This window comes from Muscardinus avellanarius (genome assembly GCF_963383645.1).
Source record: "Muscardinus avellanarius genome assembly, chromosome: 7".
Lineage (NCBI taxonomy): Eukaryota > Metazoa > Chordata > Mammalia > Rodentia > Gliridae > Muscardinus > Muscardinus avellanarius.
Window position 1 is genome coordinate 31,257,939 of NC_137793.1, and position 144,179 is coordinate 31,402,117.

Sequence of the window (144,179 nt, forward strand, 5' to 3'; positions counted from 1 at the left end):
CTTTTGCTCCAGAATAATTGTAGTTGAACCTGTGTTGGGGAATTAGTTTACTGTTTCAGTTATCAAAGTGTTTGAAAAAGGCTTTTCCCTCTGCATCTATTTTAAATAGGTATCACTGGGTACTATGTGGTGATAAAAATTTCCTAATATTCCCCCAGATCAAGTGATTTCTAGGTTTTCTTAAGTCCCTCAAGACCCAAAAGGCCATGACCAATGCAGAAAGGGGGTGTTTGACAACCTAGTATACCATACAAATATTAATAATTTTTAAGAGGAGAGGATATTTCTGTTTTTCATAGCTGGATCTTTATTTTTAATTGACACATAATAAGCATACATATTCATGGTGTACAAATAATATTTTGACACATGTATACAATGTGCTCTGATAAAATAAGACTCATTAGCATATTAATCACCTCAAATTTTTAAAAAAGCTGATCTAAAAGAAGAAGCCTGTGGAATCATGGCTACCAGAGATTGGGGAGAGTAAGGGAGAGGGAGAGATAGAGAATGGGTGGTTGGTAGGTAAAAACATACGATTAAGTAGTGTTGCGTTCTAGTGTTCTGTAGCATAGTAGTTTTTATTGATTTAAGAATTATTACTTCAGTACTTTGGGAGGCTGAGACAGGAGGATTGCAGGTTCAAGCACAGCCTCAGCCATGTAGTGAGACCTTCAGCAAGGCCTTGTTTCTAAATTTCAAAGAAAATTAAAGGGCTGAGAGTGTAGCTCAGAGGTAGAATGCCCCTGGGTTCAATCCCCAGCACCACAAAACAAACAAAAGTATTATTTAAGTTGTCAAAAATGCTGTGTAATAGAAGTGGATGATTTCCTACTTCTTAGTCATTGTCCCCTTTTTCCTGAATAACACAAACCTAATTTTCGTGGGGGAATCAATGTGCACCAATGCAAAGCACCTTTTTCCAGACTCACTTTAAGATAGAAGGAGCCGGGTTTAGCTCTGAATGAGACTTTTAGGAAAGATGCTGACTCAGGAGTCTGTTTTTTTCTGTTTTCTTTTCTTCTTCCTTTCTTCCTGAAATACAGACTTGATATCTGAAGCTGAGGTAGCTATCTTACACCTTGAAGATAGAAGTCGCATATCAATGTCAACAAAACAAAAAAGTAGAAGTCCAGAATGCAAGTGGTTTCATAAAATCATTGTAACCACGGTAGGAGGTCAACCTCCAGACTGCATATATATGAGAGAAGTAAGTCTCCACTTTGTGAAGCATTGTTATTTGGGTTTTCTGTTATTACTCCCTAAGTGTAATTCCTAACTGATTTATCCTCTGTGGTAAAAGGAAAAAAGAGCAAGAGAAAACTGTATTCCATCAAAATATGGAATAAAGAATATAACGTGGCAGTTCAGTGATTGTCAGGGCAGGGTGCATTATTTGTGGATAATGCACCTCTAGGTAGAGAGCAAGGAGATGATGCTGCTCAGGCTGGTGAGGGGAAGGAGATTTCCTGTAAGAGAAATAAGAATGTAGCAGATTTCACCTGTGCTTCCAAACACTGACCTTTATGAGAATTATAAAAAGGCATTATTTATCAACATTGAATTTGTTTAGTGTGTAGGAGAAATGACTGATCCTTGGAGAGTATTTCTGGGTAGATTCTGAATCTATTTAATGAAAAATGAAAGGAGACAGGATAACAAGTTTAAGTTCATTCATGTCAACATCAATGCCAGTTTCTCCAGAAGCAGAAAGAGACCAGCAGAGAGAAAAGTAATAAAAAGCTTTCGGCTCTGCTTTCCTAATTACCCTTAATCCTCTAAAGAGCTGGAAACATCTTACAAATGCTAATTAATTAAGCACCCTACCAGTCAAATGATTAACCAGGAAAGAAGCCTCCTTGCTAAAAGCATGTACTCTGAGAGAACACAGCAGGCTGGGAACGCTCCTCTAGCTAAGTAGGTAGCAAAGTCCTGTAAGGTCAGCCAGGCAGTGACTAGCACTAACCAGAGCTGTAAGAACAAGGAGAGTACAGAGTGGAGAACTGTGAGAAGCCAGCTGATATGAAGCCAGCGGATATGAAGTCAGCAATGACATCTTCACTTGGTCCTCCATGCAGTTTTCACAGTGCAATAACCACCCTGCACTTTAATGTCAGAATCTTTAGGAACTCTTCCAAGTTAGACTTTTGTACATTTTTCATTACCTGTGAACATGTAGACTTGCCAGAAATCACCATGTCCTGTTTTTATGCTGCCCAAACTGTACAAGACATTTAAGCCATCACGCTTTTGGCTGAAAGTATAAGAAAGTTCAAATCAAAGCGGTTTAAACTATAAAGGGAATTTTTGTTTCTGATTCACTTAACTGAAGAGTTTAAAGGTAGATTATCTAAGCATTGATTTGAGATTAGGACACTGGCTCCACTGCTCTGCAGTACTCTTGGTGTGATTCTCATGTTTGTTCTTTCTTCTGATTTCTAACATAGAAACAAAATGCTGCTGCATTTGATGGAGTATCTGGTGACATTGCAATGCATCATCATCAAAGGAAAGAGAGGGCCTCTGCTCAGATGTCAAACAAATGCCTTGAACAGCATCACTAACTGAGACACTAGGTTACGCATTCATGCTTGAAAAATGTTTACTGTACTCAAGGAATGAGTATGAGGCAGTATGAGCTAAGCCCTGCTATGGTAACAAATGGTCCCAAACTCTCAGTGGCTTACACTGCAATGAAAATTTATTTCTTATTTGATTTGCATGATGGCAGTTGCAGATCAACCAAGACTTGGTCCATGTCCTCTGAATTTTAGGGCTTAAATTGAAGGAACAGTCACTTCCTAGGACAATAACTTTGTAGCTGTGGCAAAAGAGTGATGGTGGATGCACATGTTGATACTGAAAGCTTTCTTTTTAAAATTGCATATATAACTTTAACTCTTATTTTATGAGTTAATGACAGACAAAGTCATTTTTTAAGCTTGTCAATAGAATAGGAAGTAAAATCTTTCTGTAGGAAATTCCAAATGAAATGATTTTAAAATGTTTTGAACATAATACTATCCACTGCAGATGCTAACTATTGAAGGTAGGATTATACTTTTTGAATTATATCAGGGAAGGTGTACCCCCCTCTAGGTGAGAATGGGATCAATCAAGGCATGATTACATGCTCTAATTCACATACCTCTTGATAAAGAGGATCTTCAGAATTTCAGATTTCAGAAGGAAACTGAAATTTATTGTACCTGTTTAAAACTGCAGAGCCAAAACCCAAAATTACATCTTTTAAACTGATATTCAATCATTTTTATAAAGGCATAAAAATTGGTACTACTCTATGTAAAAAACAACCTTTTTACCTAACTCATTTGACCAACAAACTTCTCTAACCTGTATAGAAATCATGTTGGAAATTTACCACTCTTCTTAGACAGTTGTCATCAATAAAATAATTCAGTTTCAAGATTTGAAAAGCCACATCATTTAGAGACAAAATCAGAAAAGGTAGCATTTTATCATAAAAAAAGATCAGGTATCATTATATAATGCAGCCCAGAATACATATTGTACAGACTTCTAAAGATCACAAGCATCAAACAAAAGCCTTTAAATGTGTTCATAGTTTTATTCAGAAATTCCACATCTAGAAATTTATCTCATGAGAATAGCCACAGATGAGGGAAAATAAATAAATAAAATAATAAAAAATAAAAAAAATTAAAAAAAGATAAATGGATTATATTAAGATATATTCAATGGATCACTTTGCGGGGGACTGGGTTCACATACAAGGGCATTCTACTTCTGAGCTACACCTCCATCCCTTCCCATTTTTTGTTTTGAAACAGAGTCTCAGTAAGTTACTGAGGGCTTCATTAAGTTGCCGAGGTTGGCCTTGAACCTGAAATTCTCCTGCCTCAGCCTCTCAAGTACTGGAATTACAGGCATGCACCACCCAACCTAGATATTTAAAACTAAGGACTTTGTTAATGAAAATAATAAATATGCATTGTCATATCTCATGCCAGTATATTTAATTACTATTTTTTAAATTTCTAGTTTATTTTTGAATACGGAAAATTGAACCTTAGTACATTCTACCTCTGAGCTACAATCCTAACCCTATTTTATTTATTTTGAAACAGAATCTCACTAAGTTGCTAACAGTCCTATTAAATTTCTGAGGCTGATCTTGAACCTGCAATCCTCCTGTCTCAGCCTTCCAAGTACTGGGATTATAAAAGTATGGTATCATGCCTGGCTCATAATTATATATTTTTAAATATTGTTATGCACAAAGCAAATTATTAAATGCTATGTATGTAATATATTTTATTTTATATATATGGAATTAAGAAGATTTCACTTTTTTCTTTCTGTTTTTGTTTATATTCAAATCTTCTACATAAAATGTATATAATTTTACACTAAGAAAACAAACAATAAATTTTTCTTTTTAAATGATTCAACCTTCCAAATTAAAGCCAAGAGAAGAGCAGCAGATGAGATTACCATCTGCAGAAGTAATAAGCTCTAAGAATGTTTTTCTGATTAAACTAGGTTGTTTTTCATATATGACAGAGTAAATTAAAATATAACCCAAATAATATATAATATGTAGTCTTTAACAGTCAAGCAAAGTGGGTCTAGAAAAATGAGAAATTTTCATTAAGAATAATCAATGTGACTCTAGCATGCCATTTAGGAAGGGTTATAATTTTAGCTGACCTTGTCAGAGACTGAAGTAGAATTATGCTCAGGCAGAAGGTGGCCATTGATGCAAATGTGCCAGCTTGGTGCTTAAAAATACCAGATTCCTTTCATTTTCATCCTGCACTGACCCAGCTACCTTCTGTCTGCATTTTCTCTTTCATTAAAAAGCAATGCCCCATGTCAATGGCACATGTTATTCTCCTGAGTGGTAGAACTGCCACTACACATAACTCAACAAAACTTCTAGTTGTTAAGTCAGTTGTGGGGAAAATTAATCAGTGCCATTGTTTTACCAAATTCATTTCAACCATGGGTCAGTTAATCTAATTGTATGGAGGACAGCCAACTCGTTTCTTTCTCTTAATTAGCATTTCTATTTCCTTTTCTACCTGTGAATTTCCAGTACACATTACCAGATGTGTTGGCCAATGTTTCCAAAGTTTTATCCTTGAGTTCCTTAAAACTCACGTGTAGGTGTTGCCTATACTTAGCAATTTATTTAAAATATGTGATCTAAGAGTTGAGAAAGAAAAGATAGAAGTGTTTCCTTCTTAATTTGACCATACTTCTACCTACTGTTTTAATGATAAATCTCCTTTATTACAGGTGTGTTTCATGAGCATATGTTGCATAAATATAGTATTGAGCCTTTATTCAGACTAAAGCTTAAACCCTTCCCACACCATATATCAAAAAACCATCAACTCCAAGATGGAAAAAATGTTTTTTCTTTTTGTACTCTTTAATTCAAAAGTTCTGGATCATAATAAGTAAGAATATGAGCTCTATAAAGTGCATACTTTGTTCATTTCTGTATTTACATCACTCATAGAAGGCATTTTGTATTAGTAGATGCAATTTACAAACCTTAGTGCAATCATCTTATTTTTAACCCCTTTTCCCTCTACATTGACTACTCATTGACCACAGAATGCTGTGCATTTGAATCTCGGATATTATTACACAACATGTACATTTAACTTCTTATGCCGATAGTTTTCCAACATACACCTAAGTAAATATAATGACTTCCAGAGTAGCATAGCTGGATCATATTATGGATTTATTTCCAATTTTCTGAAGAATCTTTGAGCTACCTCCATAGCAGCTGCACTGATAACAGTGTATAAAAGTTCCTATTTCCTCACACCCTAGCCAGCATTTATTCTTGTTTGACTTCTTGATGGTCGCCATTTTAAATGTTGTTATAAGGAATCTCAGTGTAGTTTTTATTTGCACTTACTTTATTGCTAATGATGTTGAAATTTTTTTCATATATTTGTTTGCCATTTGTATTTCTTCTTCTGTAAAGTGTCTATGCAGTTCAATTACCCATTTCTTGATTGGATTATTTGGGTTTTAGTGTTAAGTGTTTTAAATATTGTGGATATTCTATATCTTAGTCCTCTATGAGAGGAGTAGCTGGCTGAAATTATAATATTATAGTAATATATTCATAGCCATGTTTATGGCAGTGCACTTCACAATAGCCAAATTACAAAACCAACCTAAGTGTCCATCAACAGATAAATTCATGGCAAAATTATGGGACATACACAGTGAAATTCTACTCAGCAATAAAGAACAAAATTATGTTATTTGCAGGAAAATGATGGGCCTGCCTGGAGAACATTATGTTAAGTGAGATTAGCCAGGCACAGAAAGTGCCTGGTTAATCTGATCATATGGTTTCTTTTATATGCAGAAGTTAGGGAATAATTGGGATATATGAGGGACTTCAGAAACCCCAGTGGAACCAGGGAGGTGGTCTAAGGGAGGGGAGAAGAGGAGAATTAAGAAAACACTTCTATGAGTGTTATGTACATATGTGAGAATACCAATGTCAATTTCAATACCATGTGTTGGGAAGTTGGGAGTGGGAAGGGAGCCAGGGGAAAGCTTACCAAATGCTGTGTGCAGGTATGTCACTACCACTATGAACACATTATATGAGACTCTAATGTACCAATAAATATATTTTAAAAAGAAAAAAGATAATAGCTTTAGCCAGATAACCAATTTTTATTTAAACTAGCTTTTTCATATCCAGAAATGAAAGTCTTGAGGGATTAAAAAACTCCATTCTTAAAGTGGTCTCAAATAAAATCAAGCTTGTATCCTAAGTGTTATATTTATCACTCAAAAGCCAAAACTTTCAATGGTTTCTGATCCAACTTCCAATTTAATGAATCAATCCAGTGAAACCTCTCAAAATGTTGATGGAAAGTGGAATTAGCAAATAACACTTCTTATTAAAACATAATACATCAGTATCAGAAATATGACATGGACTAGTTTTCAACATTTGTTTCATAAATTCCACACCCTAAGGCATTCCATTGTAATAGCTGAGAAGCTTGCCACCCTTTTTCCCAAGAAAAGAAAAAAAGACAGTATAAAATGATACTTATTCAAGAACAACTTTTTAAAGGACAGTGGAATAAATAAAAAAGTGAATCTGTGCCTACAGATACTTGTACATCATTGAGTCTCAAGGGAAATTCTGGCCCAAGACCGCTTCTGGTGTATCTTTGACATTGGATTCTTCTCTGCAACACAGAAAGTTTTTTTTGATATTGTGACACCCTTTCAGATTTTAACCAAAGAATAATAAAACTTCATAGTTAAAAAAACATCATGAGCAATTGACATGGGATTGAAAAGAAAGAAAATGCATGGCAAGAAGCTCAACAAAGAGGAGTAAAGCCAGGTGAGGAGTTGGTTCCCCAGAAATGGGTAGAAGGCTGGCAGCTAATTTGCTTAGGAAGGCTCAGATATCCATAGCAGCTGATCTGGGAATGGGATCTATAGTAGGAGTCTGTGCACAGGGACTGTTCCATGTCACAAGGTGCTAGGACCACAATCCCACATAGGACTATTAGGATGAAAGCAGGACTAACTGAACAAATACAGGATAAAAATGAAGCAAGTGCAGGAGGAATCCGGGTTAGATGAGAATTCACTGCCAGGATCTGGATCTGATAGGGACACAGTAATGAGCTTAGAAAATCAAGACACAAATATAGACCTGAAGACTTGGAAATCATGACCAATATGAACAAGATATTCCTAGTCACATCAGCCCTTTTCACACAAGGATGCCAAACTACTTTCACTGGAGTTAGAACTGGGGAAAGAGCTGGGGGCAGATACAGTTGGGAGCAGGTCCTACGATTAGAGAAAGCCATTGTGCCAGACCATGTGCCAGACTTCACACTGGATCTTTGTATACATTACTTTTCTTGCCAATATTACCACTATTTTCATGAAATTTTCACTGAGCACATACTATGTGCCACATGTATTTATTTTTTATACATTTTACATAGAATATCTTATTTATTCCTGATAACAACTATATGTGCTAATTACTTTATATCCCTATTATTAGAGTAAAATTTTGAGATAAATAACTAACTTGCCTCTGATTCATTGATTTGCCCCACATCAGAGAGATTGCAAGTAGCAGAGGTGGAATTTTCAGCCATGCATTCAGAGTCTGAAGTTTAAATCACTGCTTCATTATTTCATTTAACTCCTGAGAGGAGCTCTTGCTTTGAGCAATTCACAGCAGATAAAATAGACTCACTGAGACACCATGATGTTCCAAGGACATCCAGAACCTTCTGGTGTCTTTATTTTAAAGGCCCAGAAAGGGCTTCACCTTGGGAGGACTGTGAAGTAAATGGCAAGGGCGCATGCAGGTGCACATCTCCATCCTTTGCACCAGTTTCCTCATCTACCACCCATATTTCTCCATTATTTAAAAAATATACTTTTATTGGTGCATTGTAATTATAGTGAAGTTCAAGGTGGCCTGTCCATGCATGCATCATTCCGCTTCCCCTCTTCCCTCCCTGAACATGTTAGTAAGATTTGTATTTCCCAGCATTATTTGAACTGTTTACTTCCCCAATTCTCCTTTGTCCCCTCCCAACCTCCCTTTCCTCATCTCCTTCCACTAATCTACTGGTCTCTCTCTAGTTTATCTCAAGTCCCTTATGTTTCCTATTTTCTATCTAGCTTCTACATATAAAAGGAAACATACAACCCTTGATTTTCTGAGATTGACTGATCCCAGTACAATATTCTCTAGTTCTATCCATATTTTCTGCAAATAACAAAATTTTATTTTTTATGACTGAGTAAAATTCTATGGTGGATGTATACCACATTTCCTTTATCTATTCATTTCTTGACAAATGAATTATTTACACCAGAGTTTCCTTGTCTACTGCCTATGTTTCTCCATTTTTTAAATTTTTTCATTGATGCATTTTAGTCATACATCTTAATGGGATAAAAGTCTTGTGGAGACATACATGCACACATCACCCAATTAGCCCTTACCTAATCCCCACCCCATTCCCTCCCCCTCCCTCCTCCCTATGCTTGGCTTAGTGGTTGACTTTGATATGTTTGTTTAAGTACATCATGTGCTTTAGAGAGTTCCCCTCTTCCCCCTCCCACCCCTTCAGTTAGGTCACCTTATTTGCTCCTCTATAGGATCTTCTTCTTCATCTAGAGTTCCTCCTATTAGCCATTTCTCCCAAGCTTTCACATATTAGTGAAAACATCTGATTTCTTCTTTTTTGTGACTGACTAATCAATCTCACTTAGCCTAATGTCCTCCAGTTCCATCCATTTCCCTGTAAATGATGTAATTGTGTTTTTTATGGCTGAATAAAATCCCATTGTGTACATATCCCACAGTTTTGTAATCCATTCATCTGTTGATGGACATCTTGGCTGGTTCCATATTTTGGCAGTGGTGAACTGTGCAGCTATGAACATTGATATGCATGCATTAGTTTGTTCGTTTGGTTTTCTTTCTTTGGGGTAAATACCCAGAAGTGGTACTGCTGGATCAAATGGTAAATTAATTCCCATTATTCTGAGGATCCTTCGTACTGTTTTCCAAAGTGTTCCATTGTTTTTAATACACTTTTATCAGTGCATTGTAACTATGCATCTCAGTGAGGTTCATCTGCTCATCTATAGATGGACACCTAGGTTGGATTTGTAATTCAACTATCAAGATTTATGCTGCCTTAAACATGGGTATAATTCTCAATTGTTTTCTCTGGTGAGTGAGTTATCTTCTTCTTTTGCTGGTCAACCCTCATAAAATCTGGAGCACAGCTTTTTCCTAACATCCTTCTTTTCTTCTCTCTCTCCATTACTAGAAACTTAATCTCATCACAGATAAATATTGACCCAGAGAGATGCTTCCAGAATGAAGTCAGCCCAGGAGCTTTCTGGAAACTTGTAATGGCAAGTGGATCTCTAGGTTACTGGTATTAATCAACGTCTTCCTGCATCTCACTCCATGTCTTCCCCAGATAGACACCTTAGCTCAGAGCCAACTCCTTCCCTTAACACGGATTTGAAATCTGCTATTCTTAGAGTTGCTTTTGCAAAGCCAGGACAAGTGGCTGGCCTTCTGTACAAGAAGAGGTTGCATTTAACTAGTGAGAGGAGAAGGAGTGGGCAGTGTGAGTCAACCTAAATCATGAAGCCCAAATGAGATGTGATGTGGCTGTAAGAAGGCAGGCAGGAAAGAGTGCAGAAGGCAAAGGAAGTGGGAGGCACCAAAGGTTCAGTTTAACAAGTCAGATCAGCTCCCCTGAGGCTACAGTTGATGACTTGTGTCATTTCTCAGAGTATATACCTTCTGGTGCCTGACAATGAACCCGTCCTCTATGGGAGAGTCAAGGTGCTGCAGTGGAAATACTACCAGCACCATTTTATAAACACTCTAGTATACCCAGTACTACACAAGGACACATTTTATCCTCATAAGAACACTGCAAAAATGATTGCTGCAGAAAAATGGCACAAAAAAGCCATATATTGAGAAGTAACTCTCCTATTTTTCTATCTTTGTCCCTATCTAAACCTACACCCAACCTTATTGATTATAGGTAGCTACTTTGGTTTATCTCGTGTTATTTATTATTATCATTTTATTCAGTACTGGGGATTGAACCTATGGCCTTGTACATGCTAAGAAAGTACTCTACCACTGAGCTATATCTCCAGACCAATTTATCCCTTCTTTATTCTTTTGGTTCAGGTTTTTTTTTAAATATTTTACTTTATTTTTACAGATACAAACAAGTAGAATTATATATTCTTGTTTTCACCAAATGAAGGTAGTATTATCTACATTCTTTATACACACACACACACACACACACACACACACACACACACACCTCAGTTCAGAGAAATTGACTGATTATTCCTGTGGTCTGGTCTTTGGCTGATGAAGAACTTACCTACTTTCAAAGTCATTGTTAGCCACAGGATACACGCTGAAGGGCAATGGGGAAGGTATACAGCTGAGAGTCACTGTGAACTCTAACCTCAGGGTCCCTCTGAGTTAGAAGATTTGAAGTTTGGGGAAATGCCATGTCCTTGCTCTGTAGTCCTAAGAAAGCAAGCATCTAAGCCTGATGCCTGAAGCTGTAGACCATTCATTGGGTGTCTTTTTGCAGGTGTCTTGAAATAGAAAAGGCTGAGATATGTGTGCTTGGAATGAGATTGTCAGATATATAGGATGTCAAGTGTGGGTTTGACATCCCAGTTAAATGCAGGTTTAAGAAGAACTACCAAAATTTTATTAGTTTAGGTAGGTGTTGTATAATATTTAAATGGATATCCAATGTATTATACTATATTATAATTATTATTATATAAATCAGGAAGCCCTAGTATAAAGAGTTGTTGAACTTTGACCCTTAGTCCTATAAAGAACAATTAGCCTTAGGCCTAAAGGGCTGAGAGTTCTCTCCCAGAGTTGGGGATGAACTGGGACCTACCCTTCATATTAATAAATCTTATAAATAGAAACGTCTAGCCGGGCGTGGTGGCGCACGCTTGTAATCCCCGTGCTTGGGAGGCAGAGACAGGAGGATCACGCTGGTTCAAAGCCAGCCTTGCTAACTTAAGAGACCCTGTTTCCAAGTAAAATATAAAATAGGTCTGGGAGTGTAACCCAGAGATAGAAGGGTTTCCAGGAATCCCAGTACCACCGAAAAAAAAAAAAAAAGAAAAGAAAAAGAAAAAAGAAACGTCTAGTTCTAGGGTTAACAAATCTTAGGAATAGAGATGATCTCCTTGGTTATTTCTGGAAATCAGTTTTGTTTTGTTGTTGTCACTGGTGTTAGTGCTGGGGATTGAACCCAGGGGCATTCAACCTCTGAGCATCATCATCCCCAGCCCATTTTTTTTATTTTGAAACAAGGTCTCATCAAGTTGATGAGAGTCTTGCTGAGTTGCTGAGGCTGGCCTCCATCCTGCAATCCTCCTGTCTCAACATCTCAAGTACTGGAACTATAGGCATGTACCACCACACCCAACAACAAGAGATAGGGGTTTCAAAGAGTTTTTAAATTCCAATTAAATCACCACCAAAAGGATGTGAACATGTTAGCATAGCCTTGCCTCGCCAAGCAGCATGGCACCTCTCTTGGCTGGTATAAAAATGACACCTATATGTTCCTCTACCTTTCATTTTCTTGATCACAAGTTAACATTCTTTTATGTGGTTTCTTACTGTTTGTATTTTCCTTCAGGTAAAAAGACAAAAAAAATCATTTTAATCATTCAGATCAAAAATTGAAATGAAGTCATCACCAATTATAGATATTAGACTATTGTCATTATTTAAGAAAACATTTTCTGCCTTGACTCTTATCCTCTTACTATTATTATTATTATTATCACGTGGTGTGTGTGTGTGTTACTGCAGTTGAACCCAGGACCTCAAACATGCGAGGCAAGCTCTTTACTATGGAGCCACAACCCCAGGCCTTTTAAACTCACTAAATTGATAAGACTGGCCTTCAACTTCAATCCTCCTGCCTCAGCCTCCTAAGTAGTTGGGATTAAAGGCATGCACCAGACTGCCTGGCTTAAACTTAATTTTTAATTTACAAGTATTTTAATGTATATTCACATGATTTTACCGAAGATATTTTTGTAGTTTGCGTCTATTATTTCAAAGCAATAGAAAAAAAATCACTATCCCTCTATGGAGCTCATAAATGTTTTATTTTCTCCTTCTTCTTCTTTTGCTTCTGGTTCTGCTTCTTCTTAACTGGGGATTGAACCCAGGGCCCTTCTACTTCCAAGCTACATTCCTGGCCCTCTTTAACTCTTTAATCTAGTGGTTCTCAAAGAGTGGTTTGAAAATCTTCTGCACAAAATTGCCTGTTAATTTTCTTTTTAGAGCCCTTTCTTTTACATACCTTCACCATGACAGAACTAATTAACAAAAATTGCTCTCAAAGGGTCAGAGAAATATATATTTTTTACCATTCTATGTGATTCTTCTGCACCTGACACTTGAATTTTTTTTTTTTTTCGGGTCTGAGGATGGAACCCAGGCGCATTTGACCTCCGAGCTACATCCTCTGCCCTATTTTTTATTCTTTATTTTGAAACAGGATCTCACTGTGTTACGAAGGTCCTCATTAAGTAGCTGAGGCTGTCCACAAACCCCGATCCTCCAGTCTCAGCCTCCCGAATGCTGAGATTACAAGCATGCACCACCACGCCAGGCTTGAAATCATTTCTTGAAGCCATGTGTGAAAAGGTATATCTGCTTCCAGGCACTCGATGGACTTGGGCTAACTTAAGCAAAGAGAACATTCCTTGGAAAGACTGGGAAGAGTTTCTACAAGTAAAGTGAAACCTGATGAGCTTGACTTAGCGACAGGATGACCGGGCAGCTCTAGGATCTTGGTAGGAGAAATCACTCAACAGACGTAAAAAGAACAAAAGCAAAATGAAGGTGCACCAGAGCCACCCCAGAATGTGAGCTGCACAGAGCAGGACTTCTGCCTGGCGGGGAGTAGGTGCTCAGTGGATTTCCCTTCTTATTATTGCTCCATTTAGTCCCTTGAGGCAGACTCTGATTGTCCTCACTGGGTTACATCCATCCTTTGACCAGAACAGGGGAGGGAAACTTGTTCTCTTATCTTACCCAGCCAGCACACATAGGATAGATTATTCCCCTAAAGGAAGGCAAAATTGGTTACCATAAGCAGAGGGAATTGATTCTGCTAAGAACTATCACCTGCTGTGTCATGATATAAGCTAGGACTCAAAGGTAATTTTCCCTCCCAAATGCTGCTCTAATTATTCCCAAGATCATTGATTTCGTCACCATTTTCTCCTCGAGTGATTTAAGCATAGGGTATGTGCCACATGCAGCTGCATCCACATTGAGATTTTTATTTTAATCTCTATGTTTGGAACACTAAATTCACTCCATTTAAGATAGAAGAGTTTCCCATCATAGAAACCATAAAGATCTGTTTTGCGTGCTACCTGCCTGACTCCATTCTCTAAAAAATGTGCATCTGGTTTGAAGTGTAAACATCTTGCATTTTTCTCCAGGACTAAAAGTCTGTTTGCTTAGCAGCAGATCCTGCTCTGTTTTTCCTTTAGATATGGTCCAAGCAGGAATTAAGCATAAGATAAAATTAATTGTAAGATATTTTTGAACGTCACAATAAAAGTGATACCAACCTTATTCATTAAAACATATCATAAGAGATATAAGCCATGGGCAACCAACAACGAAAGCCCTAGAAAGCTCAATTTCTCAAGCTTCCTTAACATCCAATAGAAACCCTCTATTTAACAGCCAGTTTTGTCTGAGCTCCTATTTTATATTCTATCTATTCATTATACAGCATTCATATTTGTTGGGAGGCTCCTCTTTATTATTCTTGAGAATCCTCAGGGAATAGTTCTGTATTGTAACGGATCCACCTTATCACTGATCATCTTTTACTCTGGGCCATTGTTTCAGGTCCATCTGCTGATCACCTCTTACTATCTTACAACTGTTTCTCAGACTTCCGCTGAAAGATTTTCTATAAGAACTCAGCCCCAAGGATGTGGTTCCTTGTCTTAGCATAGCCTCCACCAGAAAAACATAGCCCCCATATTAATTCTCCATTACCCAGCACATGCTAAACTGAAACACCTTATAAAACACTACTCAAATCTTGAAAATAGTATGGACAAGAAAAAATTAAAGATGGATATTAGATAACACAACTCCTGGGATCCGTAAGTCTAGAAATACTTCCCTTCTGTCCTATACACAGCCATAGGTCAAGGCTAGCTCACCTCCCTCTTGAGAGCTTTGTTTATTTTTCTTTTTTGAACCTGGTGTCCAAGATCCTACTCCCTTCAGCCTAGAGAAATTAGCAAGAAAAACTTCCTCTGCACCTAAACTAAGATCTAATTCATCTCTTTAATAGTATGAGTTACAATAAGAATATACTCCCCTTGGACCAAGGAGTAGTGTAACAGGATGTGGAAGGCTGTAGGGTTGATCCCCAGTATCACAAAAGAACACACACACACACACACACACACACACACACACACACACACACACGGTACGTATGTATGCCTGTCCATACATACATACACATTATACACTCATCACCTTAGCCCAAAGGAAACCTGAGTCTGCCTGCTATTTATTGGGAGGAATCTGGTTTTGTGATAATCTAATAAGAATACTCCCCAAGAGGAAATAATGATTTTCTGGGATAGTCTAAACTAAATCTGTGTTGAAGAAGAAGAAGAAGAAGAAGAAGAAGAAGAAGAAGAAGAAGAAGAAGGAGGAGGAGGAGGAGGAGGAGGAGGAGGAGGAGGAGGAGGAGGAGGAGGAGGAGGAGGAGGAGGAGGAGGAGGAGGAGAAACTTTCTTCTCTATAAAGAGAAAGTCCTATTAAAGATATTCCAGATTTGCATTACTGATAGAGTACTTTTATGTGGTGCTCTGAAATCCTCAGAATGGTTTGGCTGACTCTGTGGGTTTAGAGTTTCTTTGTGCACATTAGTGAGCAACCATATGATTAAATGTCTCCCTAAAGAGCTGAGTCCAAGAATCCAGCCCAAGAGAGAAAGATGAGATTCAAGTTTGCTGGTGAGGCATGATGAGCATACTAAGGAGGAATTTGGCGCGCAACAGGCTGAAAGTGCATGCTGGCAAATGGCTCTTCCAGCAGTAAGACTCAGTGTGAGAGACAAATGGCCACACTGCTGCCAGCAAAGGCAGGTTTCCATGGTCATTGTTGCAAAAGGGCTCATCCCTGGGTCACAAAAGACTCTAGAGTAATGATTTAGAATACCAGAGTTGCTGAAGGGAGGACTTTGACTTATTTCTTGCCAGCATGGAGTCTCCAGTGGCATCAACCCTGGAGATGTAGTAGGAACAGCAGGAGCTTGCTGTCCTGAGAGGTCTGCAGAAGGCACAGGGGACCTCTGAGTTGTGCCTCCACTTGGGGGCCTCAGCAGGAGGGACCTGGGTGGCTGCAAATCTGGGCGAGTTTCTTCTTTCTGCACTGGAGCTGGAGAACAGCACAGTTGACTGAGGATTAGGGTGTGCTTCAATAGTTTTCAAGTACAGATGACTTGAGGAGTTGATAAAAGTGAGCTCCTAACAGGGAATCAATGGGTACAGGTGACAAGGAAAGAAATATGAGACCCTGGCACCCATGAGTAGCCCCCAGCTGCCAGGTAATCAGTTACCTACCTCCATTTCTCTTACACTTAAATGAAGTCCACTATAATTCATTGGACAATAGTTACTATTTACTTTAGCATGGGATTACTTCAAATTGTGGTCAACCTCTGCCCTCTAATGGTCTAAAAATTGCAAAGCCTCTGGCTTTTAAATTGTTTTGGAACTTTATGATAATCGTCAATGGTTGGGCGACCCCTGCTGTCCTATTAGCCATGTCTTAGAATGTCACACTACAAGGGACTTGAAAAGTCATCTAGCTTGTCTCTTTACACAAACTGATCTTTCCAAAAACATACCAAGATCCTGCATCAACATCCAACCTTCATGTAAAATGAGATCACAGAAACTTCTTCCCATACTTGATGGCATGGTTATTTTCTTAAAGCAAATAATTAATCAGCAGCAACCAGAAAGGAAAGGAGTTTTACTTGAACCATAATCTTTTAGGTCTAGTAGAGATTCTCCAAAGACCAGACCCATCTTGCAAAATCAGAATTAGTCAATAAAATACTGAAAGTAAAAAATTTTATATCTATTATATACATTATATAATATGGTTACATTATATATATAGTTGGGGGGGGTTGGAATTAAACCCAGGGATGTTCTAACTCTTAGCTATAACCCAAGCCCTATTTTACTTTCTTTTATTTTTTTTATTAGAAAGGCAGACTGACACATGCAGCGCCTCATTTGGATGCGTCTGGAGTCTTGGAAGCTCGACTTCCCTACGTTCTCCTACAAATGGACCTTGAGAGCTTGTTTGGAGGTTTTAGCAGGGGAGTGCAGCTACTTATAACCCTTGACCGAAGACCGGTCCTCCTCTATTCGGGGAAGGTCGTCCTCTTTGACCGAGCACGCAGCTTCAGGAGGGACGCACATGGAGTGGTGAGGGAGGAAGGGGACACCCGCCTAGCCAGCCAGATCAGCCAAATCAACCCTGGTGATCAATGGGGTGACAGATGTCGCAGCCAGATCGCCCTCACAGCCTTACTTTCTATTTTGAAACAAGGTCTCACTAAGTTACTGAGAGCTTTGCTAATTTGCAGAGGCTCACCTCAAACCTACAATCTATCTGTCTCAGCCTCCCAAATACTGGGATTATAGGCATGTGCCACCACACCCAAATACAAAATAATATTCTTTAATTGAAAGAAATAGAAAACTACACTCAGTTTTCAACACACTTTTGGGGGGGGCATTGTTGGGGACTGAACACAGGGAGTATTTTTGTTTGTTTGTATGTTTTTGAGACAGGGTCTCACTAAGTTGCTGAAAATCTTGGCAAGTTTCTGAGGCTGGCTTTGAACCTTCAGTTATTGGTCTCCTAAGGACTGGGATCATAGGTGTATACCACCATCCATCCAGCCTCAAACCAATATTTTGGTGTAGAAAAGACAAAATGGTTCCAGACTAAGTAGAAATGTTATAGAGTAGAACTCTTGATTTGCACCATTTTTGAAAAATTATAAACAAATCTGTTCCCTGTTAAACAAAGCAAAATAAAATAGTACAAGATTATGCAAATCTATTGCTACAATAATACGATAATATATTATGAATCAAGCCAGAAAGAAGCAAAAAAATAAAAAATCTGCAAAAAAGCTGGGCATGGTGGTGTACACTTGTAATCTCAGTACATGGGAGGCTGAGACAGGAGAATTGCAAGTTCAAAACCAGCCTCAGCAACTTAGCAAGACCCTGTTTTCAGATAAAAAATAAATATGGGTGTGTATCCTGGAGATAGAAGGCTCTGGGGTTCCATCCCCAGTACTACAAAAAATAAAATTAAAATTAAAATCTACAGAAAACAAATAAATCCCAAATGTGAAATGAAGTTTCCTTGTGGTTGCTTCATTAAAGAGAAGAATTCAGAATATGAATTAAATAACACAAAGGCCTCTAAATAAAATTGTAAGACAATTGGCTAAAGTGAAAGAGAGACTTTAGATCTAAGAAAACAAATTGAGAAAAACAAAGTTGTTACAAATATAATAACTTACAAATGGAAAGGAAGAGAAAAATTAAGCTGAAAATGGCATGGAGAGAGGGCTGAGAATAACCACAGAAAACGTAGAATGAAATACAAAGCAGATAAAAGATACAGAGAAAAATTCAACATGTGGACAATTGGCAACCTTAAAGTTCAAGAAAAAAAAAAAAACAAGGAAGAATTCAAATATATAACCTAAGAAAATGTCCTGAAAGGGAGAATAGTATTTACAGATTGCAGGGGTACACCTTACATTTAAAAAATGACACAAAATGGTCTCCATTGAAAATTTTCATAGTTAACCTATTCAATGTTAAGGATAAAGAAGAAACTTTAGACATTCACACAAAACAAAGTCAGCCACTAAAGGCAGCAAAGCCACCTACACACACACACACACACACACACACACACACACACACACACACACACACCACCCACCCCCAAAATATTAATGCCCAGAGTGAAACAACTGATGACCACAGACTTCTGTGGTGACCTGACACGAGGCTGATATAGGCAGGTTTGAGGCCAGCCTCAGTAAAATCCTCAGCAACTTAGTAAGACCCTGTTTTGAAATAAAAAAAATAAATAAATAAAACAGGGCCTCAAAGAATGCCTATGGGTTCAATCCCCAGGACCAAAATCAAAGCAAACAAACAAACAAACAGTCAAACATCAAACTAAGCCAGAAAAGATAAAAAAAAAAGGCTGATATTTCCTGACATAAAAAAGCTTGGAAAATCTAATCCTCATGAGCTCTTTTAAAAACCCAAATTAAACTGAACTATCTGACAAATAATCTGGGCTAAACAAGAGATGGAAAAAAAGAGAACTCATGAAGAAAAAAGCTGTGATAAAAAGTATGAGTGTAAAACTTTGTGCTTTTAATTTCACAGTGAAAGCTAATCCTGTGTGGACATGAAGGTAATATTAAGGAACATATCATAAGTGGAAGGTAGAAACGATAAAAGCAAGGCAGAAGGAAGGGTAAATGTAGCGACTCTCTTGTTTTGAGTAGCCTGGTCAGAGAACTACAGCCTGTCAGCCAAGTCTGGACCATCTCCTGTTTTTGTAAATAAACGCTTATTGGGACACAGCCACATTTACTAATTCACATATTGTCTCTGGCTGCTTTTGTGCCGTAATTGCAGAGCTAAATTGTCGTGACCGAGACATTTTGTCCCACAGAACCTGAAACATTTACTATCTGGCCCTTTATAGAAAATGTTTGCCCGGCCCTGTTTCATATTATGAGACAATCCATAATATCTAAAGTTGAAACATGTGGCTTAGAAGTGTATTTTAATTGCTTTCATAATTTTTAACGGTAGATGGATGTATATTGAAGATATTTTTATCCAAAATATGCGTATGTATACATGCAAAGAGACTTGCCTAAAATAATATTCATTTGATGCTAACATTTGTAACTTCTAAATAGTAATAACTGGAATAACCTGATTTTCTTTTTTGCTTGTGTATTGCCTGAATATTTTTATAATGAGCATAGCTTTTGGGTTGTTTGTTTGTTTGTTTGTTTTGAAAAAATAGTAATTACTCTTAAAAATAAAAGGATAATCTAATTCATCTCTAGCCCAGCTTGCCTGAGGACACGCATCCTACTGGTCGGGAGCTTCCTCGGGCCCCTTCTCTCAGTAAGGATGATGCTGGTATGTATTTGAAAATGTGTCTGGAAAGCTTCTGTACATCTACAGTCAAGAGCTGGGAAGGTTTCTTTCCTCTCTTCCTGTATCTGCCATTGATGAGAGTTAGGGAGCATTCGGCCAGCAGGGGGCACCCTCCTCCCTGATTATGAGAATATAAGGCAACGTCTGTGCCTACCCTCTCCTGCCACTTAGGAGAGTGAATGGCAGCCGGTCACAGAGCACTGGGGGACTCACTTTCATATCTCCCTTCCCTCTGCCAATCCATCCTCCGCATTGCATGGTACAGCATGCCACACTCTTGCCAGCAATCTGATTTCCTTCTGATTAAGGCTGAGCGGGCCATGCCTGCTCCTGCTCCTGCTCCTGCCCCTGCTCCTGCTCCTGCTCCTGCCTCTCATTCCACACACGCTGCATGCACTCCATACTCCAGCCTCCCTGGCCCTTAGTTGCTGCCCGCGGCCCACTGAGCTCCTCTCGCTTCTGGACCTTGGCACTGGCTGTTTCCTCTTCTGAGCCCTCTTCCTTCCATTGGTTTTTGCATTAGGGAATCCTACTCAGTCTTTAAACTGCCTTAACTGTCACCTCTTCAGAGAGACCCTCCTGATGATCCTATAAAAAAAAATGTAACCTCTTTAAGTCAGGCGTGGTGATGCATGCTTGTAATCCCAGCATTTGGGAGGATGAGACAGGAGGATTGTGGTTTGCAGACAGCCTCTGCTACCTAGTGAGGTCCTTTGCAACTCAGTGAGACCCTGTTTTAAAATAAATAATAGGGCTGGGGGTGTAGCTCACAGGTAGACTGGGTTTCATCCCCAGTACTAAAAAAAAAAATAGATTTTAAAATAAAATAAAATGAAAAATATCATATATACACATATATATTTGTTTATATATATTATATATAATATATATTATATATATATATATTATATATACATATTCTATTTAAAGCCAGGCATGGTGTCATAGGCCTGTAATCCCAGTACTTGGGAGACTGAGACAGAAAGATCATAGATTCAAAGCCAGCCTCAGCAACTTAATGAGCCCCTCAGCAACTTAAACTCCTGTTTCAAAATAAAAAATAAAATAGAAATAGGGATGTAGCTCAGAGGTAGAATGCCCATGAGTTCAATTCCCAATAAAACATACAAAACATGTGTGTGCATGTGCACACACACACACACACACACACACACACACATAGGACTGTGTGTTTCATCTTATTTGTACTTCTCAAAGTACGCAATTGTTTTATTTGTTTAATTGGTTTTTTTCTGTCATTCCCACTAGAATCTGTCTATATTCTTCATTGTTATATCGTTAAGATCTAGCCCAGTTACTGGCATTTAGTAAGTACCCAATAAATATTTGTTGAATTATTGAATGATTAGGTTTACAAAATATGAGTACTGGCTGCTCCCCAAGGCTATAAAAAGTGAAAGTGTGGAAGTCTGTTATGGACTAAACTGTGTCTATTTCCAAATTTATGTGTTGAAGCTTTAGCCTCCAATACCTTGGCATGTGACTTTGATAGGGCCTGTAAAAGTGTTAACGATTAAACGCGGTTATATTGGTAGGTGCTAATCCAATTTGACCAGATTAAAGGAAAAGAGGAAATCCAGGTACACGGGAGAGACACCAAGGAGCTTGCACATTGAGAAAAGACCGTGTAGGGCCACAGAGTGGAAGCAGCTGACTGCAAGCCAAGGGGGAGAACGCAGACCGTGTAGGGCCACAGCGTGGAAGCAGCTGACTGCAAGCCAAGGGGGAGAACGCAGACCGTGTAGGGCCACAGCGTGGAAGCAGCTGACTGCAAGCCAAGGGGGAGAACGCAGACCGTGTAGGGCCACAGCGTGGAAGCAGCTGACTGCAAGCCAAGGGGGAGAACCCAGAAGAAACCAGACCTGCCAACACCTAGACCTTGGACTCCAGCCTCCAAACCTGTGAGGAGACACATTTCTGATGTTCAAGCTACCCAAACCTTGGTATTTGTTATGACAGCCCGGGCAAACTAATGCATCCCTTCATAAATTAAACATTACTAAGTCCAAGTAGCAATTCAGTGTTTAAATGGAGATGATTTGACACTAATGATGGGCCAAATGGCAAGAAGGTTCAAACTATTCTACTAAAGCAGTGACATTGGAGAAATGCGATACTAAAGCCAGAAAACAAAAATGTCTATCTAATTCGTGGGTCTCCATGCAAAACCAAAATGGGGAATTCATTGTTCGAAGAGCTAGGTGGAAAGTGCCATTAAAGACACTAAAATATAGCCGGGCATGGTGGCACATGCTTGTCATCCCGGCGCTTGGGAGGTGGAGACAGGAGGATCACGCAGGTTCGAAGCCAGCTGTGCTAGCCTAAGAAACCCTGTTTCCAAATAAAAAAAAGAAGTATAAAATAGGTCTGGGAGTGTAGCCCGGAGTAGAAGGGCTTCCAGGAACCTCAGTACCACCAAGAGAGAGAGAGAGAGAGAGAGAGAGAGAGAGAGAGAGAGAGAGAGAGACTGACTAAAATATGACCAGGTGTGGTGGTGCAAGCTTATAATCCCAGCATGTGGGAGGCTGAGACAGGAGGATTGCAGTTCACAGACAGCCTTGGCTACTTAGTGAGGTCCTTTGCAACTCAGTGAGACCCTGTTTCAAAATAAAGAATAAAAAATAGGGCTGGGGTGTAGCTCAGAAGTATAATGCGATAGTGTCCTGGGCTCAGTTTCCAGTATTGCATCTCAGAAACAATCAAGGATGGTTTAACACTGGAAGTCTTAACAAAAGCAATTAGGCAAGAGAATCAAAGCAAAGCAAAACAAAACAAAAACATTTGGATTGAGAAAGAGAAAGTCAAGTTATCTATTTTTGCAGATAAAATAATTTTTATGAGGACTTCCGGGAAGATGGCGACCGAGAAAAGCAGGGCTTAAGAGCCCCGCTAACAACAAATCTCCATTACCACAAAATCAGCGCCTTTCATAGCCAGAAAACACCATCACCAGTGAAACAAAAAATCACCAGGCTCCAGAGAGAAAGCAGACTGAGAACAGAGCAACAGAGGAGATACACCGGCCTCGCGCCCGAGGACGCTGCAGACGCGGCAGCAGCGCCATACTGCCGGAGGCACCGGCGAATTCACGGGACGGCTACAGCAAGCCAAGGTGAGCCACTGTGGAACAGCTAGGCGGGATTTCTCCGCGCAGAGAGCATCTAAAGCTCCCAGTGGCTGAGCTCAGCACACGCTGCAGGGATTCAGAGTAGAAATCAAAATCAAGAAGAAAAACGCCAGCCCCATAGCCAAGGGCGTAGCAGCGGCGCCATATTGCCACCGGCGGCAGCAGCAGCGAATTCAGCGGGCCAGTACAGCTACATCTGCGTACTCAAGAACAGTGAGTCAAATTGCGGGCCACAGAGGAGAAATCCCAGTACTGTACTCCCTGGGACTTGACCCAGTGGGGGAGGGGCGGTGGCAGAGATATCACACCATAGGAGAACGTGCAACCTGGCACCCCCCACAGTCTAAAGCAGCCTCTATCGACTCTCTGGGTCGGAGACTCTGTGATAAAACCCAGTAAAGGAGTAGTGGGGTCCGAGATACTACTGACTCGAGATCCAGAACACCTTAAGTGAAGTCATAGTGACCCAAGGGAAGAACCCAGAGAAGGCACAAACATCCGAAATCATGGGAAAGAGGAATAATACTGGAGCAATAAATGCCCACAACCCCACAACATCAGAACCCGATAAAACAGAAAATCAGAGATTTCTAGAAGATCAAATCAGGAAAATAACTGTAGAAATAATAGCGGTGCTTCGAAAAGAACTCAGAGAGAGCCAAAAAGAGATAAAGGATGCAATTAATGAAGTAAAGGCCTCAATTCAAAGCACAAACAACCGATTAGAACACATGGAGAACAGAATCTCGCTCTTAGAAGATGAGCAATCCAAAAATGAACTCATAGTTTCTAATCTAGAAAAAAATATCCGACAGCAGGAATCTGATATTGAAGAAATATGGGCCCATTTTAAGAGAGCTAACCTAAGAATAATTGGAATAGAGGAGGGAAAAGAAAGTGAAACCAAAGGGATCAACAATCTCTTCAAAGAAGTAATAGCAGAAAATTTTCCAAACATAGAGCAAGAGGTTGATACAAAGGTCCAGGAAACTTATAGAACTCCCTTTAGACAGGATCGGAGAAGAGGATCCCCACGCCACATAATTGTCAAAATGACCAATGTGGAAGCCAAGCAGAGAATCTTAAAGGCAACAAAAGCAAAGGGCCAAGTGACATTCAGAGGCAAACCAATTAGAATCACTCCAGACTTCCCAAACCAAGTCATGAGAGCCAGAAGGGCTTGGAGTAACATATTCCCAATTCTGAAAGAAAACAACTTCCAGCCAAAAATTTCCTACCCAGCAAAACTTTCTATCAAATTAGATGGAGAAATAAGAAGCTTCCATGACAAACAGAAACTGAAGGAATTTATGTCTTCAAAACCAGCACTAGAGAAAATACTCAAAGAGATCAACTACAAAGAGGAAATAGGTAACACACTCCAGAACTAGAGAAACAAGATTTTCCATCCAACAAACAACTAAGATTGGTTATCTGTGGAGATTCATTATTTATGTTAGTCTTTTACCTATCTCTAATGGGTATTGTTTGCCTTTATTGTTGTTAATTTTTAGGATTTCTAGTTGGAATATTAATATACCTTCAGATATAGCAATTGGAAATATTTTATCCCATTCTATTAGTAACTATTAACTCTGTTTACATTGTTTTTGGATATACAATATTTTTTTTTTAGGGAGTCTGTATACTCCTCTGTTGCCTGTGCCATTGAAATCATAACCAAGAAATCACTGCCAATTTCAATGTTGTGAGGTTTAATGATCCAGATTTTCTCCTAAAAGTTTATAGTCTTAAAATTTATATTTAGGTCTATTATCTATTTTGAGTTAATATTTGTATATGGGATTAGGTAAGGGTCCAATTTTATTCTTTTCCATGTAATTATTATTTTTTAACAATATTTAGTTAAAAGATTATTATTTCCACCACCAAATGTTCATGGAAACCTTGTCAAAAATAACTTGACAATATAGGGAAGAATTTAGCTCTAGGCTTTTATTTAACTCCAATGGTTTATATATCTGCCTTTAGAATAGTACTACACTGTTTCAATTATTGTAGCTTTATATGGTTTGAAATCAGAAAATATATATCTTCTAGCTTTGTTCTTTTTCAAGATCGTTTTGGGTACCTAGAGTCCATATTCCATATTAGGATAGAGTTTTTTTCTGAAAAATAAATATATAAATATATGATAGTTTCACCTAAAAAATAGAAAAAAATATTCTCTGGTAAGAAAGAAAGCAAAAAGAAATATTGAAATGTTATCTTTAAGTCATCAAAGCTTGGTATCAGACAAATGAAACTGTTATGTGAGATTATCATTTTTAATTTTAGATAAATTGCCATAATACTAGATGTCAACTACTAAGCCAAGCATGGGAGGGAGGGATAGGGAGAGAATGGGGTGGGGATTGGGTGGGGGCTGACTGGGAAAAGTGTGCATGTATGTCTACAAAAGTATGTATCCCACTATGATGTATGAATACAGTGCACCAATAAAAAAAATAATTTTTATCCTTAGAAAAACCAAAAAAAAAAAAGAAGAAGTATAATGCCCCTGGGTTCTATCCTCAGTACTACACACAAAAAAAGCACTAAAACATAAAACTTGCTTTTCTTCTGTGGCCTCTCTCTTAATTCATTATGATGTTTTATAGCTGCAGTTTGTTGACCTAAGAAAAATTAAAATTATCACCCTGAATGTTGCTGTTAATCTTCATATTGTTCAGTTATTTTGAAGAGCAAAAAATATAAGAGCATTTAACATGACATGAGATCACCAAAATCACCAAAATTGCTTTTTATTTCAGCTCACAGAAGCATATGTGTTTCTGCCAAACCAGAACAACAGCAATGCTGCAAAAACAACTAACTCAACAATTTTAGTTTCACTGATTCATATGTACACGTTGGACCAACACTCCACCCTTGGCTTATGATGAAGAAGGTACTCAAAGTCAGGCTTGGTGGCGCACGCTTGTAATCCCAGCATTTGGGAGGCTGAGACAGGAGGATCGAGGTTCGAGACAGCCTCAGCTGCTTAGGGAGGTCCTTTGTAACACAGTGAGACCCTATTTCAAAATAAATAATAAAAAAAAAGTAGGCTGGGATGTCACTTGAAGGTAGAATGCCCCTCGGTTCCATCCCCAGTGCCGTAAAAAAAAAAAAAAAAAGAAAAAGAAACTATAGTTGTCCCAGACTTTCCATTTTCTTCTAATCTACATCATTATTTTCATCTTATATGGTTGACTATCCATAAAATAACATGAGATAGAAAAGATAGAATGGGGTCCTTGGTGACTTGTGCTTTTTCCCTCCTTGTTGTGTTCAAAGCACACTTTTGGTTGACAGAAAGAATTCCCACCATGAACTCAATGGTAGAGGTAACACACTCTATACTTGCAATAACGTTTATGTTATTTTTTTGTAGTACTGGGAATGTTACCCAGAGGTTTTCTACCTCCAGGCTACACTCCCAGCTATTTTATATATTTTATTTGGAAACAGGGTCTCACTAAGTTGCTGAGAGCCTCACTAAGTAGCTGAGGCTGGCTTCGAACCTGTGTGACCCTCCTTTCTCAGCCTCCCAAGTGCAAGGATTACAAGCGTGTGCTACCACACCCAGCATAACTTTTATTTTACTTTATTTCTTTTTATTTTATTTTTGCAGTGCTGGGGATGGAACTCAGGGACATTCTATCTCCATACAACACCCCCAGCCTTATATTTTTTATTCTTTATTTTGAAACAGGATCTAAGTTGCAAAGAGCCTCACTATGTAGTTGAGGCCGGATGATTGTGATGACTTTTGCAGTTCTCTCCACACGTGACAGTTGAATTCCATGCTCCTAGGGCTTTGTGTGAAAGGGGCTTCCAGGAATGACCTTGGACATGTGTATCACGAGCGCCCGTGTATCACGAGGGCCTCTACATGCTCCATGGTCCCATTGGACCTTATCTATTTGTGCTTAAAGATTCAAAGACAAAATCATTAAGAAATTCAAGACTGCCACAGCATTGCATTAAATCATCCTGGGGCCCCCTGAATGTGGGTCCATATGGACAGATAGCAATCCCTCAACTCCAGCCCCAAAGAAATCTAAAGCCATCAGTCAAAGAGCAAAGCAATCAGATCCTAGACTGACTGAAAACAAGTTTCCAAAGGAGAATCCTGCAGTGCTACCTAAAGTCTTCCTAAAAGGCTCCAAAGCAATGTTCAGGATCCAATCCTTAAGACTATACACAGAATTAGAGAGAAGCCAATACATATTTGAAGAAAAGCAGAATAAATAGAAAAGTGGAAGCTCATGTTTTTTGAGCCTCTGGATCAAACTACACCTGACGCCAAAAGTCACCCTTGAATTTGAGCCAGTGACTTTCTTTGTTTACTTAATTTTGTTTACTTAACTTTATTTAACTTAGTTTAAACTAGGCTTGTGGTCACTTGCAAGGATAATAATTTTAGCGACTCTAATTTGCCTCTCTGGTCCTCAATTTCCTCCACTGCAAAAATGGCAATGTTGTGGGTAATAATTAGCATGTGCCCACTTAACAGTATTATTTCTTTTGGAAGTGACCATAATTCCAGGGTGGTCCAGCAAAGATAGTTTTGAAAGTGTCAAGGACTGGTTTCTTAACTGTTTAAGCATCAGATTTAACGGCGTCTTGTGCATGACAGACTTTCATATATGTAATTATCACTGTTTCTGTGGAATAGAATTCTATGCTTCCAACTGGGGTTTCTCTTCTGTGACTCAGGTGCCGTGTGCAACTAATCTGAACATCTGCAGTCTGGATGAGTTGCAGTCTTCTCAATCTGGCAGGTCCCAAACTGAATTGGACCTCCAACCAACCCACTCCCTGCTCACCTTACCAAAGTAATGGCGTCATTCACCCTGTTCACCAGGCCGAAGCCTACACCCTTTCACGCGGCTCTGCTTTTTGTCATAATCCGTTCAGTCTGCAAGCCTAAGGGAGTTTGTCTTTGAATAGCTCTCCTCCATTCACCTTCTCTCTGACTCTCAGACATTTCTGCATCAGCCAACATCATCTCCTGCACGACACTGAGAATTACTTTAAAGCTCTGAAGATAACTGTCCTTCTCATTCTGAATGCACTTCACTCCCCTCGTCCCTTGGGGCCTCCAAGTGGTCACATTCCTCCCCCTGCATCCTTCATGGTTCCTCATTGTAAATAAGCCTTCCTTAAATTATTCTTAAGTTGAAGGTCCATCTATTTCTCATTGGGACCCTCAGTCCTGAACATCCTCTCGTGAACACTTCTCGTCACAGGCTGACTCCTATAATGAGTCCTCCTCTCTCTCCCCACCCAGATTTCTGATCAGATCTCCTGGAGTGGAGGAGGGGGAAGGAAGCTGAGAAGCTCATGAAAAAATCAGGCTTTTAGCAAGCATTGGGGAGAGAGTAGTAGTCTGGCCTCAAGTGTTTCTAGCTAATTTTAGAAGATAGGATGGGCCCCTCTTTGTCCATCATTTAAGGTCCTGCCTGTCAATGCTGGAACGATTAGGACCATCCTATTATGTATGTCTTTTGATGCAAGGCTTATTGAAACTTTTAAACACACAAAGGCTTTGTCACTGTAGATCTTTCCAAGGCTACTTGACAGTGTCTCTTGATTAAGTCTCTTACTGAAGCCTTGCTGTGAAGGCTTATGGGTGGGCAATATCCAGGTAGGCTGTTGCTCCTACCTGGAAGCCAGACAGATGAGAGAAGCAAAATAAACACGCTTAATCTGACCCAGATGGCAGTGAATTTTCTGCCCCTGAGAATGTCATATTTGTGTAGCATGTTACAGTTTAACAAGGGATTTCATACCCCCACCCACGGCAGATGGCCAAGTAATCAATAAACGTTTCGTAAACGATTGAAGGGGAGTCATTTTCTCCTTTTCAAAATACTCCTGTAAAGTAGGCAGAACAGGGTTATCATTCACAATGTATAGGAAAGGGAAACAGGCCTCAAAGAAGTGGGATATTTCCTGGGCCACTGAACCGGAGCCACCCAAAGCAGAACGCATGTGTGGGGGCACCTACACTGGCCCACCCTTGCCAGGACGGGAGGGGCTTTGGAGGGGAGGCGAGGGAAGGGGAGTTGGAGCCAGTGCTTCAGCATCTTCTCAGTCTTGGGTCTCTTTTCCTGGCCTCCCTCAACAGTCCCGGGCACAGTTAGGGGCTGCATGGGGAGGATGGGTAGGCAGAAGTTCAGGCGGCTCACCAGCTGGGAATTGAGCAAGGGGAACAAGAGAAAGACCTTCCGGTGCCAAGACTCCAGGGAAATGTTTGTTGACGTTTGTTTCACATTGACTACTTCCAACTAGGCTTTGAAGCTAACTTTTTGATAGAAAGGCTCCCTGGGGTGGGTGCAAGAGTTCACGACCTTGTTGCTGTAGTTCTCTAGGCAACAGCAAGCACCAGCAGCTCCAGGAAGATGTCTAAATTACACAGAAATCAGGGAGGAGATTACGGAGAAATCTCAGAAAACTAGGAGAATTGAAGAGACAAAACAAGAAAGGCCACAAGGACAGGGCAACAGCCGTCATAGTCGGGCCTCAAGAGCATCCAGAGTGCCACTCCTGGACTCCTTCACAACACATTTGGACTTAGAAAATCAAATTAGCAAGTGTCCAAAGAGGATGAGCACCCTTGCTCTCATTCAAGTCTCTTAAAATGAATTTCTTGATGGAGTAGTCTTTTCTGGGGGGAAAGGGGAGGTACTTGGGGGTTGAACCTAGGGACATTTTACCTCCAAGATGCACCTACCCCTTTATTTTTATTTATTTCTTTATTTATTTTATTTTGTTTATTTTATTTATTTTTTTGGTGGTACTGGGGTTCCTGGAAGCCCTTCTACCTCCGGGCTACACTCCCAGACCTATTTTATATTTTTTTATTTGGAAACAAGGTCTCTTAAGCCAGCAAGGCTGGCTCCAAACCAGCATGATCCTCCTGTCTCTGCCTCCCAAGCGCGGAGATTACAAGCATGCGCCACCACACCTGGCTGATTTATTTTATTTTGAAGCATGTTCTTGCTAAATTGCTTAGGATCTCATTAAATTGTTGAAGCTGGCCACTTACCTGCAATCCTCCTGTCTCAGTCTCCCAAGTACTGAGATAATAGGGTGCACCACCATGCCTAGGTTAGAATGGTCTTCTGACAGTGTGACGCAGAATATTCACTCCTTCACTCCTAAACTCGATGTGTTCTTCACTTCTTTCAGAATAAAGTCAGTGCTTCCCATCAGGGCTCACAAGCACTACTGAATGTCTTTCTCCACACCCAACTATTCTCTTAAGTCTGGTCTGGGCTTTCTTCAGGGTTCTCCCTCCTCAGCTAGTTGCCAGTTATCCTGAGAACTGAGTTCTAGTGTTACTTTATCCAGAGACACTTCTCTGGCCCTATATTTTTTCTAAATCCAGCGTTCCCTCTCTATATATGTTTCATGGAAAATGGCCTTTTTATAGTGGCCATCCCTCCAGCACCATGAGGATCACAGATGTAGCCTTTTTGGCTACATCCCCCATGTGAAACCAAGGTCCTAGATCTCAGGAAGTGTCAGTTGTATCTGTTGACCAAATAAGAGGGAATAACAGTCAATGTTTCTGAAAGAACCTTCTGTCTCACCAAGCCAAGGGGAAAATGAAAATAGTCACATTATGGGGATTTGAGCAAAGAGATTATTTTTTAAGAGAAGAGAATAGCTGAGAAAAACAAATGGCCTTTCATCTGAGGATTATTAAAAATTATTAAGGATATTTGGAGATGTCCTCCCTTTAAGAATAAACATGGAGAAACAAAGTCCACCAAATCTCTGGATAGCTCAGAAAACATCTGGAACTTAAATGAATGAGTACATAGGACAGACAATGGCATTTGGCAGAGTAGCTGGTCTCCAGGGGCAGTTGCCTCTCAACTCAATTACCTGTTGAATGCAGGATGCAGAGTTCAGGTCACTGTACTCAGGTCCTGTGTGTGTGTGTGTGTGTGTGTGTGTGTGTGTGTGTGTGTGTGTGATCTTTTGATTCTTAAATCTCCCTATCATTTGTATTTTTTGTAGACACCGATGAAGCCCAAAAGAATAACTTGTGTAAAACTCAGTGGTGCCAGTGTTTGAACTTTGTACTGAGAAACCTGACCTCCATGTCGACACCGGACTGTGAACACCAAAGCTCCCAGCAACGTGACTCGCCTACAGAAAGTGGCCAACACAAGAATGGCTAAATGAGGACCAGTGTTTCTCTGGGCCGGTTCTTGGCACTTAGTAGGTAGTGGGGGAAAGAAAGAGCAAATGAATAATGAATGTAATGAATGTTTTTCTGTAGTTCAAAGTTTCTACCACCAGATGGTGAGGTTTGTTTTATTCTGTGGATGAAAGCGTGGAGAAATAAAACCATTACTGAGTTTTATGGGTGCCTGGAGAAGCCACGAGCATGTGAGTTGGATTCCCCATAAACACTAATGTTGCAGCTGTTTTTATATTGTTTTTTGCTATTTCTTCTCACTACCCCTCCCCCCAGCCTGTTCTGGATACAACTAAAATAAATGGCCACTGAAGACACAGCTGTGAGCAGGACACGGGGATTCTGTCCTTAAGGAACTCACACCACAGTGGGAGAAACATAATAATCAAGAGAAGAAATATACTTTTATAAGTTATCATTGGTGGAAAGAATCAGAAAACAAAGAGGTAGGATGCTGTGATAGAATACAGGAGACAAGATTTCCAGTGTAGAGGGTGCCCCTGAGGAAGCAGCTTGTAGCTTCAGCAGGAGGATGAGAAGGGGACTTTCGTGCAAGCCAGATGAGGGAAGAAAGAGTTGAGGTGGCACTGGGAGCTGGCGATGCACCTAGCAGAGGGAATAACAATGCTCTTCAAGAAGAATACCTAGCATGTATTAAATTATTTGTGCAACCTCCCAGTATATTTGTGGAGCTGTATAAGTTCCTGTTCTGTTAGGATATACAGTGGAAAAGGAGAAGAGAAAATGGCAGGGCTGTGTAGATATCACTGTTGCCTATAGCTGCCTGTGGCTGGTCATAATCAACCCCACCACGTTCTTTGACATTATCATCAACAACAAGCCCTTGAACCATATCTCCCTTGAGCTGTTGCAGACAAAATTCCAAAGACAGAAGAAAGTTTTGTGCTTTGAGTACTAGAAAGAAAGGACTTGACTTTAAGATTTCCTGGTTTCACAAAATTATTCTAGGATATTCATGGCACTGGCAGCAAGTCCATTGATGAGGAGAGATTTGATGATGACAACCTCATCCTGAAATACACAGGTCCTGGTATCTTCTCCATGGCAAACATTGGACCAAACATAGATGGATCCCAGTGTTTCATCTGCACTATCAAAACTGAGTCGTTGGCTGGGATGGGGGCACGTGGACTTTGGTAAGACGAAAGGGAACATGAAAATTGTGTCAGTCACTTTTCCATTACTGTGACAAAATACCTTAGAGAAACAAAAGAAGGAAAGTTTTATTTTAGCTCACAGTTTCAGAGGTTTCAGTCCATGATCCCTTGGCTCCATTGTTTCCAGGCCTGTGATGAGACAGATCCTGACAAAGAACACACAGTAGAGCACAACTGTTTGCCTCATGGCAGCCAGAAGAGAGAGAGGAAGAGAGAAAGACAGACAGACAGACAGACAGACAGACATACAAAGGACAGAATATCTTCTTCAAGGGCATGCTTCTAGTGATCTATTTCCTTCAACCAGGCCCCACCTCCTAAAGTTTCTACTACCTCTCAATATCCTGTAAAATTATAAATCCATAAATAGGTTACTATAGTGATGAGGTCAGAGTCTCACGATCCAGTAACCTCAAAAGGATTCATCTCTGAACGTTGTTGTACTGGGGACTAAACATATCAGCTTTTGAGGGACATTTGACATTCAAATTATAGCAAACATCATGGAAACTATGAAGCATCCAGAGATGGCAAGATCAGCAAGATCTTCCTTAGGCCTGGCGTGGTGGCACACGCTTGTAATCCCAGCATTCGAGAGACAGAGACCAGAGGATCGCGCAACTCAGTGAGACCCTGTTTCAAAAATAAAGAATAAAAAACTAGGGCTGGGGTTGTTGCTCAGAGGTAGAATGTCTCTGGGTTCCATTCCCAGTACCACACACACACACACACACACACACACACACACACACACACACACACACAGCACACACACAGATCTTCCTTGTTGTCTGTAGACTGTTCTAACACATTTCATATAGGTTCATTTTAAACACCAGGTGCTTCTGTAGCTCAGGTGAACACCCTCTGTCCCATGCCTGCAATGTCTATAATCTCTGCTCTCCCAACAGTTCTTCAGTCATATATTTTCCTTATTCTCCTCCAAAACTAGTTGGATTATGAAGTGTATGATTATGAATAAAAACTAAAAAACGCAAAAAGAAAAATTTGTAGGAGCTGGGGCTAAATAGATACACAGTGTCCCATTAGGAGAGACCCTCAGATTTTATCTCAAGTTCAGTATTTTCCAAGCAAGTGTCACACCCACTGCAACCTTAGCATTTCTGCCCTATTATCAATCTGTCAGGACCATTATATCCTTCTTTTTCTTTTGGTATATTTTATTTCTTACTGAATATAATTTAGGAGAAACCATATTATCACCATACAGAAAAAGTAGCATTTGCCACTAAAAACAGGTAATCAGATAAAAATAAATACAAGATGAATGCAATTTTTAAGTATCTCACATGCCTCCTAAGATTCCCTTGAGTGACTCACATCTCACATTTGAGGGTGTAGAGATGGAGGGCGGTGAGGGACACTAATTATAGAGCAGAGATGAAGGTACATTTCAGAAGTCAGCGCTGAAAGCTCTATTCCATTTATATCTTATACCAAAAATGACCCACAAAAGGGTATTCCTGAACAAAAGCTTCTCACCCAAGGGGCTTTCCAGAGGACAGTTACAAGAAGCCAGCTTTGAAAGCCCTGGTAAGCAGCAGGCAACTGCACAAAGATTCGGAGAAACTGGTTAAGAACAACCTGCTCGCTGAAATTCCCAAGTTTAGTATCATTTCCTCCAGCCTAAGGTGGACTGCTTAGCTACTTGGCAGCTGATGAGTCAAGAGATTTAGATAAAGCTCCTAAAAATGAGGAACTAGCTCATAATTCTTGGCTGGGGAAACCCACAATACCAAGTATTATGAACTCGGATCTGGTGGCTTAGAGTAAGAAGCAACCTAAGCACCCAGCTCCTTGGAGGAGTGGCCTTTTATTTTGACATTTGGCTTTATTTATTTTTTTTGAAGCACCTATAAAAAAAAAAAGTCAGATACTATGTAGAAATCAGAAGTACTTAATGAGGTTACACATTTCAGAGCCTAAAAGGAGCCAAGATGGAAGGGCTAATGATGAAGAAGCCTAGTATAAGATGATAGAAAGTGGTAGAGACAGTAGTGAACTGAGCACACAGCCCCCATTTAAGAGGAGAAATTGCTGCCTGGCTCCACTCCACAGCAGCAGTGCAGGGATGTGGAGCCTGTGTTGACAGGTGTTCAGAGATTTCAACTGAGCTTTCATGGAACAGTGGTCATTATATTGGGGTGGGGGGTAGGAAGAGTACCTCCTGCTTTTAGAAAGCTGGAAAATAAAAATAAAACATTTTTCAGCACTCTGCTAGATAAATAAAATATATCTGTGCAGGTCAGATGCAATCCAAGAGCTACAGTAAATGATCTTTGGATGTGATAGTCTCAGCCTTTAAGGTTCTTATGTGTTGGGAATAAGACGTGTTCATAAATAACTACACAAACAGAATGTAGTTCTAAGAATTGCGTGAGCAAAGCAAATGCTAAAGAAATTGGAAGAGGGAAAGATGACTGAGTCTTAAGGAGAAGTGGGTGTATTTTCAAAAAGTTATTTCTAACCACACAGTGAGGAACCCCACGAACTCAATGAGGAAGGGAAGAAAAGGTGTCTGCAGAGGCCTGGACAGGGAAATAACAAGAAAGTCCGGACTGAGTACCGGCATATCCCAGGAGGATTTCCAAGTATCATCTGCTCGTGGCAAATCCTTACCCCAGACGTCCTCAATGGGAGGACCCACTGGATCAAGGACAATACAGCCAAACTTTAAAATGTCTCTTCAAAGCCAGGCACAGTGGTATACACCTGCAATCCCAGTACTTGGGATTGAAACAGGAGGATTGTAGGTTAGAGGCCAGTCTCAGCAACTTAGTGAAGTCCTCAGCAATTTAGAGAGACACTGTTTCAGAATAAAAAAATAAAATAGGGCTAGTAGTATAGCTCAGAGGTAGAATGCTTAGTACCAAATAAAAAAGTTTTAAAAGTCTCTTAGCTAATTTTCATTTAAGTTTTGCCTTAAAAAGAGTCTCTACTTTAAGCTTAAAAAAAATGACTAAAGTAACAATTACTGCTCTTTGCACTTCCTGCTTCCCTAAATTCAAACAAACTGGATTCCCAGGTTTTCCGGTATTCCCTGTGAAATTGATCACCTGAGTCCACACACAGGATCCCATCCCAGGCCTGCTATGAGCTTCGTAAAGCACTTTGTCATTCACACAAAGATGCACTATGCCAGAGAAGTCTGCAGATCACACAGGAATTGACACACATCTAGGTCAGCTTTCAAAATATCTAAAAGAAAAACAATAGCAACAAAAAATGCACAGCATAGTTCTACCAAAAAGTGTCATCAAAAGTAAATATTGAATGTTCTCAAAATAGAGGATGAGATTGAAATTCAACATATCTATAAAAATGCAGGAAGTTCATCACTACATTTTCTCAACCTACAACACAAAAGTCCTATCAGAGCCTCGCTGTGTTCCTTCATTTTCTGCTTCTTTTGGGATACCCGGCTCAGTTTTCACATCAAAGAAACACAGCAAGCAGCCCCTATTGTTTCACTATTATTGTTGCCACATGAGAGATTTTTCTGAGCTCCAAAGCTGCTGCTTCTCTTCCCAATGAACATCCCTCCTGACGCGTTGCTTATCTAAACACCAATCTACCCTAACAAGTCTTGCTTCAAACTGTGTACTGTCCCCAAAAAGATATGCAGAGAATGCAGTGTTCTTTGATTTTTTTTTTGATTCATATATGTTTCAAAATCAAGGAAGCCTTCCACATGTTGTTGACTTTCTTGGCCTCCTCCTTTTTTGAGTGATGGTCATTCTTTTCCATTCTATATCCCAGTATAAAAAAAAAAAAAAAAAAAAGGAATTCGTGCAGACCTTCTGAGCCTACGAAGCGAAAGAAGACTTTGGATGATGGCCTTCGTTATTGTTAAAAATTAATGACTCCATAAAGCTTCAGTAGTGGTCATTAATATGAGAAACATTTGTATTTGTGAACTACACATGCTGTCCAAGACCAAATATGGAAAATACCCTTGAGTCCTTCAAAAGGAACTGATTATGGGACACTTGAAGCTACATTCATTTGGGTGGAGACAGTCTATGCAACCTCATTAGGCTCTTATGTACTTGAGAAGTGGAAATAATGAACCCTTTAAACAGTAATTCTTCACTTTGTGGCACTTGGTAACTTGAGAAGTGGACAGAGAAGGACTATTATAGTCAATTTACAGACATCATGGTCTATAGGAAAGTGCAGTGACAAGTGAAACTTTTGCTGCTAAAGGTCATTTTACCCTTCTCCTAGTTCCCTCATTCTGAGTCCTTGTGCTTTTGGGAGACATGACAACACGATTCACTCTCAGAATGAAGCACATGAATCAGAGCATTAGACTCGACATCTCACAGATTTCATCAGGGCTGGCCTTGTTGGCTTGCTACTGAGATGCAAGACTACTGCTGGTTGTTGGAGAGATATGTCCACTTTCCTTACTACCTTCATGGGGTGTCTTGAAATGAAGCAGAGGACAACAGGACGTTGAGAAAGAGAAAGATATGGTATAGGTGAAAACACTGATTTTCTAAACTTGATTTGTGATTTGTTTTGTTTTACTTTGCTTTTTCTATTTTCTTTTTCCCCCCCAAACTAACTTGAGCTGGTTCCTTAGTACCTGCAACTAAAGAATGATTAAAAATGCATATGGGCCCCTTTATGTGTTCATAGCCCCAAAATTTTACTTCACGCATGGGAGGTGGCTTTCTGTCTCCTATTTGTTAGCACCTTTCTGTACTTGTATATGATCAGTTAGAAACTTCTCTCCATATTTCAGAGAGAGAAGTGAAAAGAGTGGAAATGTAGCCAGCTCCTCTTTTTGCATCTAAATATTTCTGGCCACTAACCAAACAGCAGATTGCTGGCTCAAGTGCACCCTCCCTTCCTGACCCAACCCACAGTGGCCAGAATGGGAGGCCACAGTGGTAGGAATGGGGAAAGTCCAATGGGTAATAAGGCACGGGATCTAGCCACTGAGCAGCAGAGGCTTAGTGAGGTCAGCTCCCTTAGAAACAGACTGTAAACATGGTAAACTTTTCTATAGCACCAGTGGTTCTCTGTGGGGTCTCAGACACCTACAGATTCTTGGACACCCTAAAAATAATATTATAACTTTGCATTTGAGTTTTATAATGGTTGAAACATTTAAAAAATATTTTATTGGTGCATTGCAGTTGTACATGATAGTGAGATTTAAGTGATACATTTATAAAGGCACAGAGCATCATTTGGTCTATTTCCTTTCCCATTTCTTATTTCCCCTATTCCTTCCCTCCTCCTTCTCCTGGCCCCCTTCCACTATGCTACTGGTCACTCTACTAATTGTCCTGAGGTCCCTTTTCTTTCCTTCTTCCTCTGTGGCTTCCACATAGGAGAAAATATGTCACCCTTGATTTTCTGAGCCTGGCTTGTTCACTTTAATGGCTGAGTAAAACTCCATTGTTGGCATATGCCACAGTTTGTGTATCCATTCATCTGTTGACAGATACCTTGGTTCCATAACTTGGCTATTGTGAATTATGTTGCTATAAATATGGGTATACATGGATTGCTGTTGTATTCTAAGTTTAATTCATCTGGAAAGATACCAAGAAGTTGTATAGCTGGGTCATGTGGTGGTTTCATTCCTAATGTTTAAATATTTTTATGACTTGTACCATTTACATAACTACCTTATATTTGTTGTTTTAAAAAGAAATTGGCACCAAATAATATCACTCGGTTATTGTGAGTTAATGAAAAATAAAGCCAGTCTTAATGAATAAGTGATGTGTTCTCATCAAATGAATGTCAGATGATCTCATGGAACTTTATGAAACAACATTTTGCAACAATGCAAACAGGAAAACTGAGGATCAAAGGAATATGTACAAGTCAAATTCCAATGGGCCCCAACAAAGTAGGTGTGAGAATTTCTTTCAGCTAAAAACAACTAGCAATTTTACTTAATTTTCCCATTTAGTTGTTTTGTGATTTTATTTATATTTAATTAATATATTTGTGCTGCTTGGATTGTATTCAACTCTAAGATAAGTAATTTGATCCTGCTTTGATTTGTGTGTGTACATAAATAACTTTATGATAATATAAACACTGGGGACTATTAGAAATATTATTTTCCTTTAAAGAAGCTGGTAGTGTCTCAAATTTGAAAACCACAATGGTATGTCTTTCCAGGACTATCTGCTCATTCCTGGCTGCCTTCTTGTGGATTTAGGAGAGCTTCTACTCTCCTCCTTTAATGTATACAATTCAATGAGTTTGAAGACAACTGTACACCTGAGAAACCATCACCACTATCTATGCCGTCAACTTATCTATCATCTGGCAAAACCTGCCTCCCTCTTATATGCCGTGTGTGTGTGTGTGTGTGTGTGTGTGTGTGTGTGTGTGTGTTAGAAGCACACTTTATATATGTTCTAACCTCTCAGAAGATTTTAAGTATGCAAAACAATATTGTTAATTATAGGCACTATGCTGTACAGTAGATCTTTAGGGCATATTCTTTACAGCCAAAACTCTGCAAATCTCCCTCTCCTCAGCTTCTGCAACCGCCATTCACTCTCTGCTTCTATGAGCTTGACTATTTTAGATTTATAATGCAAGATGTACTGTGTTGTATTTACCTTTCCGTGTTTGATTTATTTCACTTAATATAATATCGTCCAGATCCATCTATATTGACATACCAGGTGTCCTCCAGTCACTCGGTTCTCCAGGTGTACCTCCGGTGTCCTGGAGAACACTGGGACTCCAGGCATTTGGAGTCTCAAATCAGACCCTGTACCTTTGTACTTTTCCAATTTGCCAATGTTCCTTACACCCTGCCTCTTAGTTGTAATTTTTATATTTAAATTATTCCCAAAGACGTCAAGTCCTATTTTTATTGCCAAATTCTTAGAGAAACCTAACCAACCCAGCCCATAGACATCTCTATTCCATCCCTCTACCTGTCACACTTATTTGGAGTTCTCCATGTTTCTACATTTGATGGTCTTGAAATTGCATGCTGTCTGTTAATATTATGTACTATTTCAACCACACGCACTCTTCTAAAATATCTCAGGATTTCCTCCTGTCTGTTTTACCTATGAGTAAGGTAGTCAGTGATGTGCTCCCTTCGGCTTCATTGTCCAAACAAAGCGAGTTCCTGAAGGAACAAGTAATGGAGAATGATGTGCCATGTTTTTATAAAATGGGTACATGCATGTATATATCAAAATGTCATCATGATTAAAATGGCATAATATTAATAAAGAAAATGTTTAATAAAATAAAAACCTGTGGCACATTTTATTTCTCACTGATTTTTTATTATTAAGTTTACTTACACATATAATTTATAAAAGAACTTAGACAATTAACATAAAGATGTAATATAATAAAGTAAGTATTATTTAAAAGTGATAAAAGTAAATTAATAATATATACTTTGAAAACAAACATAATACTTTTTTTCTTATTTTTGGAAAGTATGCTGTAATATCTTCCCTTTTTTGTAGGGGTACTGGGGATTGATCTTCATATCCTCACTTCCAGCCCTTCTTTTTTTTTTTTTTTGAAACAATGTCGCACTGAGCTGTTGAGGCTGGTCCTGAATCTGTGAGCCTCCTGTTTCAGCCTCCCCAGTACTGGAATTACAAGCGTGTGCCACCATGCCCAGCTCTATTTGTCTCTGCTCTTAATTGTCATCAGTCTCCTCTGAAAGAAACAAAAACAAAAAAAATATTTTATTTCTATATTTTTGTGGTTTGATAAGACTATCACTAAATCTCCATCTTAAGATCAAAAGCTTTTCCCTTGAATATATTCATACCTGTTACATTAAGAATGTAACCCAACATATTGCTTGTCTGTCTGCCTGCCCTTTCTCCCTCCCTCCCTTCTTCTCTTCCTTCCTTTCTTCCTTCCTCCCTTCCTTTCTCCCTTCCTCCCTCCCTCCCTCCCTTCCTTCCTTTCTTCCTTCCCTCCTCTCCCAACAAATTTTGCATAAGCAACTGCTACACTCTAGGGTATGTGTTAGCTGCTGTTATTCAACAGCAAGTCTGCCAGACAGGATCCGGTACTGGTGAACTCAGAGTCAAACACGCTTGTTGAAAACTCCACCTATTTGCCTTTGACCAGTCAAATCCCCAGGGTTGTTTTTTTTTTCAGCTAATATAAGAAACTGTTAAGAAAAACAAAAATATAGTGTCTTCTGTTTCTTTACTCACAGCAATTTCTCCTTCTTTAAAATGAGGACATGCCAATAGAATAGTGGGAGGGGTTGTGGGGAGGGAGGAAGGGAGAGGGAAAAAGAGACTCGAGGGACAAACAGACCAAAGAATGTGTTCATACACAAAAGTATTAGTACAGACCTCACTAGCACATCTGGGGAGGGAGGAGATGGGTAGCTGGATGGGGTGGCCACGGAAACATGCCAAGTGACCTTACGTACATATATGAATGTATCACGTTGAGTCTCATCAGTAACAGTCTACGAAAGCAAAATGTAATAGATTACTCTTGAAATTCTTGCCATCAAGAAAAGAAAGAACTGTGGATCACCACTGATGGTGCAACAACAAGAAACGGGCAGTTCCCTGATGACAGTGTTGAAAAAAACTGTGCAGTGATTGCCTCTTGAATAGAAGGAACCACTGCAAAAACTCCTCCCAACTCCCTCAGTTCCAGCAGGGAGGTCAGAGCAGGTAACCCAGGCCTACACAGTGTGTTTTCTTCTCTCTTGCCACCATGCCCAGCTATAGTGTCCTAGCTCTTGAGCATGGTGATTATTATTTTACAAGAGTGCCTGCAACCTCTGCTGGGCCAGTCACAGCTCTTTCCTGGAATTTTCTGCTTTGGAGACGAGAGTTCACTTTATCCTCTAGGTTAAAGGAAAGGAAAAAATGCCGACCTAAATTTATGCTTTTTGAACTAATTCCTATTCCTGAACTCTCCTAAGTTTAAAAATTGAACATGTCATCCAAGTTTTTCAACTAATAAATTATTATTTTTGCCTCACAACAAAAGCCTAAATAAACCACCAAATCCTGGGAGACTGCCTTTTTGCAGTATTAGGTTTTGCCCAGGTTGCATGGAGAAAAACAGAACTCATTTTCTGACAAGGGTATTTGTGCAATTTTAACATAAAGAATTATCCAACTCAACTTTTAGCCAATGCCTTTCCATATATTTCAAAAACATTCAAAAAATAAAAACTCAGAATGTTTAAAATAAATAAATATTTCTAACAAGTAAAGCAATAAATATAAAGCAGTACTATTTACCGCTGGAAGTCATCAAGAAGACCCATCCTCAGGACCTAGAGGAGCCATTGTGCAAAAACAGCATGCATTTATGAACACACTCAGGCTTTCAGGTAACAAAAATGAACAAATATGAATACAGTCTCTCTACATGTGGAGCCATTCTGATGGAAATTTTGGCCTATTATTTTACAATTTATTTTCTATTTTTCCTTTAGTTTTTTTTTCTTCCATTTTTCCTTTTCTGCTTTCTTTTGGGTTAACATTTTTTGAGGTCCATTTTAATTTACCTCTTGGCTTCTTAGCTATACCTCTTTGTACTGTTACTATTGTCATTGTAATTCCAGTGGTAGCTCTAGGGAATTGCAATACACCTTTTTAAACATTTTGGTCTCCTCAGAGATAGTGTTGGCCACTTGATAAAAAAACTTGCAATCCCTTAAGTACATTTACCACTTAACATCAGCATTTATGCTGTGCTTGCCATGTTTTTTACATATAGCAGTATTATAAACTCTATATTTCAATGTTATATTTACTTTAGTCATAAGTATTTTAAGGAAATTAAGAGGAAAAAAGTTAAAAATATTTACCTACCTGATTACCATGTTTCAATATGATATGATTCTTTTCAGCCAAAGAACTTTCTGGAATTTTTTAGTGTTGTTAAAGACTTGTGTTTCCTTTTATTTGAGAATATTCTTATTTCACCTTAATTCTTCACTGGCCTCGATCCTCCTGTCTCAGCCTCCCAAGCGCTAGGATTACAGGCGTGCACCACCTTGCCAAGCCTCACCTTAATTCTTTAAAGATGAATTCATTATATAGAGAGTTCCAAACTGACAAGTTTAATTATCTCTCCCTCCCTCCTTTCCTTCCTTCCTTCCTTCCTCTCTCCATTTTCTCTCTTTTCTTCCTTTCTCCTCTTTTATTCTTTCTTCCTTTCTCTCTTCCTTCCTTCCTTCCTTCCTTCCTTCCTTCCTCCCTTTCTTTCCATCTCTTTCCCTTCCTCTCTCCCCTTCCTTTTTTCTCTTTCTCTCACCCCCTCTTCCTCCCTCCCTTCCTCTCTTCTGGCATTTGTTTTTTCTAATGAAAGGCCAAAGACAATTCATTGTGTTTGGAATGTGCCATTTTTCTCAGGCTAACTTCAACATTTTTTCTGTTGGCTTTCAGCAGTGACTATTTTGTGCCTAGATGACTTTTTATTTACATTTGTTCAACTTGGGATTCGTTGTTTCTCTCGTCTATAAACTTATCAACAAACTCACTTCTTCACAGCTTATCCTTCCTGTTCTAGTCATTCATTCCTTTCTTTCTGGGATTCCCATCATACTTTTTTTGTTCATCTTTTCTGTTCATCTTTTTTTACATCATCTCACTGATCACAAAAGACTTATTCAATTATTTTGGTTTTTCTTCAGATGGTATTTTTTTGTTTTTCCATCTTCAAAATCACCAGCTATTCCTTCTGTCATCTCCCACTTACTATTAACATTGTCCAATAATTTCTAAATTTAAAATGTTGCATTTTCTGTTCTAGAATGTTTCATAATTTGTTTTTCTCTTGTAATATTATTTTATTTATTTATCATATTAATTATTTCATTTTACATTCTTGAAATGATTATAATGTTGCCTTTAAAACTTTTATCCACTAATTCCAATATTTTTATTCATCCCAGAGGCAGTCTTTTTTGGCTGTTTCTTCTTGCAAGTATGGGTTACAGCTTCCTGCTTCTTTGTATGTCTAGTAATTTTTATTGGACATAAAAATTGTGAATGGTACATTATAGTGAGGCTGGGTTTTGTTATAAGCCTCAACTAAATATTGATTTTAAATTTCATAGACAATAAACTTATATCCTCTGACAGGCTAAATACGGCTAAGTGAGATTTGGTCTATGTTTGCATAGTTCAGGCCCAGCCACAAATGAGGACAATGGTTTTATGGAAAACTTAGGAAACAAAATTTCCTCTCTTGCTTCTCACCTTGTCCTCACTCCAATCTCTGTCTTCACCTTCTCAAGCCATCAAGACTGTGGGAGGTTTTCGTTTAGTCTTGTTTTCATTTTAGCCATCCACTTTCCACACATTTGAGCCTGTCCTCAGGAGAAGCCCTGTAGAAGTGGGCAGCTTGTCCAGTGCCATCTCTCTATTTAGGTGTAGAATCCTATCCAGTTTCCATTTGCTCTGGTTCACTCTCCGGTGCTTTCAGCTACGGGCTTTGCATATGTTGTCCAGAGTTTGGAAATACTCTTTTTAGCACCTAACAGGAATTACATCTCTATTGTCCTAAGTCGTTAACGCTTCACTCTAGTGGGGAAGACAAGAGTGCACCAATATTTATTCAGATAAAAATAAAATTCTAATATGATAAAGTGCTAAGAAAGAAATTGATATTGATAAGAGTTTATGTTTGAGGTTATTGAGACAGTCGATTTTTCACTGAATTGCTTAAATGATAAAATGGATAAATATAGGTGTAACTCTTAAAAACACGCCAAGACATGTTAGCTATATCATTATTGTTACTGTTTTTGTACTCAGGATTGAACTCAGGAAGATTCTATCTCTAAGCTATCCCTCCGGCCCTTTTGATGTTTTGAGACAGAGTCTCACTAATTTGTTGAAGCTGGCCTCAAACCTGCAATCTTTCTGTCTCAACCTCCCATGTACCAGAATTATAGACACACACCACCTTGCCCAGCCATTTTTGTTGTTTATAGAAATATCAAGGAAGGCCTTTCTGGAGAAGGGGTGCCTAGACATAGGTCTGAAGAGGTGTAGGAGTTAAGATGGTGAAAGGAGAAGGGAAGAGTTGTCCAGGCATAGAGAAAAGACCACACAAAGTCCTAGAACAGAATGTGAGTGGGAGTGGGGGCTGCAGGCCAATATGGGGGCATGGGGGAGGTAGAGGCCTCACCTTTTGGGGGTTATAGGTAGTGTTTAAAAATGTAATCTCCATTTGAACAATAATGTGAAGTTGCCAGCACAGTAGTGTATGCCCATAATCTCAGTACTTAGGAGGTAGAGACAGGAGGATCATAGGTTGGAACCAGCTTCAGCAACTTAGGACGATCCTGTTTCAGCCATAAAAAAAAAAATAAAACACAATTGCAGCATTTACAGGGAAATGGATGGAACTGGAGGACATTATGCTAAGCGAGATTAGTCTGTCACAAAAAGTAAGAAATCAGATGCTTTCCCTAATATGTGAAAGCTAAGGTGAAATGGGTCATATGAGGAACTCCAGGTAAAAAAGGAGATCCTATAGAGGAGCAACTAAGGCAACCTAACTGTGGGGATGGGAGGGGGGAAGAAGGAAACTCTCTAAAGCACACAATGTACTTATTCATATCGAAGTCAACCACTAAGCCAAGCATGGGAGGGATGGATGGGGAGGCAGTGGGGTGGGGACTTGGTGGGGGCTGGCTGGGTAATGTGTGCATTTATGTCTACACAAGGATTTTACTCCATTATGATGCATAAATACAATGCACCAATGAATTTTTTTTTTAATTAAAAGAGCTATGGATGTAGATCAGAGGTAGAATGCCCCTGCTTCCAATCCCCAATACCAACAAAACAACAAAAACCAGGAAAGCCATTGAAGGACTTGAAGGGGAGAAGCAAAATAGCAAAATGACAGCCCCTGCCTAGAGAACAAGGAGGACATGGGTGAGCATTCAAGAAGCTGCTGTGGGAGTCCAAGCACCAAGCAGTGTCAACACTCACTGATGGGCATCAGTGCAAAGGTAGACTTACATAGAACGGTTGGAATGAAAGAACTGGAAAGGGTTTAGATACGGTCATGCATCACCTAATGACAGGGATATGTTCTGAGAGATCTCGTCACTGTGAGCATCATGGAGATAGTAGGTGCATGCTCTGAGGCTGCAAACCTGTTTGGCTAGTTACTATAGGCAGCTGTAACACGACATATCTGTCTGCAGTCTAAACATATGGAAATATAGAAAAGGCATAGTAAAAGTTTTGTATAAAAGATTTTAAAACTGGTGCACCTGTGTAGAGCACTTACTTTGAATGCGGCTTACAGGACTGGGGGTTGCTCGGGGTGAGTCTGTGGGTAAGTGTGATATGAAGGCCTGAGACATCATTAGACGCTTCTGCAGACTTTATACACCTGACATTTATAGAACACATTAAATTCACATGAAATTTTCTTTTTCAATAATAAATTAATCTTAGTTTTTATAACTTTTTTACTTAGATGTTTTAAAAAATTAACCCTTTGAGTCTTTTGTAATGACACATAAGACACAAGCCTTATGCAGCTCTACAAAAATATTTTTTCTTTATATCCTTATTATATAAGCCTTTTTCTATTTTAAATTAATATTTTAGTTTATTCAATTTTGCTTAAAATGAAGACACAAACACACAGACACAGTAACCTAGGTCTACCCAGGGTCAGGATCATCAGTATACTGTCTCCACTCCCACTTCTAAGACTCAAGAGTGTCTTAAGTACATGCATGTAGCTGACACCTCCTTTGAGAATAGTACTTTCTTCTTGAATCTCTCCTGAGGGCCTGCCTGAGGCTGTTTCACAGTTAACATTTTTTATATAAGTGGAAGTAGTACACTCTAAAACAACAATAAAATGTATAGAATAGTAAATATATAAGCCAGTAATATAATCGTTAATCACCATTATTAAGTATTATGGGCTTTGCATAACTGTGTGCTGTGCTTATATGTGGCTGGCAGCACAGCAGATTTGTTTACACCGGCATCAGGACAAACATAAGAGTGATGTGTTGTACTATGACATTATGATGACTCCATTATAATGCTGTGGGACCACCACGTATGGAACCTGTCGTTGACAGAAACATCATTATGTGGTCATGTTTGTGTAGACTGCCTACCAGGGCCACATTCTCCTAGATGATCCACAAAGCAAACAAAATATCATTTGCCAACTTTCCATGGCAGAAATGTCAGTTATTCCTGATGCTTTCTACTTTTCATCCCCAATAATCAACTACCTTCCAGGTCCCAGGAATTCCTCCTTAAGTCTTCCTGACTTCACTTACTACCTTTGTTTTCAGAGCTTTGTCCTTCCCCCAACCCCCATGAGTGAAACGCCTAAAAGTTTCCCTCTTTCTAGCCTCAGTCTTTTCTTCTTTTCTTATTGCCTGCTACTCAGACCTCAGGGCCGTCTCTTCCAAACCATCTAATGTGTTATTTGGACTTGACAATCTCCTAGGATGCCTATTTGATATAAGAGAAAGTTTGCATCCCATAGGAAAGCATATGATTCTCATGACATAAATATTTCATTTCATTATTTCAAGAAATACTTTTGTGTTCTTACTATTTGCCGGAGAAAAAGGAAGAAATGTTGCCTGAGATTTTTGTCTTCATATTTCCAAGAGTCTAATGAGGGAAACAGAGACCAGTTTCAAGTTCCTCTTTCTCTGGGTCCGTCTCTGTCCTCAGTGCTCTCCTCAGATTCCCTGCAGACCACAATTTTTTCCATCATTAACCACTTTATTCTATTCCTTGACATCTTTGATCCTTTGCATGTGCCATTTTTCTTTCTTCCTGTCTTCTTTTTTTGTTTGTTTCAGTAGTGGGGATGTTCGGAACCCAGGGGCATTCTACCTCTGAGCTATACCCCCAGCCCTATTTTTTTAATCTTTATTTTGAAACAGGGTCTCACTGAGTTGCAAAGAACCTCACTAAGTAGCTGAGGCTGTCCATGAGCCATTATCCTCCTATCTCAGCCTCCTGAATGCTGAGACATGCGTGCACCACCATGCTTGGCTTCTTAATGTCTTCTTAACAAGATCTCATTCAAATATTGTGTTTTTCTCACCATCCACACACTTGGTACAATCATTTCCCCCCACTTATTCATTCCAATTTTATGGAGAATCCACCAGTTAATGAGAAGATACTTTGATGAGTTCTTATAACTTCAGTGTTGGCTCTTTCTCCTTCTACCTTTTGAAGTAAATTATAAAATCTTTGAAAGCCAGAACTGATCTTCTTCATCCTTCTGTCCCATCACCTCGCCCATCGCCCAGCTTTAGTCAGCAGTCAACTTGTTATGACTCTGTTCTGTCCTCTTCATTTTATAAGTGAGGAAATGCATGTCCAGAAAGGGGAAGTGACAAGTCTCCCACAGGTCTCAAAGTTGTCTTAAGATCACTTTTCCTAATAAGAGATCGTGAATGTTCTCGGAGGTTTCATGGGAATGAGAGGACTTAAAATCAGCTGCCAATTTGGAGTAAGATGTAGAATCATGGAGAGACGAGAGGAAGCTGGTGGAAGTTGGACTGAGGCTGAGGATTTGGTCAATAGTTTCATAGCCTCTACCCACTGAATCTGTGAACACAGATTGTTAGATAGGAAGCAGGGAGGGCTCTAATGAAAGAGAACTAACATGCAAGGAAGAAAACCTGAGCTGTAGTCATAGTGCACGCCACTGTGTGGTGTAACTGGCCAAGGTACGGAGCTACTAAGTGGAGGAGCTACAAATCCTACTCCAGATGTTGGACTAGACGATCCAAATTCCAACTAAACTGTAACCAATTTAAAGGAATTTCTGCCACAATAAATCTTGGACATCTAAGAGCTTATCTCAAGAGCAACTTTCTCTTTTAAGGTACATAGGTGCACCTAGCTCTCTCCCAGCTGGAGAGAGTATCTCTCTTGGGAAGCCCCAGAATTACCTGCAGTTTGACACACCCATGAAAAATAAGATAATCTGAGGTTCTGAATTGACAGTGATTGGAAATCAATATTTTACAAAATGGTTTTAGCACACAGAACTCTTATCCATGTGATTCTATGTTTTACTGCTCTTCTCAGTCTTTAATTATTATTAATTATATCGGCAAGTTGGCCAAGTATTTACACTTTTTTTTGATTTATTCAACACAACTGTCTGTTTGGGAAGAGTCATCCAGTGATTTTCCTGTAAACACATAATCTGTAAGTGGTGACGCTGGTGTTTGAATTCCAAGTGTTCTTCTCTTCCATCTGCCCATATCTCTAGGTGGTTGGCCAGGTACACAGATAAATTAATGGCAACTGCCAAGTAATAAGGATCCTGACTTGCTTTGACTGGCTGCTTCACTACACATTAGCACAGGTGGAAGGTCTCTCAAAGGACCCACAGGCCCATCACTCCTCACTACATCAGCCTCCGGTGTTTTTAAAGTTCTCCATTTGACAGCTCTGATCCCCATTCCAAAGGTAGATGTGATGTCCATATAGCTGGCTAAATATTACTTCCTGGTGTGTCTGTGTAGGTATTTCTGGAAGAAATTATCATTTGAATTGGTGTACTGAGTAAAGTACTTTACCCTCCGTGTGGTTGGGCATCACCAATCCACCATGGGTCTTGAGAGAACACAAAAGTGAAGGGAGTTTGGATTCCTTCTATCTGCCTGCTTGATCTGGGACATCAAGCCCAGCGTTCCTCATTCTTAGACTTCTCAACACAGATTGGTACCCATGTCACTGGTCCTAGTCTCTTAGACCTTTAAAGCTCTCCTATGCCCTCAGGTTGCAGACAGCAGATCATGAAACTTCTCAGCCACCATAATCCTGTGAGGCAATATTTTATAAAATATGTGTGTATTCTACTGGTCTGTTTCTCTGGAGAATCTTTACATATACAGCAGCTCATTTGACCTCCCGGCAGTGTTGAAAGTTAATATGAAAGGTAATCGTCTTTGAGTGAAGCCTTCCTCCTGCCCAGCTGTTGCCTATTATCTCTTCTCTCCTACAGCCCCTCAGATAATTCATTCCACTCCTCATCGTTTTTATTCCTTTCACCTCCTCTGTGGATGTGTCTGGCTCTGTTTCCTCCTCTATATACAATGGGTAGATGGACTGGATTTGTGTGAATGCCCTAAAGCTTTCATCTCGTGATCTTATGATATTGTAAATGTCCAAATAATTGTGCCCCCAAACAGAAAAGTGTGCTTGCTGCCAGGAACTCTACAAGGCAAATGTTCCATAACATTTTGCCCATTGTGTCTTTTCCTTCCTTCCATTTTGTTTGTGTTTCTCTGGAGATGGAAGAGATAGTCCAGAGAAGGTGGGGTGAGTGCTTGCCTCATTGTTGGCACGGTCATGCAGTTGAGTTGCGAAGAGAGTTGAAGTGGTTAGAGATGCCGAAAGCCCAAAACAGCCTCACCCTTTCCCACCTTGGCTTCCAACTCCATTTCCAAATTACAGGGTGGTTTCCAGATCAATATCCTGATGGACTGGCATATGCCCAGGGTCCCACACGGCCTTGTCTCCATCACCTTCTCAGATATTCCTTATGTACCCAAGTGCACCTGTGACCTCTGCTCCAAAGTCTCCTCCAATGAATGAGTAAAGCCTTTCTGGAATATTTCTGAAAATATGGAGGGGATTATCTGTTTATAAAATCTGCATAGATGCACACACTGACTAATGTATGTGAAAAAATAATAATACTAAAATTAAGAAATAATTATGGAGCACCAAACCTATTACAGCCATTGGCTAAGAGTTGTATGCAGTTTATTTCATTTTAATAAAAACACTATGAGATAGGTATTACTTTCATCACTTTTTTATGGATGACAAAACTAACCTTTATACATTATCAGTTGCCCCGTGTCACACAACTGATAAATAATGGGCTCAGAATTTCAGCCCAAATGTATCCAACTCTAATACTGAAATACTTCACACTATATGCAATAGTACCTTATTTTTAAATGATATTTAAAAATTTTTGCATCCATGCATCACTTCTTTCCTAACGTCCTCCAGGAGGCCCCCCCAGCTGATCTAGAGATCTGCATGTTTCATTATATCTTGATCATTCCTTTATGCTAATGCTTAGGAGGATTTAAAATCCTTCATTTGTCTTTCTTCTGTGCTGATTGGTAGGCTACCTATAGGCAAAAGCTATGTGGGTTTTTTTCCCCTTGTGTGTTTATATTCCCTTTTCCTTGTTTATTTTTCTCCTCAAAAATCCTAAGAGTCCTGCAGCACTCTAAGGAAGGTTCTGTAAATACAATAGATTTTATTTACTATCGACCTTCAGGCTTGGGGATGAAGGCATTTATTACACCAAAACCTTGGAGCAAACTCATACTTGTTCCAATTACATATGTATATCAGTGTACTGGCATGAAAAATTTCTGGGAGAATATACAAGAATATGCTAACAGTGTTTGTATAACATAGAGGCCTAAGGATCTGCAGGGAAGAAAAAGTATGATTCTCATTGGAAATATTTTTATATTTTCTAAATATTATACCATGTATATGTATATTTTAGAATAACCTAAATAAATAAATAAACTAATTTATTATGTAATAGCCTTACACATATATATATATGCATATATGTACATAGTGTGTGTGTGTGTGTGTGTGTGTGTGTGTGTGTGTGTGTGTTTTACTGGAGATTGAACCCAGTGGCATTCTACCTCTGAACTACACCCCAGCCCTATTTTATTTTTTATTTTGAAATAGTATTTCACTATGTTACATAGGACTTAGCTATATTGCCGAGGCTGGCTTTGCTTGAATTTGTGATCCTCCTGTCTCAGCTTCCCAAGTACCAGGATTATAGCAGTGTGTCACCAAGTCTGGCTAACAAAATGCATTTTTAAAATACTTGTCTCAAATTCTAAGTTATTAGAATAATAATCCATCCTATGCAGAGATCTGGCTCTATCTACAGCTGTCTTTCCATTGGGATTCAAGAGGAGGAGTGGAATGGCATGTCTACCAGACACTAATTTACATGGAATACCAAGAAGTCTTCTGAGATGAGGACCATGGAAGGATGGAGGGGACTATTCAGAATAATAATGCAAATAAGAGAAATAATTAACTTTTAATCAAAGCAAAGTACTAAACACTTTACATGGATCATGCCATTTAAATGGCCCAGTTAGGCAGGCACCCTAATTATATCTATGGAAACTGAGGTTCTGAGAAGTTGACCTAGCACATGACACAGCTAAGATTATTTTTTGGGGGGGTACTGGGGTTCCTGGAAGCTCTTCTACCTCTGGGCTACACTCCCAGACCTATTTTTATATTTTTGGTTTTTTTAACTGGTGCATTATGATTACACATAATAGTGCAATTCATTTTTCTTTATTCATATCTATACATATATATGTGCATTGTAGTCATACATCACAATGGAATACAAGACTTGTGAGGATATACAAGCACACATCATCCAATTAGCCTTTATCCAATCCCCATCCCATTCCCTCCCCCTCCCTCGATCCCATGCTTGATTGGTGATTAACTTTGATACATCTGTTTACATACATCATGAGTTTTAAAGAGATTCCATCCTCCCCCATCCCATCCCCTCTGATTAGTCACCTTAATTGCTCCTCTATAGGGCCCTTTCTTCAACCAGATTTCCTCCTATTACCTATTTCTTCCTAGTTTTTGCATATTAGGAAAAGCATCTGTTTTTTTATTTTCTGTGATATTTCTCTGTGCATGCCGCATTGCAAGTTCCGATCCCACTCTCAACGGCCCCAGCACTGGTCTGGCTACCCGGCAGACTCTGATTATTAATGTTTAAAAAAATGAACATTATTGAACCAGGGGCTCCCTTTCCCAAATCATAAGAATAGTACTTTCTCAATTCCTACAACACAGCACGAGCTAAAATCTCACCATGGAAAAGAAAAACGTTTTCTGCAGAAGTCCTCCATCTGTTGGTGCCCATGACACCTAGAATCAACAGAAGCGGGGTCAGGAGAGGATAACCAATGTACTACATTCTGCAGTTACTACTTTTTGATTGTAAAATGGAAAGTTAGCTCCCTGTCTCCTGAGAATTTCCAAATAGAAATATAAATGCACTTTCATTCACTATGGATCTGAAGACTGAGCCCCTCAGGGACTGAATACACAGAATGTCAAACTGTTTGAACCAGAGCTAGAAAAGAACTTAAAGTTCGTGTAGTTCAGAGGTTTCCATCTTATTATTTTCCTTTGCTGTTGTCATAATCAAACAAAATCCTCCTCTCCTTTTCCAAATATGAACTTATTTAGAACACTACCATATAAAGCAAATAAAAGAACCACTGCTCTAAGTGAAATGGGAGATTTAGAAGCAGTGCCTGCTCACATTCCCCAGTGCCCAGCTTCCACGCCTACTTCTTCTGGTCTTTTGAGATGGCAATAAGTAAAGGAATCATAAAATTTATTGTCTTTGAACATGTAAGAAAACATTATTAATACTTTTGTTTCAGTGATAGCTGTACACTGGGGCTATCCTGGCCAAATCAAGTATGAAACTGTAGTCTTAAGGAATATAATATGGATATTCATAGCTCAGTACAAACTTTGTGTAGCAGAGATGCTTATGCTGAGGGAAGAATCATCCCAGAGTCACACAGTGACTGAGCGCCAAAGCCAGGGCTAGAAATCAGGGACTCTAATTTGAAGGACAGCATTTCTCTTGAAGACCCTCTACAAATGTGACTACTGAGTTAGCCCCCATGTTGTACTTCAGTAGGGAAAATCAAGGCCTGGCAAGGACCAGGAGAGCCAGAGCAGGTGGTCCACGACCTCCTCTAATCCACTGCATCTGGACCCAGACACTCCACCCCAAAATAAACAAACTGCGAATGGACTATTTTTCTTCTAAAAATTGAGTTAATATTGGGCATCCTAAACCTCAGTTATGCCGGTGTAACCTTTTCTTTTTTTTTTTGCCATAACTGCATATCATCTGTACCATTATTTATCACACGTTGTTTATTTGAATCAACTCACACCTTCATTTCAGATATCTACTTTATCCTCACCCAAAGCAGTAGGATCTGTGACTTCCTGGAGCTTGCGTTCTTGCTCTGTTTTTCTAATACCCATTAAAATTAACAAATTACTATTAAAATGTTTACTGTGTATCTCCAAATCTACCAATATTCCATACCTACTGTATTTTGGAAATAAGATATTTAATAAAAAATTCTAAACTCTAAGAATTCTGTAATTTTATATTTATTTATTTATTTATTTTGGTGGTACTGGGGTTCCTGGAAACCCTTCTACCTCCGGGACACAATCCCAGACCCATTTTATATATATATATATATTTTTTAATTTGGAAACAGAGTCTCCTAAGCCAGGCTGGCTTTGAACCTTCGCGATCCTCCTGTTTCCACCTCCCAAGCGCGGGGATTACAAGCATGTGCCACGATGCCCAGCAGAATTCTGTAATTTTATACTACGAAATTCTACAATTCTGGTCTATACTAAAGTAGAATTTGACATCTGATCAGTACAGCTTGCATTGTTTTTAAGTTAAATTTAACAAAACAATCTGCAATCCTGTTCTACAAAGAGCACTACAATTTCTAGGAATTTTGAAGAGCACTATGATTTCTAGGAATCATGAAACCTCATAAACCAGATGGTTGCTTTGCTCTGTTCAACTCAGCCTTTCCATTACACTCAGTTTTAACACTGCCTTCTTCTCTTCTGTGTGTTCATTCATAGATGTATTTGTGTATTATTTGGTAATGAAAAAATTCTTTCCAGTTATTTTTAAAAAGATACATCGTATGTATCAGAATAACGCTAGTGGCAATAGATAGCATCTGTCAGGTACCAAGTCCTACCTAAAGGAAACTCAACAAGGTAGAGCCCTGGCCTCCAGCTTCTTGGTGTGAGTGGAACAGACAGTCAAGTCAGCAGATGAAATACAGTGCCCTGCACTATAGTAAGGAGGAATTTGGAAGGCCTCCTCCTATTGATCAGCTTGGAGAGGAAATCATGGGCTATATTTTTCTAACAGAACTCCATTTTTCTTTCTGAGTTCATTTTCTCCCCACTCTACCCCCAAGTACTTGTGGGAATTCAGTTAACTGATTTATAACCTAGGATCTTCCTCAAAATATAAACTGATGTATAATTCCAACTCCACATCTGGACTCTTCAGCCCCACACTGGGTCTCATCCTTTAATGGCATCTGGGGCAGGGGAAATGAAAATGTGGACGGCCAAAGGGTAGGGAGTAGAGAGCATCTATCCATGTGCCGGGCTCCAGAACCTCCCTGACCTTGGTCCCAGACTCTGGCCACTCTCCATGGCATCAATTGATGTGAGTCCCATGACCTGTGTTTTAGGGCATGACACCTCCTCAGGCAAGGCTTCTCTACTGCTCTCCAGCAGTGGGCCCAGGAGCCAGCTAGATAGGGAGCTTCTGGCCTTCCTGTGTTATTGCTTTTTATCTTCCTTGATCTGGAATGTCTCTGAATCTTTTGATATGCCTCTACATGGTCCTCCTCCTTCAACCCATGTTTGTGCGCATGTGTGTATGTATGGTACAAGGCATTGAAGCAGAGTCGTTCTACCTCCAAGTTATACACCTAGCCCTTTTGTTTTATTTTGAAACAAGGTCTCTCTAGGTTGCTGAGAGTCTCACTAAATTTCAGAGGCTAATCTTGAACCTGTGATCCTCCTGTCTCAGCCTCCTAAGTACTGAGATTGCAGGCGTGTACCACCACAACCATTCCACCAGGTTTTGATGGACCACCTTCAGGACTGCACTGCACACCTATCTTCCTTTAACACTCTTATTTTTCTTAATCTAAGGTCAATGTGAAATCAGTGCTGTGGTTTTACTGGTTTTGTTCTAAAATACAAAGCCCAAATTTGAAAGATTTATTTTTTCTTCTCAATAAAATTGTTTTTCTGCAAACCAACAGTGTTCCTATCTGCCTGCGTATGGTTTTACTACAGACAATAAAATCTCTAAGAACTATTAAGAGTTTACTTGGAATAAAAATAAGTGGCTTGCTATTTTCAAATGTATTCTTCCCACAAACATTCAAAACATCAAAATAGTTTCCTCAGAGATCTGAGTCATTCCATTGAAATCATCTCCTAGCCTTTCTGCATTTTCAAAATCAAGGGAAAGGGCAGAGATAGGTGGATCGACAGTTATTGAACTGATGCCAAGGCGCAGCTCTAGCCTTCTTTAAGCCTCATAGCATACCCTGTGAGTAAATATAACTATCATCTCACAGAGGAGAGAATTAACTTGGAGAAAAAACTATGGAACTTTTTTAAATGATCTGGCCAAAGGTGATGGAGCCAAAACTCACATCACAGTTCACATGAGCCAAAATATGGATCTAACCTAGGTGTCCATCAACAGATGAATGGATTGCAAAATTATGGGAAATACACACAATGCAATTCTACTCTGCAATTAAGAAGATCAAAATCTTGTCATTTGCAAGTAGATGGAAGGACCTGGAGAACATTATGTTAAGTGAGATTAGCCAAGCACAGAAGTCAAGCAAGTGAAGGTCATATGTTTTCTCTAATAATAATATGTATGAGCTAAGAAATATTTGGGATACCAAGAGGGACTCTAGATAATGGAGGAGAACCTCAGTGGAGCCAGGAAGATGGTCTAGCAGAAGGACAGGGGCAAGTTCATTAATGGAAATACTACCATAGGCTATATATATATATATATATATATATATATATATATATATATATACATGAATATACCAGCATCGGTCTCAGTACTGTGTATTGGGAAGCGGGGAAATGGGGAGGCAGGCAGGGGCACCAAGTACTGTGTGCATGTATGTCACTGTCAAGATTATTTATATTATGATGTGAGACTATAATGCACCAATAAGAGCATATTTTAAAATAAACTAGTTAAATCAAATATGGGTAGTAATTTTACAAACTCACATCTGGATCTGCCTGTTCCCCAAGCTCATCTGCTTTCTCCTCTTCCTCAGTTAAAAAAAATATCATCCTGACAGTGTAGTTAAGTTTCATGTCCTGTAATGCTATTTATAGCATCTGATGTCCTTATAATACTCAATGGACATATTTATGACTGTTTTCCTAGTTTTGAGAGTAAGCATGATGTACTAGCCTTGAATGTTAATGGCGGCTGATAGCTGTACTTTGCTTTCCTGGTGGCCCTACTCTGGCTAATTTCATGTGGGATCTGTGGTTGGCAACAAAGGACCAATAATAACTAGGAAAATTAAACCTGCTGTTCAGTGACCTGCTTTTCAACACAGTTTTCAGGAGAGCATTATGGTGAAGTAAGGGCACTGCATATCTATATATGTAATTTTATGAAATTCCAGTTTTTTCTCAGTGGTCCCAACTCAGAGGAGAGATTGCCAAGTCTCAGCAAGAGCAGAGCTCTTTGCTGGGCACAAGGAAGAGTCCCTGGGGCCTGCAGAAGAGAGCCACGGCTCACATCCTGGCAGCTGAGCCATCACATGGCTCTGGCCTAAGACAAGCAAATAGAACCTTCTTATTATAAAAATCCTCTCAGGCCCTTCGGGAAGCCTGTGACAGGGATCCTCCCAAGAAAGGACACATCATCAATGAAGCCTTTTCTAAAGATTTGAGAGCTAAGACTCCCCAAATAGACAAAATAACCAATCCAGGATCGATAATGATAAACTCAACTGTCTCCAGAAAGAGTTCAGAGGCTTAGACTTATGACAATAGAGGCGAGGAGCTGCGATTATACATGTGTTCTTTACTGTATAAGAGAAAATTCAAAATTTAAAATGACTGATTTTATGCAAATATATAGCTGTAAATGTGTGTCAAAGGGGGAGGGGTGTCATGAGAGCACAGTTTAGAAAAGATCATTGAACTAGGATCAGATTTAGAAAATAATCCAGGGTTTTCTAGTAATATTGTAAATCATTCAATTTTTCCAGGCCTCAATATTCTCTGATTTAAAGAAAAAAATAATAGATTTTAGTGTCAGTTGATACATGATAAGATACACTACATGCTCTTGTGATAAACAACTATATTCAGTTCTCTGTAAGAACTAGGTTATATTTACTTTCAGGTCTCCCACTTCTACCTTCCTACAAATCACTTATTACAGGTGAAATAAAATACTAATTTCTATAACTTTGTTTTAAAAACTTTGTTTTCTTTGAAAACACTTTAAACCATAGGGGGACAAAGGTTGTACCCTTGTTTCTCATGGCACCTTTGAGCAGGTTCAGAACTAGCTACTGTTTTTTAGAAGAAAAAAATAGACTATAAAAGAAAATAACAGAGCCAGGCATGGTGGCATGGGATTACATGCTTGTAATCCCAGTACTTGGGAGGCTGAGACAGGAAGATCGCGGGTTTGCAGCCAGCCTTTGCTACTTAATGAGACTCTCAAAGAATAAAAAAACAGGGCTGGAGGTGTGGCTCAGGTAGAATGCCCCCTGGGTTCCATCCTCAGTACTGCAAAAAAAAAAAAAAAATTTAATAAATAAATAAAAAATAAAAGACCTGTCAAGAAATTAGTTCTGAAATTTTTGAAAATAACACTTTTAACACAGTTTGGTTGATAGCACTCTAACCACTCATGCAAGTCATATCTGACTTCAATCTCCATCCAGCCCAACTCCAAACTCCAGTGTCAGCCTTGATCTTTTGGGATCCCTCTGCAGTTTTCACCACTGTCCACCAGGCTCCTCCTCTGGGTTTTCTCTCTTACCCTTTGTGATGAGACACCTCATAATGCTTTCCCTGTGCCCTCATCCACTTCTCTCTCCTTCCTTGGGTTTCCCCTACGTATGCTATTTCCTTGGGTTCACCTCTTTGCCTTTGTAGTATAGGCATTCTAAACTGTGCCAGTATTACAAAATATAAACCTGATCCCTTCCAGTATTTACACAATATGGAACAAAAAGGAGCTCATGTTTTGAACGGGTGATCCTATTAATATCCAGAGCTTCAAGCACCTCTCTTTAATATCCCCATCTGGATTTCCAGCTCTCTACCTTTAGCTATACTCCAGATTCATGTTTTTAAGTTTCCTAGCAGTGTCACACAAATTACTACAAATTAGGTGGCTTAAAATAACTGATATTTACTATCTCATAGCTCAGGAGGCCAGAGTGCAAAATCTCTTGGCCTCCATAGAGTTGGTTTCTTTTGGAAGCTCTTACAGCAGAAGCCTTGCTCCCTCTCTCTCCTGGCTTCTAGTACTTTAAGTTTACAGGTCCATGAGTTCAAATCTCTGGCTCCCTCTTCACATGATCATCTCTGTATCTCTGCACCTGCTTTTCTGTGTCTTGCAAGGAAAATCTCATTAGATTTAGGGCTCTCGTCTCCATCCTCGTTTTAATTACATCTGCAAAAGCCCTTACTTCAATAAGGACATATTCTGAACTTTGGGCTAAACATGAATTTGGAGGAGACACTATTCATCCACTCTACTCTTCCTTTCTTCCTTACTTCCTTCCTTCCTTCCTTCCTTTTATTTCCTCCCTCCCTACTTCCTTCCTTCCTTTTCTTTCCTCCTTCCTTCCTTCCTTCCTTCTTTCCTTCCCTTCCTTCCTTCCTTCCTTTTCTTTCCTCCCTCCCTCCTTCCTTCCTTCTTTCCTTCCCTTCCTTCCTTCCTTCCTTCCTTCCTTCCTTCTTTCCTTCCCTTCCTTCCTTCCTTTTCTTTCCTCCCTCCCTCCTTCCTTCCTTCTTTCCTTCCCTTCCTTCCTTCCTTCCTTCCTTCCTTCTTTCCTTCCCTTCTTTCCTTCCTTCCTTCTTTCCTTCCTTTGTGTGTGTGGTCCTGGTGATTCAACCCAGTGACATTCTACCTCTGACCTACATGCCCAGCCCTTTTTGTTTTTAATTTTGAAACAGAGTCTTGCCAAGTTACCACATGCTGACCTTGAACCTGTGCTACTCCTGTCTTGGCCTCCTGAGTACTGCCATGATCCATGTGTGCCACCTTCCCAGCTTCTGGTCTATTTTTTAACCCTCAAAATTCATGCACATCTCATATGCAAGATATATTCACCCCTCCCAAACATCTCCTGAAGTCTTAATCCATTCCAGAATCAATTCTAAGTCTCAAATTTTATCTAAATGTCATTAACTCAGAGCCTCAAATCTCATTTTCTATTCTAAAGCATCAAAAAACAATGTGTGAGACTCCAAGTATTAAGAGCAGAATTCTCCATATGTGGCTTTCTGAATCTAGAAAGCATAAATTCAGACTTGGGCATAGGATAAGCATTCCCATATCCATAGTGAGAAACAGGGAAGAAAAAGGAGTGTTTGGTCCAAAGAGAGCTCAAAAAGTGGAATGGGGGGACATTACATTTGAGTTCAAAGCCTGGGAATAATATGTGGCTTGATGTGTGATACATAAAAAGTAAAACATCTGCATAGCAAAATAAACCATAAGCAAAATTTAAAAAGCAAAAATTAAAAATTTTAAATTTTTAAATTTTTAAAATGACATACTGGGGGAAATGTAACTCTTAAAACACACCCACACACAAACACACACATACACACACACACACACACACACACACACACACACACACACATTAGCCGGGAGTGGTGACACACACTTGTAATCCCAGAATTTGGGAGGCTGAGACAGGAGGATCCGGATTGGTGGCCAGCCTGAGCTACTTAGTGAGGCCCTTTGCAACTCAGCAAGACTCTGTTTCAAAATAAATAATAAAAAATAGGGCTGAGGGTGTAGCTCAGAGGTTGAATGTTCTGGGTTTCATCCCCAGTACCGCAAAAACAAAACATAATGTTTCCTTATAAAGAGCTTCTGCAAAACAATAAAGGACGCCATCTATTACAAAAATGAACAAAGGGTAATGAGGTAGTCCCAGAAAGGGATATGCAGGTGTCCTTTAAATGTAGAAAAAAATGACCAACACTACTCATGAAGAGAGAAACACATTAACATGTCCCCAAGAGAAACTATGTAAGTTGATCCATTTTTACAGAAGGCAATTTGACAGTATCTAACAAAATTACAAGTTCATGTATGCTTTGGCCTAACAATCAGAGTTTGGGAAAATTATCCTACAGATCAATTTAGAGATATGCAAAATGACAGTGAACAAAGTTACTACAGCACTGGGCATGATAACAAAATATTAGAAAATATCTAACCATTATCACAGAACTTTAAATTATATTACATAGCCACTAAAAATGAAATATTCTTTATATAAAGATAATAATTGTTCAAGATATGCTGTCTAGTGGGGAAAATAGTACTCAGAACTTTGTGTATAAAAGGGCAAAGATAATATGCACATGAATTTGTGCATACATATATAATGTGTCACTGGAAGACTGCCAAAAAACTGTTGACTTTGGTTACAGAGAACTGGTTGGCTAAGGGCCGTGGCAGAAAGGAGTGTTTACACTCTGAAACATTTTGTACCTTTTGAATTTTGTATGTTGAAAATATTTTGCTTACCATGGTTCATTCATTCATTCCTTGAATTTTTAAAAAAGTTTTTAGAGATTTTCATATAAGTATGGCAGATTATATGATTTATCTCTATTCCCTCCTAAGACCTACTACATAGTCAATAAAGAATTTTTTAACTTCTAAGTCATTAAGAACAAAAGAAAAAAAAAGAAAATGTTAGACAAATGGTGCCAAGAAAATCTTGAAAGAAAGGGGGAAGATGTGGAATCATCCATTGATCATTTATGTCTTTATAAAGGTTCCATCCACCTAGAAACTGGGGCCCCTGGAGTTTTGAGAATAAGGTACAGCACAGAGCCAAAACACAGGCAGATGCTGAAGATGATGATGATGATGATGATGATGATGATGATGATGATGATGATGATGATTTTAGTTGGGATGGAACCCAGGGACTTTCTACCTCCAAGCTACACCCCCAGGCCTATATTTTTATTCTTTATCTTAAAACAAGGTCTCATCTGGGCCTCGTGGTGTATTCTTGTAATCCAGAATTTAGGAGGCTGAGACAGGAGGATCGAGGTTCGCAGACAGCCTCGGCTATTACTTAGGTCCTTTGCAAACCGTGAGATAGATACACCCCCAGCCCTGTTTTTATCCTTTATTTTGAAACAGGGTCTCACCTGGCTAAAAACCATGATAAAGACTTTTAATAAAATTCTCTATCAAGCCTGGTATTGTGGCGCAAGCTTGTAATCCCAGCATTTGGGAGGCTGAGACAGGAGGATCACAGTTCACAGACAGCCTCAGCTACTTAGTGAGGTCCTTTGCAACTTCAGAGAGACCTTGTCTCAAATTAAAGAATAAAAAATAGGGCTGAGGGTGTAGCTTGGAGGTCAAATGCCCCTGGGTTCAATCTTCAGTATCCATCTTTGATGGAAACCAGACTAATATTGAGGATATGAGGAAAAATAAGATATTTGTTCTGTCCTCCAGGAATTCACAGTACATTATTTCCACATTAAAAAAGAGTAGAAGGAATTCTTATTTAACATTCAAAAGAACACTTGACCAAAAGATAACGACTTTTAAAACCATCTATTGAGCAAATAACTCTGGAATGCCAATGAGCCAGACATTCTTGGGTAGTCGATTATATAAAGATGAGTGTGATCCTGACCATGAATTCAGAAATAATAATAATCCTTTTCACAGTCATTAGCGTAATACATTATATTTCCTGAGCACTCTTTATATAACCACACTTGGTTTCAAACATCTCCTCATGCTCAGGTGTGAACATTTTGAATATAATAGTCGAAAAGTGGACTTGCCAGGACAGTCTGAGGAGATTTTTTTATTTTTAATACTGGAGATTGAACCTAGAAGCATGCTACCTCCAAGCTATACCTCCTACCCCCCAGCCTAATTTTCTTTCTTTCTTTCTTTCTTTCTTTCTTTCTTTCTTTCTTTCTTTCTTTCTTTCTTTCTTTTTTGTGGGTCTGGGAATGGAACCCAGGGGCATTCGACCTCTGAGCTACACCCTCTGCCCTATTTTGTATTCTTTATTTTGAAACAGGGTCTCACTGAGCCACAAAGGGCCTCACTAAGTAGCTGAGGCTGTCCACGAACCTCAATCCTCAGGTCTCCGCCTCTCGAATGCTGGGATTGCAAACCTGTGCAACCATGCCCGGCTTTAATTTTATTTCTTTATTTGGAAACAGAGTCTCATTAGGTTTCTGAGAGCCTCCCTGCATTGCCGAGGCTGGATTTGAACCTTCAATCCTCCTGTCTCAGCCTCCCAAGTACTGGGATTACAAGTGTGCAGCACCATGCCCGGGTCTGAGGAGATTTTTATATTCCATATACTTCTGGCAATTTATCAAAAAATTAGATCAGCTTTCAGCAGCCCCCAAATTCTGTTGGCTTAGTGGAGCTTGTGTTCCATAAAAGTTCCCACATTTTCTTTGTGTCACTCCAGTTCCCTCTACCTGCATCCAAACATCTCTTACTCTTCTCAAGGCCTTCCTACACACATCATTGTTGACAATATTTCTTAGCCCTTTTTTTTTTTTTTTTTTTTTTTGCGGTACTAGGGATGGAACCCAGGGACATTCTACCTCTGAGCTACACCCCCAGCCCTATTGTTTTATTCTTTATTTTTAAACAGGGTCTCACTGACTTGCAAAGGACCTCACTAAATAGCTGATGCTATCCTCGAACTGTGATCCTCCTGTCTCAGCCTCCCAAATGCTGGGATTACAAGCATGTACCATCACGCCCAGTTTCTTAGCCCTTTGGGGCATATGCAGCAAATATGAGCTAAGATCTGAAAGGGATTGAGAGGAAGGGAAGGGGAGAGGTTTTGTTTTGAATTTCACGGTATGAGAACAGTAAGGATATGGAATATATTTTTTCCAAAACTACACACTCTGCTCACCCATCCTATGCTCAGCCCCCTTGAGAGTGTAATAGTCTCTGTTATGACGGGTCAGTTTTCATATACTTCTTTTTTGGAACTTTTCATCAGCCTTAATGTGTACAATAAAAGTCCCAGAGATATTCATTTTTTCAGTAATGAGACTGTGTTTGAAAATTAGATGGCCTGGTGATTAAGGTCCACTGAGAACATTGAAAGGGTGACAGATTTGAGCAAGTTTATTTTATTTCATTTCTAACTCTATAATTTTTGCAGCTGGAAGTGACTTTGGAGATAATCTAGCCCTGGAATGGTGGACACTCCTCTCCATCCTCCCTGCAGGTTCCTGTGGCAGGCATTGCTCATTAAACGTGACTCTCTTCTCAAGAATGTCATTGCTGCTCCATTCCCAGGGGTCTTCTTCCTCAGGGCCCAAATAATATTCCACAATTCTTAGTGTACCACTGCAGACACATACCACTAACTAAGGGGTTCTGGAAAACTACATGGACTTTCTTTTCTTTTTCTGCTCCCATCACCCTACTCTCCTACTGGGGGTAAGATCAAGGAAGCAGATTTTTGTTAGGCTGGTAATGAAGCTTCACCTTCTTATTCCCCATTCAGTGTTCTCTTAATCCCCTCTTTTCTGAAATCTTTCCAATCATTTCAGCATTTATAGTTCTGAAGACTGGTCAGGTTTCCAGAAGCCTAGGACAGGTGGATCTTCCATTGCTGAATGGGTACTCAGCCGTCCTTCAACAGGCTTGTGACATTTATGGCATCATGGAGGCATCTAGAGGAAGAAAGGTGCTGAGCTGGGGCTCCTGTATCCATGAGGCCCTAGATACATCAATAATGTCATGAATAAAATGCTGACCAATAGGAACACGTTCGGTACCCACTGACTCATAGTCTAAGCTAATCCTACAACAGCCCCACCTCACTATTAAACACATGAGGTGGGGGAGGAAATCTATGTATGTCTGTCTGTTTGGTAACCACAACAACTAGTCATAAATGGAAAGTGACTTTTGACTGAAGTTGGAAGCAGCCCCTGCCTCCGGAGCTGTCACCGGGGTCCTCGAAGGAGCCAGCGGCCTTTGGGCTATTTGAGCCCCCTTGAAAATGCAAACTCTCCAGTACCAGCTTTGTTCTCCTTACACCTGGAGGATGGTGGCGCTGCAGACAGGATGAAAAACCACTGGCTCACATGAGATGCCCTGCTAACCAGTCTCCAATTACGGGGTGATGTGTCAGGAGCCTGGCAATGATAGATGTAAGAGCAGATCATTCCTTCTCCTCAGCACAAAAGAATACAGCTAAAACTCAAACCACCATCAGATACCAGACACAGTCCCATAACTTAACAGATGATTAGAATGAAGACCAGAGAGGGAGGGCACCTAGGCTGACTCACACAAGTATGACTTCTGTTGCCAAGAGTACATTCTTTGAGGAGTAAATAGAGAAGCACTAGAGATATATAAACATTACGAACAAGGATAGACTGAAATCTTTCATCTAATAAAATAGCAGTTGGTCTTTATAGAGCTCCTCACCACAGAAAGCAAAAGTCCCATGCCCCACTCCCGTCCCCACCAATGGTCTGCCTTCTTCCCCAGCTCTAACTCTTGCTAAAGCAAAATGCTAGCTACCAAATGACTCATTTCAGAAACAGGCTCTGTGACTCAATCTCTGCTCTCTAACCATTAATCTTAGCTCCTAAAGACTTAAGGTTTTCCTACCTCTACCAAACAGCTGACATGACGTGAGAGGGGTCCTCTTTGCATTAAAACAACAAAAAAGATGGATGTGTAGATTAGTGATGGATCACATGAAATAAATATAAAGTAATTCATAATTAACTTAGTGTGTATTAAACTAGGACCAATGCCAGATGGACTATCCCCTTTCATCTCATAATAACCCCATGGATGAAGATGATTAGCTGATTATTTCAGAGGCTAAAAGTCAGAGATGACAAGTAGACAGAGATGCAGTTTAGAGGTTAGGCAACTTGCCCAAGTAGGCAGAGCCAGGACCCAAAGCTGAGCTACCCTGGCCCCTCCACACCTCATTCTTCCCTCTCAAACTCAGCACCCACAAGGACATTTTTCCATCCGCGCAAAGCACAGCTACCTTTGTTTAAGAGCCAACAAAACAATTTTATGGAAGGTTGGCAGAGTATTTATCACTTTAAGAAAAAAAAAAAAGAACAAGAAGACTGACTTTAAAGGTGGAAAATCTATGGGACCTGATAGATATCACATCCTTGTATGAGCCTCAGTCTTCCTCATCTATAATATTGGGGTAATAAGTGCATCTACCTGATAGGTTTGCTTTAAAGATGAGATAAGATAATGTAAGCCAAAAGCATGCTGGGTGAATTGCTAAGTGGCATTCAGTCCAGGAGCATGGCACAGTGCTACCCACTCAGGAACAGGAGATGTGAAGTGCAACTCACAGTTTACCATAGCCAAACTATGGAACCAGCCAAGATGTCCGTCAATAGATGAATGGATTACGAAACTGTGGGATATATACACAATGGAATTTTACTCAGCTATAAAAATAACAGAATTACATCATTTACAGGGAAATGGATGGAACTGAAAGGCATTATGCTATGTGAGATTAGTCTCACAAAAATAAGAAATCAGATGCTCTCCCTAATACCTGAAAGCTAGGGAGAAATGGGTAATAGGAGGAACTCCAGATGAAGAAGGAGATTCTATAAATGAGCAAATAAGGTGACCTAACTGAGGGGATGGGAGGGGGAAGAGGGAAACTCTCTAAAGCACATGATGTACTTAAACAAACATATCAAAGTCAATCACTAAGCCAAGCATGGGGAGGAGGGAGGAGGAGAGAATGGGGCGGGAATTGAGTAAAGGCTAATCGAGTAATGTGTGCATGTATGTCTATACCATGTTTTATCCCATTAAGATGTATGACTACAATGCACCAATAAAAACAATTTTTAAAAAGAACTCAGTGAGCTGCCCTGCTGGAGAGGATGGAGCCTTGCCACATGTCTCCAGAGCCCTGAGCCAAGCCTCGTGTTTTCCCCTAATATATTTCCCCACAATGATTTTTTGAACTTCTTTCCTTAAATCTTCAAGGATCCTGTCCTCGCCTTTCTCCATCATTTCACATTTCAATTTTCCTGCAAGCCTTTGGCTCATGCTGTGAGTAACTGGAAAGGGTATCCCCAGCCTAACTCCTGCATGTGATGGTCTCCGGTCCTTAGTCAATGGGGCAGAGAGTGGGTTCTAAAGCTCAACTCTTCAGGTCAAAATCCAGGCTCTGCTCTTGGTGTATGTGACCCTGGACACACACTTGGCATTTATATAAGATTCAAAGTGACCACCATTTCAAGGAGCCACCATGGAGAGGAGAGAAAATAATGCATATGGCAGATAACTATAGTCAGTGTGTGTACACATGACCCATTCAGGTACCACTGCCCTTCCCCCATCCAGCCTCCAATCTTTGTGAAAGCATCTCTTTTCTTAAGCCATATTCTCCGCCATTCCTTCCAACCTCTTCTGGGAATTGAGTCACAGAGCTTGCTCTTCCTCCCCACAGTACCATCTACTTTCTCTTTTGTCCCCACCCATGCCTCTCCTTGCATGCCCTATCTTTGTTAAAGACACCTCTACCATCGCAGCGGGCCGAGGCTGGACACCTGACTACCTGACCTCTTTGCCCCTCCCACTCCTGACCTGTGAACACTTCCTAGTCACCTCCCTTCCTCTCATCTCTTCACCATGGGTTGCTGCCCTCCTTGCTGCCATCCCTATGCCCTTGGCCTTTTCCACCACTCCTCTCCCTTTCCAATTCACTTTGTTGTATTTTGTTTAGGAATTCTGCCTGTATGTTAATATGCTATAACTGCCTACTGCCCTTAATTATAAGGTTCATCACTATTTTAAATGACATTAAGAAAGGCAAAGTTTTCAACTAAAATATGGCACAATGCTAAAACTGTATCAATTTAACACAATTCTCAGCTCCCTTGATCCCCATCCTTGGAGAGCCTGTTCCTCTCCCATCAAGGCAGGTGAGACTTGCCCTTGAGAGCATGACCAAACCATGTGTCTCTCATTTGCAATAAGTTTTCAACTCTTCTAGTATGCCCACTTTTCAAATTATATCATTTTATATGTATGCTCTGTCCCTAATTGAGATATAAGCATCTCAACTACATCCCTTACATATCTGTGTATCCCCTTCCAATATCTAATAGTGGGCCAGGTACAGAAAAGACACACAGAAAATATGCATTGACTGACTGATAATGGGTGAGTCTGCAAGTTTTAGGAAAACAAGATATCTGAGTTAAAAATGATGTTAGCTAACATTTACTCAGTTCTTATAATGTGCTAAGCAATGGACTTGATTTGGGGAAAAAATGAAACAATAGTACCTACCAATGTGCCAAATACTTTCACTCATTTTTACCTAAGAACTCTAAGTATTGCCACTTGGTAGTTGAAGAAACTGAGATTTGAAGTTAAGCGTCTTGCTGTCTTAGTGTGTTTTGTGCTGCTATAACAGAATTCCACAGACTGGGTGGCTTATAAAGAATGGAAATTTGCTTCTTACTGTTCTACAGTTGGGAAATCCAAGATCAAGAGGCTGGCATGTGGAGAAGGCCATCTTCCTCTGTGCATGTGAATGCACAAGGGTCGGGGGGGGGGCAAACACACAACAGAGGGCCGAAGGTGCTCTTAGAACAAACCCACTGTCCCAGTAACGAATCCACACCCATGATATATCAGTCTATCCGCGAGCACAGGGCTCTCACAACCAATCGCTTCTCCAAGATCCAGTCTCCCAGTCCTATTGCATTGGTGAATTCCCAACACATAACTTTGGGAGGACACATTCAAACCGTAGCACTTTCCCACTGTCACCCTAGGAATGACTGTCGGAGCTCAGCACATTCCACTTGCGGATGAATTCAACGCACTGTTTATTAAAGCCTCTCATTTTCATTTTCCCCCCAAGACCTCCAGAATCCTAAAAATGAGTCTAAAAACCTTAAGGAGTCATGTGCATGTGGAGTCCGCGGCTTGCTCTGCCCCGAGGTTGGTCCTTGGGGCAGTATATACTTTAAATTTAGTACAAACAAAAATGGAGTTTATGACTACATTAAGAAGCTGCCCACTGTTTGGAAGAGAAGATTTGTCTTAAATTAAGTACAAATAAAAATGGAGTCTATGACTACATTAAGAAGCTGTTGAGCTGGGCACAGTGGCACACACCTATGATCCCAGAACCCAGAAGACAAGAGGGCTGCAGGTTCGAGGCCAGCCTCAGCTACTTAATGAGACCCTCAGCAATTTATCAAGATGCTTCAAAACTGAGGGTATAGCATGGAGGTAGAATGTCCCTGGGTTCAATCTCTAGTAACACACACACACACACACACACACACACACACACACACACGCATGCACACACACACACACACACAGCCATTGAACCTGTAAAGATTCTTTATAAATATCAAAGTCAGTATCTGGTGGTTAAAATAGCATTTTGCCTTGAAAATAATAAAAGGACATATGGAGAAGGCCATCTTCCTCTGTGCATGTGAATGCACAAGGGTCGGGGGGCAAACACACAACAGAGGGCCGAAGGTGCTCTTAGAACAAACCCACTGTCCCAGTAACGAATCCACACCCATGATAAAATCCGACTATCCGCGAGCACAGGGCTCTCACAAACAATCGCTTCTCCAGTACTATTGCATTGGTAAATTCCCAACACATAAATTTGGGAGGACCAATAAAGCTTTCACTGCTACCAAAATGAACTACTCTAAAGAATGCTCTATATTTTGAAGTGTTTAATGAGTTATATGAATTAGAACTAAAAAGAATCACATATAAAAGTACTTCTTTCTCCTTTAATTTATAGTCTGGCAGTTGGGTTGTTGAGATAAGTATAATAATAATAATCAAGGAAGTTTCACTTATTAAAATGATTACCTCTAGCCGGGCGTGGTGGCACACACTTGTAATCCTCACGCTTGGGAGACAGAGACAGGAGGATCGCGCAGATCGAAGCCAGCCTCACTGGCTTAAGAGACCCTGTTTCCAAATAAAATGTAAAATAGATCTGGGAGTGTAGCCCAGAGGTAGAGGGTTCCATCCCCAGTACCATCAAAAAAAAAAAAAAGATTACTTCTGTGAGTGATAAATATAAATAGAGGTTTAGCTATTCCACTAAATCATATGATCATCCAGAATTTGAGCCTTAATTAAACATTTTTTCACTTATTCAATAAATATTTCTTGACTTTCTATGATATACCAGGTATTCCTCTAGGCTCTGGAGACAGGATGATAAAGAAGACAAGCAAATTCCTTTTCCTCTTGGGGGCGTACATTCTGGTGGGGAGGCCAACTAGAAGCAGGTAATCTAATGAATATGTAACAAAATGTAAGAAGTGGTAAAATCATGGGCCAAAGGCAGCAGAAGATGAAGTCAAAAAGTAGTAGACGGAGGAAGCCAGAGCTTGAAGCCTAGAGGTGGAGGCTGACCTACCAGGAAGGTAGCACGTGAGATACCTGACTGGGAAGGGGCAGTGAGCCATGGGGACCTCTGGGGTGAGAGCATCTTCAGGGAAGGGGGGGGTGAGGGATGAGCTTGGCATCCTTGAGGAGGGCAGAAATGCCAGCGTGACTAGAGAGAGGTGAGCCAGGCGTGGGTGGTGACACGAGATTGAAGAAGCATATCACTGGGCCTGAGAGTTGATCTTCTTCAGCCTGCTTTGGAAAGCCACTGCAGAGTCCTGAGCAGCAGAATGACATGTGTGATTTGTGCCTCTAAAGGACTACTGTCTGACCAATTGTTGTGCAGGACTGTGGTTTCTGAAGTCACTGGAGTTTTGTGGCTGGCCATGGTTCATCTGGGGTGACTTCATCAGTGAGCAAGTGTGGGTCTGAGCAAAGAGAAGGCTGTCTGGCTCTCAGGAAGGGGAAACCATTCCTGGTGATGGTGAATATATGTGTGATGATGTAGGCAGAAGTGGGGGAGTTATGTAAGCTAGTGTTTCCCAAACTAGCTTCTGCTAACATTCATTTCTAGGTGTGCGAATCGATGTTACACCACACAGAGATGAGTGAGCGTGTGAAAATGCTCTGTTTAACAAAGGTAACCAGACCACTGTACTGAAGGATTCTCAGAATCTTCAGAGGGCTGAGTTCTATCTGGTCCTCTTCAAGATAGGGCCTCAGTTGGCAGGATTCCCAAATGTTACTTGACTCTAGAAATCTCTTCACATGAATACACATTGGGAATCCCCAGGATAAATATTTCATATGAAAACCAACTAAAATTTGTTCAGAGACAAAAACAGGGAAGTAAAAAGTAATAGAACAAGCCAGGCAGGGTGGCGCATGCCTGTAATCTCAGTACCTGGAAGGCTGAGAAAGGAGGATCACAGTTTCAAAGACAGCCTCGGCAACATAGTGAGATGCCCCGCAACCTAGGGAGACCCTCTTTTAAAACCAAAAGTAAAAAAGGCTGGAGGTGTAGCTTAGAAGTAGGATGCCTCTGAGTTTAGTCCCCAATACAGAGAGAGAAGGAGAGAGAGAGAGAGAGAGAGAGAGAGAGAGAGAGAGAGAGAGAGAGACTGACTAAAGCTAGGGACTTGGTGTTTTTGGTCACTATGAGGCCAATATACACTAACCCGTTTGATAAAGTTCATAACAAAAACATGAGAAGGTCACTTCTGCTATCAGGTTTAGAACTGTAGGATAAAGAAAAGGTCTAACACTCAAAGGAGTTTGTAAACTGAACCATTGGAGTATAGGAAGAAAATATGGTGTTTGTTTATATTTATATTGTTTCAAAATTATAAAGAAATTAAGTTCTAACATTTAACACATGAATTCAAAGTGGCACATAGAGATGATTTCTAAGTACACACGTTGGGCTTTGGCGCTAATATGTTACAGATAAGGATATGCGATCAAGAAAAGCTTGAAGATCACTGGATTGAATGACATGGAAAAAGAAGTAGCTAATGCTTGCCTCAAGTTGTGGAGTTGAGCCGGGCAAGGTGGCGCACACTTGTAATCCCAGTACTTTGGAGGTTGAGACAGGAGGATCGCAGGTTTTCTGCCAGCTTCAGCTACTTAGTGAGGCCCTCTGCAACTTAGTGAGACCCTGTTTCAAAATAAGAAATAAAAAATAGTGTTGAGGGTGCAGCTCAGAGGTAGAATGCCCCGGGTTCAATCCTCAGTACTGCAACAACAACAAAAAAGGTGTGGAAATGAAGAGGAAAGAATAAAATCAGGAGACTGATGGGAGTAGAATCTTTGTGTGTGTTTGTGTGTGGTACTGAGGGTGGAGCCCAAGGGCTTTTCTACCTCTGGGCTACACTCCCAGACCTATTTTATACTTTATTTGGAAACAGGGTCTCACTAGGTTGCTGAGAGCCTCACTCAGTAACTAAGGCTGGCTTCGAACCTGTGCGATACTCCTGTCTCAGCCTCCTAAGCGCGGGGATTACAAGTGTGCGCCACCACACCCGGCTGATGGGAGTGGAATTTGGAAGAAAGGATGTTAGGGAGCTGGGAGTGGTCATGGGTGACAACCAGGACACAATGAGTGTGGGTGGAAGGCATGATGGCTCCCAGAAGAGGAGGTCTGGAGACAGGTTGAAGTTTAATGCCGACTGTGACAGGAAAAATGAGAAGGAGTAGAACAAGAGGAAGAGAAATAATGATATGGCCTTACTACAGCATTAATCCTAGGATGTAGTCAAGTGTCTGGGACATAATGTATGTTCAACAAATGTTTTCAAGATGAGTAAACAAGTGAGTGGAAAAATGAAGGAAGGAAGGAGTGCAGAGGGCTCAACAAAGGAATACAGAATGGGAGGGTGTATTCATTTCGAGTCACCCCTTCAAGCCAGTCTGGTATGGAGCTGTATTTCTATTTTCTGTATTTCTATCTTTCTAATAAACTTCTTTAAATCTTCCCAAAAAAAAGAAATACAGAATGTGGAAATTTAGGCAAAGTAAAAATGCCCTTCCAGACCAAGATTCCATTTATTTCCTAGAAATGAAATGAAAATAAATCATAAGCTGGATCTGGTGGCATACATGTAATCTCAGTACTTGGAAGGTTGAGATGGGAAGACCGCAGGTTCAAGGCCTGTGGTAATTTAGCAGAACTTCATTTCAAAATAAAAAGGACTGGGGATATAGCTCAGAGGTAGAATGTCCCTAGGTTCAATCCTCAGTCACACCTTACACACACACACACACACACACACACACACACACACACACACGTGCACACACAAATAACAATCCCTTATATCTGTTATTTTGTTTTCAACATGATATCAATACTATTTTTAAAAGAGCAATTTCTATACATGGTTGTATAACAGCTTTTTCAAAACATCAAGTCATATGTGTTTGTTATTAAAAAAAATCAGGAAATACAGATAAGCAAAAATGAACAAATAACAGAAAAAGATAAAGCTTATCATACCATAACGTAGATATAACACAGGCTCATATTTATAGAAAATGAACTTACAGTATATATATATTGCTTTATAATATCACCCAGTAATATGCTCCATACATCCATACCCACAAATGCACTCTTATGAAGTCATTTTGAATATCTGAATAAGTCTGTCAAGTGGAGATAGTAAATATACTTAACCAATCTTCTATTATTACATCATTAAGCAGATTGTTTTTATTATAAAAATGCTGCAAATATTATAATCAGATATAAAATGTCCTCTAAAGGGCTCATTTATTAATATTCAGAGTTTCTATGGTAGAATCTTGAAGGCTATAATACCCGCAGTGGAAGAATCCCTTGTAATGGATTTACCTGGGTGGCCCCAGGAGGCCTGCAGGGTGAGGCTGGAGGAGGCAGATTGGAGTGCAGTCTTGGGGATTATATAAAGTTCCTCTTCCCTCTGCTCTCTTCTTGCCTTATGCCTCTGTGATGTGAGAAGCACAGCCCATGTGCTCACCTTTACTCTGCCTCCGCCACCGTGTCCTGAAATCCACAGTCCCTGGCCTCACATGGGCTGAACCAGAAACCTTAAGAAAATAAATCTCCTTTCCTTTAAGTTACGTGGTCAGTCTTTTAGATTATAGGTACAGAAATGCTGACCGGAACATACGGATATACTGGCAATAACATCTCTGTGCCTAGTCTTAATTAGTTTCCCAACCTTAATACCTGGAAGTCAAATTGCTGAGTCATTTTAGGAAGATTAAATTTTTATTTATTTTTTAGTACTGTCAGCGGTGACAGGTTCATTCCTCACCTCTGAAACTAGGGATTGGCAGGGTCCTTGGCTTCCGTGGCAGGAAAGAATTTCCGCACTTGCTGGTCAATGATAAAGACAGAGATTTATTTAGAAAAGCGAGTGATACACATTCAAAGGAGAACTTGGTCCATCTCAAGAGGAGAAAGTGCCTTTGGGGTCCCTACAGTCCTTCTTTTATAGGAGATCCTGTGAGGGTGTGGGTAGGGGCACGTGGCAGGGATTAGGGTCTGGTCCTTCCCCCTTTCTAATCCTCAGTTTCCTGCCATTTCATTGGTGGATGCTGGATGATGCTTAGGTTTGACCAATGGTCAGATACCTTTAGGAATCCTTTGTCAAGAATGTCAGGAATTTCAGGTGGAGATAGTGTCCATAATGATTAAAAGCGAAGACTCTTGTCTAAGAAAGAAGCAGGCCCTATAGGGTGAGGGATTGTGAAGTTTCTAGATTTTAAAACTGTGATTCCTCCTTCCTTTCCAGTTTGCCCCTTTTTACTGTAATTTTTATTTTTCCTATCCTACCTCAGTGCTGGGGATTAGATCCAGGGCCTTTCTACCTCTGAGCTATACCCTCAGTCCTATGTTATGTTTTATTTTAAAACAAAGCCTAAGTTGCAGAGGACCTCTCTAAGTAGCTGAGGATTTCTGTGAACCTGCTATCCTCTTGTCTGAGTCTCCCAAGTACTGGGATTACAAGTATGCACCACCACACCCTGCTTGCTGAGTCATTTTAAAGGCCTTTGATACGTATTTTAAATTTTTGAATGAGATTTCATGACATATATGAACTCTTTATACTTTTACTTATTTTTGAGCTTGATTTGCACAATAAGCCCTTGAACAGGCCTCATTGTGCCTATTCCACTGGTGACAAGAATTCCAAAGCAGTTAGGAGCCTTTTGAGGGCTCACAGGGCTTGAACACCAAGGTGCCATGAGGGCTTTTTCTATATCACTGAACGAAAAATATCAGTACCCTGACCCACACTCCTCTCCAATGGGAAAATATATAAGACCAAGTTTCTAATAAGTATGTTTCAAAATTAAACAACAGATATTACCTGGTTGACATTGAATTCTCTTTCCTTGTAGAGAAGGCTTTCTGAGGTCTTACCAAATTACTAGCTTTGCTTTTGAGTGAATCTGTTTGTTAAAATACAGTTACTTGCTGGGTGTGGTGGCGCATGCTTGTAATCGCTGCGCTTGGGAGGCGGAGACAGTAGGATCGTGCGGGTTCGAAGCCAGCCTCCCTGGCTTAAGAGACCCTGTTTCCAAATAAAATATAAAATAGGTCTGGGAGTGTAGCCCAGAGGTAGAAGGGTTCCATCTCCAGTACCACCAAAATAAAAAATAAAATAAAATAAAATACAGTTACTTATAACTGACACCTGGCCACCAGCTCTGTTTATGGTATTTGTATATTCTCGGTTTCCTTTAAGCAGAAGGATCAAAGAAATGAAGAACTCAAAATAGCTTTGCGAGTTATTTCGAGTCCACCTCAGAGGAGGAAAGAAAACCTGTCTGTGTCTAATTGGGAAGTTCTGTGGTTTGAATGTCTCCACGGAAACTCATGTCGACTTTAATCCTTATTAAGAGGTGAGCTCGGGTGGAATTTTAAGAGGCGTTAGGTCATGAGGGCTCTGCGTTCATGGATGGATGAATAGGTTAATGGTTCTACATATGAAAGAAAATATGCATCCCTTGATTTTCTGGGTCTATCTAGAGTCTAGATTATCTCACTTATCATGATGTTCTCCGGTTCCATCCATTTTCCTGAAAATGAAATAATTTTGTTCTTTAGGGCTTGGTAGAATTTTGTTGTATGTATATACCACATTTTCTTTATTCATTCATCTTATGATGGACACCTAGGTTGAGTCTATAACTTGGCTATTGTAAACTGTGATGCTGTAAACATTGGTATACATGTATCACCCTAGTATTCTGACTTTAATTCTATTGGAAAGCTACTGAGGAGTGGCATAGCTGGGTCATATGGTTGAATGGTTGAAAATAGAGTTAGGGAGTTTAGGAGGGAGGTAAAAACACCAACCAGGTTATCAGAGACTGCTGTTTTATTTGGACCTGGCCCCTCCGGAGAGTCAGCCGGCCGTGGGGGAAGGGATTGACGGGCCACTTGCCTAGAGAGTTGTGCATAGTCCTGATCGGCTGGCTGAGTCACATGGTGGATCAGAGGCACCGATGTTTTATAGGCATGCCGATTCTCTCGCAACATCTGTAGTCTCGTGATGTTTAGAGTCTTGAGGCACCTGGAGTATCGCAATATCTCTGCTTCTGATTTCTGGGGTTCTGCCTCCTGTTCCCGCTGCGAGATCATGTGGGGGAGGGACCCAACTTATCATTGGTGGCTCCATTTCTAGTGTTTTGAGGCTCCTCCATTCTGATCTTTATATTGGTTGTATTAATTTACAATCCCATCATTAGAGTTTAAGTGCTCCTTTTTTCCCATATGCTCATCAGCATTTATTATTTATATTTTTGTTGATTGCCATTCTAATTGAAATTAGATGAAATCTCAATGTAGTTTTGATTGGCATTTACCTGCTTGCTAAGAATATTCAACATTTTTTCATACAGTATTTGTATTTCTTCCTTTGGGAAATGGCTATTTTGTTTAATTGTCCGTTTATTGATTGGGTTAGTGTGTGTGTGTGTGTGTGTGTGTGTGTGTGTGTGTGTGTGTGTAAGATTTTTGAGCTAAGGAGAGAAAAAGGACACCTTGAAAATGGAGACAGACCAATGGAGTAGCAGATGGTGGAGGGAGAAGGAGAAGGGGAGAAAGAAGGATATGACTCTCTTCACTCGCTTCACCCAATTCTGACTCTGTAAGATCCCGTTTTTATTTGAAGCTTTAATAGTTTGCTCACTGCAGATGCTTTTGCATTAAGTTTTGTTCTCAAGGCAAGTGCTCTATCCAGAGACCTCCAGCGTTTAGACTTTAGGCAAGCTACCAGTAAAGTGTCAGATACAGGATAGCTTGTTCACATGAAGCTAAAGGCAAGATACATGTCCGTGCTTATGACTAACGGGGCCCATCACATGGACAGAATTGCCTTCCCACCAAGTCCTGGAGCCATGAAGAAATGGCAGCTATGGAAATTATTTATTTATTAAAAACTTGAGTTTTTTAATAACTCAAGTTCTCATGATAATAATTTAAGGCACTTAGGGATGAATTGTTTAGGAATCTGTGTATTGTATGGCACTTAGTATCATAAATCTGCTTTTCAAGCACCCCAAGCACTTGATGGATGAACTGACTTGTCAAATAATGTGGAAAAAATATATAGAGAGATCTTTACATTGACCATATAAGCTTAACATGAGCCATTGTAAGGGGGCTGGAGGTGTCTTTCAGAAACACAAATGGAATCTTGGGATGCACTCATGGGCTGGGGGCATTTGGGGGTTATGAGCCTCGCTTTATGGAAAACCAGTGTCAGAAATTTATATTCTGACTTCTCTATAGGAAAATCTCAAGACAATATTGAGTCTATACGGATATTTTAAGGGCTGAGTTGTGTCCCTGTCTCCAAATATGTTGATGTCATAATCCCCAGTACCTGTAAATGTGACATTATTCACAGATTACCAAGTTAATATGAGGTTATTTGTATCCAATGACTATAACCCTGGCACAAAGGGGACATTTATACATAGGGATGGTCACACACAGGGGGAGAACAACACCCAAAGATAGAGGCAGAAATTAGAACAATTCATTAGAATGATCTAAACGCCAAGAAACACCAAAGATTATTAAAAAAAAAATCCAAAGCTAGGAAATGGACATAAAATAGATTATCCTTCACAGACTTCAAAAGGAGAAAGCTAATCTGACATGTTGATTTTGGATCTGACACAGTGCCTCAGAGAACAGTTGAACGAGGAGCACCTACTTGTGCCTAAGTGAAACAGGAACAAACCATCCACCCAGACTCATAAATAAAACCAACTACAACTACCTGCAACTACCTCAGGGCCTGGCACATAGGAGTTATGTAGTGATTGTTAATTTAAGAAAGAAAGAAACTTCAGAGCAATTCTCTACCTTTAAGGGGAAAAAAGAAGAGATTGAAACACCAAATCACCTTCCTTCAACTTCTTCAATACCAAGCATGAACCATTTCATCCTGATTGTCTCAGTCAACATTCTCATGCTGTGACCTAACACAACTGACCACACACAACTTAGAAGAAGGAAGATTTATTTGCCGATGGTGTTTGGAGATTTTAAGTTTTAGTTCATGTCACACGAAGTCCCCAGAGCTCAGGGCATGGTGGTGGGGAAAAAAAGAGAGGTAAAGCACTAGACTCCATTCTCACATTGTGGAGGCCAGAAGCAGAGATCAAGCAAGGGAATTCAAAGACAAAATCACAGTGCCTAAAGCCATACCCCAGGGACTACCTTCTTCAGCCATACCCCACTTGCATAGGTTACCACCCAGTAAATCTATTACAGTGGATTTATTCACTGATAAGACAACAACCTCATGACTTAATCACATTAGCTCTGACCATTAATGCCTGAGCTCTTCAGGGGATATTCTATAAGCAGAACACTGATTCTATTTGTGGGGAATGGGCCACAGCCATCATCCTACTCTGTGACCTTAAGCAAATATCCTTGACTACATATGGTTTACTTTCATCTACAAATTGCTGCGAACAAATTAAATTGTGAATCTTGATGTTTTTCATAGTGAATCATAATTTCACTCATTCGTTCCACAAATGTTTATTGGTGCCAGGTACCATTAAATGCCGAGTACCATTCTAGACACTGAAAATATCACAATACCAATATTTAAAAAGCCCCTGCAGTCATGAAATTTGTATCATAAGGGTATCTTAGAGGGACAAAAGTAAGAAGATTAAAAGTTTTAGAAAGAAATAAAGTACCCATGAAGAAAGTAAAGCAAGATAAGAGATTGAGAGTCTCCGGTGACAGATATAGGACCACTATTTTACTAATGATGCTTAAGAAAATCCACTCTGAGGAGGGGATCTTTGAGCAAGAAACATAAAGGTGAGAAAGAAGGCAAAAAAAAAAAAATGAGCGTGCACAGGTTCCATGGAGTGAGTACTACAGGCACCAAGGCGTCAAGAGGGTCCACAACAGCAGACTATTGAAAATGATTCAAATTTGTCAGATACATGAGGAAGCTTTGTTTAAGCCTCACCCCAACTTTTGACAGAAAATCTTTCATCATAAACCCACTTTTATCACGTACCTTTTAAATTAAATACTTTAATTTAATTGTAGTTTCAGACTGTGCCAAGCCCAATCGAGTGATGCCTAACCAAAACAGATTACAGAAAAAGAGCTGAAATAGGGGAGTATACATTATCCATGGTCTATTGCCTATTGTCTTTATTAAAAACTCTCAAATGACTATGGGGGGAATCATTCATCATTCTAATTGTATTTTCTCACATCAAAAGTCTCAGGGCGAAGTGATTTCTAAAGCTCATTGTTTTCTTCTGTCACACAGCTCTCCTGATCACTTCCCTTCTCTCCACAGCATCACTACTGCTCCAGGTTGGATGGCCCCTAGCTTCCAGCCCTGTCCTCACTACTGTTCCCTTCTAGCTCATCCTCCATACCAGAGCCAGGAGGCCAGGACTGCAATAAACGCTATTGTGATGGATTCAGTGCCACCGTTGCTGCTTGCTGAAGTCCCTCACGTGAACAACTTGGAGTCCAGAATTAGTATTTAATATTAGGGTCAGCCATGGAGAAGCCAGGTGATTTTCCTTTCTTTCTGCAGCCAGCATCTTTTTATTAATTAAGGGTTTAAACAAAGCAAAGCAAAAGGATGTCACAAGTTAAGTTTAGGGTTACAGGCTAAGTTTTAGAAAAAGGTGATCCTGAGGTCGGCTTAGGGAGTGGCAGTCACAAGTTAAGTCTAGGGAGGGGCAAGGTAAACATATTCAGGGAGAATAGAAGGTCATCAAAGTCCACCTTCCAGTCCCATCTGGTCCAAGGAAGCTTGTCTGCTTACAGATAATTTCTACTTAACAAATACTTTGTACATGGCTAAGTTGGTCCAAAATGGTGACCTCATCATGTGGGCTATGATGGCCCCCAACACACTGTGCCATGTTACCGCTCTCCTTAAGACCCTGCAGCTTCTGAGGGTGGCGTGACATGCATGGCTGTACATGTTTGTCAAAATCCATAGAACTGCACACAGAGCAAGTCTTACCAGTTGTCAATCATACCTCAGTAAACCTGAATTAAAAAAAAAATCTCCAAAGGTAAGTATTCCTCTCAAGATAAAATTCAGCCTTTTCACAGATAGCAGTATTACGGAAGGGTGAGGTATTTATTTTTCGCCTGAGCTCAAAACCCAGTCTCACAACATCACATATTAAATGATTAACCTTAGCCGTCATGGTTAGATGTAGAATGCCCCCAGAAGGGCTTAGGTATTAAGCTCAAGGTTGACATGTAATGGATTTATCTGCATGATGGCCATGGCTGGCAGGGTGTGGATGGAGAGGTGAGTCCCTGGGGATGTGGCCTTGGGGATTATGGTTCCTCCTCCCCTTGCTGGAGCTGTTCTTTCTCTCTCTCTCTGCTTCTGATCTCCATGATGTGAGATTTCTGTGTCTGTCTCCATCTCTCAGCTTGTCACCACCATGCCCTGAGATCCAAAGACACCAGCCTCACATGGACTGAGCCCTGAATTTACAAAAAAAAAAAAAAACTGTAAGCAAGTAAATCTTCCTTCTTCTAAGTTGCATGGCCAGGCTTTTTAGATTATAGAAGTGAATGGTAAGACATTGGCCAAGACACTTAAACTCTCTGTATCCATCAGCATACAGATGTATCTAAAGAGTGACCAGCTATAATCTAAAAGACTGATGACATAACTTAGAGAAAAGATTTATTTTCTTATAGTTTTTGGTTCAGTCTATGTGAGGCCAGGGACCATGAATCAACAGGAGGCAGAGAAAGACAGAAGACATGGGCTGTGCTCACATCATGGAGGCTGGAAGCAAGAGAGTGAGCCAGGGGAGGGGGAGCTACATAGATAATCTCCAAGGCCACACCCCCAGAGACCACCTCCTCCGGTCACATCCTAATCACCTCCTGGGTACCACCCAGCTAAACACATTACAATGGGTTTATCCACTTCTGAGATTACGACTCTTATGACTCAATTATATCAACCCTGAATATTAATAAATAAGCTCTTTAGGGGACATTTTATATCTAACTATAGCACTCTCTGTACTCATTCTCTTAATTGTAAACACAAGCTAATAACAGTCTCTGCCTCTTAGAGCTGTCATAAAGGTTCAATGTCATAAAGCACATACAGTCTGGTGTTTAGTAAATTCTCATTAAGTGTACAGAATTACTAATGAGTCTTATGATATTCTTTATGTTTAGTCTCTATTATTTTGCTAGTTTTTATTAGCTGTTCCATACAAAGTACCACATACTGTGTAGCTTATATGATAGAAGTGTTCTATTTCACAGTCTTGAAACTAGAAGTCAGCGATCACAGTGTCATGAGGCTTGGATCTTTTGGGGGCTTCTCTACTCTCCTGGCAGTCTTTGGCCTCCTTCACTTATAGAAGCATCATTCCATTCTCTGCTTTCACCTTCATGTAATGTCTTCCCTTTTTCTATGTCTGTCTCCAGATTTCCCCCTTCCAGTTAGAATACAAGTCATATTGATTTAGAGGATGACCCAACTCTACTATGACTTCATCTTAACTCATCTACAACCCTATTTCCCAAAAAGGTCTCATTTAGAGATCTTGGGAGTTAGGACTTCAACATATACATTTGAGCAGGAAGATATAGCTCATCATGTAATGAGCTTTTGCATGTTCTCTTATCATCCCTTTTCACAATATATTGTCCAGCAATCTCCTATATCCACAAAACTATAGGAAAACCAACTCCTACTTGTCTCTTAGGTTTCAGTTAGATTTTACTTTCTTAGAGAAGTCTACTCTAACATTTTGTCACCTTGACATTTTATATTAGGTCCCATTCTCATGTTCAACTGAGTTCCACATACTTTTAGGTCTTACTCTACATTTATTCGTGTCCCCAGTACTTAACAACTCTCTCTACATTTATCCCAGTGTCCCACATACTTACAGCTCTCTCTGCATTTATCCCAGTATCTCCAGTACTTAACAACTCTGTCTGCATTTATCCCAGTGTCCCAGGTAATTACAACTCTCTTTATATTTATCAGTTTGCACTGTACTTGCCTAAGAACTTTCTCTCCTCTAACCAGCACTGCTTAATATTGTGTTCCAGAATCCAGAGAGCTCCTAAGTAAATATCTGTTGAATGAGTAAATGCTAATGTCCTTTCCCATATTTTTGGTATCACCCACTTCATGGTCCCATGGATGTATATTAAGAGAAAGGTGCAAAAATTAGACAATAAAAGTTTTTAGGTAATAAATTAGTTGAACTTCAAACTGAAGACTGGAAAAATGCCAAATATTCCAAATAAAATATATTTATTGCATGAAGTTGACTGAATATTGTTGGAAGGTTATATAGACAAAAGAAAATGTTGAAAAAACCTAGATATAAATAACAAAGGAAACAACCACCACCCACAGAACTGAGACAGAAAGGACATGGAAAGGTGACCAGAAAGTAGTTCAGAGGAGGGTCCCATACTTGGTTAATGCTTAGACCTCAAAAAAGGAGGGATCACATGGTCGGATCTCTGACTTTGGAGTTGGAGAACATCCATGGCTTATCCTGTGTTGAAAAGAGTTGCCCAAAGGGAACATCAAGGTACTCCAAATCACAGAGCGGAGATAAGAAGAGGAGATATGAGCTGAGAGGATATCAGTACATAACTAGTACAGGTAAAAAAAAAAATAAATATAAAGACATAAAGAAGCCAGACATGATGGCACACATCTGTAATCTTAGTACTTGGGAGACTGAGACAGGAGGATCACAGGTTGAAAGCCAATCTCAGCAAGGCTCTCACCAACTTAAAAAGACCCTGTTTCTAAATAAAAACTAAAATAGAAGGGCTTCTAGGAACCCCAGTACCACCAAAAAAGAAAAGAAAAAAAAAACTAAAATAGGGCTGGGGATTATCAGGAAAGTAGAATGCCCTAGGGTTTAATCCCAGCACCACATAAATAATAAAATAAAATAAGAGAATATACATAGGCATAGAGTCCTGCAGATGGTTTCTAACCCTGGCCCAGTGACAGGTAGACTATGCCCTGGGGCAAACATTTTCCTCTTCTGAGACTCAGATTCCCTGTCCAAGGCAGGTAGAGGACCTAGATGACCTGGGGACTCTGTCTTATATGCACTGGGATTTGACAGGAGAAGCACCAGGAAGCTGCCGGGGCTTCAGAATGATGCTGTCACCCTAGCGGACCCTATCTCCAGCTTCAGCCATCATGTGACTAGAGCATTTCCTGTTTCTGGTTCTATGGCTACTGTTTACATGCTCCAATAAAGGCAGAGGAAGGAAGTCAGGGCTGTATTTCTCCAACATAGTGACTCTCTTGGCCAAACTGATTTCAAAATGAGCCACAAAGGAGAATGTTTCACTGTGAACTTGGAGCCGAAAGTGGAGAAATAACCCAGTGGCGGCAGTGAGGAAGGGCTGAGAGGGAGGGCAGTGGAGAGAGCACGGGACTTCCACGTATGCAGGAAGCTGCTGTGTGCCTGATTCAGGGCAGCGATATTTTCTCCAGGTCTTTTTTACCTAGCATCACTGCTCTGCCTCCCATGGTCCTGACAGAAATGGAATCATCATGTAGGAAAGTTTGGTTCAAGTCTCAGCTCAGCTGTGCACTGGCTGAGAGGCCTAAAACAGGGCACTTATCTTTGCCTCCTGCAGTCTCAGTTTTCTCATCTGCAATTACGCCTACCTCTCAAGATCATCAAGACTAAATGAACTAATATATGCAAAGGTATTCTTTTGATCTGGATGCTATTTACAAAACTACAGGGTTTTATTTATTTATTTATTTATTTATTTATTTGCGGTACTTGGTATGGAACCCAGGGGCATTGTACCTCTGAGCTACACCCCCAACCCTAATTTTAAGTCTCTTTTTTTTTTTTTTTTTTTAAACAGGGTCTCGCTGAATTGCAAAGGACCTACCTCACTAAGTAGCTGAGGCTGTCCACAGACTGTGATCCTCCAGTCTCAGCCTCCCGAATGCTGGGATTACAAGTATGTGCCACCACGCCCAGCTAAAAAATTACAGTTGTTTCATGAGCATGCATACATCATTGAATGTATTTATAAAAGTACTTGAGATTTTCACTTATTTGTATATGTTATACTTCAATAAAATAGTTACAAAAAAGGTGAAGTGTAATTTAAGTTCATTTCAATTTTGGTACTAATAGTGATAAGTATGTCCTAAGATGTGACCTACTTAGATAACAGAACCAATAGTGTGAGTAAATAATATAAAAGGGAACTAAGTACTTTGCGTTTATGTACATAAGTTAAATTTGTAGCTAAATCCTTTATTTAAATTCTAATTTTTCAGAAGGCAAAGTACATATACTGGAAGAAATTGGGGAACTATTGGAAAACATAAAAAGGAAATTTTCAAATAACCATACTATCAGCCTACACACAAAAAATAAAAGTGATCTGTGAATTTTAAGTGCTAATCAAATATAAGGTACTTGATGAAAATTTTTTCTCTGTTAATTTCTTCCCTTTCTACTTAATATATTCAGAAGTTGATTACTCTTCTTGATTATAAAAGAAGTTGATTATAGAGGTAACAACACCCAGGCCTGCAGAGGCAGGAATGTCGCATAAACAAATGGAACAGAAGATGTGTCATTGCAATGGCAAATGACAAATAGCAGCTGATCGCTTAGCCTGAAAGCCAGGGGAATTCAGAGAGGGAAGAAGACTGCAGCAAATTCAAGACCGTGTGCTCCAAAGAAGCAGGCTCTACTCAGTTCTTAACTCATTCTTTTCATATTTCCAGTGTGGCTTGGGTGATTAGTATTTTAGAGTAACTAGGCACCTAATATTTTATATCAGTCTCCAATTTTTTTTTCTTTTTTGAGATACTGGGGATTGAACACGGGGCCTTTCTATCTCCAAGATACATTCTCAACTCCATTTTTTTTTTAATTTTGAAAGTCTTCCTAGCTCAATAAGAGTTTCACTATTTGCTGAGGCTGTCCTTGAGGCTGTCCTTGAAACTGCAATCATCCGGTCTCAGCCTCCTAAGTACTGGAATTATAAGCGTGGGCCTCCACACCCAGCTCTGAAAGTTCCCAATATATATATATATATATATATATATATTTTTTTTTTTTTTGCAGGTATGGGGGGGGGGTGGAACCCAGGGGCATTCGACCTCCGAGCTACACCCCCTGCCCTATTTTTTTTTTTTTAATTCTTTACTTTGAAACCAGGTCTCACCAAGTTGCAGAGGGCCTCACTAAGTAGCTGAGGCTGTCTGCGAACCGCGATCCTCCGGTCTCAGTCTCCCAAATGCTGGGATTACAAGCGTGCACCACCACACCCGGCTGAAACTTCCCAATATTTAAATATGAGAGTCTAACTCATTTTCTAAACTCTTCAAACAAACCAAAGACATCTGTAGGCTAGACGTGGCCTGTGGATGAGAATTTTCAACCCCTGCTTCAAGCAAAAGGAATGGGGGGGAAGTTCACTGAGGGTCTTAGGGAAATAGCAGGAACAGATTTGTAGTTCAGGAAATTCCCAAGGCAGCTGGCATGAAGGAGGCATGGAGTGGGGAGAGGCTGGAGGTGGTTGAAATAGAACATTCCAAGCGAGGAATGATGAGAGCCTCAGCTGGAGCAGGACACAGGGACACTGGCAAGGGGCAAGGGCATGGGGTGCTGCAGAGGACACCAAGAATCCAAGAGGGGTGCCCAAATTGCACTTTTGCCTGGAGCCCTGGGGACCCACTGTTCAGATTTGAGGAAGGAAGTGACTTGTTTGACAACAGACCACTGTAGAGGAGGAACTGCTTGGTATTGAAAACGCCTTCTCCCAAAATAGCAAAGAGACTAAACAAGTCACAAACTATGGGACTCAAGGGCAGAGCCTTGAAGGTGGCTAAGGGAAGGGAATGTGGGCTGTGCAGCCCAAGGCAGGGACCAAATTTGAAGTCCGACACCTTCAAGGGTCTGGAGATGCTTAATCTGAGAAAGAAGAGTCACAAGGAAAATGTGAGCTTGCTGGCTTCCTTGCGATAATTATTTATTGAGCATCTACATATTCAGGAGTTCGGCAGGCATTAGGCTTGGAGGATATGGTGATCAGCAAAAGCAAATAAAATCTATGTTGTCCCTGCCCCCAAGGAAGCTTTTTGGAAAAGATATTACTGAAATAAGACCATGATAAAAGCAAAGGTGCATAACTGAGATAAGTGGTGGAAGGAGAGGGACTCAGCGCTCCGAGAGTAAGTCCCAGAGGGTGGAGACCTGCACTTCTAGAGGAAATGATGACTAAGCTCAAAACCAAGAGATGAGTAAGCATGAATAAGGTAAACTGGGGGCGGGGAGGGGGTATGGGCTTTGGGAAGAGCATGTGCAAATACCTGAAAATACCTGACTCACAGGAAGGACCGAGAAAGTCATCCTGATGGAAGCCTGCCATGAGGGGAACACGAGGCTACCCAAGGCCCAGTCCATCAGATGAGGGAGGAGAAGGAGGTTGATTTTGTCTGTCTGCAAATGCAACTATTACGGGTGTCACAGACATGCTTTTCTAAGAGAATTACCATGGAGGTAGGTGGAATTCATTTGTCTTTAGTTCATTAAAACACTAAGCATAGCCGGGTGTGGTGGTGCAGGCCTGTAATCCCAGTGGGTAAGAGGCTGAGACAAGAGGATCACAGGTTCCAGGCCTGCTTCAGCGACTTAGGGAAACCTTGTTTAAAAAATAAAAAATAGCCGGGCATGGTGGTGCACGCTTGTAATCCCCGCGCTTGGGAGGCGGAGACAGGAGGATCGCGCAGGTTCGAAGCCAGCTGTGCTGGCATAAGAGACCTTGTTTCCAAAAGTAAAATAGGTCTGGGAGTGTAGCCCGGAGGTAGAAGGGCTTCCAAGAACCCCAGTACCACCACAAATAAATAAATAAATAAATAGCCAGGCGTGGTGGCACATGCGTGTAATCCCCACACTTGGGAGGCAGAAACAAGAGGATTGTGCAGGTTCAAAGCCAGCCTTGCTGGCTTAAGAGACTGTTTCCAAATTAAAAACAAACAAACAAAATATATATATTTCTGGGAGTATAGCCCAGAGGTAGAAGGATTCCATCCCCAGTACCACCAAAAATAATAATAATAATAATAATAATAATAATAAATAAAATAGTGCTGGGTGTATCTCTGAGGTAGAATACAGTTTCAGCCACCAGTAAGCCCCCCCCCCAAAGAAAAACCTAAGCATCATTGATTTAGTTTTATTTTGTGCCAAGACTTAGGTTCTAAGTGTTGTCTCATGAATCCACACAGTTATCTAGAAAGGTTAAGCTTCTATTTTACTTGTCACTATGTAAAAAACAAACCTAAATGTAAAACAATGATTATTTTAATTTGTATACTTTTAGTGATGCTTTGTAGTCTCACATGATAACGTAGTTCATAGCAATAGTGACATACATTACATGCACACAGCACTTGGTGAGCGTTCCCCCAGCTCCCTTCCTCCTCCCTTCCCTTCCCCACAGGGTATTGAGACTGGCACTGGTGTTCTCACATATGCACATAATGTCAATGGAAGTGTTTCCTTCATTAATTCCCCTGCCACCCCACCCACCCCCGCCGAACCACTTCTCTCCCTCCACTGGGGTTTCTCTTCCACCACCTAAAGTCCCTCTTGCATCCTGATTATTCCCTATATTTCACATATGAAAAAAAAAATATGACCCTTCACTTTCTAAACAAATCAAGAAATGGGCAATTGAACTAAATAGATACTCCACAAAAGAAGAGATACAAATGGACAATGCATACATGAAAAAAAAATGTTCAACATCATTAGCAATCAGGGAGATGCAAATCAACTACACTGAGATTTCATCTAACCCCAATCAGAATGGCAATCATCAGAAAGTTAAACAATAAACGTTGGTAAGGATGTGGGGTCATTGGAACTCTTCAACACTGTTTGGATTGCAAATTAGTGCAACTGCTACGGAGATCGGTGTGAAGAGCCCTCATAAAACTGGACATGGATCTACCATGTGACCCAGCTATACCACTCCTAGCTGTCTTTCCAAAAGAAATGAAATAAGAATACTATAGTAATGCATGCGTATCCATGTTTATAGCAGCACAATTCATAATAGCCAAATTATAGAACCAACCTAAGTGTCCACCGATAGATGAATTGCTTATAAAATTATGAGATATATACACATGGAATTCTACTCAGCAATAAAGAACAAAATTATGGGCCAGGCGTGGTGGCGCACGCTTGTAATCCCTGCGCTTGAGAGGCGGAGACAGGAGGATCGCGCAGGTTCGAAGCCAGCCGGGCTGGTGTAAGAGACCCTGTTTCAAAAATATAAAATAGGCCTGGGAGTGTAGCCCGGATGTACAGGGGCTTCCAGGAACCCCAGTACCACCAAAAAAAAAAGAACAAAATTATGTCCTTTGCAGGAAAATGGATGGACCTGGAGAACATTATGTTAAGCGAGATTAGGTAGTCATAGAAAACAATTATTATTTTACTATTTTTCTCTTGGTTCAGGAAGAGGCTTAGCTGGGTGGGTTTTGCTTGGGGCTTCTTATGTGTTTATAGCCAGATGGTGGCCTGGAAATAAACTCATCTAAAGGCCGAAGTTGGAATAGATAGGGAGGTTTCTCTGCATGAATCTGCTCCAGCTCGTGGCCCACCTGGGCTTCCTGTTAGCCTGGAGGTTCTGAGTAGCATACTGCTTGCATGGTAGAGTTACTCCCCCAGGGCAAGCAGCTCAGTAGAGACCAGAAGATGCTGCCTACCCTCTAAAAGACTGGCCCAAGAACTGCCAGTGTCATCTCCCTTGTATTCATTGGTCACAAAAGTTATAAGGGAGACCAGATTCAAGGATGGTGTGTGTATGCAGGAAGGAAGGAATCATGTTGGCCATCTTGAAAGTAAGTCTCGACTGGGATTAAAATTACCATCTCCATTTTATAGATGAATGGAGCAAGATCAAAAGACAAAACTTGCCTCAGATCAGAGTCTACAACAAGAAGCAGAACCAAGATTCAAACCCAGGTTTACCTGGCTCCAAAACGTCCTGAGTTTAGCTATTTTGACATGCCTCTTGCAGAGCAGGATGGAGAAATAAGATAAATCCTGAGATGAGTGTCCTGGTTCAGAACCCAGCATTGCTTTCAACTTGCCCTGTGACATTGACAAGTCCCTCGGGCTCCCCACTGTGCAGGCAGGGTGGGGCCCCTTGATCTTGCATGCCGCTGAACTCTACAGGCCTGAGCTCTGTGCTGCACCTCTGGGGTCCTTGGTCACTCACTGGCTGCTTCACACACATGGTATGTCAGCCTGTCAGCTCCCTGCAAGGAGCAGGAGGCTCTGCACTTCCTCTTCCTTTTTCTTTCATCTTAGTAATGTTCTGCTTTGCTTTCCTGGCTGCTCTTTTTAGCCAGATTCTCCTCCTATTTTCAGTGAGCAGCAGGCAGTGCCTCACATCTCTCCCCCTCAACAGGCTCCTTTAAGTAGCTGGTTTCCTTCTTGGTTCCAAATTTTATGAAGGCTGACATCAACATAGGTTGATGTGAAATGAGGCACATCAGGTTTTGCTGCACTTTGCAAATAATCAGTAGAAAGGAGAGTGCATTCAGTGAATGAGCACCGGCATAAGTGAATGTATGCTGTCTTTGAATGCAAACTGCTCTGAACTACAAACCATTGATGAGAGGAATTGGGTGGGTGACATCCTCACCATTGTGTTAAAAAGTGTATCAACAGTGTGTTAAAAAGTGACTGACCTAGAGTAGGTAATCAAGTCATTATATTTTTAGTTGAATCTGCAAGTTTCATTTAAATTTCTCCAATTAAATTCTTTAAGTTTCCATTTCACAGTTCAATCCAGCTATGAAAACACTAGAGAACAATCTTTCTCTTTTGTCTATTCCAGTTAATAATATTTTTCTTTATTGCTTTTTATGAATTAAATATTTTCCCCAGGAAGTTTCTCTTTTCTATTCTACTTAAGCCAATGAAATTTAAACTTGCCTTTGGCTTTTTCTTCTTCATTTCTGGCCTAAGAAATGATAAAAATAAAATCCATAAAAGATATTGAGAGTCCAAAACCTTAGGTTCTAGACTCAGTCTTCCCAGTATTCCTATAATATTTCCCAAGTTATTTCTTCAATGTGGGATATATCCTCTTTAAGACAGATTACAAATGGCTATTATTTTAGCAATGAAATATTTGCACAAATACAACAACTGTAAGCAGAAGCAGGGTGCAGAAAGCAGCGGGGACTGGGGCAGCCCGGTCTGGGTGGGGACTCTGGGCCTCCTGCCACCATCTTGCTGTCTATGGCCATCTCTGAGGCCCCTTTGCTAAAGTGGGGCTCTGCTGACTGAGGGCACTCCAACTCCGAGACAAAATGATTTATAGCTCTGTTAATCCACTGAGCTGTCAAAAAGGGCCACATCAGCAGACACACGAAGAGATAAAGCACTCGCCCTCCAAACAGAAAATAGGCCCTAGCAACTGCCCTGGCAAGCTCAGTCTTTTCTCTGATAGCTTCCTCATTCGTTCAAGTTTTTTGCCATCTTTCATTCTCGTTTCCTGGTTTCTTCTTCTCAATTCCTTCCTCCTCTTCCTTCCTCCTCTAAAAATTCAATCATTTCTACTCTTAGCTCCTCGCTGTTCCCTCTGCTGCACATTCTCTCCCACCCCACTCTCAGACGCCACAGGTGCAGGTTAATTGCCGAGTTTATTACCTTCCATTTAAATCACATCTCAATCTCTCCCCCAAGAAAATAAGGAGCCAAATGAAAGGACTCTTTTGGCCATGCCAGTATATTCTTGAATTCCATGAAACATTAATTTTTATTGAATTTCACTTTTTAATAGTACTCATAGTAAAAATTCAAACAGAACTGGTGAGAACTGCAAAAAAGCACTAAAATAATATAAATAATATAGGCCAGACTGCCCAGCCATCCCAGCTCCAAGTCCCCCTTCCTTCTATTAGGCATATTCTCTTAACTACTTCTGAATGTCTTTCCAAAACATGTGGGAAAATAGAAACATGTCATCTATTCAAAAAGGTAATAATATTATATTAAGTTTTGTTTAAATCTTTTCACTTAATATCACAGAGATCTTTATAAACCAGCAAACGTGCTAGCTCAGTTTTTAATATAAAAATTCCACTGTACATTTATACTAATTTATCAAATATATGCACACATGGCCCTGTCAATGCATGTTTAGGCTGGGTAGAATGCCACACAGACATGGTGTGTTAACACAAATAGAGACATGCTGCTTATACTTGTACAATTTTATTTTTCACTTTATGATGCATTTTGAATGTTGCTTTATGTTTACTAATATAGAACTACTTTTTTTTAATAAAGGCCTTTCTTTTTAGAATGGTTTTAGGTTCACAGTTAAGCTAAGTGTGAAGTAGAGTGCTTCCCATGCACCACCTGCCCCCACAGAGGCACAGCCTCCCCCATCAACACCCCCCAAAGAGTAGCCCATTTTTTTACAGTGGATGAACCTACACTGATACATCTTAGTTACGCAGTCTATAATTTACATTAGGGTTTTTCTTGGTGTTGTACATCCTAAGGTTTTAGACAAATGTATAATGACATGAATGCACCTGAATTCATGAATGACATGAATCTATCGTGTGGTATCCTACCATTATGCCATTCACAGCCCCTACTATCTCTTCTCCCCAGCTTGTGGCAACTGCTGGTCTAGTATCTCCATAGTTTAATATTTTTCAGAATGTCATATAGCTCATTTCTGTCTGGCCCTGAATAGAATACCATTGTCTGAATGGACCACAGTTTATTTATCCATTCTCCTACTGCAAGCCAACTTGGTTGCTTCCAAATTTTGTCAGTAATGGAATAAAACATCTATGTTTGCATAACAGTTCATAGTATGTCAATATATTAATTAATTCAGCCATTCTCCTGTATAAATATCTAGTTATTTCCAGTTTTATCATTATGCAAACAATACTGCAACAAACATCCTTTACACATATCTTTTATGTATGTGTGCATACATCTGCAAGAGAAAAGTCTTTACAATAGAATTGCTGAATCAAAGGGTATATGCACTCTGAATTTTGACATTAAACTAATTAAAGGCCTACTGGCATCTGGCTCCCATCCTGAGTTTGCAGATGGCATTACATTTTGCCAGTGCGGTAGCCATAAAGAGGTTTCTTCTTGTTTCTGGACGTTGCACGTTGATTCACTCACATCTTTCCTTCTCTCGCTGCCCTGATGATCACACCATATGTTCCTGTAACCTACCATGCCTCCATCCCCCTGTCTCATCCTGAATGTCCCCTTCATCTGCGATTCACTCTGTATTTACTAGCAGAAATAATCACTCTCCCCTATAGGAAGGCAGCCTTTCTCTGGCTGGCAGCCCTGAAGCTAAACACACATATGTACATTTGAGTCTTACCACCAGTCAGTAGGTGGTAGGAGAGGAGTGCAACTCTGCTTTATAAATAAGGAAACAAAGACCCGGCACATGATGCAGACTCAAGAAACCATCTCACTCCTTGCCAATTCGCTTCTTTCCTGGGCAGCTCCTTTCGCACAGGGCTCCTGAGCACATCTCTCTGAAATAGCCTCCTTTATCTTGTAGTTGGCTTTTCTCCAAATTGCAGTTTTCTGTGGCATGTTCTACCTCCTTCGTGATTTCTTTGAAGCCCCGTTTCTCATCTCATCATTCACAGGCTTTCAAAATGTACAGCCCAGCTCCCTCTGGCTGTTCCCCCACCCCCACCCATTGCACCAGCTCTCCTGGAATACTTGATTTGATCAAGAAAGGTTGACAGTTTCCCGCTTCTTATACCGCTGCTCACACTGTTCTCCAGGGCTTTCCCTCCGTCCATGCCCGACTAGCAAAACTGCTAGCAAAACACAGCCAAGTCCAGCTCCGTGCCCACCACTGAATGAAAACTTTGTGATATATTTTCATCTTCCCTGATCCAACTGATAAGCCCCAGCTAAATGAAGATCCCATTTCAGACCTTTTTTATAGCCTTTATTATGTACTCTGTCATGCCATCATAATGATCCTTCTTATTGCTGCCGTGTTAGCCACATTTTTCCTTCCTTTCTTCCTTCCTTCATATTGAGGATTCAACCTCAGGGCATTCTACCTCTGAGCTCCACCCAAGCTCTTTTTATTTTTATTTTTTGAAGATTTAAAGAAGTTTATTAGAAAGATAGAAATACAGAAACTAGAAATACAGCTCCATACCAGACTGGCATGGAGGGGTGACTCGAAATGAATACACCCCCAAGCTCTTTTTATTTTTATTTATTTATTTATTTATTTATTTATTTATTTATTTATTCTTTTTGTGGGTCTGGGATGAAACCCAGGGGCATTCGACCTCCGAGCTACACCCCCTGCCCTTTTTTTTTTTAATTCTTTATTTTGAAACAGGATCTCACTAAGTTACAGAGCTGAGGCTGTCCATGAACTGTGATCCTCCAGTCTCAGCCTCTGGAACGCTGGTATTACAAGTGTGTGCCACCACGCTCGGCTTTTTTTTTTTTTTAAACAGGGTCTTGCTAAGTTACTGAGGCTGGTTTTGAACATGTGGTTATCCTGTCTCAGCCTCCCAAAAACTGGGTTTACAAAATATGTGTTACCATGCCCCACTTACTGTAAATTTTTGACAAGCAGTGCTATATGGAATTGCTATCTACAACCCCTAGAATTTACAGCAGGACCTGGAAGTAGTGGCTTAGTTGAACCTCAAACTTTCATACATGTTTCATTCAACAAAATAAAAATGAAATAATCATTTGTTATACTAATGAAAGAGTGAGGGCAACTTCTTGAATTCATGTACTTAGATTTATTTCATTCTTTTAATAACTATACTTCATAACCCAGTGTATGGGTTTCTTCCAACTTGCTTAACCATTCTCCCTTTCTGAGTAACTTTAAAAAATCTTTCTTCTTTTCCGAACAAAACTGAAACAATAGCTTTACATATATGGCTGGCATTTAAGGAACAACTTTCTAGCAATAAAATTTCTAGGTGAACGACTGTCTACATTTAATACATTTAATTACATGTTAATAAATACCACCAAATCGTTCTCCAAGCAGCCATGTTCATTTATTTTCTTTTAAAACCCTCCTAAGTCTCAGAGCTGGAGACTCCTTATCTGATGCTTATCTGCTCTTCTTGGAAGCCTTCCCCAGGCCTTCTCCTCAGGGTTCATGTGGGAAGGTGGGGCCCTGAATTGGCCCTCAATTGCTTATACAATCAAGTTTGTGGCTCCATGATAGTATTTACCATACTCTGTGACAGCCAAGCTTATGCACTGATCACCACTACTAGTAGCCTGTGAATTTCGCAAAGGCAAAGACCTAACTTCAATTCATTTTTTTATATTCCTTAGCCCCTCACACATAGTTTAAGAATATCTAGGTAAATGTTGTGCGTGTGTATGTGTGTGTGTGTGCATGTGTGTGTGTGTGTGTGTGTGTGTGTGTGTGTGTGTGTGTGTGTTTCCATACCCATGCATGCGTGTCACTTGCCTTTCACATTCTGGACCCTGTGTTGCAGTATTGTGGATACAAATATGCAAAGTCATACTATCAAACCAACTAGAGGGATAAGAATAAGAACAGCACAGGATGAGTAGACTGTGGGGCATAGAGAAGAGGCATCTAACTCAGGCATGTAGTTGACAAGTCTTCCTAAAAGAAACTGGCCCGGTGAAGAGGAGGGGGCCCTGCCGGAGAGGAGGAGAGAAGACAAGCAGTTGGCCTGCGGAGTGTGCTGTGAGTGAGTGAGTGAGTGAGTGAGTGAGTGAGTGAGTACAGAGAGGGGCAGGAGCCCAGAGGCTCATGGCCAACTCCTGCCGAGCTCCAACACCCTCCTTCTCTTTTTAGAAGTCATGACCGGGGTGCTTGGCGCAAACTCTTAGGCATTTGGCATCTTCCCTGTAAATGATTGGAAACCGCTGCTTCTTGGCTTCATGAGCCATGAGACTGGTAAAACTCAGCTACAGGACCCTGTCAACCAGAGCGCTTCCTCCTCTTCTGCAGCGTGAGGATCCGGCCTCCTCACCGAGCCTGGGCTGCTGGGTCTGACCCCTGTGTGGGTGGTTCAGAGTGAGGCTTGTGTTTAGGTAGAGCTGGGTTAGAACTCTTTCCCTCCTATTACTTACCAGGTAACCTGGACCACCAGCTCAATTTCTTTAAACTTCAATTGTTTCATCTGTAAAATGAAAATAACTATGCCCACCTCATAAGAAATGGTAACACATAAGAATTGAGAATAAGATGTGCAGGGCCAAGCGTAGGTCCTGGTATATAATTCATACTTAATAAACTAAAAGTATGCTTATTACCTTTCAGTAGCCTTGATAAACACCAGTTGACTGTACTATGCACTGGTATTAAGAACTATTGATTGCACCTTATTACTTTATACACAAGGAAAATGAGACCCAAAAAGGGACAGTCGCCTAGTAAGTGGGAGGGCCAGGGCTGCACTCTCCTTCCTGCAGGCCCAGGGCAGGTTCCTCTGCCCCACCATGAGTAGACTTAGCTTGGCACCCTGACTCCTCTCCTGGATCGAGGGAGATCTTTCCCTCTGTGCCCCCAGCAGGCCCTTTGTTGGAGCAATGCCAGCCTGTTTTCTTTCCTGAATGGTCTCCCTCCGTCTTTCATCATCGGCTTCATCTTTTATGGCTTCCTCATCAGCCCTGCTTCCTCCCACCTCTTCACCAGTAGATATTGCTTGATCCTCATAACTCTTTCACTTCTTCTTCCTTCCAGAGCCCACAAGACACAGCGCATTTCCTTGCCTCAGGCTGCAGCACAAGGAGGTTTGCACTTAGGGGTTCTTCACGCCAAGAAGTTTGCATGTGAATCTCTGCCTATGAGAAATTTCCCGAGTGTCACAGCTTATAGAGCTTGCCATGCCTCTTCTTGTCCTAGTACTAACAACTAACTTAGCACTGACGATGCTCCAGGCCAGTCCTGACCGCTTTAATAGATATTAACTCATTTGATCCTCATCGCAACTCCATGAGGTTATGAGATACTGTCAACAATTTACAGATAAGGAAAGCAAGACACAGGAAGATTAAGTAACTTGTTCAGGTTTTTACATCTAACAATTGGAGGAAACAGTTGGCTCCAGAGTTGCTCCAAAGCTACTCCCAGGATTGGGCTCTGCCTGGGTACTTGCCTTCGCTGCTTCTCCTTCTCCCTGCCTGGCTTCTTGGGAGCACACACACACACACACACACACACACACACACACACACTCCCAAGCTCTTCCCAATCACTTACACACAAATTCTCAACATAGCTGCTTGGGGACCAAGGCATTCCCCCCAAACCCACCTCAAAGCTTACCACTATTAAGAGTTTGACGTATACAAAGGATTGTTTCCCTGTTAGATCAATTTATTTCATTTTAAGAGACTGTCCTTAGAGAAACTAATATAATTTCCTGACATTGAAGCTGTCCCTGAAAATCTAAGATGATGATGATGATGCCGATGCTGACACACACCTCTTTTGGAAATCCTGTGCTAAGCTCCTTCAATGCATTACTTCATTTCACCATCCAAAATATCTTCTGAAAGCTGCTGTGGCGGGAAGGCTTTCTAACACAATAAAGACTACAAACAGACACAGCACTTCAAATCTATTCATCTTTTAGTCATTATGGTATTTTTAGTCTTCATTCTGATACCCAAATGAAACCTCAGATTCAGTAGCATCATATCTGCATTCTTGATCCCTTCCTGCCCTACAGCCACGCTCAGCACACCCTCTCTTTGAACCGTCTGGCAATGGTCCCCTTCCTTTGACTCATCCCCACCCACCTCCAGCCAGTACAAGCTATGCTGCTCTATTTTATTGTCAGGTCTCTTGCTTCTCTCCCTTCCTTTCCAAGCCTAGTGTCTTCTACATCCTTTGTAGTCCCTCAACAACCATCTAAAAGATTTGATCCTCATCTTGCATATGAACACTCTGGGCCCACCACATTGAGCACACAGCTGTTGGGGTAGGGGCAAGGTTGGCAGCCAGGTCCAAAGCCCAGGCTCTTTCTATCACAGCCTGTGTCCTAGGCAAAGCAAGTTTCCCCATTAGTACACTTCTGGGGCTGAGATCCCTTGAGGTTTCTTAACAAGAAGAAGTTATTTTAAGTAACTCAATAAGAGCATACTAAATAATAGTGCACTACTTACGAGTTATTTATTCTCTTTGGGGATTTTCTTTCAGTATTTTCAGATGGATGGAGAAAGCCCCATTTGGTACTAGAATACCATTAATACCTCCCCAGCAATTGCTCATCTTCCTTTTCAATAAAAGAGAGCTTGCCTCAGGCTCAAAACTTTGGCAGGCAACAAAATCATGCTACAATTTACTAACATTGTTTTGTTTTCATGGTTACTTTCTATTTATGGCAAATGACGGTGGTTTTCCCTGCCCTAATGGCAGGCATATAAAATTTAAAAAATAAGTGTATTTGAATTTTAAAAGTGAGCCAACAATCAAGTAAATCGTAGTCCACCTGCTCCTTAGAATAGCAGATATCCTAATGGTGCAAAATGAATAGCACAGTATGATAGGAGAGTTGTTTTGCCTGCCAACTCCACAGTGGCTCTTCAGAGCCAGGAACTCCTCTCCTCAAGAGCCCTCAGGCATTTCCTCCCACTCCAAGCTTGTTCATTTTAGAATGGAAGGCCCTTGAATATCACCAAGCCAATCGCCCAGCTCATAGATGAAGACTGAGGCTCAAGAGAGATGACTTGCTAAAGTTATGCAGAACAGACTAGCTGTCCTGAGGCGAGAATCTGCACCTCCTGATCCTCCACCCCTGTTCTCTACTCTGCACCGAACTGCCTCCATCACATGGAGACATCTATGATATACACCCATCGTCACACACTCTCAGTCCCCCACCTGAAGGAGACCCACACGATCCTCTCCTGCTCAGCAAGGGAACCAGGACTGTGCCCTGGGCATCCACTACATCCTGTGTAAAGCTTTAATTTCTCTCCTATGTCCCTCAGAGGGTAATGGTTGTGTACCACCCTGGGAGAACTGAGAAGAATAGTGACTCAAATAATTTTCTGTACGGGTTACTTCTCTTGCAAAATCCCAATTGAGAAAAGCTGCCAGAGTTTATCCCCTTTGAATGATGAATTCTCTTCAGGCCAAGGAGTTCTTTATATGGCCAGCTGAAGTCTCCCTGCTTTAATTCAGTGCCATCTCTCTTTTTGTTCTGTGCCCCTGAGATGTGGAGAATTTATTAGCATGTCTTTCATAAAACTCTAGCATGGCAGGAAATTAAATTCATCTGCTGTAATCAGCTCCCCAGAAAGCTGTGCTAGCTGCTCTGCTCTATCTGTTTCATGTTGCCAAGGTGACTGCAAAGGGATTGTTTGATGACTTGTTCTAGGATCTTTCCAGGTATCGATGTTAAGTTTAGACATCAACACCCTGAAGCATGACTGGAAGAGGTCTGTCATGATGTGAAGGGGGTTATAAACCCAGGAACTTTAAACCTGAAGAGGAGAGGGCTCCAGGGAACTTCAAAGAATTCTCCCAAAGCTGAAGGTCCGGCTTCAAGAAGAGAAGACTTGCCGGGAGGCGGAGACTGGAAGATCACGCAGGTTCGGAGCCAGGCTCGCTGGCTTAAGAGACCCTGTTTCCAAATAAAAAGTATAAAAATAGGTCTGGGAGTGTAGCCCAGAGGTAGAAGGGCTTCCAGGAACCCCAGTACCACCCCCCCCCCCAAAAAAAAAAAAAAAAAAAAGAGGAGACTTGTTTTGAATGGCCTCAAGGGGGCGGACTTAAGATCCTTGGACTGAGGTTTTAAAAGTATAGATTTCAGTTCAGATCCTTGACAGTGGGAGAAAATATACACCTGTGAAAGGGGCTGTGAGCCTATCCACACTTGAGATGGCTCTGAGTTTAGAGGATGCACCACATAGGAAGCTAACTAGACTGTGAGATACTTTATCCAAAAACCACTGTTGCCCCATCTAGCTAGATAACTCAATGTCCATGGTAATTTTCAGAATCATTTTTCTTTCAGAGAAAGAAAATTTTGTTCCTTTTCACAGAAATTCAAAATTAAAATAAATTACCCAAGTTCACATGTATGATATGACAAATATATATTTAATTTAAAAATCATAGTATTAGCTACCTCTTTTTTTAATGCAGGATGCTAAGCCCTTTGCATGCATTTTATCTCATTTAATGTAAATTTACATTAAGGCCTTACAGCAATATTATTAAAGATAGACACTTTAAAAAAATCTACAGAAGTTTCAGTACTCAAGGATCATAAAGATGGAAAGACTCTTGTCTAAGTCAAGATTCAAGATAAGATTTACATAAGCCATCTGTCCAGCCATCAGTTTAAGATCATTCTCTGGCACCACAGCACCTTACTCCTGTTCAAACATTCATTAGGTAAATCAAACTGTGGCTTTTATTCCTGTTTGGAGGGCAGGAAATGACAAATCGGTGTCTTAAGGGATTGACAAAATGTGTAATTAGATGCCATCAATCACCATTACAGAGCCTGCTTTTTCTTACACCAGATGAAGTCTACTCAAGACTTTCCAGTTCAACTGAAGCATTTACTCTCTAGTGTCACAGATTCAGTACAGTTCTGGTCAGACTCCCCCACTGGCCAATGCACTAGCAAGTGCTGGGTGGTGGAAGCATAGAAGCCCCGGAGGCAGAGCTGGACTCCTAAGTTTCCTACCACCTGAGACCGATACTTCTAGTTTATTCACTTCAGGTTTCTCTCATGAAAACTGAAGGGGAATAAATTATAAACCTATTAAACTCTTTCTCGTTCTAATTTTCTATAATTCTAGACTTCTAGGAGGGCAGAGAAAAGAATCTTTTTTTTTTTTTAAGTGGTACTGGGGCTCCTGGAAGCACTTCTACCTCCGGACTACACTCCCAGACCTATTTTTACATTTTTATTTGGAAACAGGGTCTCCTAAGCCATCACACGTGGCTGGCTTCGAACCTGTGCGATCCTCCTGTCTCTGCCTCCCAAGCGCAGGGATTACAAGCGTGCGCCACCACGCCGGCGAGAAAAGAATCTTGGTAAGAAGACAACATCGTGAAATTCCTACCAACAAGAGGAGAAAGAAAAAAAGAGGGACCATAAGGCTTTGTGTCCACTTGCCAAGGCTGGTGGGAAAAGGCTTGGGACTTCTAAGTCGCTATGAGTAGTGTTAGTGGATTTTAAGAAAGACGATTCCCAAAATATTTTATTAAACTTTAAAGTGACTTAGGAATCACTGAATAAATGATCAATTAATGTTTGCCCTTAGAGGGGTTTCTTTGTTTTTTGTTTGGGGAAGGTTAACTTATTCCATAGCTTCACAAACAGGAAGGAGGTGTTAAATGGTCCAGTTTCACAATTCAGGGTAGATGTATATTTAAAGAAGTGCTGCATAATGTACACACATAGGGCTTCTTCCTAAAATGCATCATGCCAGAGCCAAGTGTGGGAAACACAAATATAAGGCAGGTATATTTTGAAAATGATGTGACCATAATAGATTCTTAATTAATATTTGTGGTTTTAATGGGAATTATTTGCTTTTTGAGGCACCTGTCTTGCAGAAAGACAGTGTCTGCTATTAGAAGCAGTTAAAGTTTTGTTTCTGAGCTTATCTTCTGAAGTATACACTTTGCTTACTTTTGGCCTGAAATAGTTTATCATTCTGCTGGGGAAGGTTAACAGTATATTCTAAACAACTAAGTAATTTCTACAAACTTCGCTGAGAGCCCACATGTGTGTGGCATTTATATGTGCAAAAGCAGTTTCACATTTATTATAGCACTTGATTCTCGCTCACCCCAATGGAAATGACCTTACTCCACCCTGGAGAGATGGAGGAAATTAGGTTCCTTCTTTGTGATTTGCCTAAAACAAGAGAACAGGAAAGTAGCAAGCCAAAGGAATCTGGAAGCTGGGCATCTGATTCTAGTTGACAGGCCCCTTCCCCGTCCTCTATTCTGTTCCGCTTGTCACAGTGCAGCACACTGAAAAGATTTTTTTAAAAGATCTTAGAGTCAGGCAGCTTTGAGTTCAAATCTAGTGTTGGCACTGCCTCGGCAAGCGATTTGGCTCTTGATGCTGTATTTGTGAATTAAGATAAAAATATCCCCTCATGGGACTGTGGGAAAGATCAAATGCAATAATGCACAAAAAACACACTGCAAAATGTTCCGTAAATGTTACCCATTGTTATATTATTATGTAATCTACAAAGTATGTTTAGCTACACTGCATGAAATACTTGCAGGTTTTTCAAAATACTTTCAGTATTTCACCACTAATACGTGTGAAATCAAACCCTAAAAGCTGAATTGTTTTTAAAAGTAAAGTCATATTCTAGATGCAAAGATATCATTTCATAGGCAGAGATCTTAGTTTCTAGGCTTGATTTGACTTTTCTTAAGAGGAGAACTATCTATTGCTTTCTATAGTTTCAAAATGGTCTTCATAGCCAGGTGTGGTAGCGCACACGTATGTAATCCCAGTACTTGGGAGGATGAGACTGGAGGATCCAGGTTCGAGGCCAGTCTCAGCTACTTAGTGAGGCCCTCTGCAACTCAGTGAGACCCTGTTGCAAAAATAAAGAATAAAAATTAGGGCTAGGGGTGAGGCTCAGAGGTAGAATGCCCCTAGGTTTCATCCCCAGTGTGGCAAAAAAAAAAAAAAGGTCATGCTAACACTTTACTTTTTTTTAATTTGGTGGTACTGGGGTTCCTGGAAGCCCTTCTATCTCTGAGCTACACTCCCAGACCTATTTTATATATTTTTTTAATTTGGAAATAGGGTCTCGAACCTGTGCTATACTCCTGTCTCTGCCTCCCAAGCGCGGGGATTACAAGCATGTGACACCATGCCTGGCCTAACACGTTTTTAATAGTAGAAACTGTATGGAAGTGCCCTTTTTATATCAGAGATAACCAAATGATGGCACAGCCCAACAGATTAACAAAAATTTTAAATACATATAATATATATATATATATATATATATATATATATATATATTAGCAGCAATGGAGTTAATAAAGACATTGTATTTGAAAGAAATTATCTCATTTTCATTTTCGAAGCATCTCCAGTCCCACAGATGAACACAGAGCGTGATGCCAAACTCGCAAGAATCAAATACAAACCACACAACCATCTTGTCCCAAAATACACAAATACCTAAGCTTCTACTACAACCCAAAGAGTAAAATTATCTGTCTCAGTGCCTTCAAATTCCCAAGGAGGGCACCAAAAGCACCTGACAGCCAGCGTGTGCAGAACCCCGGCTGCTGAAGTCGCCTCCTGCTGTCTGGCCAAAGGTTTGGAAGGGAGTCGACCCGGTGGGCGGGGCCGGCAGAAGGTGCCTTTAAGATTCAGGCCACGGAGGATGTACCTGGTCCGGGACATCCGTGTCTGGGTGGCTCTGTGCGCCTCCAGTGAGCGTGTGTGTGTTCACTTGTTCTTGCGTGTGTCCGGCGTGCCTTGGTGCTTTCTCTGTGTTGGACCGCGGCGACTTGGTGCGCTTAGGTTTGTTTCAGAGTGAGCCAGCGCGCGAGTGTGCGTGCGGTCGGTGCGCTGGGCGGGTGTGTCTCGCTGGCAGTGGCTGTGGTTGGGTATAAGTCCTAGCATGTCTGTCGGAGTGCTGTGTGACTGTAAGTGCGTGTCTTGGTGGGCATTCGCATGCATCTGTTCTCAAGTGCAGGGGAGTGCCTCGCGTGCTGTCCTTTGTCCTGAGATCTGCCCGGGACAGACAGGTAGCAGCCCCGAAGAGCTCGCGTTCGAGGCTTGGCTGGTGAGCGCGCCAGCCGGGGCTTAAGCCCGCTGGGGCCAGCCAGGGGCGCCAGGAGGGAGTGGTGGCCCGCCGCAGAGCAGCAGCTGGGCCCCGCCCGGGCCAGCCCCGGGAGGGGGCGGGCGAGGGGAGGGGAGGAGACGGGAGGGGAGCGGGCCTCCCCCTTCAGGAGCTGCAGGCGCACTATTGGCCAAAAGTTGCCGCACGTCACCGGGAGGGCAGGTCCCCTAAAGTCCGGCACATAACGGGCAGAGCGCGCTGGGAGGCGGCTTCTCCAGAGCGCAGGCTGCAGCCAGCTGACCGCCAGCCCAGCGCGCCCCAGCAGCTGAGTGTGCACGACGCGCCCCACCACACCCACCCGGGCTGGATGAGGGTGCCCCGCGCCCGCCCGCGGCCCGCAGCGCCCCGCCGGAGGTGCGCCCGCTGAGGCGCCGCCGTGCGCCCACCTGCCAGCCAGCGCGCCATGGGGCAGCCGGGGAACAGCAGCGACTTCTTGCTGGCGCCCAACGGCAGCCACACGCCGGACCACGATGTCACACAGGAGCGGGACGAGGCGTGGGTGGTGGGCCTGGCCATCGTCATGTCGCTCATCATCCTGGCCATCGTGTTTGGGAACGTGCTGGTCATCACGGCCATTGCCAGATTCGAGCGCCTGCAGACCGTCACCAACTACTTCATTACCTCGCTGGCCTGCGCTGACCTGGTCATGGGCCTCGCGGTGGTGCCGTTTGGAGCTAGCCACATCCTCATGAAAATGTGGACTTTTGGCAACTTTTGGTGCGAGTTTTGGACTTCCATTGATGTGCTGTGCGTCACGGCCAGCATCGAGACCCTGTGCGTGATCGCAGTGGATCGCTACTTCGCCATCACTTCGCCCTTCAAGTACCAGAGCCTGCTGACCAAGAATAAGGCCCGGGTGGTCATTTTGATGGTGTGGATCGTGTCGGGCCTTACCTCCTTCTTGCCCATCCAGATGCACTGGTACAGGGCCACCCACCAGGAAGCCATCAACTGCTACGCCAAGGAGACCTGCTGTGACTTCTTCACCAACCAACCCTATGCCATTGCTTCCTCCATTGTGTCTTTCTACCTGCCCTTGGTGGTCATGGTCTTCGTCTACTCCAGGGTCTTCCAGGTGGCCAAAAAGCAGCTCCAGAAGATCGACAAGTCAGAGGGTCGGTTCCACGCCCAAAACCTCAGCCAGGTGGAGCAGGACGGACACAGCGGACACGGACTTCGCAGGTCCTCCAAGTTCTGTCTGAAGGAACATAAAGCCCTCAAGACCCTGGGCATCATCATGGGCATTTTCACACTCTGCTGGCTGCCCTTCTTCATTGTCAACATTGTGCACGTGATCCAGGACAACCTCATCCCGAAGGAAGTTTACATCCTCCTCAACTGGGTGGGCTATGTCAACTCGGCTTTCAATCCCCTTATCTATTGCCGGAGCCCAGATTTCAGGATTGCCTTCCAGGAGCTTTTGTGCATTCGCAGGTCTTCTTTAAAGGCCTACGGCAATGGCTACTCCAGCAACAGCAACGGCAGAATGGACTACCCAGGGGAGCAGAGTGGCTGTCACCTGGAGCAGGAGAGAGAAAATGAGCTACTGTGTGAGGAGCCCCCAGGCACGGAAGATTTTGTGAACTGTCAAGGTACTGTGCCTAGCAATACCATTGATTCACGGGGGAGGACTTGTAATACCAATGACTCACTGCTATAATGCAGTTTTTTCTACTTTTTAAGACTCCCTCCCCCCACAGAACACTAAACAGACTATTTAACTTGAGTGTAATAAATTTTAGAATAAAATTGTATAGAGATTAGCAGGAGGAGGCATCCATCTGCCCTTTTTTTATTTTTTTAAGCTGTAAAAAAAAAAAGAAAAAACTTAATTTCAGTGTTTGTTTCTTGTACAATCCAGTTCCTCTTTGCATGGAACTTGTTGAGTGTATGTCTACAGGGCGTTAGTCCTAGAGGACCTGAGTCTGTATGTTTTGATGACTTTTCCATGTATCTACCTCATTGGTCAAGTATTAGGGGTAATGTATTGCTGCTGGTATTATGTGTCTGAAGGAGATTCTCCTTCCTGCACCCTTGGACTTGAGAATCCTGAATATCTTGGACCTTTCAGCTGTGAACATGGACTCTCCCCCGGCTGGCCTCTCTTATTTGCTCAAATGGAGTACCGTAGGCAGGGATTTGAGGGACAGCTTCAGTTGTTTTCCTGAGCAAAGTCTAAAGTTTACAGTAAATAAATTGTTTGACCATGACTTCATTGCACCTGTTTCTCCAAAACCCCTTAACTGGAGTGTCCTTGCCTCACCCACTGGAAACCACAGGTAACTATTTGTAATAACTGCTCAGTGGCTTAATGTGGAATGATACAAGAATGACTTGCACTGATTGCTTAACCCTTTTATATGCCTCTGAATCTATGACTGCAAACGTGTATCTCTTCTAAGCAGACCTTGTGCCCCAAATCAGTGCTGCCTGCTCTTGGCATAGCTCAGCTCGCCCTACAGTTGTTTTTCTCTGTTGTTACCCCAGAAACACTGACTCATAGAAACAGAGTTATGGGCATATGTGTTGTCCCTCTACATGCCCCCGCCACCCACCTTCCAGTTCTACTTGTTTAATAACTGCGTATATTTATATTGTTGCTATGTCTAATAGTAGAGCCCTTTATCCTGCACCGGGGCTTGGCATTTTCAGGATAAGTAAAGATATTCTTGTGCAAAAGCCACTCAGCCGTTGCCTTGTCGTTACAGAAGAAAATCAGAGGGCACTGGTTAGAGGGAGCAAAGCTGGAAAGCACATAACTGGTAAATACCTCATGACCTAGAAGCGGCATTTTAACCCTGCCTCCTACTTCACTTCTGTCCCTTTTCTCCTCTCCCATTGACCTTCTGCACTTAAGTACAAACCAGAGCTTCTCATTCTCAGGACTACTCACATTTTGAACTACCTAACTCTTGAGCGTCGGGGGCTCTCCTGTGCATTGCCGGATGCTTAGCATGACCCATTAAATGCTTCTACCCCATGGGTGCCAATAGCAACACCCCCACCCCACAGTTATGACAACCAAAAATGTCTTTAGACATTGCCAGATACCACCAATGGGTGAAATATCTCCTGTCACGGAGCCCCAGTATTAACTCTGATCATCTAAAACAATTTTTAGATTCTAACTAAAGCAACCATAGCAAGTGCTCTATTTTCCAGAGCTTCTGAGGGACCTGTCCCAGGTCACCCAATCAGTGACAGACCCTAGGCCAGCAGTCCTTCTACTCCATCCTGCTGCCTTCTAACCTTGCTTCCAGCTGGCTGGCTGGTAGCCATGGGGTGTTAAGAAGGTTTGAGGTCTGTACATGATTCCTTGGGGAGGGTTTATCAAAGAAGGTGAGGTCTGTGGGCCCTTGCTGCCTGTTTGTAGAGAGATTATAATACTGTTGAGAGGCGAGGAAGGGAAATCACAAAAGTAAACACATTTCTTCTCGCAGCCCCTTTCTATTTTCGCTTGTGTGTTTGAGCCAGAGCTTGGCCCGGGTTTTGTGGAGTGGATCGTCCTGCTTGGCAACGCCAGGAGGGAATGGATCAGCCCGCGGGGTTCACTGCCATTCCCTGGCTCACGAAGCTGACTCCGCTTCTGTCTTCCCTCCTGTCCCCACTAAAGTCCCCAACTAGAGAAGCGCTGGCCTTCTCTGCTTCCTGTATGCTGGGTGATGGGGCATCCGGACAAGCAGCACTGAGCCCTCCAAAGAGCACTGAGTCGTGGCAACATTGGAAAGTGTAAGCCATTCTGTGCTTTTAAGTTTTGTTCGAGGTTTTCACACCTACTATATATTTTTCTACTCCTGCTCTGGGCCCTACACCCAGAGATGTGGGCAGCTTCTCCAGCTATCTCTGAAGAGACTGAAAGCCTGTAAGGGAGAAACCTTTCCAAGGTAAGCAGCCATGGATGTCAGAGCACGTCAAGGCCAGGAGACCACGCTGCCATGCCAGGAGGTGCTGTGCTCCTGCGACCTTATTGTCCTTAAATTCTGCCCTCGCCCTCAATTGTGGAAGCTTCTCCCTGGGGTTGTAGCATTAAAAAAAAAATTATTTCAGCAGATGTTTTTACTTCTTGTGAGTCCTTAACACAAAATTCAAGAAAGAAACTATCTGCAGTAGGGACAAGAGAGAGAATTGTCTGTGTTACTCACCGAGAATCCACTAGGATGTCCTCTGAAGTTGGGGAGACAGGCAGAATCCTTAACACCTTACGACCTATCAGGAATTGCAAACCACTCCAGGTAGAAATTTTCCATTGTCTTGATTTTTAAAAAAAATTAGAAATTGTCTGTGGTTATTTGACATTATTTTTAAGTTCTACAGATAATAAATGGTATTATTATGTATATCAGTATTATATACATACATTCTATTGGCCAAAGGACATCTAATATAATTTCAGCCAAAAACTCAGCTATGAATAGGAATTCAGATTTCCAGTGAAAAAAAGACTTTAGCTACACTGGGGTCCCATTAAGTACAGAAATTTTAAATACAAGAACTTTGATCAGTTTTAAGGATCTTGACAAGCAAGAGCACCATGGGCCTATCTTAATCCCTTGCTTAATATCGTCTTTCTGTAGCTCTGTCCCTTCTGTACCTCTGTCTGTATTACTGACATCTGGTTACATAAGGTTTGTGTTGGATTCATCATCATAAAGTTGTTGTTTTTTTTTTTTTTTTTTTCCTGGACAACAAGTTCTCAGAGTCTGTCAAATGAGAACTTTACCCTTAGAGGCAAACAGACAGGTGTGAACAGTGGCAAGACAGGGTGGGCCTGACATCACTACCAAGAAAGAAGCACAGGGGGAAAGGGAGCTTGGGAATAGGAACTCTCTTTTCAAGATGCTTAGAGTATTTCTGATGGTGAATTTACTGCCAAATATGGCCTAGACCTGAGTCAATCAGGGAATATTTAGGAAGCACCTGCTGTACGCAGCATGAGAAAAAGCATAAATTTCAGTCTTCCTTCTGGAATATCAGGCTAATAATTCTGAACAGATGCCTCTTATTGAATCTAACTAAATGATAGGGACTATGTTATGCATCTGTTAAGCACTATGTCATCTTTACAACCTTATGATGTAGGTAAGAGATTGTCTCACTCTGACAAATGAGGGAACTGAGTTTCAGAAAGGTTAAGTAATTTTCCAAAGCCACACACCAGCTAGCTGCAGAGTCAGCACTGGAACCCCGGTCTGTGTGATTTCGGCATCTGCGGAGCCTAGCACTCACGCAAACCAGGAAGCAGCGCGAGGCAGCTTATAGTGTACGCCAAACAAGCACAAGGAGTGGAAATGCAATACCTTGTTGAGAGAAGAGGGAGGCTTCTGTGGGTTGGGGCAGGGAGGAATGTTCCCTTGGAAGCATGTGACTGCAGGGTGACTGGGGACTGGGACAGGAAGCCAGTCACTGAAGGGCCTCGTTTGCTTCTTTGAGTCTTTGCTTCATCTTTTTATCAGAGAGTCAAGCCAAGCTGAAAAGAGGATATGAAACTCTTAGTGAACACAGCAGGGTAAAGCAGAAGCAAAGGCTGCCTGGCACCCTGGCGGACTCACTCTCAGCTCCTTTCTTTCTAAGTTGAATGGATGGCTGAATCTTATGGAAATTTGGCCCGGGTGGGCCTACAAGGGTGCTGTACATTTTGAGGTAGCGTTCTAGCGTTAGGGTAATACTTTCTGACAGCAGAGAACAAGAAGGATTATGTGCTTGAAATGATACTCTTCATTGACCGTCTAACCTCTACTCAATTCAGCTCTGTGCTAATTCTTACTTTACTGACAGTATATATCTAGAATAGGAAGAAGGAATATTTGAAATACCTAAGAGAACAAACTTTTCAAGCACTTTCAAGAACTGGAGAAATTCACCGGGGGTGGTGGCGCACGCTTGTAATCCCCGCGCTTGGGAGGCAGAGACAGGAGGATCGTGCTGGTTCGGAGCCAGCCTCGCTGGCTTAAGAGACTCTGTTTCCACATAAAAATGTTAAAATATAGGTCTGGGATTGTAGCCCGTGGGAGTGTATACCGGAGGTAGAAGGGCTTCCAGAAACCCCAGTACCACCAAAAAAAAAAAAAAAAAAAAAAGAACTGGAGAAATTCAATGTTTGATAAATAATACGGGACAGTGTAAGGTGAAGAGTCCCGACTTGGGATTCATAAAGGGCTTGGGTTTCAACTCAGCCTGTCCCTTTCTTCCTCTCCTCTTTCCATCTCTCTGTCTAAAGTTGAGTAAAGCAGTTTTCCTCACTGGACCAAAGTTTGCTATTTGTGATGACAAGTCCAGTTCAGGTGGTTTCTAAGCTCCACTCAACTTCAGATTTATATAGCTATTAACTTAGAGGCTAATTAGAGATAGCCATCTGTATTGATAGTTAGAGTTGATGGCATCTATTATAAAAAAATAATGGTTAGATATTCTGGAGATTGTCAGCCTACAGACAAGAACACTGTAAAAGACTATTTGATACATAATAACTTCTTTCAAATATTTGAAGACCATCAGAAGAAAAGGAGATACCAGTTCTAAGTTAATACCAGAGGACAAATGTAACCTTACAGGAAGATAGATTCCAGCTCAGATGAAGAAAGTTATTCTTTTTCTTTTTTCTTCTTTCTTTCTTTCTTTCTTTCTTTCTTTCTTTCTTTCTTTCTTTCTTTTTTGGCAGTACTGGATATGGAACCCAGGTGAATTCTACCTCCGAGCTACACACCCCCAGCCCTATGTATTTTTATTCTTTATTTTGAAACAGAGTCTCACTGAGTTGCAAAGGGCCTCACTACATAGCTGAGGCTGTCTGGGAACTGCAATCCTCCTGTCTCAGCCTCCCAAATGCTGGGATTGCAAGTGTGCGCCACCATGCCCAGATGGAAGATATTTGAAATAGGTTATCTGTCAGAATAGTGAGCCTCCTGTCTTTGGAAGCCATCAAGGGAAGCCCAGCTGAATCACTGTTCAAGAGGAGGTACAAGAGTGCCTACACTGATCAGGAGGCTACACGAGGCGTCTCCTTCCAAATCTGTGATCCTATGTCCTTGAAAATAATAAACCTGAATGTCCTTAAAAAGTATTCAGATGGTTCCCTAATTCTAGCTGGCCTTCTCCCCAATTCCTCTGGATTTCAGAGGTTTCACTGCATTCCTGACTGGGAAACCTCGGGGGGAAACCAGGATCTCAACAGTCCGGGGCCATGGGGGAACAGCCAGAAATAGAACAATAAGGTTAAGCAGTTTTCCAAACTATTGGACCTTTTCATCAGCTGCTCTTCCCATGCCTTTTGCAAATGACCTACTAACTCCCAAAGAGAGAATAATGAGAGCGGCAAAGTCCTCCCTGCAAAGGCTATTACATCCTTCTCTGCCCTCAGAATCATCGCACTTCCTGTGCTTCTTCCGTCACCCTCATAGAGCTGGAAGGAAGCAAGGCAGGTCTCCAGCCAAGAGGAAGCACTCCAGAGCCCTCTGGCCCAAAAGCCTGGAGACAGGGTCTGCCAAGGCCCAGCGGCTGAGAGTCTGGGTGTGAAACCTCCGCAGGTCTCTTGCCTTCTGGTCACTCCATCTCTAAAGAGAAGTACATGGTTCACATGAGTTCCTATGCGCCCTCTTCCTCCCAAGTTCCCTAAGATTTTAAGAAGTCTTGAGTGCTGTGCATCTGGCAGTATTGCTTTGACCCTCAAGGCAATTTTTTCTCTTTAAAAGAGTAATAGACATTTCTTATAGATGATGTAAAGGTATATAATAGTGCAAAAGGAGCTAAATCAGGCATTATGTTAGCACCCAGGAAACCATTGTTGAATATGAGGTATATGTTTCCAATCTTTGTTTTAAACCTGGCTCTACAAATGTGTATGCATATATTTTCTCTCTTTCTCTCTTTCTTTCTTTCTTTCTTTCTTTCTTTCTTTCTTTCTTTCTTTCTTTCTTTCTTTCTTTCTTTTGTGGTACTGGGGTCCCTGGAAGCCCTTTTACCTCCAGGCTACACTCCTGGATTTTATACTTTTTTATTTGGAAACAGGGTCTCTTAAGCCAGCACGGCTGGCTTCGAACCTGGGGGATCCTCCACGCCCAGCTTATTTTTAAATAAAAGTGAAATTATTCATACTGGGTTCACCACTAATACTTATGCCCCCCCCCTTGAATGTTTTTCTCTGTTCTATGATTGAGACATCATAATTCCTGCTGGTCCATTGGCCAGAGTGTTCCCAGGTCTCAAACTCTGGAGCACCATTCTCTGAGAGTAGGAATCTGAAGATCTGGGCTGAGGTCCAAGAATCTACATTTTAGCAGGTTCCTCCAGATTTTTCCAAAACAGATGGTCCATGGACCACATTTTGAGGAACACGCTTACACAGATATAAAACTTTGTAAAGTAAACAGAAGGAGCCCTACCCGCATCCTTGATGGTGGATGAAGAGCTGTTTCTGTATTTGCTTTGTTGATAGCACACTTTTTGCTCTCAGGCCCGAATCTGCTTTCAGCATATGAGAAACTAAATGCTGAACTCCAGGGACAGGGTTCTTTCTACATCTGTACCACTGAATGCCTCCAACTCAGCCTATGGGCTTGGGTTAAATAAGTCACAGAATGACCAACACCTACTATCTATTTGAAAAACACAGTTTTTATTCCAATTGAGCACCTCCTGTAACCATGGCAACGGCTGGTGCCTACAGGGAGATGCCCTGGCCACGGGCTGTGACTGGCAATCTCCAGGCCTGGGCGCAATTAGTGCTCCAGCAACTCCATGAAATAGGACTGTTATGTTTGTTGTCATTTCAGAAGTAAGGAAATTGAGTTACCCAAGATCACACAACCTGCTGGAATGAAACCAGAGCCTATATGCTTTGGTACCAGGATACTGTATCTTTCCCCTGGGGTTGGGGAAAAGGAGGAGGGAAAGATTATGAGAAGACTGTACATGTGTGTGGGGGGGTACTGGGGATGGAGCCCCATTCTACCTTCGAGCTACACCCCCAGTCCTTTTTTTTATTCTTTATTTTATTTTCTGAGGTAGTGGGGATGGAACCCAGGGGGATTCTACCTCCAACCTATACCCTCAGCCTTATTTTTTTTTTAGTCTTTTCATTTTTGAAACAGGGTCTCACTGAGTTGCCAAGGGCCTTGCTAAGTAGCTGAGACTGTCCGTGAACCTAGATCTTCCAGTCTCCACTTCCCAAATGCTGGAATTACAAGCGTGTGCCACCATGCCCAGCTTTTATTCTTTATTTTGAAGCAGGGTCTCACTGAGTAGCAAAGGGCCTCACTATGTAGCTGAGGCTGTCTGTGAATCATGGTCCTCCTGTCTCAGCCTCCCAAATGCTGGCATTACAAGCTTGCACCACCACGCCCGGCTCTTGAGAGGCCATTTTAATGGGTGCATTTTGTTCTAATTCTGCAGGGCCTGATGAATTTCTGACCCTCAGAACTGAGGGGAAAGCCTGTGTGGTCTCTGTAGGCTGTGACTAAGTATAAACTAGGAAACCTGACTTACCACACAGGTGCTGCACCGCTTCCGCCACCACCACCCGGGTCTTGGGAGCATGCCCCCTGCCGGGCAGGAGGGCAGAGGGAGGCGCCACTGACGCTTGGGTGCAACCTGGTTTGCACTGAGTCTTGCATCCCCATTTTCGGATCAGGAAGCCCTTGACATTTGGAAATCGAGTGCTTCTTCTCATTTCTCTGCCCAGGTCCGTGTCGTCATCTGAGGTTTCTCATCAGAAAACCTTGGGTGGGACGGGCCACGACAGAGCTGCCTGCTCACAGTGGCTGGGGTGGCCCTGGAAGATAATGCCGGGGCAAGAGAGTGCATACAGTCTCTCCTGGCTTGCTTTATGTATTTATTTTGCCAGTGCTGTGAGGGAAAGAATGAGTTTCTAAGTGTTTTCATATTCAGGAAGAGAAAACAGATTTTAAATCACAATAACACCCATGACACAGCGAAAATGGAATCTTAGGGAACTCCTGCTTTCTTCCCAACCACACCACAGGGGCTTCATTACCCAAGGCCTGCGCCCAAAAGCCACAGCTGCCTTTGTCCAGGGATTTTCTTCGTTACCCCACTTCTGTCTCTAGAGTCTGCTGCCTAGTTTTTCTCTTCATGAAAAGCTTGCTTGGTGTTTATAACTGTTACTGACTACTCTGACCATCTGTGGTCAGGGTTTGGGGTTTGGTTGGATTTTTTTTTAACCTACAATATTTGTCATATTTATCACAATAAGCTGGTTTTGCTCACACACATTCAGTCTTCCTTTCTTGTTTCATTTCCTCTAGTGTTTCTCTGTACATCCAAATGCTCACCTTGTGCCCTCCCCTAAAAAAAGTGGGTCAGCCCATAAGATTGCCAGCCTTAGAAATCTCTTTCTATAGAATCGTGGAGGGGTTAGTAATATCAGTTTAGGTGTGAGTTTCTCTACCTTGTTTTATTTCAGTGAGCCCTGAACTTTCCAGAGCTCAAGAATGATTTGAGGGGTGGGGAAGAACTTCTAAGAAAATGCATATCCCTAACCTCCATTCCCGAGGTTCTGGTCTGACAAGACTAGAATTGAAGGCCAGGAGACTGCATCTTGCCTTCCCTTCCCCCAAAAGATGGTGAAGTGGTGCTCAAGGACTACAGCGGGGGCCTTGGAAGTCGCACCACCGTCACACACATCAGTCACACCTCCTCACTCCAGAGCACAAAACGTAAGCATGTAAAAACCAATCCATCATGGCCTTATGCATTCATGCAAACAATCATTCTGACAAATAAACAGAATCCTTGTTGTCCTGTGTTATCCAATAAAACAATGTAGATGAAAACAATTTATAAATGATAAAACACCACTATAAGAGAAGAAGATGAGAGTCAAGTGCCTCAAGCAGTTAGGCACTTAAGTAAAAATGTGTTTTATCACAACATAGGCTTTAAACAGTTATACCACCCAGGAGCCTCATTGTCACCTGCATGAAGATGGGGAAGTAACAACCCAGGAAGGAAAAAGAATATTACCCTACTGATAGCATCCTGGTCCTTGGCTTCTTTCTCCACAACAATGCCTTGAGCTAAGTCAAATCATGCTTAGTTCTATATGAATTAGTTCACCTAGTGCACAGAGACCCACCCGGGCACGGAGAACAGCATGACTCACATATACCCCGCAGCTGTACACACCCCAATACACACACACACACACACACACACACACACACACACATTCTATGCTGAGGTCTAAATACATCTTGTTTCCTCTGACGCCCAAGTTGAGATTAGGTTGACTTTACAGGATGTTAGGAGTTGGGGCCCTGAAGAGGGACGAGGTTGTTAAGGGGGGTTTAATGCCTTTCTAGAGAGAGTGGGTTCGCTCTCAGGAGCTCATGCTGTTATAAGGTGAAGTAGCCCCTCATGCTCTTTTCTGCACCTGCTTGCTTTCCCTTCTTCTTTTCACCATGACCTGAAGCAGCATGAGGTCCTCAACAGATGCGGCCAACCAGTCTTGGACTTTTCAGCCTCCAGAACGAGGAGCCAAAATCAACCTCCCTTCTTATAAATTTCCCAGTCTCAGGTGTTGTGTTTTAGTAACAGAAAATGAACTCAGATAGAGTTCATGCACATACATTTCCACATATGCACACATCTAGGTTCCTTTGCGAATACTCCCATGTGAATATGTATACATGCGTAGGACCCAGACACACTCAGACCTAAGTATTCTCCCCTTGATACACACATAGGGATTCCTAGGTATACTTTTGTGTGCTCCAAGTGAGACATTATGCCATGCCATGTAATCATGGTCAAACTGATACCTGAGTACACACAGGTTCGTATGCTGACTCCTCTCCTTCTGTAAATATACACACCCTACATTCACACATGACTTCTGAGTTCTTCTGATATTGCCAAGAACTGGTAGATGCTGAAGATCAAAGGGTGAACACAAACAGTGTGTCTTTATCCTAAGTTCCTGTGCAATGGAAAAGATTTTTTTAAATGCATATAAAAAACTGGCTGTGGTGACACACACTTGTAATCCCAGGACTTGGAAGGCTGAGACCGGAGGATCGCAGGTTCAGGCCAGCCTTAGTAACAATTTAGGTCTGGCGGGCACAGTGTTGCACACCTGTAATTCTCGTACTTGGAAGTCTGAGAGAGGAGGATCACAGGTTCAAAGGCAGCCTTAGCAATTTAGTAAATTAGTGATACCATGTTTCAAAATAAAATAAAATAAAATAAAAATAGGACTGGGGATGTAGCTTGGTTCAATCCCCAGTTTCAAAAAACAAAAAATAAGTAAAAAATAATTTAGGTCTTTATCCCAGGAGCATCCAGAAGACATTGTTGTATTTGCAGCAGATAGCTGCTGAAGCATATCTCTGAAGATATGCTTGCTCGCAGAAAAGCCTTCTCACGTAAATAAGTGCACACACGTGGGATCATAGGTACATTTGTGTGGATGGGTATTTATAATCTATTTATATATAAATATTCACTGACAAGCTCTGCTTCTCAGAACACACCTCTGCCTACGCATGGTACATATAAACCCAGTAAATTAGGAGACTGACAACCCCCTCCTCACTGGGTACCACTATGCCTACGCCAGCGCTTGGGCCAAGAACTAGGGAAGTGGTGGATTTGAAGGGAGCTCTCAGCTTTGGAGCTTCCTCTGGGTATTGCTGCTTGTCTTCTTGCATGTGCCTCCAGCACGGCTCCTCCTCCTCTTGGCTCTGAGCATCGGTGACAAGGTGGGGTTTCTTCCAAAACATGATCATTGACTATTCTTGGCCTGGGCAAGGAGGGAGGATGGGCAGGTCCAGGTCCAGTTGCATAAAGATTGCCTTGTGCCTTCCCAGAGTTGTAAGCAGAGCCTCTGGCACCTCAGATCCTGGAGTACTCTTTACACAGAGTCTGCAATACCGAAAAGTAAACACAAGTAACAACGGGAGAAACCAGGGGTCTCAGGACCCAGTGAGGACCGCTACAACTGGCACCCCCCCTTAAGTGACTGTGGAAAAGAGGCAAAGCCAGGTAGGAAAGCCTATTCAAAGCAAGATGTATGAGTGGGTTTTCTATTGCCTTGGTGCAGTAAGCGCATGTACACACATGTTAGTGAATTTCCCTCCAGGGACAGATCTCACAGCAGAGGAAGTAGCAAGTAATTTATCAGCCACAACATGCTACATTAGTCTCCCTTCAATGACATAGAACTGTACTTGTGTACATTTGGCTACTGTTCACCTTCAAAGCTAGCAAGAGCCTTGGACAGAGCCAGTGACAGGCTCCAGGGAGATCAGTAGAAACATTCATGCAGAATTAAAGGCTCACGGAGAGCCTCAAGTCCCTGAGCCATAAAGATGCTCCCGGAGGATTTTTTGGAATTCTAAAAACACCTACCCACTGAGGTTTTATGCTTTCCAACATGAGGTTAGAAAATGTTTTCTTCCACAATTAAGAGGACCTCTAGAGTGTTTTCATTTTCCTTCAGGGTATGGAGAAGACTCTCCCCCACACATTTGTGTGCTCTTTAATGCAACTGAGGAAACAAGGCTACCGGGTCTGTCCAGCTGCGGAGGAGCCTAGTGCTCAGAAGGACACTATCATAACAAACCCTCGGGTTTATCCAGCATTTGGCAGTTTACAAAGGATATTTATAGCTTCGATCGTGTCTAATCCTCACCACAATACTAAAGTCAGTATGATTGTTCCCATTTCACAGATACAAAAACTGAGAACACGGACCTAATGCAGGGCAGGGCTGAATCTTGAATTCAGGTCTTCATGCTCCTGCTCAGAAAACAACATAAGCATCACCCGCTCCGCTGCCCTCCCAAGACCCAGGTTCTTCTCACAGTGCTGCTCTGCTCTCCGTGGCATTTTATCTTAAAAAGTCAGGGCGGACACTCCCAGCGCTGAAGCCACGGGTGGCAAGCTTCAGATAAGCGACTGCCTGCTCCAGGGACAGTCCCCAGGAAGCTTTCAATGTTGATGAGCCGCAGCTTGGTGAGCTGGTGCTGTGGGTGGGCAGCTGTGACCTCTGTCAAGTGTGGCTTGGAGCAAGAGGTCCGAGGCATTTGCGTTCCTGGTTGAGTCTCCAGGTCTACAGGACTGAATCCTGTGTCTTGCTTCCCATACCTGTCCTGCTGACAGCTCCGGTTCTCCTGAGGCCGTCTTTGTTCACTTTGCCCATCCAATTTCCCTTGGATCAGATTGTTTTTTGGGAGAAGATCCAGTGTGACTTACCCCAAACCCGCACCCCTTGGAGACAGCCCAGCCTGTTTTAAGGGCCAAGTTCTACACCTCAGTAAAAACTGTCGGCTCTGGGAAGTAATTCAACTTCTTGAAAACAGCTTATGTTTGGTTGAAATGTTTTATTTTAGTCATAGCAATTAAATGTTCTTGTTTTGCACAACATCTTCCAACAGAATTACCTTCAGCACAGGTGAGCAGCGTTTACAATAATAGGTTTGGAAAAGTTTTGGGCAGATGACAAATCCCAACCATGAAAAGGGGGTTTGGCAATCTCTTCTCCTCCGAGTGTCAACTTACCTGGTTTATTCGGCTTCTCAAGCACGTTATGAGTAATGCATTCATTCATTAAAAATGTTTTGAACCCTTTTATATGTCAGGACCTGTGCTAGCTACAAGGAACAGAGCGATGACCAAGAGAGACATAGTTGATCCCTGCCTTTGAGTTTCTTTCAGTCTGATGGAGAAAAGAGACAATGAAAAAGGGAACTATAAATAGCATTTGTGTCTAGTTCCCTAATACTAACATTCAGGGAAACTTAAATATATGTCTAAACAGGGGCGAGGGATGGGAAATTGGCTTCTGGGTTTTGCCAGTAGAGTCAGAAAGAAATCTGGTATCTGTCAACTTCAGACTGGCCCCTAATTATCTATAAAAATATGATTAGCTTTCCCTTAAAAATATCTCAGGAAATGCAGAGTTGGAGATGGCTCCCAAGGTTCTCAATGTCTGAGTCTTGGTCTATCTCTGTCCAATTCTGAGGCTATTATTCTTCAAGAAAAAAAAGGCATTAGGGGCTCTGCTAGTGTTGTCAGATTTAGCGAATAAAAACACAGGACCCTGAGTTAAATTTAAATTTTGGATGAGGAATAAATTTTTTTCATATAAGTATGCCCCAAATATTGCATGGAACATAATTAAACATAAAAAATATTTTTCTTTGCTTATCTGAGGTTCAAATTTTACTGGGCATCCTGTATTTTAATTGTCCGTGTGTGTGTGTGTGTGTGTGTGTGTGTGTGTGTGTGTGTGTGTGTGTTAGTTACTAGGCGTGGAACCCAGGGGCTTTTCTACCTCCAGGCTACACTCCCTGACCTATTTTATACTTTATTTGGAAACAGGGTCTCTCACTAAGTTGCTGAGAACCTCACTAAGTAGCTGAGGCTGGCTTCGAACCTGTGCGAACCTCCTGTCTCAGCCTCCCAAACACTGGAATTATAAGCATGTGCCATCATGCCTGGCTCGGGCATCCTGTATATTAATCTGACAGTCCTTATAGAGAATAAGAATGAAGATCCAGAGAAAATCTCAATACTGTTTCCAAATGAATCTCTGGAGGAGCTTTGCCTTTTAGCTTGGAAATCATGATGGTAAAAACTTAGATTTGTGTAGGGAGGCATTTGTAAACATCCTTTCTGACAGTATATATGGAAAACAGCAAAAGGTACAAGGGGTGAAAAAGGTGGTGAAGTCAAAAGTTTGCGAGGTCAAAAGATTGGGAAATAGGGCATCCAGTGGTTTTCATTTGGAATTCATGGTCTGCAGGAGCATCCTAACATTTGGAGAGGTCTTGCAGGAAGCACACCTGGTTGACCTGGTTTAACCTGGCTTGTCCACAGAGTGCTATTTATGGCTTTTTGTCTGTTTGTTTTGGTATGTTTGTTTTATGAGGACACCTAGTAACATCGTGCAAACTTATTACTCTGCTCGGCATACTTTGGGGAACAATGGCATTAAAAAAAAAATGAACGCTGTCTTCAAATATCCAGCCAGAGGGCTGCTGGGAAGGAAGGAAGTGGGCTCAGTCTTTGTAAACCAAAGAGCCGATCGATCGGCACCAGAGGAGGCATGGAAACATCCAGGAGGCAGAAGTTTGGGTCGGCGTGAAGTCCAGGCCTTTCTAGTAAGGAGAAGATTCTGGAAGGTAAGGAGAAGATTCTGGAAGGTAATGAGCTCCCTGTTCTGACAACATTAAAGCAGGAACAGAATGCCATCATGAAGGAAATTCTCAGCCGGGGTTGGAAATTCTCCAGCTCTGCTGAGAAAAGCACATTCACATACAGCATGGAGAGGCCTCCACCAGCAAACTGGCTTTAAAATGCCCCATCGTTTCTGAAGCCAATACGGGTCCCCCTGCTTCTACCCTTAGTATGTTTCCTTTCCATCCCTCGAGATTAGTCCTGTAATGGGAATGACCTTTGCTCCAATCTTAGCCCACTACCTTATTCACCCCCACTGAGCCTCTTGGGGAGACTTAGGGACTTCACCTGTAAACTGAAGCTCACAGGCTTGCTTGATAGTCCAGAAGAGGACAGCGTCCAGAGAAATCCAGATTTTCAGACTCCCATGTTTTGGCGATAGACACACATCTCCAGGCATCTGAGATGAATGTGTAACGCAGTCCAAAAGAGGGTCAGAGCCCAACTCTTTCTCTCCTGCGGTCCCCGACCTAGACCTGTTATCCCCCTTTGTGAAAATAAAAAGAAGAGGAGGAAAAGGAAGAAGAAGAGGAGGAGGAGGAGGAGGAGGAGGAGGAAGAGGAGGAGGAAAAGGAGGAGGAAGAGGAGGAGGAGGAAGAGGAGGAGGAAGAGGAGGAGGAGGAAGAGGAGGAGGAGGAGGAGGAGGAGGAGGAGGAGGAGAATTAGAAGAGATTAAAAGTGCATAAAGAATCCAGAATAGTAGACATTCAGTAAACATCTGTTTAATGGGTGATTGTGTTTGTTACCATATTTAGAATAGCAAACTTCCAAAGAAGTGAAAATTCTTCTTTACAAATTCACTAATTGGTACTTCAAGATTTCAGGCAGGCCCCTGGTCAAAATAATAAGCTGGAAATTGTCTAGATCTCTAACACTTTTTCTTTGAAGCATACGTGCTTAGAAGCAGATGCTAATCCACGTGAGTATTAAGAGCAGTTTTCATTCCTGCAGTGTAGAAAGTGCCTTGGGGCTGGAGGCAAGTTGCCTCCGTTCTTGGCTCAAGTAACTGCAGCTTCTCAATGGAACCGAGTCCTGTCTGTTTGAAGGGGTCAGACTAGGCTAAGGCTGCCTGTGGGTCCCATGAGCCTTTGAATTGGAGCCATCATTTAAATAGCGTTATTGATTCATGGTGCTTCTTGAAGAAAAGACTTCATGAACCTAAAGCCATGTGCGTGCACATGTGTGCAACATACAGTATACACAAGGTGCTTGAGATCACTTGAATTGTCTCCTGCTCATGGGCCTATGTGTCTGGCAAATAGACCCAGGATTAGCTGTGAGACGACCACCAGCTCAGAACAAGAGAGCTGGTTGGAGTCCTGGCTGGGACTGCTAGCAGTGCTCGTGGCTATCTCTAGGGTGTGACACCAGCCATTCCTCCCCCCTCCGGCCCCCATCTGAGCCCTCTCCCTCTTCCACATAAGGGGCTGGATTCCAGGAGCTCCAGGCTCTGTGTCTCCTGGGAAAGTGTCTCTGATCTATTTTCGCTTGGATTTGCATGTTCTCCACACGGATTATCATCTGGCTGACTCAAGTTTTGCTTCTGTCTTTTGTTTGATCTGCTCTGGTTTCATAACACGACCTTTCCAGCCAATTTTAGTCCTTCTTGGATTATGGGAGTGTCAAAATTAAGGTATCAGAGCATTTGTCAGAGTGTCTGCAGAGGAGAGGATGCTGCCCCCCTTTCCTTTCCATTTTGGCACAAGAAGCAGGATCCCTCCCCTCCTTCCATGACTCTCTAAGTGGAGTCTGGTTTTCGCATTAGCCAAGAGGAGGCCCTGAAGTCAGAAATCCTTGGCACATGAGTCACTCTGCCTCTTTGTGCCCCGTTTCCCCAACTATAAATAGGCGGAGTCTCTCACTTTCTCATCTTCCAGTGTTTGAGGGCTCCTTGCGGGGGTGAGTCTAGGCAGATCAAGGGCTCCTTCCCCAGGAGCACCACTGTGCTTCCACTGGGGCGCTGGGGGAAGTCACCACCCAAGGGGATTCTCTAATAAATCCATGTGTCCCTATTTCTTTGCTTCCTTTCCAGGCCCCTTCCACACCTCCTTCATTACTACCTGAGTGAACCTTCCAAAACATAGGAGTCTACCTTTGCTGAAAGCCCTCATTGGCTCTCTCTTACCTTCAGGGCAAAGTCCTCAGCAGGTAGTTCACAAGGAAGTGCAGAGAAAACTCAATGCTGAGAATTAATAACAAACCGAAACTGCATACCAGGCCGTGGCACAGTGATCTGCTCAGACCTATACAGTGTGAGGCAAAGGGTGGGAAGCCAAAGAAATTAAGATCTGGCCCCCGTGATTGAGATGCCGGAACTCTTTTAGCAAAGGTAAATAGCACACGCTTACACACACACACACACACACACACACACACACACACACATTTTTAAAAAAAAATCTTTTAGTTTTAAGTACCAGAACACCTTAGAAATAACTGATCTCTTTTATATTTGGAAAACTGAGGTCACAGAACTGGCAAATATTAAAAGAAAAAAATGTGTTTTCCCCAGTAGGTCTTCCTGTGTCTCCACTGCAGGGAGCCTCTCCTGTTCTGTAGCCCGTCATCTATCTCTTTCTCTCTTTCTCTCTTTCTCTCTCTCTTTCTCTCCCTTTCTTTCTTTCTTTCTTTCTTTCTTTCTTTCTTTCTTTCTTTCTTTCTTTCTTTCTTTTGTAGTACTGTGGATGGAACCCAGGGGCATTCTACCTCCGAGCTACACTCTAGACCCATTTTTAATTTTTTTATTTTGAAACAGAATCTCACTGAGTTGCAAAGGGCCTCACTAAGTAGCTGAGACTGTTCACAAACTGAAGTCCTCCTGTCTCAGCCTCCTGAATGCTGGGATTACAAGCATGGGCCATCCTGCCCGGCTTGGAGTCATCTTTCTGGGAGGCATGTGGCCCTGTCACTCTCCAGGTAAAACCTTTCTGTGCCCCCCACCACACATAGAGAGAGCTTGGACTTTTTCCCAGGCCTAGGACGCCTGACAGGTCAGGTCCCCAAAGCCGGGGCTTATGTTTTTTGCACACTTTACTCTGGTCAGGTTAGCGTCTTTGCTTGTCTAGCCTTAAGGGAGCCCTGAGGTTCCCTCTGACAGGAAACCAGGTCTTCAGGCTTCTGAGCCATTCAGTCTCAGCTCTGCAGATCCTTCCTCAAGTCAGCAAGGAGGAGGTAGGCCCCCAGACCTCTCCATCACCCGGAGCGGATGCCTCCCTTCACAGTAGGTACCGTGCACGCCATCCTCACTTGCTATTCCCTGACCTCGCTTACTGTCTGCCTTTACTCACAGAGGGTGAGCGCAGGAGGGCTGCAGCTGGCCTCTCCCTCCAGTGTCTAGAACACAGTTGACTTGTAGTCCATCCAGAAGAAATATAGGCTGACTGGCTGAACAAATGAACGGATCTAGGAAAAAAAATTTAAATGCAGAATAATATGAAGAAGCAAATAAAAATCACCCACACTTCCTCCATCTGGATATCACTTCTGTTAGCATTTCAAAGTATTTTCATTTTCCCCATAGTTCTTTATATTTATGATATACAGCATGCGTTTAATAAAATTAAGATTATGTTAATAAAAATACTCCCATAGACTATGGGTGTAGTGTATACATGTGAATATTTACCAATATCAGTCTGGGTACTCTGTACTGGGAAGAAGGGAAATGAGGAGGCGGGGGAGCACAAAGACGTGTGCATGTACGTCATTGTCAACATGATTTATATTATGATGTGAGGCTATAATGTACCAATAAAAGCACAAAAAATGAACCCTATGAAAAACAAACAAATAAAATTAAGATTATGCTAAATTATGGTTTGAACGTTGCTTTCTTCTTCACTTATTATTCTATTGTATTTCCATATGTTATAAAGTCTTAAAATGTTAAGTGCTGCCGGGCGTGGTGGCGCACGCTTGTAATCCCCGAGCTTGGGAGGCAGAGACAGGAGGATCACGCAGGTTCGAAGCCAGCCGCGCGCGCTGGCTTAGGAGACCCTGTTTCCAAATAAAAATGTAAAAATAGGTCTGGGAGTGTAGCCCGGAGGTAGAAGGGCTTCCAGGAACCCCAGTACCACCAAAAAAAAAAAAAAAAAAAAAAAAATGTTAAGTGCTAAACTGGGCACAGTGGCGCATGCCTGCAATCCCAGTACTTGGGAGGCTGAGACCAGAAGATCGCAGGTTCAAGGACAGCCTCAGTGACTTAGGAAAACCCTGCTTCAAAATAAAATAAAATAAAATAAAATAAAATAAAATAAAATAAAATAAAATAATAGATTGAGGCTGTAGCTCAGAGATAGAATACCTATGCATTCAGTTCCTAGTACCGGGGGGGGGGGAGTTAAATGCTATAGAATAATTCATATGAATATATCAAAAGTAAACATTTGCTCATTACTGGACACTGATGACTTAAATTTTTTCTTGACAGCTCTATCCTTTCTCCAAAGTTTAAGATACTTGTAACTATTTCTAATAAATAACCAAGTGCCAATAAACCAAGTGCTGGGTACAGTGTCACTGCCACTCTGATCTACATTGTGATATGAGACTACAATGTACAATAAAAGTATATATAAAATACATTAAGTTACTTTCCAGGAACTATCAACAGAGCCATCTGTAATTTTGTGTTCCTGTGACCTCTTTCACTGGCGATTGACTTAGGTGATGCCCTACTTATTAAGTCAAAGATTTGTGGTTAGTTAGCGGTGGTGTTTCTAAAACTTCCTGATTGAAAGGTAAACCAATAAAGGTGTTCGTGAGACTGGATTTCATGGAGCGGGGAGGGTGACAGGGCCAGATTATTTGAAACCCAAGAACTTTTTCCTGTTGATATTAACATTCAGGGACAGAAAATTGAAAAGTTTGTGAATAAATACTCAGAGATCTATAAAATATGAGTGAACTAAAAGAAATACAAATAAAACTAACTAACTCCTTTTAAGAAAGAAACGGAGACTTAAAGAGGTGCATCTTGCCCAGGGTGGGGTTCCGTAGCAAAGAAGTCGGATGGAGCCAACAGTTCTCCGCAGGACGGGCCAGAGTAATTTCCTCACAAATGAACTGTGACCTTGCTGCACAGGGCATCTCAGGTTATATGTGTCCAAATTAAAAATAGAGATTCAAATTGCAATATTTTAGAAAAGTTCATTAAAGAAACATTATAGTTGATCATCCAATTATTAAGCTCATTTAGGCAGGATACCCTGGATCCTAGTCCCCAAACTTTTAAAAATACGCACCCTTATCAGTAAAAATGTGTTAGCAAACCTCTAATATGTGTACATATATTGTGCCTAGCACCTGCACATACCACTATAACATGCTATGTATATTTTAAAGCATACAAAAATAGATATTTTATCAGAATGAAAGGAAAGCTATACAAATAGCTTTTCTATTACTTTCCCTTTCATTTTTGTAAATTATCTTTTGCACTCCCTCAGGGGCATGCAACACAGTTTGGAAACCACTGCTCAAAATCAATATTTTCCACATGAATGCAAAGGTCATGACTCAGCAGTGGGCCATGAAGTCAATCCAGGAGGTAGCAGCTACTGCATTTTAACTGAACTGTAATACAACAACCAGAAAGCAGCAGGTGAACTTCAGGTGGTAAAGGTAACTATTGTTGAGTAGAGCGTATTTATTTGTGTGAATTTAGTAGGGGGGAAAGTGGTGCATTAAAGTGTGAATCCATCCAAACTAGCCATTGGATGATGATGAGAGTCATTTCCATTTTACTTCTACAGTATCACCTCACCACCCATCTTCCAACTGGTTATCCCCAACAGGACTGTCCTTAATTGATCTAAACTGAAAAAAAATCACCTGACCCCTCTTCCATTTTGAAAGCCTCAGTGGTTCCCCACGGCTCACAGGATGGACTTCTGACTCCTCCGCCTTGGGTCTCAGACCCTCCAAGCAGGGGCCTAACCCACCTTCCCTGCGCAACTCTCTTCCTACTTCCTCTTGCTACTTCCACAATTTGACCTGGATCCTCCACATGTGAATTTTGAAGCTACATGAATTCTCACATCTTATTCCTTTTCCCCATTTTCAAATTCAGCTCCTCATTTCGGCTTTCTTCTGCAAGATTTCCTCCAGAAGCCTTCTTGGGATCTTTTTATCCTTTGATTATCTCCATGCACTAAAAAACAAAATCATTTATTCTGTAGTTAAGTGAACATGATCTGAGAAGGTACTATAAGAGAGAGAGGTCTGGGATCACACCCATTGGCTCCCATAGCCTCTCCCAGGCACCCTTGCCCTACACACACACTGGACACATGCAAACACCCATTTTCATCCTGAGATTCAGAGATAATAGCTCTGGGCTCTAAGGAGATCGTAATCCATCAAGAAACACAGAGGACAACTAGAAGAAGGCTTAGAGGTGCATTTATCTAATTTTTCCATTTCACTGATGCTGATAAAAACACCAGCCTTAATATGTATACCGTATTAGAATTTTTACAACCATCATCTCATTTAACCCACACGGCATCCCTGTGATGTAGATCCTATTACCCATAATATGCAGATGATCAAACTGGAGTATAGGAAGGTTGAATAACTTATCCACGCTCAGATAGCCTGGTGCAGCTGGATTGGACAGCTGGGTGCAGCTGCCCACTGTGGCTCCTGGGCCCAAGCACCCGCAAATGGGGCACTGAGGGAAGTCTAAGGCACAGGCGAGGCCCCAGCTGCGATCAAGTTAATTACCTCACCCTTCTTTACCTCCTTTCTTCTTTCCTGCTCTTGCCTGACAACTTTCCTCTTTCCATTTCTTTCTTCCTCCTTCCCTTCACCCTGTCCCTTCCTTCTCCTTTCAGCAGTAACCTTTCCTAAACTAGATGTCAACAAAGATTTCCCAGAGCTAGAAGGAACCTCCGAGATGAACTACTTCAACCTCTTCATTTTTGAAAATGAGGAAACGGAGTTCCAGACAGAGGAAGGGCGTGGTACCAGGTCACCACCAGCTGCGGCAAGGCTGAGGTGAGAACCCACTTCCTCTTGCTCCTCTCAGTCATCCTAAGGCCCCCTCTTTGTCAGGCCATAGAAACAGCCAACCCTTATGAGTTAGCACTCAACTTCCTTGAGTGCTAAGAAGTTGTGTAATTTCACATAGAAAACCGAAAGATGGTAGCCTTCAATATCTGCAGAGTGTTGACTAAGAGATGGTCATAGGGATAGAACAATACATACACCCCAAACCCCCTTTCTTGCCAGCTTCCACCCCACCCTGCTGTACACACTGTCAGAGCACCAGGCACTCCTTCCTGGCTCTGGCTGTCAATCTTTCCCACTAGACTACAAGCTTCCTGAGAGCAGAAGCCAAGCCCCTTTCTTGTTTTGCTTTCTTGCCTACTATTAGGAATGACCCTACTACTTAATCACTTCTTTAAATTATCCATTCTGAAGTACTGGTGGTCAGGACTTCAAAATGAATATTTTGTAGGAACAGAATTCATTCCAGAATATTCCCTTATCTTTGATGGCTGATATTTTAATGAAATATATGCACATACAAAAAAATTACAATAGCCAAGTGTGATGGTGAATGTCAGTACTTGAGATGCTGAGACAGGAGGAATGCAAGTTCAAAGCCAGCCTCCGCAACGTAGTGAGACCTTATTTCAGAATTCAAAAAAATAATATTTTAAAAATACAATGATAACATTATAACTACTTTAAAAATAAAATCCAAAGCCTGTGGAATACAGAAAATGGTTAATAAACATAATAGCTGTATCACCAAGATTCTCTATGTGCTATGTACTGTTCTAAGCACAGAATGTATTATCTAATTTAATCCCTGTGAAGATCAAATGTCAGCAAACATTTATTAGTGCCTGCCATGTCAATCACTATGCTAGAACCCAGAGAACCAAAAATACACAAGCTTATATCATAGTGGAAAGACTCTCGCTGTTTAATGGAAAACACACACACACACACACACACACACACACACACACACATCCCACAGCTGGATGCTGTGTCTGTCCATTGCTACTTAATTTATGGCTCAAATAATAGCCATTACCCTCCCAGGTAATTCAGTCTGTGCCCCGCCAAGAAAATGGGAATCATCCTAAATATTTTAACATAAGAAATTTAATATGTGTGCTATTTTCAACACGTTGCAGCTGAAGAAGCTAAGGCATACAAGTAAGTGTTGCCCCACAGCACACAGCTAACAGATTAATGGCCCAGGACTTAAACCCATCAGTCCAGAGCCAAGAAGTCTACTCTTATCACCAGCACTCAACACTGTCTATCAATGACAAGGGGTCTTATGATTTTTATTTCAACAGAAAGGAGAGTCTTAACTACTGCAGAGAGGAAAACAATGAAGCAGAATCACAAAGTGGGCAAAGAGTGCAAAGAAGAGAAATAGAAATGGATGGCGAAGGCTCAGGTTTGCAAACAGCTGGCTGAGCAGGTGGCAGAGGAGGCTGGCGAGTGTGATGAGGCTGGGAAGGTACACTGGGGCCACGTAAGGTAAAGTCCTATTTGATGTGATAATAAAATGAGACTTGATTCTCGAAATGCTGATGAGCTACTGGATCTTTTAGCAAAAGCTCTTCTAACCTTAGCTCCTCTTGTTGCCAATGAGGAAACGGAAGGCCAGAGAGAAGTGACTCCCCACAGCCACACAGCAGGCCAGTAGCTGAACACAGGCCGGCAACCAGGTATCCCAGGATGGGTCAACTGCCCAACTCCGTCAGAGCAGTGGAAACTGACATAATTTTTTTTAAGTTTTTTTTTTAAGATTGCTTTTTTAAAATTTCATGTTTTTCTATGCCTTTCATCCAGTTTTCATGTTTTTTTTAGCAATTGTACTTTTGCCCAAGTTTCAAACAATTAATATCTCCCCATCTAAAATAACTACTATGGCCAGGCGTAGTGGCGCACACTTGTAATCCCCGCGCTTGCGAGGCGGAAACAGGAGGATCGCGCAGGTTCAAAGCCAGCCGCGCTGGCTTAATAGACCCTGTTTCCAAATAAAAATATAAAATAGGTCTGGGAATGTAGCCCGGAGGTAGAAGGGCTTCCAGGAATCCTGGTACCACCAAAAAATAAAAATAAAAAATAAAATAAAATAACTACTATGATTTAAAGTCAGAACGATCCTATTAAAATCACTGCCAATATAACTTCCCTGTGTGGCTCTGTAACATGTAGCAGGTTGGCTCGCTGGTATAGTTTATGGACTAACTAGAAGGACCTGTATTTCTTATGTCTAAGTCTAATAGACACTTAGAGATACAGAGATAAACTAACCAGCCACTCTGGCTGGGTATGTTTTGCCAAACAAACATATTAGGTCAGCAAATATTTACTGGTGCCTGCTAAATGCCAAACCCCGCACTGGAGCTATGAGATCCAAATAGATCTAAACTCAGTTTTAAACAAAAAGGCTCTCGTTTTTTGTTGTTGTTGTTGTTGTTGTTGTTGTTGTTGTTGTTTTATTATGGTACTGGGAGGATGGAACCCAGGGGCATTCTATTTCCAAACTACACCCCCAGCCCTATTTTTTATCCTTTTTTTTTTTTTTATCAGGATCTCACTGGGTTGCAAATGGCCTCACTAAGTAGCTGAGGCTGTCCCTAAACTGTAGTCCTCCTGTCTCAGCCTCCCAAATGCTGGGATTTCAAGCATGTACCACCACGCCTAGCTGCTCTCACCTTTTAATAGTGAAATGCACACACATACTGTCTTGGCCTGTTTCTGCCATACTTATGGCACCTCATCGGAATGATTCCCTAGCGAGATCATATAGTATGAGTCCAACCAGGAAAACAGAGTAGGCCTTTCAACATAAGACATGGGTTGTAGTATTCCCCCTTTATCCATAGTTTTGCTTTCTCTAGTTTTAGCCACCTACAGTCACACATGGCCCAAATATATTAAATGGAAAATTCCAGAAATAAATAACACATTTTTTTTTAATTGTGGACCATTCTAAGTAGCATGACGAAATCTTGTTCTGTCCCTCTTCATCCCACCTGGGGTTGTGAATCATCCTTTGTCCAGTATTTCAATCAACATTCTCTCTGCTGTGATTCAAAATACCTGACAACTTAGAGGAAGGGAGATTTATATACTTACAGTTCTGGAGGCTTCAGTCCATGTTAGGCTGGGTCATGTACTCAAAGGTCAAAGGCACGGAGGTAAAAAGGAGAGAGAAAGAGAGAGAGAGAGAGAGAGAGAGAGAGAGAGAGAGAGAGAGAGAGAGAGAGAGAGAGAGGTCTTATATAGTCCCTAAGCCGACACCCCCAGTGACCTACCTCCTTCAATCACACTCTACTTGCTTACACTACCACCCAATAAATTCATTAATCCATCAATAGATTTACCCACTGATTAAATAGATTCCTGATTATTAGATTATTTTGCCTCTAAACATATTTTTTGAATTGCCAATACATGAGCTTTTCCAGGAAACATTCTATATCCAAATCCTCACACCCAGCATATCCGCACTGCATACTGTACCCTCACCACACCAGCTACTCAGTGGCTCCCTTAGTTATCTATAGAGCTTAGTACTACCCGTGGCCTCGGCATTCACTGGGGGTCTTGCAACATATTATCCATGGGTAAAGGGAGTCTAAGAAATTGAATGAATCGGTGATGGAAAAAAAGCTGAGAAACTAAACAAAGTTTGGCACCACAAAATTAACAATAGCAGAAAGATGCCATGCTCCTGACCCTGGAGGGATGCGGGAGAAGTTGGTGTTCCCAGATCAGATCTGGAAAGTCAGGGCATTTGGTAGGAGCTAGAGTCACCCAGCACCAGAGGCCACTGCTAGAAATGCTACTGGAAGCAGAGAGAGAGAAGAGAGAAGAAACACTGGGCTTCTCTTCTCCTTTCCTCCAGTATGCCATTGACTCCCATTAACTAAAAATGCCTCAAAGCAGCAGGGTAAGGGAGCATCGTGCACACGGGCCCCCCTCGAGGCGGTGGCTGTGGTGAGCAGGACAGGAAGCAGGAGCTAGGAGCCAGAGCACATGGCAGCTGACTGGCATCGCAGGTGACCTTGAGCAAATCACTTGTCTCCCAAAGTCTTAGCTTCCTTGTAGGTAATTGGAGAAGTATAACACCTCTCAGATTTGTTTTGAGATTTGCATGAAATGAAGTAGGTGAAAGCATTTTATAATCTTCCCAAAGCATGTGTACAAACATGACTCTTTTTTTTTTTTTTTTTTTTTGGTAATACCAGAGATTGAACCCAGGGGTATTCTACCTCTGAGCCACACCCTCTGCCCTAATTTATTTATTTATTTATTTATTTATTTATTTATTTATTTATTTATTTTTGAAATAGGTCTTACTAAGCGATGGAGGGCCTTAATAAGTTGCTCAGGCTGACAATGAAACTGGTTCTCCTGTCTCAGCCTCCCAAGCACTGAGATTATACACCCAGCTAGGTAAGAGCCCTTTTTTTCTTGGTTTCAGTCCAACGTGTTTTGGGCTTTAGGATCTGGGGAGAAAAGCAGGGTGGTGTTCAGGGATGATCAGGAATTTCATTAGGCTCAACTACTTACCTAAGCAGAGTAGGATATCTTTTAATTTTACTTCCTGTTATTTCAATCTGTCACCCTGATCCTTCACCTTTAAAAGCCACAGACTAATGTTGAATAAGTTGGCACACAATGGAGAGGATGTTAAAGCATGTCTTTAGCTCTATTTGGGGACCTGGCTGTGATTTTGAATAAAAAAGTAGCAAATAAACAGGACTCTGGAAATTACTTTCAGACTTCTTATTTTACCTTTCTCATTTTATAGAGCACTTGAGAGGGGAAGGGATTTGCATAATGTCACATGCTAAGTTCTTGGCAGAGGGAGTCAGAGCCCTGGAGGACCCCCTCACTCCATCCTTGACCGACTAGTCCTCTCTTCCTTGAATCTTGGGGGTCTCCAAATTAGCCTCTCTAACAGTTTGTACTTTCAACTTGCCCTTCCTTCTTCCTTATTATCAGTATGACTCTTCTTTTTCTTTTAGCCTTTTATCTCTTCTTTCTAATAGTATTTGACAAGCCAATTTCATGGGCTCTCTCATCTATTCTATGCTGATAGATAATGAAAGCTTAGCATTAAGCCATATCTATTTCAAGTTGAGAGGGTATACAATTTTCCTAAATAACTCAATTTTCCCTTAATATCAGATGTGGGAAAGTCTCACAAACTCTAAGACCAGCTTTTCTGCCAACCTCAGAGCTGCTGATGAAAATCATACGGTTTGATCTCTTCCTTTCTACTGGAAAGACACTAAGCCCAGGTCGAGTCCAGATCTTTTGACTCCACACCAGGGGGCTTATACCTAGCCCGTGGGAATGGCAGTTTCTACCAAATGGCTCAGGGGTCTCCGCCTTCTAGGCAAGAGTGGTCCTGTCTTCTTTAACTTTTAATGTGATTCAGTGGCAACTGATAAGTAGACAAGAACGGTAAATGGTGTATTCTCCACTTGGTCAAGAGAAGAACTCTGCTTTTGTTGCCTCTAAGTTCCCTTCTAGTTCTGACTTTTAAGAAATTAGTACCATTCCACCAAAGAAGGCCTATTATGGTCACAGAGGCACTAGGATAGTAATAATCCCGAGTGACTCACGGAATTCCCAGCGGCCTGCTGTGAATTGACATTTTACTGATGCAGAGTCTGTGGCATCTTAAGATGCCAGAGAAAGAAGAATGTCAGTCATCATTTGCTATGAGCGTCCTGCACAGTCTGCAACCTGAAGTTTATCACTGCCCATTCACTGATTCCCTCAACAGAGATTTACTGTGCTCATGCTACGTGCCAAATACTGGGTCCCAGGAGACCGTAATGAAGAATTTGGATGAGGCACCTGACCGCACATACACTAATGGGGTAAAACGCATGATAACAAGGAATCTAAGTGAGATCATTTTAATTTGTAATAATTTCTTGAAAGGTATAAATGATGTGATTGATTCACTCATCTAATGTAATGGATATTGAATAAGTTGAGAGGTGAGGAGATGAATTGGTACTTAAAATATAAGTCATGAGAAGAAATCAGCTGTGGAAACCACAGTGTTAAAAAGCAAAAGAAAACAAAATAAAACCAAATAAACAATGGGCAGGTAATGAGAATGGGCTATAGAAAGCCACTGAGGCAGGAAAGTGGTCCATTTAAAGAGTGGAATGCAGCCAATCTGGCTGGGATGAAATAAAGAGATGGTGCTAAGAAGAATAGTAAGAGAGTTTGCTGGGGCCAGATGGGCCCCACAGGCCTTAGTAAGGGTTTTATTCTAAAATTGGGACTTCTTTAAAGGCTCCTACACAGGGAAGAGACATGGTCTGGTTTACGTGTCTTACCTCTGAGTGCAATAAGGAGAACAGACTGTAAACGAGAGAATTAGGCTATTGCAATAGTTTAGACCAAAGGGAGGAGGAACACACCAAATGGGCATAAATGGAGATAGAAAGAAGTAAAAGGATTTGAGATATATTTAGAAGATAGAAGCTATAAGGTGTGCTGGCTACTGGGAGATCTAAATTGAGAGCATCAGAGGAATCAAAGAAGACTTCTAGACTTTTGGACAACTGTGTGAAGAGCCATGTCACGTGTGGTACTGTCACTGGAGGTGGGTGGGATTAGAAAGATGACGTACACTGTAATCAACCCGCTATCTCTGGAGGTTCATAATCTGTGAATTCAACTAACCCAGAATCAAAATCATTCAGAAAAATTTGCATCTCTATTGTACTGAGCCAGAAAATTTTGTATCTTATGGCACTGAGCATTTATAGACTCTATTTTCCTGTCATTATTCCATAAACAATACACTAAAGCAACTATTTGCATAACTGTATTATATAAGGCAGCAGCATCACATAATTTATTATATATTACAAGTAGTCTAAGGGTGATTTAAAGTATTGGGAGGATGTGATTAGATTATATTCAAATCCTATGCCAATTTATTCAAGGGACTTGAGCACCCATGGATTCTGAGATCCATAAGAAGTCCTATGGCCAATCTACCTACAGATACCCAGGGAGGACTGTAAAGAAAAATGGGGATCCCAGAGCATACAAGGTAGTTAATGGCATAAGATCTGGAACACCAGCACATTTTTCTCCTTGCCCTCAGGGAATATGAGACCTTGAATTTCTCTTTAGCAATGAAATTTGATGGGTATGATTTTGCCCTGAAAGGCCATGGAGGTCAGGGCTGCTGCTAACATCCTTCCAGGCACCTTAGAGCCCCATACTCCAAGATTAGCCAGCCCCAAATGATGAAAGTGCTGCGGCCGAGAACCCCTCCTTCACAGGTTGTTTTTTGGTGCTTATACAAATGAAACCCCAGATAGAAGAGTCCTGGAAGGTGTCACTTCCACAGAGCCTTAGGCTGCAGCCCTACCTGCTTCTGTGGCAGAGTCTGAAGGAGCTGAGGAGTGGCAGGGCCTGCAGAGCTTTTCTGTGAGTATGGCTGAGGTCCCGGGGGAGGGGTCTGAGCCCCTTATCTGTGGGGCGGGGTGAAATCCTCGGGGTCATGGGCCCCACCATCTTGCCAGCTGATGTTGCCTCTCTGGGTCTCTGCTTTCTCATCTGGTGTTTCCAAGTGGGGAGCTATTGGCATTTCATGTGGGTTGATTCCTTATCATCCTGGACATCATAGGAAATTTAGCATTCCTGCTCCTTAGCCACCAAATGCCAGTCAAGATAAGAAGAGAGCACTGATTGGATCCAACTAGAAAGCCCTGAGCCTGGTGGGAGGCCAGGTGGACATGCTGCCGAGACTGAGTGAGAGGATTGATGGGATGAGTCTGGGCAACATTAGGGCAAGAAGCTGAGGCCACGGCCCCTCAGGGCAGTAAGGCAGAGAGCAGGAACCCCTCCATGAAGCTGAGCTTCTTGGGGAAGGTTTCCAAACCAGAGATGGGTTCTGTAGAGTCTGTTGAGTCTCATGCCTGCCTTTTCAGTATAATCACCTGGGGGGATTTTTAAAGTATTAATACCTAGGCCTCACCTTCAGAGACATGAAACTTAATCTGGCTTAGGGCACCAGCCTCAGAGTTTTAAAAGTTCCTCCAAAGAGGGCATGGTGGCACATGCCTATAATCCCCATTCTTGGGACCCTGAGACGGGGTGATCTCACGTGCAAGGCCATCATCATCAAGGTAGGGATGACTCTCAATAACATAGTAAGACCCAGCATCCGAAACAAAAGTTATAAAGGGCTGGGGGTGTAGCTAGAAGATAGACTGCCCCTGGGTTCCTGCCCAAGTACAACCAACCAACAAAACAACAACAAATCTCCCCTAGGTACTCTGGATTGAGAACTGCTAAGTTAATTCAAGCATTGGACACTCAGATGCCCACAGGGCCAGGCTATAAACAGAAGGAGGGACCAGGCAGATTGTCCTAAGTGGGCAGCCTTAGCCAGCTGTGGCCAACTGCTGCCTTGGAGAAACCTGGACTCAGTGTTGCCAGATCTTTCTAGCCTCTTGTTTTTTATTATTATTTTCTTTAATTTTTATTCTCAAAGCTTAAAATCCAGATTTTAAAATTGTAGCTCTAACCTTCTCAAAATCTCGTGCCAAACAAAACAGGTCAGCCGAAAGCTCGGGCTTTGGGGCTGTTGTCAGCAACCTCTGGTCCAATGTGCTGCTTTTCATACTGTTTTTGGCCCCTGGAGGATTTCTCTAGCCAAGTTATTTTGTGGACCTGCTATGGATTAAATGAATCTAAGTAAAGCTTTGGTCAGAGCAGAGCAAAGGTGCACTCAGCCTTCTTTTCCATATGAACACAGTTTGTGAGGTTGCTCTGAGTCCCCTCTGATTCCAGGGAGCCTCTCTGGTTCCTTTACCAGATGAGAAAACTGAGACTTTCAAAGCAGCGACCCTGGAAGGAGAGAAAAACTCGTCCCTCGGGGCCGCTCAGAAATGCGTGGGGATGTTTGGCGTTGTCACAGGGACAAAGTGGGTTTGACTGGCATTTGGTGGCTAAGGAGCAGGAATGCTAAATTTCCTATGATGTCCAGGATGATAAGGAATCAACCCACATGAAATGCCAATAGCTCCCCACTTGGAAACACCAGATGAGAAAGCAGAGACCCAGAGAGGCAACATCAGCTGGCAAGATGGTGGGGCCCATGACCCCGAGGATTTCACCCCGCCCCACAGGCTTGAAGAGCTCTATCTGCACTCATGGAGAGACATCACTGGCTAGGCTGGGAGATGACTCCAAGCATTGGGGATATTTTTAAATTAAAGCCAAGTAGCCTGTTGAGATGGAACAGTCACTGCATAAAACACTAAACCAGATTTTGAGAAGCAAACTGGAAAGGAGACGGAGACGGCAGTGTCTCTTCACTCTGGCTGAAGGCCAGCGCTCGCTCGATGCCGGGAGGGGAGGATCCGCCCAGCAAAGAGCAGAGGTGTCAGGCAGTTGCACGGGGTTTTCGGCTCCGTTGGTCATTTAATCCCTGGGTCATAACATGCCAGGCTCAAAAATAGAGTGTGGGAGCAGAGAGTGAAAGAAGGGTGTCCCCAGCCCTCCTAGGGAAACAGAGCCAAGGAGCATCCTCCTCCTGCCTGTGACCACAGTGCCACGCACTGAACAGTTTCACCACTTAAAAAACCATTCCCACAGAACCACCTTCTCAGTGACCACCAGGCAAGGCGAGAATTAGCCCACTCACCTCCTGTATACTGTCTTCTGTCATGTTGTGAGGCCCAGGGAGGGATCCCAACGTTCAGTTTGTAGTTTACACCAGCAGTTCTTGACACAGTGGGTCTGAGAAGTGCGTGGGGAACTTGCTGAAATCAGAGGAGGCCCTGGACTCTTTGTCTCTACCAGCTCTCCACGTTAGAATATCCGGGTCAGCGAGACAAGATGCACTTGGGTGGCACAACAATGTCAAGTTGCTACACGTTCCTAAATACTTATTCACCCAGCTAGTGATGAAGACGAGACAACATCCAGTGGTGTGCTACTAAGCCAGCCATCTGATTGGTAGTGTTGCCTTTTTGGTGTGAATATTCATACTGTGGCCAATTTCAAAGCACCACAGTGACATAGTGAACACAGAGTTCAGGAGAGGTGCACGTGTGAGCTCCTCTGAGGCCATACGGAGCCAGTTCCAGCACACATCTTTCATGTTCTGTTTCCAGAGTTGGAGCTCTTTCCTCTAAAATATCCAGAGCTGGACATGGGACAGGCTCGTGAAGGAGAAGGAAGTGCATGTTTCATGACAGCATCATTTTCAAGGGGCCAACAGTTCAATTCCCACTCTTCTACCATGACGGTCTTTGAAGGGCTAGAGACCTGACTTTGAATCCTGACTTTGTGACTATCAGTCATGTGATCTTGGATAAGTCTCATACCTCACTGGGCCTCATATTCCTCGTGCCTAACGCAGAAATCATAATACATTTCCTTTAGGGAACCCATACAACCTAAAGAATATGATATATGTAAAATATGTAAGACAGTACTCAGCAGCTAGTTCTACTTAAGAAATGTTTGTACCACTTTCTTCCTCTCCCACATCCTGCACATTTTTAGACTTAGAAAGGACTGCATAACTCCTCTCATCTAGATGCCTTGCTGGGGAGTCAGAGGTCCAAGGAGAGCGATTGCTTTGCTCAAGCAACCACAGGCAGTTGGCAGGAAAGAGAGCCTGCACCAAAAAATATTTGTCACCAGTCCATGGTGGCCTTTCTGTGGACCAACCTGAAAGCCAAACTGTGGAAACTGCATGTTTGCGCTGGAGTGATATTATAGGGTCATTTTCCATGCAGTTTTTGACAGAGACATCTGTATGCATTTTGCTGCCACAGCCCGATGCGTCCAAATTGAGCCAGCCGTGCTGAAGGCCGCATTCACCTTTCTGCTGCTGATGACGGAAACATTTAAGGCTATGGATAGTGTCTCTGCATCCTCTTCCCTTCACACCAGCTAATGTGTTTTTCATTTCTTTTGGCTGGCTCAATTTCCCACTTGTTCTCCCAAGCTCTTCCTCTCAGCTCCCCAGGGCTTCCCACAACAAACCTGCGTGCTTGGGCGTCAGAGCAGGAGGGGCTGCTGAAATGTGTACCGGATGTGCCTTTGGCTATGTTTATCAGCCCAGCCCAGGCTCCCCCGACTGAAGATGGCTGAAGCAGAAATCCTGGGTCATTCAGATGGCCTGGACCTGCCTGCTCTTCATCCCTAAAAGCAAACTGCGCATTTGACCTGAAGCAAAAAAAAAAAAAAAATCCAGTCCTGACATTGATTCACTGGACAGGACCCTGGCAAAGACCTTCCCTCTAAGCTTCGTTTTTCTCATCTTTGAAAATATCACCATGTGTGATGGTGCATGCCTGTAATCCCAGTACTTGGGAGACTGAGGTAGGAAGATTGTAGGTTTAAAGCCAGCCTCAGCAACTTAGTGAGACCTTGTTCCAAATAAAAAATAATAAAATAGAGCTGGGAGTGTAGCTTGGAGGTAGAGAGGAAGAATGCCTTGGGTTCAATAATCCCCAGTACAAGAGAGAGAGAGAGAGAGAGAGAGAGAGAGAGAGAGAGAGAGAGAGAGAGAGAATGAGAATCAACAGTATTAACAGTCTCTTCTATGTAGCACACTACTTTTTTTTTTTTTTTTTTGCGGGTCTGGGGATGGAACCCAGGGGCATTTGACCTCTGAACTACACCCCCTGCCCTATTTTTTAATCTTTTTATTTTTGAATAGCTGAGGCTGTCCACGAACCGCGATCCTCCGGTCTCAGCCTCCCGAATGCTGGGATTACAAGTGTGTGCCACTACACCCGGCTAGCACACTACATTTTACAATAGTCACCTTATCTGTGGTTTCCTGTTTAATCCCCTCAACCTATGAACCAGTGAATTCCAGAACAGGTACACTGCACAGGCAGGACAACAGCCCAGGTCTGCTGGTGTCAAGGGTGGGAAGGTTTTCTGTCCTACCATTAACTGTTATATTTAGATGAGAAGGCTGGAATGCAACAGTTAAGTCCATGCTCCCAGCTCAGTGTGGCTCTCTTGCTGAGAGCCCTGGAGGTGGCGGACACACACAGATGTGTGTGAGTCTTAGAGCAGACAGTGGGCTAATTAGAAGTCATGAATTCCAAGCCTGGCGTGATGGCATGCACGATTGTAATCCCAGCACTTGAGAGGCTGAGACCAGAGGATCTGGGTTCTCAGCCAGCCTCAGCTACTTAGTGAGGCCCTTTGCAACTCAGTGAGATCCTGTTTCAAAATAAAGAATAAAAAATAGGGCTGGGGGTGTAGCTCAGAGGTAGAATGCCCCTGGGTTCCATCCACAGTACTGAAAAGGAAAAAAAAAAAAAAAAAAAAGGAAAGAAAGAAGTCATGAATTCCCCATCTGAATTCTTGGTTAGAAACACAGCAAATATTTTTTTTTCTTTTCTTTTTTACAGTGCTGGAGATAAAACCCAGGGCACGTTGCCTCTGAATTACAACCCACATATTTTAATTTTTATTTTGAGATAAGATCTTGCTATTTTCCCAGCCTAGACTGGAATTTACAATCATTTTGCCTCAGCCTCCCAAGTTTCTAGGATTATTCCCATCAAAATTTCCTACTCTTTCCCCCTCTATCTGTGTACTTATATCCTGCTACCAAGTACATGTTTGGACACAAAAATGTATTTATAAATTGATTGATTGATTGATTTTTCATTTTCTTTTTTTCCAGATCTTTTTGGCAGAAGGGTCAAGCAGAACATAAGTCATTCCATGGGATTCATCAGGTCCACAGATATTCGGGCTGGATATGGACCACAGAGAGAACTCGCTAGTGCCGTTGAACTGCTGCCGAGGAAAGTCAGGAGAAGGCGTTTAGAACCCAGGGAGCACCGCAGGTGAGGAAATTTCCCAACATATCTTAGAATCCCTTGTTCTGCGCTTCACTTTCCCCATTAATCAAAGACCTCCAACTCTCCAGGTAGAATCAACTCTTCCTCTCTAAATACAAACCCCACCTGCATCCCTGTGATCATGCATCTTCTCAGCACTTCATCCTTCTCGGCATCTCTTACCTGGTTCCCCTGCTGGGTCACAAGTTCTTCTATTGTAAAGACCATTTTTTCATCATTCTTCTGTTCACCATTTCAACTCCCACAACCACCGCCTCATAATAGAAACAGCTGCATCCATTTAGCAAAGTGCTTGCTCTGCGGTAGAGACTATTCGAACAATATCTTATATAATCTTGCTGTGGCTTACTGAAGCAAGACACATTACCATCTCCATTTAAACAGCTTCCCAAGACTTGTATAGAAGTAAGCACAGGAACTAGACTTTTCAGAAACAATTTTGTCATGTCCTCTGATTCGCCAGCTGGTGGCCCCAAGCTCTGGGCTCTCCTGCCTAGCGCAGAGGCTTGGAGAACAGGCCTCCTGAAGGGAATTCTCATCTGGTCTTCCTAAGATTCAGCACCATTTAAATAGAAAGAATAAGCTGGGCATGGTGGCGCACGCTTGTAATCTCAGCACTTGGGAGAGGCTGAGACAGGAGGATCGCATAGGTTCGAAGCCAGCCTCAGCTACTGAGTGAGGTTCTCAGCAACTTAGTGAGACCCTGTTTCCAAATAAAGTATAAAGTAGGTCTGGGAGTATAGCCCGGAGGTAGAAAGCCTCTGGGTTCCACCCCCAGTACCACAATAAATAAATAAACAAACAAACAAATAAATAAAAAGAACAAGCTGGGCATGGTGGTGCACGCTTGTAATCCCAGCATTAGGAAGGGGGAGATCAGAGGATTGTGGTTCTCAGACAGCTCACCTATTTAGCAAGACCCTTCATGACTCAGTGAGACCCTTTTTCAAAAAAAAAATAAAGACTTAAAAAATAGGGCTGGGGGTATGGCTCTGAAGTAGAATGTCCCTGGGTTCCATCCTCAGTACTGCAAAAAAATTAATAAATAGAAGGAACATTTTCAAGGTCATTTCATCTCACTCTCTCTTTCTCTGATGAAGACATTAAAGCCAAAGAGGGGAAATGCGTCACCCGAGGGGGCACAGCGCCACGGCAGCCTCCCCAGCCTCCTCTGCTCCAGTCACCTCTCAGCCTCTTGTTTTCCTAAAGAGATTCCACGGAGAGGAATCAATCGTTCAGCACTGGAAAGCTTAGCAGGAAGAGGGTGTGGATGCAGATGTATGTCATGCTTCATGAGCTCGCGTTAGAGGACACCAGGGACACCCAGCTTCCCTGAAGCTCTACTTTCCTGAAAAGTTGTGTGCAGATCAAATGCTGGCTTCCCCTTCCAGTAAGTCAGCCTCCGGTGGGTGAGTCAGTTTGGCTCCTGCCTGGGGGAGTCTGTGCCATGGTTTTCATGACAATGGCTGTCAGTCAATTGCATGTGCATGAACGTTAGGATACACAAGATGGCACAAAAACAGGGTTGCTTAGTTTTCACCTGCCATGGCAATTGCTTCTAGATAATTCTTTGTTCTGGGGCCTGCTTTGTGCAATGTAGGATATTTAGCAGCCCCCCTGGCTTCTCCCTCTAGATGCCAGTAGCACCTCCCTTCCCCCCAGTCTGGACAACTTAAAATGTTTCTAGGCATTGAAGAATGTGTGCTTGGGGCAAAATCTCCTCTGGTTGATTTAGCCTTTAGCCTCATGTCTCCCTGAATCTTGTGGGGTTGAGGAAGATGCTAATTGGTAAAGACAACAAATATATAAAATTCCAGTTAGAATTTCTATTTGGTTTTTTTGTGTGTGGTATTGGGGTTCCTGGAAGCCCTTCTACCTCTGGGCTACACCCACAGATCTATTTAATACTTTTTATTTGGAAGCAGGGTCTCTTAAACCAGCGCGCCTGGCTTCAAACCTGCACGATCCTCCTGTCTCCACCTCCTAAGCGCGGGGATTACAAGCGTGCGCCACCACGCCCCGCAGAATCTCTATCTTAAGTATGCTCTGACCTGAGATTTCAAAATATTTTTATGTTTTCCACATATTGTTTTTTAGGGGATCTGGGGATGGAACCCAGGAGCATTCACCCTCCAAGCTATACCCCTAACCCTATTTTTTATTCTTTATTTTGAAACAGGGTCTCACTGAGTTGCAGAGGGCCTCACTAAGTAGCTGAGACTGTCTGCGAACCACGATCCTCCTGTCTCAATCTCCAAAGTTCTGGGATTACAAGCGTGTGCCACCACACCCGGCTATTTCCCACATATTGTATACTTGCAATATGCCTAATGTTTCTCCCAAGAGCCCTATGGGGCAGATACTGCTCCCATTATACTAATCAGGGTACTCCAGAGAGAGAAACAGCACATACACACATATTTGAGATACACCAAGACTAAGTTTTCTCATCTGTAACAGAATATGATGGTTAATTTTACATGTTGATTTGAATGGACAATAGGGTATATAGGCATTTGGTAAAACATTTTCCTGGGAGTTCCAGTGAGGCTGTTTCTGGGAGAGATTAACATTTGTTTTGATAGACAAGTAAAGCAGATTGGCTAGGCTTGCCCAAAGACTCATATAACTAGCAAGTGGCAGGAGAGACTGTCCAGACCAGGTTTGTCCTCTTAACCTCAGGATGAGTATTTCTCAACTCAGTAGACTCATGCAGGGTTTGCTTCCCAGAATCATCAAACATCAAGAGCACCAGGACAATCTAACCCAGTGAGACCTTGATCCCATGACCATGGCAGTAAGCGGGTAGTGCAGCTATAGCGAGTTCTCTGATGGGTGATGGATGCTCATTGCTGAGGAACAGACCTGGCCTGGGGTGAGGAAAGGCTCACTCAGGAGCAGATGAGTCAGAGCTGCAGGGGCAGAGCAGGAAGGCAGTCAAAGCAGAGAGAAGCCTAGGAGGAAAGTGAGGGACAACTTGGCCCAGACAGGCTCTAAGGAGTGAGTTCCTGAGGTTGGAGGAAACACCTACACAAAGGAACAGTGATAGAAACTTAGATGTCTACCGCGGTGGGGTTGAGGGTGAGCAGGAGTGACTGTCTATCATAAAATCACAGAATCAAATCCAATTTCATCTCTAATTTTAGAGTGGGTGAAACAGACCCAGAGAAATTACCTGTTTCAGGGATTTGCAGAGGTGATGTAAGAACTCGGAGCCCCTGCCTCTGTATCAGTGGTCTTCTGGGTACCACCTGCCTCTCCATGTCCCTTGGGATTGCCCGACCATCCCTCCGCCCCAGAAGGAATCACCAGCTCTTGGAGTTTCAGGGTTCTCCTGAGTGTCACACTTCTTTCCCATAAAGAGTGATAAAAATAGCTGTGTGGGGCCAGGCGTGGTGGCTCATGCTTGTAATCCCAGCATTCGGGAGGCTGAGACTGGAGGATCGTGGTTCGCAGACAGCTTCAGCTGCAACTGAGACTCTGTTTCAAAATAAAGAATAAAAAATAGAGCAGGGGCTATACCTCGGAGGTCAAATGCCCCAGGGGTTCATCCCCAGATCACCCCCCCCCAAAAAAAAATAGCTGTGTGGTAGTGCTTGCCTGTATTCTCAGTACTTGGGAGGCTGAGACAGGAGGATTTCAAGTTTGCCACCAGCCTCAGCAACTTAGCGAGGCCCTATGAAACTTAGTGAGACCTGGCTTCAAAATAAAAATAAAATAGGGCTGAGGGTATATTTTAGAGGTAGAACGTTCCTGGATTCCATACACAGTAAAAAAAAAAAAAAAAAAAAAAAAAAAAAAAAAAAAGGTACAATTGTTTTCCTACATTTGTGTACCCAGAACCCTGAACACAGGACCATGTAATAGGAACTGCCACACAAGAAAGGAGAATCTGCTTGGACTCATGTACTGGATCAGCAGCCAGGAACACTAAAATAACTCACAACCAATATAGGCAGAAACTACAAGATAGTAATCCACAGCCCAGGTCTAACCCACAGACAGGTTTTGCTTGGCCACACAATGTTTTCAGATGGTTTTAAATTTTATTGCAGCTGTTTAGAAATCAGAAGACTTCCTACTTAAAGAAAATCATATTTCTAGCCTGCATCCCTGCATGACAGCAATGTCTTGGCATCTGCCCACTCTCTTCCTGACCCACGAGATGGCAGGTGGCATTTGTAGCCCTGAGCTCTGTGGACATGCAGTACTGAGCGCCTGCCCTGTCCTGCCCTGCCCCAAGAGGCCCCTTCAAAGACCTGCAGTGACCTTGGAGTGGCCCTGGAGGCTTCTGCCCTGGAGGCAGGCCGGCCAACGGCAGGTCCTTCAGCTGTTGCTCCCCTGCCACGAGCTGCAGTCTTCTCCCTCTCCTGTTACCCTCTTCGAGACACAGTACCCTGTGTCCATATTCCTCCAAGAGGGATGCAGTCAGAATGAAGCACAGTATTCCCCAGGAGAGCTGACCCCTACAAAGCATTTAAAGATTCCCTTTAAATGTACACATCATTAATTTTGAACTTGGGAACCAGACCAGCAAGCACAATGTCAACTCAAATTGAAAGAAATCTCATATCATACAGAGTTGATTCTCTCTAGCTAAACAGAACAGCCTCCCAAGGGAGAGGATCAAATCATTTCCTGAGATTCTACATGGGCAGCTCTCTGATAATGTAGGAAGAATGACAAGCATCTTGAAAACTTCTTCTTCATTTATAAGAGGCAAAAAGAATCTAAGGAAAATACTTGTAAACATCCTTATAAAATGACAGATTTATAACTGGCTAGGTGATATTACTACTGGTTCTCTCTGCTCCCAGAATGAATACAGATGGACTTTTGTCTTAACCCTTCTGAGGTTTAAACTGTCCAGGCAGAAAGCAAGGAAATTAATGCATTATACAAAACACACTAGTTCCCCCTCTGTCTGACTACTGGAAGCTTTTACGTGGACCACTTATTACTCTGGGCCATAGCTGCTTTATTGTGCAATGAGATTGTTAAATCAGTTTAGAGATTCCACTAACTAAGGTAGTATTTCCAAAACATCAGGCTATTTCTGCATAGCCCTTTCTGCTGAACTACCAATCGTTCCCTGAACCGTGAATCATTGACTTAGTGCCCCTCTTAAAAATGACTTCAGTCCTAGTCATAATTTCTAGTTTAGCCTTATCCCAAGCATATACATTTGCAAGATCATATATATGCTGTGATAATTATCATTTATGTACATATTAAATTACTCAGAAATTAAAATTTAAAACAGCATACCTCTATATACCACATAAGAGCATCTT

At 41.7% G+C, this 144,179-nt stretch overlaps 1 protein-coding gene across 1 annotated transcript; it reads left to right on the top strand.

The window, feature by feature from the left end:
* Nucleotides 1–103,211: 103,211 nt before the first annotated feature.
* ADRB2 (adrenoceptor beta 2) lies at nucleotides 103,212–104,468 on the top strand (the record flags this gene model as incomplete). The annotated part of the gene is made up of 1 exon (XM_080698278.1): nucleotides 103,212–104,468. The coding sequence occupies one exon, from the start codon at nucleotides 103,212–103,214 to the stop codon at nucleotides 104,466–104,468; it is 1,257 nt and encodes a 418-aa protein (XP_080554404.1).
* Nucleotides 104,469–144,179: the final 39,711 nt, after the last annotated feature.